This window comes from Peromyscus maniculatus, chromosome 23, assembly GCF_049852395.1.
Source record: "Peromyscus maniculatus bairdii isolate BWxNUB_F1_BW_parent chromosome 23, HU_Pman_BW_mat_3.1, whole genome shotgun sequence".
Taxonomy (NCBI): domain Eukaryota; kingdom Metazoa; phylum Chordata; class Mammalia; order Rodentia; family Cricetidae; genus Peromyscus; species Peromyscus maniculatus.
This window is the reverse complement of record NC_134874.1, coordinates 30,501,379-30,645,557: the sequence shown is the minus strand read 5'-3', so window position 1 is coordinate 30,645,557 and position 144,179 is coordinate 30,501,379. Positions and strand designations below refer to the sequence as shown.

The window sequence follows — 144,179 nt, the reverse complement described above, 5'->3', positions numbered from 1 at the left end:
TTAACTCAGAAAGACATTTGATTGTAAAGGCCGCTGAGTTAAACACACACACAAACACACACACACACACACACACACACACACACACACACACACACATATATATATATATATATATATAAAGGTATCTTGACTTCAAAATTTGGACCTCAGGAAAGGAGACTCTGCTTCTGTTTCCACAGGAAGCAAGAGGCTATGGATTTGTTCCAATTTAAAATGGATCATATTTGATCAAGCCAGACCTCCTGATAGATGGTACCTATTAACAAAGGTTATAGCCTGTAGTGGGTAGCTGTTTAAGCTTTGACCTGGAAGTACTACCCCCATTGAGGCTTCGGTAACTGTCATGCCTACAAGGCAGGCCAGAGACAGAAGCCCTTAAGACCTGAGATCCAGAAACGCTGGCACATCCAGATTTCAGGTCTTAAGAGCTCCTGTCTTGGCTCCGCCTTGGAGGCATGACAGTTACCAAAACCTCAATGGGGGTAGTACTTCCAGGTCAAAGCTTGAACAGCTACCCACTACAATAGCCAGTCTTCCCAGGACTTGACCATTTTCTCAAATTTTCTCAGGATCCCCATAAAACTACTAGCACCCCTTATCAGCAGGAAGTAGCCTAGAACACTATGCCCACATTTCCAAAAATGGATTATGGATGTTTGTCTTTTTTTAGGTTGTTGGTTACAAATTGTTATTGGTCATAGTCAACATCTTTGTAAAAGAAGAAAGGGGGATATGATATAAAAATATAAGATATAGATATGATAAAATAAAAGGATGGATTGTTGAACCTACTTTTAAAGAACAACAACTTGCTTAAAATATTTTACATTGCTATGGATTTTTATTTATTGATACAAATTTAAAGTTAATTTTGTTATACTGTATGTATATTTCTACCCTTGTTTAAGGTATTATGTTTATAAAGCTCATTTGAAATGGTAATGGATAATTAAAGAAATACAGAAATAGTCTTCTATGATAGTCAAACTTAAAGTCATGTTAAGTCTTCTACGTATGTATAGATATAATTCAATTAGGTAGGTAATCTTCAAACACTTTGAAGACCTACAGAATATAGCAGTTAAAATCTTTTAAAAACTTAGACTCTCTGGATAGTGAGACACATCTGCTCCTGACAGCACTGATTTACTTCAGAGAGAAAGATAGACATTTAAGACACTCCATATGAGGTTTATTTTCTTTTTGGCAAAAATAGCCATTTGAGCAAGAAATTGTTCTTGACTGGACTGCTTGACAAAATGTTATATTGACTGGACATGCAGGACCCACAGGACCACAAAACTTTGAAAGAGCAATGAAAGTCAATGTGATCCTTCAGGATCCTGCTTCACAGAAGAAACTACCAGACATTCTACAGGACACAGAGATAAATGACTGAAAGATTAAATGTATGGACTGAAGATGGATGACCCAACATTGCAGAAGAATTTTACGTGACTGTCCAGACAGCCATCTGTCTCTGTCACTCTAGATTTTTGGAAGTTGCTTATCATGTACTTCCTGTTTACTTAGGTGATATTATATCCTTCTGCAGGCTTTGATGTAGTTGAAGACTAGATAGTTATAATTTTCCTTGGTTATGATAAAAGATAAGTTAGATATGAAACTTTGGACTCACAAATATAGGATATATAGAATATTTTCTTTAATTTTGACCAATAGAAATAGACTAGATATTGTAACTGTAATTCTTGCTAGATAACTGTTCAATTATATATAATTTTACTATGTTAAAGTTAAAACTTTCCTTTTTGATGAGACAGAAAGGGGAGGTGCTGTGGATGTCTTTATTTATGCTATGAATTATGTGTTGCTCTGATTGGTTGATAAATAAAATGGTGATTGGCCAGTAGCCATGCAGGAAGTATAGGTGGGGCAAGCAGAGAGGAGAGGGAAGGCTGAATAAGAAAACATCAGCCCACCATTAAGGGAGCAGTGTGTAATGGCACACAGGTAAAGCCATGGAACATGTGATGATATATAGATTAACAAAAATGGGCTGAGTTTAGTGTAAGAGCTAGTCAGTAGGAGGCTTGAGCTAATGGCCAAGTAGTTTTAATTAATAAAAGCCTGGGTGTGTTTACTTGAGTGTGAGCAGCTGCAGACCAGGTATGACATAGGAAAACTTCTACAACAACTGGTGTATATGTTTGTAGCTGGAAGATTTTCTGTGTCCTGGCCTGCAGGTGGTCAGGACAAATCTCTCTCACTCATGTCCCCCAAGTAAACACACAGAGGCTTATATAATTAAAACTGCATGGCCATGGCTCAAGCTTCTAGCTAGCTAGCTCTGTATTTTAAATTAGCCCATAATTATTATTTCAATTTGATCCATGTCTGGTTTTGTCTCTTATTTTACCATATTCTATTGTATAGTACTCCCTTGAATTAGAATTTTGCATAGCTTAAATTTAATGCTTCAGATTTCCTGCAGTGTATGCACTTCACATGTTCAAGAACGTATCAAGTATTTAATGAATACAAAGCATCCATATCCTAGGTAATTCTTTCCTGGTCTGAACTGTATAACTCAATATATTAAAAAACAAATATTGAAATCATATTTTGACTGTTGTGGGTCAAGGTAATTGTACAAAACAAATGAATGATGAGCCACTTGAAATCATGGAAACGTTCAAAGAGATAATTGCTATCCAAAATATTCAAATGATTATATAAGTAATCTCATTAGTCACATAAATATTACTGATGAGGAATTATCTTTAGTTCTATCCTATTCAGCATTGTGTCTCTATGCACATTATCACACTCTCTGGTTTTAGTTACCTTGTAACTATTTATGCTCCTTTAATGTGTTTTGATATAGATTTCCACTAATGTGCACCTCTTGACCTGGAAATAACATTCCCTACACTTCAGTATTCAGATATGCTGTGAACACAAGTGTGAATAACTTTATACTCCTGTAATATTTCAAGAATGGAAACTGCAATATCTTCTACTTCTAAAAAGAAATTATCTCACAATAATTCCATTTTATACAAAACATACTATGTTTCATAAAATGCTTTTACTCAAAGCTTTATGAGGTGTTTATGAGGTGTGTATTAATAGTGTAATGATATTTAGCCAATTCTTTCTATCAAATGCAGCTCAAGTTCATCATAAAAATGTCAATGGTAAAACAGCTATAAATTCTACTTCATAAAATCATAGGCAAATATTGATTTTTCAATATTTTTCGGTCTATGCTTGTGTCTCTTTATACATGGGAAGTTCCTCCCATAATTCTCTTGTCTATGTTGTTTTTTTGGGTATTTGGATGCCTATGGTACATATTAACCCTTTTAAATTTGATTTTTCCATGCAGCATGGTATTTCTTGCACCAAGAAAGTCTGTAAGAAAACAGGGGAAAGAACCTACTGACAGAAGAATGCTGAGGTTTTGTTTTGCTGGACATCAGATGTATGTATAGGAAACAATGAAATCCAACCTTTCTGATAAACTTTGGTAAATCTCAGCTTCTTTGTCCATTGTATATAGGAGGGCTACTGATTTTTTTGAGTTGATCTTGTATCCTGCTATGTTGCTGAAGGTGTTTATAAGCTTTACAGTTCCTTGGTTGAATCTTTGGGGTCACTCAAGTATACTATCATGTCATCTGCAAATAGGGAAAGCTTGACTTCTTCCTTTCCCATTTGTATCCCCTTAATCTCCTTATGTTGTCTTATTGCTCTGGCTAGAACTTCAAGTACTATATTGAATAAGTACGGGGAGAGTGGACAGCCTTGCCTCATTCCTGATTTTAGTGGAATTGCTTTGAGTTTCTCTCCATTTAATTTGATGTTGGGTGTTGGCTTGTTGTAGATTGCCTTTATTATGTTTAGGTATGTTCCCTGTATTCCTGATTGCTCCAAGACTTTTATCATGAAGGGGTGTTGGATTTTGTCAAATGCCTTTTCTGCATCTAGTGAGATGATCATGTGGTTTTTTTTCTTTGAGTTTGTTTATATGGTGTATTACATTGATGGACTTTTGTATGTTGAACCACCCTTGCATCCCTGGGATGAAGCTTACTTGATCATGGTGGATAATTGTTCTGATGTGTTCTTGGAGTCTGTTTGCCAGTATTTTATTGAGTATTTTTGCATCAATATTTATGAGGGAGATCGGTCTGTAGTTCTTTCTTTGTTGTATCCTTGTTTGGTTTAGGAATCAGGGTAATTGTAGCCTCATAGAAGGAGTGTGGTAATGTTCCTTCTGTTTCTATTATGTGGAACAATTTAGAGAGTATTGGTATTAACTCTTCTTTGAAGATCTTTTTTTTTTTGGTTTTTCGAGACAGGGTTTATCTGGGTAGCTTTGTGCCTTTCCTGGAGCTCACTTGGTAGCCCAGGCTGGCTTTGAACTCACAGAGATCCTCCTGGCTCTGCCTCCCGAGTGCTGGTAAATCAAGAAACTTGCTGGGAACCATGAAAGTATGGTTGTAAAGAACCTATCCATAAATCTGTCCAAAATAATAAGGAAATATGGGTTCAAAAACATAAAGAGTGGTAACTTAAATTGTGTATGTTAAATGGTACAATAAAATGAAAATGTTGTGTAATGATACTTTAGAAAAAGCCTTGCTAGCCTAAATAAAGATGAAAGTGCCAGAAAACCCAAAAAGCCAGGCATGATTTACTCAAAATAAGTGGGACAACTTAAAGCATAGGGACAAATAGCCAAACAAATGGAAACACATGAACTATGAACCAATAGCTGAGGAGCCCCCAACTGGATCTGGCCCTCTGAATAAGTGAGACAGTTGATTAGCTTGATCTCTTTGGGAAGCATCCAGGCAGTGGGACCAGGTCCTGTACTCAATTCATGACTTGGCTGTTTGAAACTTGGGGCTTATACAGGGACACTTGACTCAGCCTGGCAAGAGGGGACTGGACCTGCCTGGACTGAATCTGCCAGGTTAAACTGAATCCTCAGGGGAGTCTTTGCCCTGGAGGAGATGGGAATGGGAGGTGGGATGGGGGAAAGGCAGGGAGGGCGAGAGAGGGGAGAACAAGAGAATCTGTGTCTGATATATAAAATTAAATTAAATTATAAAATAAGAAAATGAGTACTGTCTATGCAAATCTAACTTTCACGGGATCTGGAGGAGTTTAAAATATCTCTGTCTATGAATCATGTATGTCTGTATAACAATATTTCATCCTTGTCTAATTACTCAAAAAATGAGTCTGTCTTAATCCTGATGGTATCAGTAGTCATGCTGAATTCATAAACTGCAAATCAGCAGCTTAATGTCAAAGCTGAGATTAGGTTTCCTATTAACAGTCTGAACTTTGACCATCTGTGCAATTTTGTCATCTTTTCTCGGTGAATCCTTCATTCACATAGATTTCTGATTTCTCCCCGAACCAGAGTGCAGGCTTCATTACTTTTTAGGCTTTTCCTTGAATATGTGGTATTGTGAGAAACCTCTCACTTGCCTCCATAAAACATGAGTGTTCAGAAGTATGTCCATATATCATGTTATACAAAACACTCAAAAGAAGCATCCTGAATTTTCTATAGCAAGATGAATTTAAAGCATGGAAATAGTATATTCTATTCTGTAGCCCTAAACTAAAATTTATTGTGATTATATTCACATTAATTTAAATGTAAAACAAACATGTCAAACAAAAAAATGTCAGTCATTATATAAATGATGACCTTCACTGAAAATGGTGCATCAAGATTTCTTGATCAATTGTGCCATGTTCTCTGATAATGCAAGATGTCTATACAGGAGAAAATGAAAACATTATATGTGGTATGTTAACCAGGATGTTTTCTCCAAATCATTTTACCTTTATATTGCTCTTAAAAATACAATATCTTTATTTTAAATAACCAAAATAACTAAAATTTTTCAGCAGTCAGAAGTTAATTCTGGATATTTGAAATGAAGTTTATCTGAAGAGAAAATTATGGAGTATGAATTATCCAGAGTTTCAAGGATTGCACACAAACATGCATGCTTAACCCCCCAGCCACACTTCATGTAGATTCCATGGTATGATGCAAAGTATTACTTCTATTTATTTATACAACCTAAGTAAAACAGTTAAATATTCCAGGTAGCTCTTAATCTGAGCATGCTCACACATGTCCAATAAACATCTGCACTCTATAGAGGAGCAGAGGTTCTCCCTTCTGAAAACAACAAAAGCATTTGGTGACTGTCACACTGAATTGCACCTACCTTATCTTGAACAAAGTTATAGATGACTCTAGACTGGCATCTCCACAAAGAATCTATTAAACCTCTATGTCCCAATACCTTGTGACTTCTTGTGAGAAATGGTTTATCTGCTGCGATGATCAATGTAGATAAGGTAATTATTAGTAGATCTGATGTGGTTGGAACTCTATCATACAGAACCTCCCATGACATGGCCAAGATGGACACCTTTAATGCCAGAACTTCAGGGTCTTTACTTCTTGACATTCAGAGGGTAAAATGATGTTTCTTTGTAAAAAGCTCCCATCAGTTTGAGTTCCTGTGTTCCAGAGTTGTGCAACAAAAAATATCTCATGCTTTAAACACTCAGATTTGGTTCATTAATTTTATTTTACCAGATTGTCATTGTTACTTTACCAGTTTATAGACAGGTGGACTGGTGCAACTCATTTTAAGAAAAATGAACTCAGCATGAAACATGGAATTCCTGACATTACTTTTTATTATTTTATCTGAAACTAGTTAATGCATAATATCACAAGGAACTTCTCATATCCTCCCGATTTATATATATATATATATATATATATATATATATATATATATATATATATTTACATTACAATTCATTTATCAGCATGAGAATAGACATCAAAACCCATAACATTTTCATTATACTTTATTGAAAATTGTGGAAATAGGGACAAAATGCATATTGTGATAGAGAAATCTTAGAAACTGTGATTCAGAACCAGGTTCTTGAGTTACTCTTTCTCTGATTTAGCATTAATTTTATTTATTTTTACTTAGATTATTGATTGATGAGCTTGCTTAGAGTACTTTTACCTAAGCTCAGATTTTACTGTTTCTCTTCCCCATCTTCTACTCCTCCATACATGTGGAGAGCCATGTGACTTCTCCAGGGAACAAGGCCTCAGAACAGCACAAACTCATTATCCTTGTGAAAATCCCTTGAGCATCTGACTCATTTTGACAAGAACAATGGTTAGTTGGCTGCATGATTCTAGGCAAGACCCCAGGAGCATCTGTGGTACCTGCTCTCCCTGCTTTCTTTATACAAACCATATGGCTAGCTGCCTCGAGTTTCACTTTCACAGAGCTGCAGATAAAATAGCTATTACAAGAGAAAAACATCCTGCTGGTGAATTTCCTGTTTGTGAGTCAGTGGGGGCACTGTTAAAAATACACAGTGTGCCTGATTAATCCCCTAAACCCTTTGTTGTTTCACGTGTGATTATGAATTCAGGATTTTCAAGAATAGGATGTTTCCCTTCCAATACACCTTATGATTATCCTGAAAGAGTCACAGTAGTTAATGATATTAAAAATGTGCATAACTGTTCCAGACAGAATGATTCTAAGTGCAAGAGTCTAGGAGAAATACTAGTTCTGAGTTTATAATTTCATATTCCCCATGAAACAGCACACTCAACTGGGATTCCCTATAATCCTCAGGGACAGTCCATTGTGGAATGCTTTGATCAAATATTGAATCCCAAAACACAAGTTTTAACAAGGAGAGAATAAATATTCCTCCCCCTCCACATTTTACATCATTCTCTCTTTGTACTTAATGATCCTAATTTAGACTCTGAGGGCATTTCTGCTTCCCAGAGACAGTCTTACTACCAATTACCTAAAAAAAAAAAAACTATGGTTAGATGAAAATATACATTAACACAACAACAAAAAAAAGAAAAAATGAAATAGAAGGACCAAATGTCTTTTTTACTTCTGAAAGAGGGTATGCTTGTAACTATCTACAGGATGCTGATACACCACTTTTGATTCCAGACTATTCTCATGCACTTTTTCAGATGTCCTCTGTCAAAATAATAGCATCTCACTTTTTAAGTTGGATTACCTCTTTTGTACTATAAGTATTTTTGGACACTTATCATTAATTTTGCTGTTGCTCTTGGTTTATTTTTAATTAAAGTTATTCTGTTTCCAGTCATCTACAAAAAAAAATTAAGGCTTGCTCTTTGCATACTCCTTCCTGATTTTCACAAGCTCCAATTAAAAAAAAAGGAGGGCAGATTGTAGTGGTGTACACCTTTAATCCCAGCACTTGGGAGGCAGAGCCAGAAGGATCTCTGTAAGTTCAAGGCCAGCCTCGTCTTCAGAGCCAGATCCAGGACAGGCAACAAAGCTACACAGAGAAAGCATGTCTCAAAAAAAAAGGAAAAAAAGAAGGGATGTCTAGAACCATATGACTTCTTTGGGGGACATGGCCAGAGAATAACATGAACAAATTCTCCTTGTGGCAAGGCCCTTGAGAATAAGACCCATTTTGGCAATAAAAAAAAAAGACCCATTTTGGCAAAAAAAAAAAAAAAAAAAAGACCCATTTTGGCAAAGAAAATGTAGGTTCACTGAATACTTCTGTGCATGACCCCAGGAGCATATGTGCTACCTGCTTGCCCTGCTTTTTCTTTATACAAATCATATTGCTGGCTGCCTCTAGATTCACTATTTCAGAGCTATGGATAGCATATCTATTGCAAGACAGAAACATTACCCTGATGGAGCTCCTCTTGGAGGAGGCATTGTTAAAAACATACAGTATACCTGATTCAGCCCCTAACAATTTAATGTTTCAAGTGTGACCATGTATTCATGATCCACATAACAGGATGCTGCCTTTCCAACACATCTTGTGACTAGCCTGAAAGAGTCACAGTAATTCATGACATTACAAATTTGCATAACTTGTTTTGGAGAGAATGATTCTAACCACAAGTGTCTAGGAGAAATGCTAGCTTCTGCATTTATAATTTCATATTCCCCATGAAACAGAGCACACTCAATTGGGATTCTGTATAATCCTTAGGAACAGTCCATTGTGGAATGCTTTCATCAAATATTAAAATCACGACTTCACAAGCCTTAACAATGTGAGTATAAATATGTCTCCCCATTCACATTTTAAATCATGCTCTCTTTGTATTTAATTATCTTAATTTAGACTCAGAGGACATTTCTAATTCCCAGAGACACTCTAATTACTAATATAATTACCCACAAACCTGTGGTTAGATGAAAATGTATATTAACTTTAAAAAAAGGACCAGATGTCCTTTTGACTTCCAGAAAAGGTTATGCTTGTATCTTTCTGCAGTATGCTGATACATCACCCTGGGTTCCAGACTGTTTTATTAGGACATATGTCAGGCTCTCAAATTCCAAGTCTGCCCCTGTTGAACCGAAGACTTCACAGACCTCTCCTGCAGCCCCAACTATGCCCTCCTTAGCTACTGCCATTGATCATGACAGAGGACATGGAAGATTGAGATTGACCTGAAGCTGCTGATCCACTTCCCTCTCTGCTTTCACAACTTATTTTGCAGTCAAAGTAGTGTGCCAAGACAACCTGGAAAGTTTCTTTGTCAACATGAGGCCAAGTTAAGGTGGTAACATCATGTACTGAACATATGGTCAGAGATCAAGGAATAGCTGTAATCACTTCCTCGTTTTTTTTCTGGCTGTGACTGACTTGATTACTGTCCAGGTATTGTTTTCTCTTGTGCCTTCATGCAAGGCTCAGGAGCAATATCAGACCTATGTCCCTGAGCTCTCTCTTCTGTCCTGTAACTTGGAATATGAGTAAGTTAAGGTTGTGGTAAATGACTCAAAGTTAATGAGGGGGGGCAGTGATCAAGATGCCTTTATACATCATAGGGATTCTGATATTTTAAATTATATGGGCTATGCAGAAGGGCTGTTACTTGTTTCTCCTCTGCAGGTATTCCTTCTCCCTAAGAATGAGCTAGTCTTTTAGGACTTTGTTAGCCAATTCTTCTGTAGTAGTAGATCCAGGGACAATGATCAGTTTGGGACATTGAGCTTTGTCTATAGCAGACAGACCCCCTCTAACAGCTTTGGCTACAACCAAAGAAAAACCTCCTATGATAATGACTTCTACTACAAATAATGTTTGAGAAAATCATACTTGGGAAAATATTAGTATTATACAGTGCATCCACAAAGGTTGCCCTGAGTTTCCCCAGATACAGCAGTCATTTATACAATTAAGGACATAAATGATAAGATTTATAATTGGTTAGTTTCCAGTCCAGGTATTCATTATAAAACTTTTTTATTTCACAACTCTCATTTTCTTAGTCTAATTCTTTGCAGCTACTAATTATACTGTCATTAAAAGATCTTTGCAAACCTCCCCTATTTATTAGGGCTTACAAGCCTATGTTACTGCACCTTTTGCAACCCTTGTTAAAAGTTTTCTTGGTTCCCTTTCAATTCCAGAAATTATACTACTTATCATTTTTTTGCCCTAACTGCTTCATTTACTAATTGTATCGATCTAACTATGTCTCCATATTATTTTGTGGTTGTCATTCAACCTCACTCTATTCTTCTCCCTGTAAACTGTCTCAACCTTGGTGTGATGATCTAGGCATTTTTGCTATGGAAACTATTGTTAATATGCTTTCTCATTCTAAAAGCTTCATTGCTGCCATGTTTTTCTATCATTGGAACTATAACTATCTCTATTATGCCCTTTGTATAAGTACATATGGCTAATCATATTAATGCATTGTCCTGAAATGTTTCTGTTGCTATTTTTAAGAATCTATCAATGATGGCCTTGTTAATAGGGTTAATGCATTGGATGAAGCTGCTTCATATACAGGTACACAGATTCAAAATATTGATGTGAGTCCTACTTCAACTTGCCATACAAAATATACATGGATTTGTGCCACACCATTGTCTTACAATGGTTCTCACTATCCATGAGAACAAATTCAGGCTCATATTAGATGAATATGGAATAGTTATAATCTAGATATAAATATTAATTCTCTCCATGAGCAAGTTGCAATTATTTCTCATGCACATGTTCAGATTTGCTCTGCCAAAAAGATTTCATTTCATTTTTAAAATTAGTTTACCTCTTTTGTACTATAAATTTTTTGGACATTTATCATTAATTTGGCTGTTGATCTTGGTTTAATTTTAATTTTAATTCTTCTGTTTCCAGTCCTCTACAAAAAAAATAAGATTTGCCCTTTGTATAGTCCTTCTTGACTTTTGCAAGCTCCAATTAAAACAAAAAAGGAGGAGATGCCATGACCATGAGACTTCTTTTGTGGACAAGGCCGGATAATAGCATAAACAAGTTCTCCTTATTGCAAGGCACATGAGAAAAGTCAATGGAGAGTTCCCTGCATAATTCTTGGCTTGACCCCAGGAGCCTATGTGCTACCTGCTCACCTTGCTTTCTCTATACAAACCAATTGCTGGTTGCCTCTTGGTTCACTTTCTCAGAGCTACAGATAAAATAGCTATTACAAGAGAAAAAACATCCCCCTGATGACTGTCCTCTGTGTGAGCCAGAGGAGATGTTGTTAACAACATGCCTTGTGCCTGATTCAGCTCCTAAAGCCTTTGATATTTCAAGTGTGACCATGAATTCGGGATTCTCAAGGAGAAGATGCTGCCTTTTCAATGCTCCTTGTGATTAGGATAAAAGAGTCAGAGTAGTTCAATGACATTACAAACTTGCATAATTGTTCTGGAGATAATGATTCTAACTTCAAGAATCTAGAAAGAATGGTAGTGAAGGAATGATATCAAGAGTTAATGGTAAGAGTCTAGGAACAGGGAATGAAGCAGACTCATAGAAATCCACAATGCCTGCATTTCTAATAGCTTTGTCGATACTGTAGAGAGCTGAGAGGAAGCGTACATGATAAAAAGGATAAGCAGTGCCAACTATTAAGAGAAAGCTTTAAAGTTATGACAGTTATAGGATGATAAAAAAAAAACCTGGTATATGTCCCCTAGAGGACATAGAGGAGTACAGAATGAAGAAGGAATTGATTCAGCCTTGGCTGATGAGTTAATTGTGAGAAATTTAATTTGACTAGAGGCAAAACCCTCCTTCTTTTTGTATGATGCTGTAGCTGCAAAGGTTACCAACTGTTTTACATGTAGGTGTGCCCCAGTTTGAAAACTTTCTTGTCACTTGCAATGCTGCTTATGCTTCCAGCATTAGAGCTATGAATCAAGTAGGCCATGATTATGAGTGGGCAAGGTGGGGGACAGAAAGGGAATGAGGTAAAGGAACAAACTAGTAAGTATTGTAACCATTATTAGAAACATGAGAAAGTAAATCTGATGGTAAAACTGTTCATGCAAACTCTTGAAAATGCATAAATAAAAACAGCACAGGCGGCTCAGCCACTTGAGGGAAGAACTACCCAACTTGACCCCAGGTTCTGGCCATTGGGGAGGATACCCCCATACCCACCAGAAAGGTTCCCCTTATTCAAGACCGACTGCAGACCCTGCAACCTCCACACCTTGCCCCCAGGCGCATCTGCCTGAGAACCCAGCCACTTGCTGAGATTTAGAGACCAGCCCCCAGCTCCCATCATGCCCTGGACCTACCATCTGGACAAGAGGTGAGTGCCTGGGCTTAACCTATATCCCATTCCTGGGCACCAGGCACTCCAGGGAAGACCTGCCCAACATGGCCCCAGGTTCTGGCCATTGGTAGGATTCCGTCCACCCCCACTGGGAAGGCTTCCCTTCTCCAAGACCCCAGGCAGACCCTGCAATCCCCACGCCCTGTGCCCACGCCCATCTGCCCTAGACCCCAGCCACTTCCTGAGACTTAGAGACCAGCCCCCAGCTCCCATCCTGTCCTGGACCTCCCATCTGGACAAGAGATCACATTTTCCCTCAGAGCTCCCATCTGGACAAGAGATAGAGACTTCCTGAATCTGTCAGCTCTGTCTGGACCAATAGCACTGATATGACGAAGAATGAATCCAAAGGGAAATGGGAAGACATCAAGGCAGAAGTACATACAACAAAATGCAGAGCAATACACCATTACTAGAACCTAGCCCTCCTCCAACAGCTAGACGTGAACATCAAAAATTGGAAGAAGCAAAAGAAAACAGCCTTATGAATAACATAATGAAAAAGGTAGAGGCTTATATAGAAGGAATCACAAATGAAATTGAGGAATAACAAACAAAAAATGGGAAGAACACTATAAAAAATGAGAGAAAAGAACAAATAAAGCAGAAGAAAACAATAAAGCCCTGGAATAAAACAATAAAGCCCTGAAAGAAAATCATGAAAAAGCAATGAAACAGATGAAGGAAACAGTCCAAGACCTGAAAGGGGAAATAGAAAAAATGAAGAAGACACAAACAGAGGAATGCTGGAAATAGAAAATCTGAGTAAATGAATGGGAACTTTAGATGCAAGTATAACCAACAGAATGCAACAGATGGAAGAGAGGATCTCTAGCATTGAAGATACAGTAGAAGAAATAGATTCATCAGTCAAAGAAAACACTAAAGCCAACAAAGTCATGACACAAAATGTCCAAGAAATGTGGGACACCATGAAAAGACCAAACCTAAAAATTACAGGGATGGAAAGAAGAAAACCAACTCAAAGGCACAGAAAATATATAAAACAAGATCATAGAAGAAAATTTTCCCAACTTAAAGAAGGAAATGCCTATGAAGATACAAGAAGCCTATAGAACACCAAACAGACTAGACACCCCAAAAAAGTCCCCTCACCACATAATAATTAAACAACTAAACTTAAAGAATAAAGAAAGGATATTAAGAACAGGAAAGGAAAAAGGCCAAGTGACTTATAAAGGCAAACCCATTAGAATAACACCCAATTTCTCAATTGAGACTTTGAAAGCCAGAAGGACATGGACAGATGTAATGCAGACACTAAGAGACCATGAATGCCAGACTAGACTAATATACCCAGCAAAACTTTCAATCATCATAGATGGAATGAACAAGACATTCCAAGACAAAGCCAGATTTAAACAATATTTATCCACAAACCCAGCCCTACAAAAAACACTAGAAGGAAAATTCCAACCTAAGGAAGTCAGATACATCCTCAAAAACACCACAGAGTAAACCCCAAAGAGAGAAGTACACACGCACTACCACCGAAAAATAACAGGAGTGAACAATCACTGGTCATTAATATCCCGTAATATCAATGGACTTAATTCACCTATAAAAAGACACAGGCTAACAGAATGGATACGAAAGCAGGACCCATGTTTATGCTCCATACAAGAAACACACCTCAAATTCAAAGATAGACACTACCTAAGAATAAAAGGCTGGGAAAAGACTTTCCAATCAAACCATCTTAAGAAACAAGCGGGTATAGCCATCCTGATATCCAGCAAAACAGACTTAAACTAAATTCAATCAAAAGAGATCAAGAAGGGCATTACATACTCATCACAGGAAAGATCTACCAAGATGAAATTTCAATTCTGAACATTTATGCCCCAAACACAAGGGCACCCACATATGTAAAAGAAACATTACTAAAGCTTAAACCACATATAAAACCCCACACATTAATAGTGGGAGACTTCAACACCCCACTTTCACCACTGGACAGATCTCCCAAATTGAAACTTAACAGAGAAATAAAGGACTTAACTGATGATATGACTCAAATGGACCTAATCAATATCTACAGAACATTCCATCTTAACAAAAAAGAATATACCTTCCCCTCAGCACTCCATGGAACTTTCTCTAAAATCAACCACATACTTGGCCACAAAGCAAATCTCAACAGATACAAAACATTTGGAATAACCTCCTGCATTCTATCAGACCAAAATGGTTTAAAGTTAGATTTCAACAACAACAAAAACTGCAGTAAACCTACAATCTCATGGAAACTGAATCACCAATGGGTTTAGGAAGAAATAAAGAAAAGAAAAGCAAGAGAGCGAGAAAGAAAGAAAGAAAGAAAGAAAGAAAGAAAGAAAGAAAGAAAGAAAGAAAGAAAGAAAGAAAGAAAGAAAGAAAGAGGGAGGGAGGGAGGGAGGGAGGGAGGGAGGGAGGGAGAGAGAGAGAGAGAGAGAGAGAGAGAGAGAAAGGAAGGAAGGAAGGAAGGAAAGAAGGAAGGAAGGAAGGAAGGAAGGAAGGAAGGAAGGAAGAAAAAGGAAGGAAGGAAGGAAGGAAGGAAAGAAGGAAGGAAGGAAAGAAGGAAGGAAGGAAGACTTCCTATAGATCAAAGAAAATGAAGACACCACATACCCAAACTTATGGGACACTATGAAAGCAGTGCTAAGAGGGAAATTCATAGCACTAAATGCCCACATAAAGAAGTTGGAGACATCTCACACTAGTGACTTAACAGCACACCTGAAAGCTCTAGAACAACAAGAAGCAAAGTCTTCCAGGAAGAATAGATGCCAGGAAATTATCAAAGTGAGAGCTGAAATCAATAAAATAGAAACAAAGAGAACAATACAAAAAATTAATGAACCAAAGAGTTGGTTCTTTGAGAAAATCAACAAGATAGACAAGCCTTTATCCAAGCTAACCAAAAGACAGAGAGAGAGCATCCAAATTAACAAAATCAGAAATGAAAAGTGGGGCATAGCAACAGACATTGAGAAATCCAGAGAATCATCAGGTCATACTTCAAAAACCTCTACTCCACAAAACAGAAAAACCTAAAAGAAATGGATAATTTTCTGGACAGGTACCACATACCTAAGTTAAATCAATACCAGATAAACTATTTAAATAGTCCAATAACCCCTAAGGAAATAAAATCACTCAATAAAAGTCTCCCAATCCAAAAAAAAAAAAAAAAAACGAAAGAGGAACAAATGGTTTCAGTGCAGAATTCTACCAGATCTTCAAAGAAGAGTTAATACCAAGACTCTCTAAATTGTTCCACACAATAGAAACAGAAAGAACATTATCAAACTCCTTCTATGAGGCTACAATTACCCTGATTCCTAAACCAAACAAGGGTACAACAAAGAAAGAGAACTACAGACCGATCTCCCTCATAAATATTGATGCAAAAATACTCAATAAAATACTGGCAAACAGACTCCAAGAACACATCAGAACAATTATCCACCATGATCAAGTAAGCTTCATCCCAGGGATGCAAGGGTGGTTCAACATACAAAAGTCCATCAATGTAATACACCATATTAACAAACTCAAAGAAAAAAACTACATGATCATCTCACTAGATGCAGAAAAGGCATTTGACAAAATCCAATACCTCTTCATGATAAAAGTCTTGGAGTGATCAGGAATACAGGGAACATACCTAAACATAATAAAGGCAATTTACAGCAAGCCAACAGACAACATCAAATTAAATGGAGAGAAACTCAAAGCAATTCCACTAAAATCAGGAATGAGGCAAGGCTGTCCAATCTCCCCATACTTATTCAATATAGTACTTGAAGTTCTAGCCAGAGCAATAAGACAACATAAGGAGATTAAGGGGATACAAATGGGAAAGGAAGAAGTCAAGCTTTCCCTATTTGCAGATGACATAATAGTATACTTGAGTGACCCCAAAGATTCCACCCAGGAACTGATAAAGCTTATAAACACCTTCAGCAACATAGCAGGATACAAGATCAACTCAAAAAAATCAGTAGCCCTCCTATATACAGTGGACAAAGAAGCTGAGAAGGAAATCAGAGATACATCACCCTTTACAATAGCCACAAATGACAAAAATACCTTGGGGTGACACTAACCAAGCAAGCGAAGGATCGATATGACAAGAACTTTAAGTCCCTGAAAAAAGAAATTGAAGAAGATGTCAGAAAATGGAAAGATATCCCATGCTCATGGATAGGCAGGATTAACATAGTAAAAATGGCAATTTTACCAAAACTAATCTACAGATTCAATGCAATCCCCATCAAAATACCAACACAATACTTCACAGACCTGGAAAGAATAATACTCAACTTCATATGGAAAAACAAAAAACCCAGGATAGCCAAAAGAATCCTATACAATAAAAAAAAACCTCTGGAGGCATCACAATCCCTGACTTCAAGCTCTACTATAAAGCTACAGTAATAAAAACAGCTGGTAATTGGCATAAAAATCGACATGTGGACCAAGAGAATCGAATGAAGACCCTGACATTAATCCACATACCTATGAACATATAATTTTTGACAAAGAAACCAAAAGTGTACAATGGAAAAAATAAAGCATCTTCAACAAATGATGCTGGCATAACTGGATATCAATGTGTAGAAGGCGGCAAATAGATCCATATCTATCACCGTGCACAAAACTTAAGTGCAAGTGGATCAAAGACCTCAACATAAATCTAGCTACTCTGAACCTGCTAGAAGAGAAAGTAGGAAGTAGTCTTGAATTCATTGGCATAGGAGATCACTTCCTAAATATAACACCAGTAGCTCAGAAACTGAGAGAAACAATCAATCAATGGGACCTCTTGAAACTGAGAAGCTCTTGTAGAGCAAAGGATATGGTCAACAAGGCAAAGCGACAGCCTACAGAATGGGAAAAGGTCCTCACCAACCCCACCTCTGACAGAAGACTGATATCTAGAATATATAAAGAACTCAAGAAATTAGACATCAAAATGACCAACAGTCCAATTAAGAAATGGGTTATAAAACTAAACAGAGAATTCTCAACAGAGGAAACTCAAATAGCTAAAAGACATTTTAGGAATTGCTCAACATCACTAATCATCAGGGAAATGCAAATCAAAATGACTCTGAGATATCACCTTATGCCTGGCAGAATGGCTAGGATCAAAACACTGAGGGCACATTATTCTGGAGAGGATTTGGAGCTGGGGGAACTCTCCTCCACTGCTGGTGGGAATGCAAGCTTGTACAACCACTTTGGAAGTCAATATGGCGCTTTCTTAGAAAATTGGGAATCAATCTCCCCCAAGATCCAGCTATACCGCTCTTGGGCATATACCCAAGGAATGCTCAAACATACCACAAGGGTACTTGTTCGGCTATGTTCATATCAGCATTTTTTGTAACAGCCAGAACCTGGAAACAACCTAGATGCCCTTCAACAGAAGAATGGATAAATAAAATATGGTACATATGCATAATGGAATACTACTCAGCAGAGAAAACAATGACATCATGAGGTTTGCAGGCAAATGGATGGATCTAGAAAAAAACCATTCTGAATGAGGTAACCCAGACTCAGGAAGACAAACATGGTATGTACTCACTCATAGGAGGATACTAGATGTGTAGCAAGGATGACTAGACTGCTACTCACAACTCCAGGGAAGCTACCTAGAAAACAGGACCCCAAGAAAGATACAAGGATTGCCCAATGACAGAAAAGGATGAGATCTACATGAACAACATGGATGTAAGTGGGTGTAATGAAGGGCAAGGGTTGAGGGAAAGAGAGCTTGAGGAGCGGGAGCTCCCAGCTGGATCAAAAACAGAGTGGGAGAACAAGGAATAAAAGAACATGATAAATGAAGACCACATGAGAATAGGAAAAAGCAAAGTGCTAGAGAGGTCCACAAAATTCCACAAAGATACCCCCACAATAGACTACTGCCAATGGTTGAGAGACAGCCCCGAACTGACCTACTCTGGTGATAGGATGGCCAAATACCCTAATTGTCGTGTTAGAAACTCCATCCAATGACTGAGGGAACCAGATGCACAGATCCACAGCCAGGCCCCAGGTGGAGCTCCAGGAGTCCATTTGGCGAGAAAGAGGAGGGCTTGTATGAGCGAGAATTGTTGAGACCAAAGTTGGAAAAAACACAGGGACAAATAGCCAAACTAATGGAAACACATGAACTATGAACCAATAGCTGAGGTGAGCCGAACTGGATCTGGCCCTCTGGATAAGTGAGACAGTTGATTAGCTTGATCTGTTTGGGAGGCATCCAGGCAGTGGGACTGGGTCCTGTACTCAGTGCATGAGTGGGCTGTTTGAAACCTGGGGCTTATACAGGGACACTTGTCTCAGCCTGGGAGGAGGGGACTGGACCTGCCTAGACTGAATCTACCAGGTTGAACTCAATCCTCAGAGGAGTTTTGCCCTGGTGGAGATGGGAATGGGGGTGGGCTGGGGGAAACTTGGGGGTCATGACGGGGGAGAACAAGGGAATCCGTGGCTGATATGTAAAATTAAATCGTTAAATAAATAAATAAATAAATAAATAAATAAATAAATAAATAATAAAATAAAATAAAAACAGCACAGGCTATCCAGGGCCCCTTGTTTGAATCAGGTGGTTAAAAATTACTTCACTGCACTGATTTCACACATCCATCCCAGGTCATTGTACTCTTCTGGAACAAGGCTTCCTATATATACATCCTCAGGGTATCCTTATGCCTCATTATACCTACTTCATTTCCATGAGCTCTATCTCCAGTCCCTTCTTTAAAGAGATATGTTCTTCCTTAAGGAAGACTATTTTTCCTGCTCTCAGCATTCCTAGTTCCATTTCTTCCTTGGCACCTTGAATAGTAACATCTCTTACCCAGAAAGCTATACCTAAAAGAGAAGGTTTTCAAGGCAGTTCCAACTCAGGTGTCTCAGGGCTCTATTTTCACAATTGAATGGTGTTTTCAGTCATAGGGGACTGACATTCTGTCTCTTACAGGTGTCTTTTGTACAAGGCTATCCAACAACTCTACAAAGTGCTTCTCAATGCAGATTTTGGGGTTTTTGTAATTTGGCCTTTGCCTTTTCAGGGGACCATTGTCAGTATATAGGAAACATTTATTTAAAGTATTTGTGGTTTTATGTTAATGACTTACAGGTATTATAGGTGTTTTTATCTAGATATTTAATAGTATGATTATATGATTCTATATGGGCTTTTCAGACATAATTATGGTCATTTTATTCTAGCATATATACACACACACTTACAGAGAGAGAGAAGAGAGAGAGAGAGAGACAGAGAGAGAGAGAGACAGAGAGAGAGACAGAGACAGAGACAAACACACACATACACAATCAGAAATAGAAAATGTCAAACACTAACACACACAGACACACACACACACACTCATACACAGAGATGCACAGAGAGAAACACAAATATAAAAACACAATAAAAGAGATATTAAGAGAAAGAGAGAGAATCTTTGACATGAGTGATATTTGGGTGTACAGGTGGTGGAAAAGGCCAGTGTGTGTGTATATATATCTTATTGGTTGCTAGCTACTAATAACCAATACCTCAATCTTGTTACCTAGAAAAACATGTCTTAAAAACGAAACACTTTAATAGACTGAACACATTGAAACTATATGGATTAATGTTTCAGAAAAATTAATGCATTAGTTTTTACTAAAAATTAAAGGTTAACTTTGATTTTTCCACATTTTCTGTAATGAGTTTTAATGACATTTAACAAAGAATATGTTTTTTTCAAATAGTTATCCATTCCTTTGTTTTCCATTATCCATAATTTAGACTGTTATATGACCACTAGTTAAACTTCTCCAGTGAATGACTGCAGAACTCAGACATACTTAGATTTTTCTGTACTAGTCTCTGCTGTAGATTTTAGAAACTGTCTTCCATAGTGCATTTTGCACAACTCATATCAGCCTCCATGCCTCTGCTTCACTTTCTACCACTGGTCCAAGCATTCATATCCTATTTGTAGGTCTCAGTTGTTTAACAAGGTATTTCACCCCGGGTGGAGCTCCGGGAGTCCAATTAGCAAGAAAGAGGAGGGTTTATATGAGCAAGAATTGTTGAGACCAAGGTTGAATAAAGCACAGGGACAAATAGCCAAACAAATGGAAACACATGAACTATGAACCAATGGCTGAGGGGCCCCCAACTGGATCAGGCCCTCTGAATGGGGAAGCAACCATCTATTGATTGTTCCTGAAAGAGAAATACAAAGAAGAGAAACATTAAGAAATGGCTGATTCTCCAGTAAACATGTCGCAGGGTCTGTTGACATTCAGGGATGCAGTTGTGGACTTCCCCCAAGAGGAATGAGAATGCCTGGACTCTGCTCAGCAGTCTTTGTACATTGATGTGATGTTGGAGAATTACAACAACCTGGTGTTTGTGGAGAGCTATTGCAGATGTCATTCTGCCCATCAACATGTGAAGACTGAAACAGAGTCTTGTCAGTGTACTGAGCTTGGCAAATTGCTTCATGACCCCTCCACAAATGTAGTTTATAAAACAAGTGAAACTACAGAAAACTCTAATAACTCAAGATGCAACAATCACAGGCATGCCTCTATTGACTCATCTCATCCAGATAAACATGAAAGCATGCAAATCTAAAAACTGAGAAATCTTTAAATTTGACTTCCAATATTACTCAGGATCAGAGGGGAGGGGAGGAAGTGCGGGATGGGGGAGACAAAGGGAATCCATGGCTGATATGTAGAATTAAATTATATTGTAAAATGAAATAATAAAAAAAGAAAGTGTGGCACATATACACAATGGAGTACTACTCAGCAGTAAAGAACAATGATATCATGAAATATGCAGGCAAATGGATGGTACTAGGAAATATCATCCTGAGTGAAGTAACCCAGACTCAGAAGGGCAAACATAGTATGTACTCACTCATAAGTGGTTGCTAGATGTGAGGTAAGGGATGGCCAGACTGCAACCCACAGCTCCAGAGAGGCTAGCTGACAGAGAAGGACCCTGGAAGGGACACATGGTTGACCCAGTGAAGGAGAAATGAATGAGATCTACATGGGTGGCCTGGGTGTGGGGTGGTGATGGAGGGTGAGGAGTAGGGAATGAGAACATAGGGAGATGGGAGGGTCAAGCTGGAACAGGGACAGAGTGCGAGGGCAGGGAGGGAGATGCCATGATAGATGAGGACAGCATAGGAATGGGAAGAGGCATGGTGCTGGGGAGGCTCTCAGGAGTCTACAAAGTAACCCCACCTTGGTCTGCTGGCAGTGATCTAGAGGGTGCTTGGTCTGGTCTACTCTGATGACCTGTCTAACAAATACCCTGTCATCATAGAGCCTTGTCCAGTGACTGATGGAAGCAGATGCAGAGATCCACCGCCAGGCACCAGGCTGAGCTCCAGGAATCCAAATGATGAGAGAGGGGTGGGGGATTCTTCAGGTGGGGAACATCAAGATTATGATGGGAGGACATGCAGAGATGACCAGCCACACTAGAGGAAGCCCATGAACTGTGGACTAGTGGCTGTGGAGCTCCCATGTGACTGGATTTAGTCCTCTGGATATAGAGGACAGTTGTTTGGCTTGAATTGTTTTGGGAGGCACCCAGGCAGGGGATTGGGATCTATCCCTAGTGCATGGGCAGGCTTTTGGGAATCTGGTTCCTGTGGTGTGAAGCCTTGCTCAGCCTTGGTGCGGTGGGTGGGGGCTTGGACCTGCCTAGGCTCAGTGTGCCAGGCTTGGCTGACACCCCATGGGAGACCTCAATTTGGGAGATGTGGGCATGTGGGGTGGCTTGAGAGGGAGGGCTGCGGGTTGGGAGGAGGGAGGAGGTTGAATCTGTGGGCGGTATGTAATGTGAGTAGAAAATTTCTTAATTAAAAAATTTTTTAAAAAATACAGAAATACAGACATGCCTTTACACACACACACATAAAATTAAAGATAAAAGGAAATTTTCATGATAGCAGCAGTGGAGGGAATCAGGGTTGGAGGGAAAGAGTAGAAGGGAAATGATGTAAAATTTTAAATAAATATAAATTTAAAGAGTAATAATAAATGTAACAGACATATTACCAATAATTATGGAAAAACTACATTATTCAGAACAATTTGTGATGAAAACTTATAAAAAGAATAAGACAATAGTGTTGACGGAATACAGGAAAAACATTAGGCAAAATGAAAATAAAAGCAACAAGAAAAGAAAGTATGAAAGAGTAAGAAAGCCAGAGTTTCATGACAACATACAGAAAAAAATATAAATAAAATTACACAGGTAAAAAAGGAAGAAAATTTCACACATGAAATATTTCAATGTAGGAACGAGGTGAAACATGCCTAAAATTGTAGTAATAATGCATAGAAGAAGAGAGAAAATAAACAAGTACAGAAGCATTTGGTCAATAACCTCTAGTATTAGAATCTGGTACCAGGGTCTAGGAATTTTTGAATGGTATAGGTCATGTTTTGTTATGTCCTATGTTCACATCAAACTTTGTGTTACCTATGTGGTGTGTGCTAGATATAGGCTGGCCTCATCAAGATATTTTCTTAAACAGCAACATGGCATTCAACAATAAACAATAGTTGTTTACATAGAAAGAACTACTGCTGACTTCAATAACATTGTGATTTTATGATGAAGCCTCACACTACTGGCTATAGAAACTACAAATTATTTTTCAATTGATAGAAAGTGGAAATCTAAGATGAAAAGAGTCTTAGAAGCTTGATACTGGGGGAAATCAGAGGGAAATTAGCCTCAGGGTAAGCACCCTGCTGCTCTCACAGCCCACTGAGTAATAAGCATATCTATCTGTAGGGGGAATCTTGTAGCTCAGAGCTAAGTCTCTTGGAGCAGTAAACGAAGAACAGAAAATAAACAGTTTAGATAATAAGAAAATTGTTGTCTCTGGGCTCAGTATACCTACACTATCACAATTACCACAACAAATAGGCTCATTTTTCATCACAAAAGGAGACACAAAATCTGAACAGGCCATTGTTTATGACTGTCTGTCTATTGTGGCCACCTGACACACATAAACTCATTGAGTGCAACCCCTAGGCTCCTCAGTTTTTCACTGATTCATATATTATTCCTGTGTGTCCCAGATTTTAGAACTCTACAAATTGTGAATAAATAGAGTCCCTGTGTTCACAAATCTAGTCTACCATAAAAAGGGAAACACTGTCACAGATAATTGCTCCACTAGGTTAACATATACCAGCATCACATGTATCTCCTTTGAAAAGCAATGCCAGTTTTTCAGAAATAAGACTCGTTGCCCAGATGCCTTAGCCAGTATGAGTCCTCCATTCTACTATTGTGTGCTTTCCATGTTGGAAGTGTGGACGGTTTCCTTACTCCCACTGCATTGCCTTTCTGATTTCTTGTTTGTGTGGGTCCTGACACCTTTTTCTGGATTCCAGTGTCCTACCTTTCTTGCTCTTCAAGAAATGAATTCTCCTTTGTTATTCTGACTCTTTCTACTCATCTTGTACCCCGGAAAACTCTATGCTTCTATTTGGAGCAGGTGGTGAATATTACAGAGACAAACAATTGGCCAAGGTACATGGAATAAGAGTGAATAATGGTCAGCCCTTTGGGACATTTCCATAGTACCCCCTCCTCGTAAGGTTCATGCATCACTGTGAAGGAGTGGAGAGATTGTAAGGGACAGATGTGGTTGATCACTACAAGGAAACAGTTTTCCCAATACACAGCAAGTCATTTGAGCATATGAAAGCATGCACAAGTCTAGTGAAAGCACACAGGGAACAAATCCCTGCACTGAGATTAGAGGTAGCCATGAAGACCTACCTCTAGCTGAGGAGTCATTAGCATTTGAAACAAACATGAAAGAAATATTATGTAGATTCTTCTACAGTAATAACCTGAGTTACTCAACTGTGTTCCAATGTGATTCATTCTAAAAGTATATATGGATGGGACTAATTTTAATTAATGGGTAAAATATGACAGAAATTTCAAGAGATACAGATAAGTGTTATATCTAATGCAACTCTTGGGGAGGGGGAGAAAATCTTCAGTACCTACTGAGCACAATTCTCAAAGAACTAATATATTGGGTCAAACCTGGTGAGTCAAAGGTGCAGGCAGTTAGTGACAAAGATCCTGTAATTGGAACTAAAGAACCACTAAATGGAAAACTTATACTGTACACAGTGAAAATTTTTAGGTACGCCTTCATTAAAAACAGGTACCATAGAAGACTCAAAATAAAAATATGCCAATTTCTTTGAAATGTGTTTGGTTGAAAGTGCTGATAAAATAGATCTCCATTAGAGGCTGATCAAATACAGAAATACTCCCAAGGATTATCACAAAGAGACTTTGGTAATGATGATGCAAGGCTCCAGGCTTAAGTTTAATGATGACAGGACATAACAGCATTTTTAAATGGTTCTGTGTTGCAGGAAGTAAAAAGGGTTACAAACATGCGGAGCTCAAAGTAGCTGGCATCAAGGAGTCAGAATTAATTGACAAGTATTCTAAGGCAAGACCAGAGTCCTGTAGGAAGGAAGAGCATCAGACCATATTGCATCAGGGATGCAATTTTCTGAGGAAGCCATAGGCATGGTGTGGAGCTGAACCCACACTGTGGTAATATATGTTCTAGCAACAGACCTGATGTCATAGGATGTTGCAATGCAGGCCAGATCGTCTCAATACTACTCTAGATAGTGGGTGTGGGTCTGAAATTAAGGATGCTTTTATTAATGACTACCGTTCTTTCTCTAATTCTGATGGTTGTGATACTCAGGTTCTGATGATGTGTAAATGTAGGATTTTGAAGAGTTTGAGCCTATTGGTAGAAGTAGAGCATTAGTCTTAGACTTTCAAAAGTTCTACCTACCTCTGGCTCTGGAATTCATTTTCAGATTCACTCTTCTCTACTATGTGAAGAGTTAAGATACTCAAATCTCAACACCTGGAGCTCACCTGCATCCTACTGTATGTTTCCTTTAATAATGGTGATAGCATCTCTTAAACATTAGGATGCATAATAAGCCTGACTTTCATTGTTTTTTTCATTTCAGGATATCTTTTGCACAGGGAAGAGAGAAGCAACTAATAAAAAAGACAAACAATTATTTGCTCAAAAGCCAATGCAGTCTTTGCATATGTGAGCTGATATGTATGTTGGATTCTGCTAGATTATTGGAATACTGGAACTGTGATGGTGCATATAATGAAATTCCTTACCTTAAACTATGGGGTCTGAGATTGTAAATATCTTTATTATAGCTGATGTCTCTTACCACAGTAATTTTACTTTTTGCTATAAGAATAAATTTTATCATTGCTTATTTTCATAAATTTTTGTCTAGAGCCACAAGTTATCTTTAGGGTAAGAATCTGTCCAGGTTTGTTTGCCACCACCAGATATTTATAAAATTTGAAGAAAGAGCATGGGCTCATTTTAAAAATAATCTCCTGTCTACTATGGCCAATTTTTCATTTCTTCTGATGATTTTAAAAAGGAAGTTCCAATTTCTTCAATTAATCACTATAGAAACTTAGACCTCCTTAGGAAATGAAAGGAAAAATTAGGTTTATGCAATAATGTCTCTCTGTATACACAAACCACACTGACAGGCAGACCCTAAGCTTACCTGTAAATGGCAACACAAAATGAACTCAACAGGAATTATGACTTTTTTCTATTTGTTTGTTTGGTTGGTTCCTATACTGGATTATTTGTATGTATGTACTATGTATGTATGTATGTATGTATGTATGTATGTATGTATTTTACATGTCTCTGAGTTTTTAATGAGAGGGAGAGAAAAAGGGTGTGTTCTTGGGCATGTAGTTTAGTGGAGAAAGTCTGGAATGAATTGGGGGAAGGAAAGTTATGATAAAAATATAGTTTAGGAAAAATTTATTTCCATAAATAAGATAAAAAGCAAAATCAATGATATCTTGGAAAGGTTTTTTTTAATGTTCATAGCAGCTTCACTTACAATAGCCAGAACCTGAAAACAAGCCAGATGCTCCCCAACTGAAGAATGGACAAAGAAAATGTTGCATAGATACACAATGGATCACCATCCCGCCATTAAAAACAATGGAGGTAGAAAATCTGAAGGCAAATGTTTGGAACCAGAAAAGATCAGGCCAAGTGAGGCAACCCAGACCCAGAAAGATAAATATGGTACACATTCATCCACAAGTGGACCCCAGATGTGCATAATTTTCTGTATTTACACAATTTAGCTTACTCATCATTTGCTTAGATATAATACCTTCCAAATATGTTTCATGTCTTTTTTATCTTTTCTTTTTATTTATATAAAATATCTTTTTTTTCTTACATGATATATCCTGATTAAAATTTCCTCACTATCTTCTGCTCCATGATCCTCCTCATCACCCTTCCTCAGATCAACAGCTTTTTTGATTTTCATTAGAAAGCGATCTGGGCTCTAAAAAATACTTATAAATTATAATATAATGTAATAGTATATGAAATAAAAATTAACACATCAGAATAGTACAATCCTAACACACAAGAGGAAAGTTGCCCAAGAAAGCACATAAGAAACAGATATAGACACAGAGACCCACAGGTTCACACTCTCAGGAACCTCAAAAACCACTAGTCTAGATGCCATAATAAATACACAAAATACAAAATATAAAGTAAAAGAGAAAAAAGAAAAGGCCCTGACAGGACATTATGATACAAGGAACCACCATATACACCACTAAGTTGGTTTTCTGTTGGCAATCTAGTACCAGTTTTATAGTCTATACTTAAAAGTAGTTTTTTGTTTTCCCAGCAAGACTCTTGTAGAGAAAACTAGACTTCATTGGCAATTGGCTAGCAATTGGAAATAGCTACTGTGTTAGGAATAGAGGAATGTGTACCCTCCCCTTTCAGCTCTAGGACTTTATCTGGCACAGACAGTAGCAGGCCCTGTGAATGTTACTTCCGTCTCTGTGAGATCACATGTGTTTCAATCTTGTTGATGTTGAGAGCTTTGGTGTCCTGTATTCCTTCTGCCTCCTACATTTTTTCTGCCTCATCTGCCACAGTGTTCCCTGTGCCCTGAGCATGAAGATTAAAGGGAGGCATACAATTTAGGGCTGAGAATTCAAATGTCTATCACTCTTAGCATAATGTCTGTGTGGAACTCTGTATTTGCTCTTATCTCCTGCAGGAGGAACTTGCTCTGATAATAGTTGAGGAAGGCATAGTTATATACCAGAAAACCACAAAGAGTCATTTTATTGCTATATTCCTTTAGTAGAACTGTAGTATTTGGTATTATCCTAGGTTCTTTTGCTGTCTAACTTCAGGTGCATGGTCATGACAACAGTGACAGATACATTTTCCATTTCATGGAGTGGATCTTAAGCCAAATCTGATGTTAGTTGGTTGCTCCACAAAGATCTATGGCACTACAGCACTATTATATCTTGCCAGCTGGACAGCTGTGTGTTAATGTGTGTGTTTGTGTGTGTGCTTGTGTGTGTGTGTGTGTGTGTGTGTGTGTGTGTGTGTGCTAAATGTAAGATGTATTCTACATACTGTACATTGTTTTGCCAATGTTTGTTCCTTTATTTGTTTTGTTTTATTCGGGGTAAGTGTTTTTATTAGTTTGGTTTCTAAATGGAGCAAAAAAAGTGGTCATGAAGTGGGGTGGGAGGGCAGTTAAGGAGGATCTTGGGGGACAAACTATGATCACCACATATTGTACAAGAAAATGTATTTTTAAAAGTTACCCTGATGAGTCAAAACAATGGAATCTGGTTTGTTTCCAACCTAATTATATTGATGGACATAATTTATCATCCAACTTATACTTGAGAGTTTACATTATGTGAACTATAAAAAGACAATTACTGATACAAGGCACACAGCATGTAATGTCTTATGCATTTATGTAAATATACACTAGACTAGAATTAAGAAGAGTCATAAACGTTATTCCCAAAGAACTTTTTATCATTTATGAAAGTTGATAAACTATAGAGGAATGTGTACTCATAAATGTGCAGCACTAAGACAATACAGAGTTTCAGCTCAAGGAATATGGGGCAGTGTATCAAAATTGAAGAATTGTGAAGGGCTGAGTACAGGAAATCTTTAGGTATGTATGTCAAATTAGACAAAAGGTCAGGTTATACAGAACCGGATACAGCAGAGAGATGAACAATGTTTGTACATTTAACATAAACTTATGTAATTGACTGCATGGGTAAGTATCTGATTAACCAAAATCTGACATTAGGCTGTAATTAAGAAATATATTGGTCTTTGTTCCACTCTAGTATACAGCTCAATATGCAAATAATAAAGAGAGTAATTTCTTCATGCCAAAATATATTCATTTTTTAGAATGTGCTTTTCTTCATAGAAAAAGCATACATGAACCATAAGATTGATGCATCCAGGAATCCTATCAAAGGCATAAAAAACACATGAAAATGTATTAAATTATGTGGTGTTAAAACATTAAAGTATACAATCTTGAAGAGGTAAAGAATACATACACATCTCATTCATCTTTTATTTAAAAGTGAGAGCACAATAATTTTTTATGAACTCAACTTTCTAATTTAGAGAAATTTGTAAATAATATTAAAAGATGTGAGAATAAAGATGGATTTCATCAATAAGAGAAACCAATAAATATACAATCTTAAATCACTATTTTATCTGTGACAACTGAAAGATTGGTGTTAAACAGGATGGAAGACTTCTATAAAATTAAGAAAAACATGGACTATGCTGTAAATTTGACTTTTTCTTTAGAATGTCCTTTGTTCCTGACATGATGAAGCATGTTCCTATGTGGTCTGAACAAAATAATATGGCACTTGGGGACAAAGATGCAACCCAGGAGTCCTGCACTGGAAGCTAAGATAGAGAAGACTTCCATAGCCATCATGAGTTTCCCCTTGGTGCTGTGGTAGACAGGAAGGAAGGTGACCCACACACTGAAGAACACCAACATGCTGAAAGTGATGAACTTGGCTTCATTGAATGTGTCAGGCAGGTTCCTGGACAGGTAAGCCATAGTGTAGCTCCCAAGTGCCATGGAGCAGAGGTATGCCAGGACAGAATGGAAGGCAATAGTGGAGCCCTTGTTGCATAGAATAATTATGTGTCCATGTTCAGTGTAAGCATCTGAGTCAATAAATGGAGGAGAGGTGCTCAGCCAAATTCCACAGAGCACAAGTTGGATGAGGGTGCAGACGGGAATGATAAGATTAGTAGCCCTTGATATCATTATCCACCTTATCAGTCTCCCTGGAAATTTGATCTTAAAAGCCAGAACCACAGTAACCGTTTTGGCCAAGACTGTGGAGAGAGCCACAGTGAACAGGACTCCAAATGAGCTCTGCTGCAGGATACAGGTGGCTGTGTTGGGATGGCCAATGAACAGCAATGGACAGAGAAAACAGAAGATCAGAGTGATGAGCAGGATGTAAGTGAGAGCCTGATTGTTGGCCTTGACAATGGGGGTATGGTGATACTTCACAAAGACACCAAGAACACCAACTGTTACTGTAGAGAGTCCCAATGCCAAGTAGGTAAGTGCCATCCCCAAAGGGTCTTCATAGGACAGAAATGTCACTGCTTTCTGGAGACAGTAGTTCTGCTCTGTGTTTGCATAATGACTTTCTGGACACCTCACACAATGATCCATATCTATTCAGGAATTAAATTTATTATGAATCTCTGCTCAGTTTCCCCTTTTATCTCAAGCCACTTCCCAGCACCCTTTGTCTGGCATTTGCCCACATTTCCTTTGTTGTTCAAGACTCAAGTAAATCAGTCCTCTATAGTGAAAATTCCCAAATGCTCTCTAATCAAACACTCCAGGTTGATTCTACCTATCTTCTTTGTTGCATATAAAGTGAACAAGTCTATCCTTTATATTGTTATACTTAAATATATTTCAATTTAGTGATGAAATGTATTTTTATTTATTCATGTAGTCATGTTACTGAATTAAACTGCATAAACCTAACTTGATTATGAGATGACTGAAATTTCATTCTTATGATGTCGTTCTCAGCCATCAGACTAAATTTAGCAATTGCCTTTTGTTTATTGGATACTCCAGTGTGTTCATTCTTTGACAATGCTTGTGGAATGAGAATTATTAGATTCTTAAAAGCTGAAAAACTCCCTGTGTGAACCTGTTTAATAACTTCTAGGGAGAAAAGATGTATTTAAAAAATAGATATAAAACTCTAGTTTTAGTCTTGGTCGTGGAATAATTTTGTGATACTTTATCATTTATAATTGGTGAGTTTCATCTTTAATTCAAAACAAATAAATATCACTGTATTTATTACATGTTTACATTAAGAATATTTCTATTTCAAGAAACCGAGCAAAGGAAGAGAAATGGAAGGCAGAAGGCAGAGAAGCTGAGAAACGGCCCGTCAATGAAAACAACGGAGGCTCACTCCCGCAGGAGACCCTCTTAAAAATCTAGTCAATCCCATCGTTAGCGTCTTGACCATGAGGAAAGTTTAATACATTTCACCTGCACCATCCCTCAGTGGCACAACATTAACTCTGGGTATACCCTGTGCTGTGGGATGTTCTGTATGTTCTGTGGGAGTCCGTTCGCGGGCTCCTCGTGGCTTTACCCAGCAGGTCCAAATAGAGGATGATCAGGACCACGGATGATCAGGACCACGGACCTGAGTGCAGGTGTCTGAGATGGTCTGCACTTGGCTGTGCTAGGGGATGGTCTGTATGGCAAGTTGCTCTGATTGGTCAATGAATAAAACACTGATTGGCCGTGGCTAGGCAGGAAGTATAGGTGGGACTAACAGAGAGGGAAAAAGAAAGAACAGGAAGGCGGAAGGAGACTGCCTGCAGCAGCCGCCAGGACAAGGAAGATGTAAAGTACCGGTAAGCCACGAGCCATGTGGCAAGGTATAGATTTATAGAAATGGACTAATTTAAGATATAAGAAAAGTTAGCAAGAAGCCTGCCACAGCCATACAGTTTGTAACCAAAAAAAAAAAAAAGAATATTTCTATTTCATATTTCTATTAAAATATTCAATATTTTTGCAATGTGGATTTTGTAATTATTAAAGTCTTTTCAATTTATCATTTTCTATTGCCTGCTATAGATTTTATTATATTATCATTTAATTTGTTAGTTCTTCAGATGTGCCTTCCTTCTATCTTCTCACTCTCAAGGTACTCTGTTTTTTCTATATCCCATGTGCTTACATCTATGTGTGTAGAAGAGCATGAATGCAGTGTACGCACAATCATATATCTTCTTTAGTAAATGCACAGGGTATATAAGTCATAACAAATATTTTTTAAAAATCTAAAATAATTTTTTTATTTTTATTTTTTTAACTTAAAAGCTTATTTTTATTCTTATTTATGTACATGTGTGTTTGTAAATGTGTATGCCATGTATGTTTGAATGCTCTTGGAGGCATGAAGTCAGTATCATAACTCCTGAAGATGGAGTTAATGACAATTGTAACCTGTCTGAAATGAGTCCTAGACTCTGAACTTGGGTCATTGGAAAGAACATTAAATGTTCTTAAGTACTAACCCAAAGCCTTTAAAATTGCTTGGGTTTTTTGTTTGTTTGTTTGCTTGCTTGCTTGCTTTTCATTTTTTTCTGTTAATTTTGAAGCTAATGTTTTTCTTTTTAATATTACCCTAGCTGGCCTTGAACTTGCTAAGTAGACAAAGCTGTGTCAAATTCAAATATATTTGTATGTGTCTGCCTCATGAGTGTTGAGAATACACCAATCCATCCTTACATTTACTTTTATAATTACATTTGAATTCAGTTTCAAATATTGTTATAAAATGGATATGTGGAAATATGCAAACAATTAGAAATAAAAATTTAAATCCCATGGTTGGCTTTAGGTATAGATTTGTTAATACACATCATGATTATATAGTTTAATTTATTCTATATTTCTAGGACAAAATACACTAAGGTGAAATCTAAATCTTCAGACATACAAAACCGTATCAATAGATACATCACGATCATATAATTTAAAATGATTTTTTAATTTAGATACACCTCATATAGGTTGTAAAATACAGGATTCACTGTTTTGAAATATTTAGTACTAATGTTTTAGTACTTTTTCTTTCTTATTGAAAAGGGTCTCATTAAAATGCAGTCATACAGTACATCATATTGATGTTTCTAGTTTCCTCCAATGAATATAATTAACATGTGCATGAACAAACTGTGGCTCCAATGTACACAAAGCCTGTTTGCACATTTAATTTTTGAAGGGTCTGTACAGTCAGTCTCAATATACATATTTTAAAATTAGGCAAATTAAAGTCACCAAAAATTTGAATGTTTTAAACTTTATTAATTAATATTAAAACATCTGAGTGTTCGGGAAAACCATTATGTCATTCAAAAAATTCCAGCTATTATGAGAAGCAACTCATTTAATATAAATGATAAGGTTTAGGAATCTTCTTTAAGTTTCTCTCCATATTAAACATTGTGAGTATATGTGCTTTTTATATTCATTGCTATCAACTGTCTCATACTTGTTTAATGTACCCTGGATAAATTTTGACACAATGTTCCTCTACTATATCCTCCTTTGCCTGGAAAAGATGGTCCTTCAAATTCAATGTTCTCACATGTTCTAGGAACAAGAGTGTACATCTATGCCTGGATTATTCACAACACTATCCTTATCAAAAGTGTTGATTGTGCCATTTCAACTAGTTTCACAAGATATTAGGAGCATATCTGGGTTCGCTTGCAAGCACTTACAAGGTGGTTCATGTTACCTGTCACTCAACCTACAGTGATCTGATACTACATTTACATTGAGTTGCACCAAGCAAGTACATGGTACACATACATGAATGCAGGCAAAGCAGTCACAGATAAAACAAAATGAATAATTATAAAATAAAACATTTTCAGATATGTCCATGTGTAAATTAAATACAACCTTTCTAACACCTCTAATGAACCTGGAACCATGACTAAAATTATGTAACTAAAGGCCATAAGGATCCATACCTTTAATGTGTGCTAACTATGAGATAAATATGTTTTCAAATACAAGATAAGTCAGAAATTTATGAAGTTTGTGCATGCGTGTGTGCATGCGTGTGTGTGTGTGTGTGTGTGTGTGTGTGTGTGTGTGTGTGTGTGTGTTCAATGCCATGGTGAAATGAAGACTACTCTGTGATGGGTAAAATTGTTCTCTGAAAACAACAATGACTATAAAGGATGAACAACATACATCAAGTATGAGTTTCAATGGACAGAGCACCAATTAAATTGAGGATAAAATGAACCAAAACAATTTTATTCTAACTGAAAGAATTACGGGACTTATCTCAAATGTTCCTTCATAGAACTTTTCAATCTGCTTAGAATTTGCAGAAGATTGTTTATAAGTGAGAAATTCCCTAGTGAGTCTGACACTTACCTGTCTCATTGGAAATCTCATTGTCTGGACAAGGAGTGCAATCATAGCAGCAGACAGCCTTGCCCTCCTGGGGAGATTTTCTGAATCCTGGAACACAACTCTCACTGCACACAGAGCGAGGAAGCTGGTAAGTAAATATAAAAGAGAAAATATTGGGGAGTGTACTGTTTTAAAACAATAAAACTGTTGTTTTTCCATATTGAACAATCAGATAGAAAGCTTTTATATTATTTGTAGGTTGCAGATTCTTTTTTGATGCATTGCTAATCATTTCAACATAGTATACAATATGAAGTTCAATTTGTTTTAACAATGACACAAAGAAAACAGAAATCTGAATGGTTGTGGAAATATAAATGGTAGGAAAAAATAATATGTTGGTTCACTGATTACATATCATAGTGGGCAACTGTAATATCATACTGATCCTATTCTATACTTCCTCACAGCTGGAGTGAGCAACGTTGTTTCCCAATGGTGTTGCTTCATTTATATTTGTCAACTTGACAGGATTCAAAATTATCACATAAACTAATCTTTGTGACTAAATGAGATGATCTTGTTATGGCACTTGAAGTGAGAAGTTATATTCTATAATTATATAGCAACATTTCATTGGCTGTTGCTAAGGACTGAAAGAAAAACAAAAATGGAGGTGAAGAGCAGTGCTCACTTCTATCTACTTCTTGACTGAAGATACAATACGACTCACTTTCTCAGGCTCTTGCCAACATGATTGTCTGAATCATCGAGTGCTCACACCAAATGTGACTCAAGTAAAATCTATGTTGGGAGGTATAGACAAATTCCTTCCCTTTCAACAGCAAGACAAGTAATTAACCAATGCATATGTGCCCTCCATGCTACTGTGCATTACCAGGTGACTGAAATCAAAATAACCATGCACTGGTATTTCGTAATCTGGCAGATTAATCAGTACTTTTGTCAATTGGTTTCAGTGCAGGGATTAAATCTTAATAAAAAGACACCTTATTTATCACTGCAAATAAGTGATCATAAGTTTGGAAAAATAAACAATCCCATCACTCAGTATAAGTTAACAGAACCTTCCTCATGTGACATTAGTTTTGTACATTGAGATGGGCACTGAGTAAGGAAACAACAATAATTACATCCACATACAAATATTTATTGACATAGAGATCAAAGCAATGAGATAAGATCCAGCCCACCTCTATAAATCCTATAGCCCACTGTATCATATGGTCAGACAAAAACAGTTCTTGACCTTGTGGAGCTTTTGGAGAAAATGTTCCAACTTTCATCTTTTTTCTGAGGCTCTCTGGAAAATTCCAGATGTTGATAATATCATATTGTGCATCTAATTTCTTTTGTGAATCCAAAACAACAAGGTCTCCAGCACCATTTTTGAACTGGATATTCTTGAGAAAAGGGTGTAACTAAAAGATATGCAGAATCTGATGATTAAAAATTCCCAGAAAATTTCAATGCAACTTGATGAAGCAATGTGTGTCATTGTCCTAAATCCCTAACAAAAATGGCAAGCTATACTAAGCTATCAACATTTTAATGGATCATGACCAAAAAGTAATAGGAATATGTTGTGTTTCTATACTGCCAGTTAGTTTCAAAAGAAAGATTTTACGCACACACACACACACACACACACACAAACAGAAAGATTTAATCAATGAATATTGATTCAAGAAAATGTCCACAGATTTAAGTGCCAGTCACATCCAAATATTTAAGTAATATACTCAAAATTACAATTTGCAAATGGGGTTTTTATGTCAAAATATATTATAGTGGTCAGTTAGGTAAAATAACCTTAGCTTCAGAATGTCAAATATGAAGATCTACTAGCATTTGAATATTTAGAATCTAGTTCTATTTCTATTATGAAATATACTTAGAGATTTTTGGGGTTCAACTGCGTATATTATCATGATAAGATTCTGAGGGTAATTGTAACACAAAGTGGATAATGACATACACGCATTTTAACTATGTTATTGCCACCCATTCATCATGAACAATGATACATGTGTCTGCAATGATGTGCAGATGATACATTACATACTTTATCTCAGGTGCATTTGGGCAAAATATGCCACAGTGTACAAGCATTTCCTAAGTGCTTTTATAGAACACAATATGTCACAGTGCTTTGTTAAAAATATACAGGAAAAGAAATTACCTCCCAAGGGAAGTTATATATCTCCCCATTTTCATGGGGGTTAATTTGTACTTGTTTGAGTGTCATCTCATGGAGACTGTGAGCCACAGCATACACAGAATTATATAAATTGAAACTCTCTTCAGTCATATCCATTTCCCAAACATTTTTAGGCAACATTTCCAAAGAAGCATTGGGTAGACAGTTAGGCAAAATTTTACAATCAGGTCCAGAAAAAGAGCACTTGAAGTATGAGTTCCAGAACAGAGCAAGAAAATAGTCCTCTGGGTATTTGGAAGGGTTATATGTCTGGATAAATTTCCTAAAATCAGAAACCTCAGTGTGGTGATGTGCAAAAATGAGACTCCCATGGAATGTATCAATTATCAAAGATTTAATAAGAGAACTTTCATCCCATTGTGACTTCAGGACCCAGACTTTCCAGTTCAATAAATGTGCTGCTATAATCATAATTGCACCATATAAGGATTCATGGTCACCATAAATGATAACCACATTTGCAGGTGATTTCTCAATACGCAGGTGAGTTTTTATGGAAGGGTCATAGTAGGAGACAATCGGGATGTCTGGAATCATTTCTACAAAAGCTAAACACACTCTGTACCTGTCCATCTCTTCTCTCAAGTCTGATAGACTCTCAGCCCCTGTGTGGTCATCCATAATAACCAGTCCCACCCAGGTCCAGCTGAAATGAACCATCAAAATGACAATGCCATGTGAAAGAGATATGTCCTTGGGTGCTGTCTGATAGAGAGAAGAGAACTGGCGTCTGTCATTCAGCATAGTGTCAAATGGCCCAAAAGTAAGCTGAAGGAAATTTAAGATAGGAAACAAGAGTGAAGACATTGACATAGAACACAATCTTAAAGTGAAGGGGGCACTTTGGATTGGTATAGACTAACTTATGATCATGATGTTATAAACTCCCATCTTGTTTCCTAAGACACAGATCCTCACAAGACAGAATTTATCTGAAAACACACACTAGGCTACAACCTCTTCCTCTTCTTCATCTCAAGCAAAGAATATGAGGTTATATAACCAAATGCCTGTTTTATTTCTTTGATAGATGAATGACACAACATCATTTCCTTACATATGAACACATCTGAAATGTCTGCAGTTTAATGCAAGTTTCTTGTTCACTCACAGACACGTCCCTCACCTGTGGATATTTGTAGAGGTTTAGCAGTCTCCCAATATTTGCAGATGTTGCCCATGATGCTCCTGTAAGTAAAGCAGCAATCTTCACACTTCTACAACTATAATTAGGACATATATTTCGTAATCCTGTGAGGCTAGTAAAAGTTCCCAGAAGACTACTCCATTGATTGCAAGGGACATAACCGAGATAAAATCCTAGAGACGTGTTGGGTAAAATGTGAGGGTTTCTGTTGATCTCCTCAATGGCGAATCTGAAGGCCAAAGAAAACTGGTAGCTCCTCATCTTGTACCTACAGAGAGGGATTATCATTATTTATGAATGGGACTCATATCATACTCTCTACCAGTATGATGCAATGGCTCTCATACCTTCTATGTTATATATCTATAGACAATAATTTTTGTTGTCATGGTAATGGTTATAATGTAAATGTCAGGGTATATAGTAAGTGGTGATTTAATTACCTTAAAGCCTCAGATGGACCTAAAATTTCAGGACAGGAAAGTTGACGTGAACTGATATTACCAGTGCAATCTTCTGGTAAGTAGAGACACATACAAATGCCCCTAATTCTTTGATGCTTTAACAGCAGATGGCAACTTCCATCCTTTACCCCTAATGTGTACTGTAAAACCTCAGGGCCCCACAACACATTCACACTGTCTGTACATAGAGGGAGAGGCTGCAGCATTTCAGTTGTTTTAATTAATATCAATGATGCTTATGGGTATGCCTGAGTGTTTTGCATGCATCAACCCCAAAGCAACATTTGGATATGAACCTGGAGGGGGTTGAGGGTCTTCCATCCAAGCACATATCGGTGAACAACCTTTTATTTCTCCCAGTGCCATCTCCTTTTCTTTTCTGAGAACCATACAATGAAGAGCAGAATGAGTGAGTGAGCTTCTTATGGTTTAATAGCCTACATACATACCTCTGGGGGTTTTTTCTCAGAATTTTGTATTTTCCCTCATCTGCCACCCTCTTTTTCTATCCCTTCACTATGTTCTTACCTCCCAAGAAAAAGGGACTTCACAAGAACCTTGAATACCCTGCTAGGAGATATTTGGACATTCTGAAAATATCAGACCTCTAAGGGGTTTATTTTGTATTTCGGAAAGTTTTGTTCTCTTTTATTTTGTTTTAACATTAATAGATTTTAACCTATATATTTACTGGCTTCTAAAGAGACATAATTGCAATTCACAGATACCAATAGACACTCTAAAGATTGGTATTGGCAATGAGAGACAAGCTTCATCCATAAAAGCGCTATTATAGTAGGCTCAACAGCGTCTCACTGCTAATTCTGACTGGTAAGTTCAAGTCAATTTCCTCTAACTAAGATAAAATGTCCTTTGCCCTTCATGCTGCTTTGTTCTCTGAGTGTCTGCTTTTGTTTCTGCCCAGAATAACATGTTTAGTAAAGATTGCTATGTTAAGTTTCCCTTTTACAATGGAGTGATATAAATTTAAACTCACCATAAAATCATAAAATCTTAGTTTAGTAGAATTTTTCTTTTGTTTTATAGATGTAGAGACTACCCATATAGAATTAATGTTTGTTGTTCATATCATGTATTTAATAACAAAATGATTATAAGTAAATGCTTCTGTAAACTAAACCTGAGGACTTTGACCTCATTCATTTTGTTCATAGTAATATTAAAATCACAAATTAATATTAAAATCAAATGTGTATATAATCAATACGACCACAAGGGGAGAATAAATAAAAATGACTATGTCACAGAACAGTTCTTTCAAACAATTAGTCTGAGGTTTTACTTATAAATTTAATGTGTACTTTTAAGTCAAAGACAAAGAATCATACAATTCAGGTCAAAACGATATTTCCTGTATTTTATATAAACTTTATTTCTACAATATGGTTCATATCCCTTAGGGTTTTCAATTTCATTTAAGAAATATTGTTCCTACTTTTTCTTCTAGCAGGTTCAGAGTAGCTGGATTTATGTTGAGGTCTTTGATCCACTTGGACTTAAGTTTTGTGCACGGTGACAGATATGGATCTATTTGCAGCCTTCTACACGCTGATATCCAGTTATGCCAGCACCATTTGTTGAAGATGCTTTCTTTTTTCCATTGTACACTTTTGGCTTCTTTGTCAAAAATTATATGTCCATAGGTGTGTGGGTTAATGTCAGGGTCTTCAATTCGATTCCATTGGTCCACATGTCGGTTTTTATGCCAATACCAGGCTGTTTTTATTACTGTAGCTCTATAGTAGAGCTTGAAGTCGGGGATTGTGATGCCTCCAGAAGTTGTTTTATTGTACAGGTTTCTTTTAGCTATCCTGGGTTTTTTGTTTTTCCATATGAAGTTGAGTATTGTTCTTTCCAGATCTGTGAAGAATTGTGTTGGTATTTTGATGGGGATTGCATTGAATCTGTAAATTGCTTTTGGTAAGATTGCCATTTTTACTATGTTAACCCTGCCTATCCATGAGCATGGAAGATCTTTCCATTTTCTGAGATCTTCTTCAATTTCTTTTTTCAGGGACTTAAAGTTCTTGTCATATAGGTCCTTCACTTGCTTGGTTAGTGTTACCCCAAGGTATTTTATGTCATTTTTGGCTATTGTAAAGGGTGATGTATCTCTAATTGCCTTCTCAGCTTCTTTGTCCTTTGTATATAGGAGGGCTACTGATTTTTTTGAGTTGATTTTGTATCCTGCTATGTTGCTGAAGGTGTTTATAAGCTTTATCAATTCCTGGGTGGAATCTTTGGGGTCACTCAAGTATACTATCATGTCGTCTGCAAAAAGGGAAAGCTTGACTTCTTCCTTTCCAATTTGAATCCCCTTAATCTCCTTATGTTGTCTTATTGCTCTGGCTAGAACTTCAAGTACTATATTGAATAAGTATGGGGAGAGTGGACAGCCTTGTCTTGTTCCTGATTTTAGTGGAATTGCTTTGAGTTTCTCTCCATTTAATTTGATGTTGGCTGTTGGTTTGCTATATATTGCCTTTATTATGTTTAGGTATGTTCCCTGTATTCCTGATCGCTCCAAGACTTTTATCATGAAGGGGTGTTGGATTTTGTCAAATGCCTTTTCTGCATCTAGTGAGATGATCATGTGGTTTTTTTCTTTGAGTTTGTTTATATGGTGTATTACATTAATGGACTTTCGTATGTTGAACCACCCTTGCATCCCTGGGATGAAGCCTACTTGATCATGGTGGATAATTGTTCTGATGTGTTCTTGGAGTCTGTAGGAAATAGTCTTGAACGCCTTGGCATAGGAGATCACTTCCTAAATATAACACCAGTAGCGCAGACACTGAGACAAACAATCAATCAATGGGACCTCTTGAAACTGAGAAGCTTTTGTAGAGCAAAGGATACGGTCAACAAGGCAAAGCGACAGCCTACAGAATGGGAAAAGATCTTCACCAACCCCACATCTGACAGAGGACTGATATCCAGAATATATAAGGAACTCAAGAAATTAGACATCAAAAGGACCAACAGTCCAATTGAGAAATGGGCTTTAGAACTAAACAGAGAATTCTCAACAGAGGAATCCCAAATGGCTGAAAGACATTTAAGGAATTGCTCAACTTCCCTAATCATCAGGGAAATGCAAATCAAGACAACTCTGAGATACCACCTTACGCCTGTCAGAGTGGCTAAGATCAAAAACACTGAAGACACTTTATGCTGGAGAGGATGTGGAACTAGGGGAACTCTCCTCCACTGCTGGTGGGAATGCAAGCTTGTACAACCACTTTGGAAATCAATATGGCGCTTTCTTAGAAAATTGGGAATCAATCTCCCCCAAGATCCAGCTATACCACTCCTGGGCATATACCCAAGAAATGCTCAATCATACCACAAGAGCACTTGCTCAGCTATGTTCATATCAGCATTGTTTGTAATAGCCAAAACCTGGAAACAACCTAGATGCCCTTCAACTGAAGAATGGATAAATAAATTGTGGCACATATACACAATGGAATACTACTCAGCAGAGAAAAACAACGACATCACACGGTTTGCAGGCAAATGGATGGATCTAGAAAAAATCATCCTGAGTGAGGTAACCCAGACTCAGAAAGACAAATATGGTATGTACTCACTCATAGGAAGATGCTAGATGTGGAACAAGGATGACTAGACTGCTACTCACATCACCAGTGAGGCTACCTGGAAAACGGGACCCCAAAAAAAGACACGGAGAAATGGACAAGAGCTACATGAATAGCCTGGTCATGAGTGGGAACAATGAAGGGCGACAGTCGAGGGAAAGAGTGGGAGATCCTAGCTGGATCAAGAAAAGAGAGGGAGAACAAGGAATAGGAGACCATGGTAAATGAAGACCACATGAGAAGGTGAGAAGGGGAGGAAGCAGAGAGCTAGGGAGGCCCACGGAGATCCACAAAGATACCCCCTCAAAAGACTGCTGGCAATGGTCGCGAGACGGCAGGAACTGACCTACTCTGGTGATGGGATGGCCAGACACCCAAATAGTGGTGCCATAAACCCCATCCAAGGACTGAGGAATCTGAAGGCAGACATCCACGGCTGGGCCCCTGGTGGAGCACTGAGAGTCTAATTAGTGAGTAAGAAGAGGATTTATATGAGCGAGAATTGTTGAAGCCAAGGTTGGATAAAGCACCGGGACAAATAACCAAATGAATGGAAGCACAGGATCTATGAACCAAAGGCTGAGGGGCCCCCAACTGGATCAGGCCACCTGAACGGGTGAGACAGTCAGTTGGCTTGATCTGTTTGGGAGGCAGCTGTGCATTGGTGCCAGGTCCTGGACTCGTTGCATGAGTTGGCTGTTTGAATCCTGGGACTTATGCAGGGACACTTGGCTCGGTCTGGGAGGGGGGAATGGACCTGCCTGGACTGAGTCTACCAGGTCAACCCCGGTCCTCGGGGGAGACCTTGATCTGGAGGAGGTGGGAATGGGGGGTGGGCTGGGGGGAGGGGTGGGCGAGAGGGGGAGAACAGGGGATTCTGTGGCTATTATGTTGAACTGAATGGTGTTGTAAAATAATAATAATAATAATAATAAAAAAAAAATCAAAAAAAAAAAAAAAAGAAATATTGTTCCTATAATGAATATTTTACTCATATTGTGATATTATCATCTCTTTATATACAAACATGTTATATCTGTTTTTTTAAATGTGATATATATGTACAATTTATGAATGCCTATGCAGGAATAAAAATTTTAATTTTTGTGGGGATAATTTTCACCAGGAAACATGGTTAAAAATAAACGAACAAATATGTGTTTGAAGATCCAACACAGTGATTTTATCTTCTTAAGTAAAGCACAGGGAACTACTACTTTCAATTCTATTAGACCAAAATTAGACACCAGGACATCTTACATGTGAACATATCTTTAAAAATGAGATCACTTGATGATATTTTTAAAATATGGGACAAGGTTATCTATCTATGTAATGATAAATTATCTTCATACATAGTGAGTAAAGAATTTTCAGTGTGACTGTATCTGGTTCACCCACATTCTCATCAGAAAGACCATCCTCATTTTCTGTAAATAAGCCTTATGGTGAATTTTGATGGGAATGAAACTTGGTGTCGATGAGACTATAAAGAGAAGGATAGACATTACATGAGAAAGAATATTCTCACAATAGATAGTAAGTTTATTTGTTAAACCTCCTATGTCTCATCGGGAATTTATTTAGAAATAAATCACAGCAAGGGAAAGTATGATTGTATGTGAACTTGACATGGGCTCTACTTTTGATGGCTTTTCTTGGTTACCAAATTGACTACATATAATCTCAATTATAGAGGTCAAGAAGCATCCTTTTAATCCAGATAATGTAGATACTTCCTTAATCAAGATCTTGAGGCAAGAAGACATACCTTTAGTGCAGATCTAATTCTGATGGACACTTGTACAAGGAAAAGGGAAAGAAGGAAGCTTTTTCTCTTTGTCTACTTGCTATCCCCCCACTAACAAGTCCATTCTTTTACTTGAATTAGAACCTACTTCTGCTGCATTCCAGGATATATATCAAGATATGTGGCTTTGATATATTAACCAGGAGATTTATATTGATCCTCTACATCAGGTAGTCAAAGGAGTATATGTATACATGCAAACATGTGTAAAGTAAAAGGTAAAAAAAATAATAATTGAGCAATACTTTTCAAATAGTAGTTACACTGGCAATCCAGGTAAAATAAACTTTAATACATAGAATAAAAATGTTACAGATAATATATGTAAATAGAAAAATACAATAATATTCATAGAATTTGAAAGCTGTTTTCTGGAACTTAAAGTATTTATGCTACAACATAAAATACACAAATCTAACACACAAACACACAAAACAACAAACATGCATTTGAAGAGCTAGAAGAGAAAATAGAATGTTCTCATCATGACAAAATGGCTAATATTTTGTAGAAATGTGTATCTAGTCATGTAAACATGTTGAAATAAATGTAAATGTATACAGAAAAATAAATTGTAAAAGTGTTTTAAAATTACAAAACAATAGAGCTATAACAAAAAACAAAAATGATAAGAACCTCATTCATAGTGATAGAATATCTCTAAGACAGGATGAAGACTTTTCTGGGAATGAGGTCGAAAGTGGAATAAATGTGTTATATGTCATTTTATTTTTATTTTAAATGTTTGATGGGCCTCCAAAATGATTTTCAAAACATCTCTATACATTTTCATGCCCACCTGCAGAAAAAAATTGTTTATCTTTCCCAACAGATTTTCAAGTATTTATGGTTAGATTTCTTGATGATAACCATTATAGTGTTGTAAGCTGGTACTTACATCTAGATAGTTCTGATTTTCTTTAAACATCAAAGAAAAAGCTAACTATTTCTTTGAACAAAGGAGACAAAATAAGCAGTTGAGGACACACAGCCTATACAACAAGTACAGCTGACAGTCTGAGTGTCAACATGCAGGGCAGTGACATTAGACCACTATCTTCCACTTTTCATAGAAATCAATTCAAAATGGATCGCAGCCCTTAGCTTTAAAAATGAAACACTGGCCAGGCGGTGGTGGCGCACGCCTTTAATCCCAGTACTCGGGAGGCAGAGCCAGGCGTATCTCTGTGAGTTCGAGGCCAGCCTGGACTACCAAGTGAGTCCCAGGAAAAGGCGCAAAGCTACACAGAGAACCCTGTCTCGAAAAACAAAAACCAAAAAAAAATGAAACACTAAATAACTGTCAAAGTCTTGGTGTGGGCAAGAACTTACAGAAGATAATGCCAATGTCACACAAATTAGCTTCAGCTACCAAAAGAATAGAACTACACAAAATGAAGATGCAGCTACAAAAATATTGAAAACAATATTCTTTACAGCAAAGGAAACTATCGTCAGAGTACCACATATGCAATAAATAACTTTCTTATTGTTCTTTAGATGATAAACTAATGTCAAAAGGATTCAATAATCTGATGAAGTTGTAAACCAATGCAATAAATCCTCAATTCATCAAATGGGGTAATGGCATGTACAGATTTTGTATAAAAGTAAAGCACATAAAACCAGAAACTACTTTTAAAAAAGTTTTCAACATCACTGATCATCAGGTAAATACAAATATAAAAATAAATTAAGTGTTGATTGTTTTCATATTTTGAGTAGAGTAACAATGTTTCAAGATACAAAGATACATCCTTAGTAAGACATGAATAGCAGTATGGATTTCTTAATGTTTTCTGATTCACATCATTTCCATTGAAATCCAAAGGAGATAGAACATGTGAGAAATTGGTTTAAAACTTGAATAAACAATACTGGAAAAATTAATGGGTGTTTAAATCATTGATATTTCAGGGAAAATCAAATCACATGGAGTTCATATTATTAATGAAGGTAAATGGGTAGGGTAATTGAAGTGCTTATATCAGTAATTAGAGCATGGGTATACATGAGAAAAGTGAATAATCAAGAAATGGATGAAAAGATTTCGATCAATCTTGAAATGTATAACTTTTTTCACAAAAGGTAACATAAAAAATATTGAAATGTGTATAGCATTGTGAGAATATAGAATAATCACAAAACAAATGTTATAGCCTTTAACATGAAACATGTTTATTAGTAATAAAGCACCTAATTGGAAACATTATGAACTTCAAGTCATCAAGAAATATATTCTATATGAAACTGAAAACTTTCTGTTAGGCAAAGGACGCTGTCAAAAAGACAAAATGCCTGCCTCCAGAATGGGAAAAGATCTTCACAAACCCCATATCTGATAGAGGGCTGATATCCAAATTATATTTTTAAAAAAACAGAAAACTAAGTATCAAAAACAAATATTCAATTAAAATGTAGTAAATCTAAATAGAAAATTCTCAACAGGTGAATCTCAAATGGTCTGGAATAACTTAAAAAATGTGCAACATCCTTAGCCATCAGGAAAACACATATCAGAACAATACTAGTATTCTATCTTAAACTTTTCAGAATGGCTAAGATTAAAAACTCAACTGACAGCTCAATCTACTGAGGATGTGGAGCAAGGGGAATTGCTCCATTGCTTGTTGGAGTGCAAACTTGGACAACCATTTTGAAAAGCATTATGGTGGTTTCTCAAAATTTGGGAATAGATCTACCTCAAGACTCAGCTATAACACTCCTGGAAATACATCCAGAGATATTACACCATATGACAAGGAAACTTGGTCAACTATGTTCTCACAAGCTTGATTCATCATAGCTATGAACTGGAAACAACCTAGACACCCTTAAACTGAACATAAGATTAAGAAAATGAGGTACATTAACACAATGGAGTATTTTTTGGCTGTTAAAAACAAAAACATCATGAAATTTGCTGACAGATAGATGGAACTAGAAAAGATCATCCTGAGTGTGGTAACCTGGACCCAGTAAAACAAACATGCTTTGTATTCCCTTATAAGTGGATGCTAGCCATAAATGATAACCATGCTACAAGGCACAGACACAGAGAAGCTAAGTAACAAGGAGGTCTCAAGAAGGAGGGTGAGAAACATGAATTTGTTTCATGTTCTGAACACAACAGATACACTCATAGCTGTAATATTAAAATGGCATTTGACTTGTCATGTCAATTGCACATTTAAGTAAATGTGAAAAAATGATGTCACACATGAGTAGAGAGATCACCAGTTTGTAATCACTTAGAGGAGATATTTTCATCCATTCAGAAAATGACTTTAAAATGTACCTTACCAGGAAATATGGCAACCTTCTCATATGCATAACCAGAATTAATCTGAAAGGTTATGTATTTCCTTGAAGTACACATATAAATGTATATAAAACTGTAAAGATATACATATCTGTATGTCTGTTTATATTTATAAAACACTATGTATGTATGTATGTATGTATATAGGTATATATGTTGTTTACATATCATTTTTAAAATTAGAACCACATGAAAGTAAAATAATTTAGAGAATAATACACAAAAATTATTGTAGTGTGCTATATTCCTGGCCACACATGCTATGTTCATTTTCTTATGATTATCAGGAATAACATGCCCTTGTGCATCCAATCAAAATATGAGGAAAATCAAGTAAAAGGCTGAAACAAAATAATAATATTTTCTTCATGTAGTCACATAGATACACTCCTGTAAATGGATATCTGTCACCATATTTGCATCATCTGTTTCAGAATAAGTTGTCAAAACATACTAATATCTCCCAATTTCCCCCTCTGATTATTTCTCCTACTCTATATTCCCTGTGCTAAAGTCTTAGCACTTCATCTAGCTTTCAATAAAAATACAATCATATCACAAGGACCTAAATTTATCGTCACTCCTAATTGTCTATATTCTGATTCTGACTCTCTACCTGAACTTTGCTTCTGCATTTCCATTTTACAGCACTGTGTTAAAAATTAGTATAAGCCATCTTCCTCCATGTCAGATCCCATGAATCTTACAGCCACAGAAAAGTATGCACAGAGTAAAATGGATTGTACTTCCTTCACAAAGCATTATGTGTAAGCATTTCCCTTCAGCAGAGTTCAAGAACTTCTATTAACTTGGCTGACACTGTCCTCTAATCTTTACAAAATTAACTTAGATACTACCCACTGAGGTCACTATCAGCATCTATGTGACCTCAAAAATATATCTGTACTAGTTGTAAATAATTACAAACATAGGAATGAAATGGAGCAAATGGTACAAAATTTGATAGAATCTAAAAGAACACTAATCAAAATTATAGATAAAAATCATAAGTCATTTTGAAAGCATTTGAAAAGAAATAGATCTAACTCGAAATTCTCATATTCTGACTTGCTAATCAGCAGTAGCTATCACAGGCAGTCCCTGTCACTCTACTATTACACAAAGACTCTGTAGTCACTGCAAAGAATGCCATCATTTCTTCTCAAAGGAGAACAATCACACTTTGAAAATGGCCCAAAACAGTGAGTCAAGTTGTAGGATATTCCATCTGAACAGAAAGCCATGAAAATGTCAAACCACTGGACAGAAAAATGCACTGCAGAGGAACGTAGAAAGATGCAGAGTATCAAATGTGTAAAATAATATTAATTAAAGCAAACTCTTTTTCTTTGAGAGAAGAAAAAAGGGAACAGGAAGACACACCTGAAAAAGAGTTTTTTGAGTACAAAAGAGGGAATGCCAGAATGGGAAAAAAATTAAATTCTTGTGAATTCAAATTAATCTGAGGATGATAAAATCTGAATAATGAAAAGGCATACATTTTAAAAGTACTTACTGGACCATACTGCGTTTTCCACTTCTGAAACCACTTGTTGTAGTCTCAAGAACATAAAAAAGTGGAACAAGTGCAGCAATCACCACATTTCCACCATGATATAAATGATATTTTGCTCTTTGACTGCACTCAGAAGCATCAAAGGAGGACAAAGGAACAAGAGACTGCAGGAGCCAGAAAAGAAAAATCAAAGAGACCATTATAAAATAGAAGTGTCTACCACACTGTAAGCATGGGGGACAGGGATCCCAATGTGTTCAGCAGCTACATATAGAGCTCATATTTTTGGAAAAACAAAAGTTTGTAATATTGTTGGTGTCTGAAGTCATCACTCTAATCACATACACTTTTTTGACATGTTTCATCTACACTCCATGGAGAATTTGAAAACCTTTCTTCTCTGAGACTTTCCATCTGAGATCTGGCATTCAAGATAAAAACAAGCTTCAGAAGACATTTGGGATCTTCTTTAACCACAGGACGCATGACTTCATCTAAGAGGACAGACACCAAGACCCCAGGGATGACTCTTCTTGAATAGACTTGCCCAGAGCTCTCTACCACAAAAGTTACATGAGACAGTGACTCAGGATGATGCAAAGACCTTGCAAGGGAGGATGTCAAGGGAGATGAGAGGGAAAACATCTTGAAAATTTTGTCAAACAGACTGCCTCAGTGAAAAGTAGTTGTGCATCTGCTCTATAAAACTTTTAAAAATGCCCATCTAACTTGCCAATGTCCTGGAGGAATCTAAAATATTGTTTTTACAAATCTTGCATGACTACATACCAATATTTCTTCCATGTCTCCCTATACTCCAAAATGTTTTCTGTCTAAATCCTGGGAAACTAACAGGCTAAATTCATGAATTCCAAATCAATGGCTCAATCAATGATGAGCTTAGGTTTTCTATTTACTCTTTAAACACTGACCTACTGTGCTATTGTGTGTTATTTTCAATGTTGAATCACTCATTTAATATAAAATCCTAATATCCCCTACATCCAGAGAAAGAGATTCAGCAACATTTTTGCTTTTCATTGAACATGGAGTGCTGGAAATACCACCACCACTTTCAATCAATCAATCAATAAGAACTTATCTACTCCACCAAACATGTATAAAATATTCATTCAGAATACTTTAAATGAACTCTATCTGAAGAGTTGAAAGTTCAATAATTGTGAATATAAAGTCTGAAAACATTATCATGCACACATTTACCTAACATCTCACACATATCTTCACATGGGCTCCATTCTACCAGTTTACAGACCCTAAGTGGCAAAGTTGAATGTATCTTTTAGCTTCAAACCTGAGCACTGCCTCATACCTCCACTAAACATCTGCTATGTATTAAGGAACAAGTTCTGAATACAACAATGTCATTTATGACTGTCACAGAGGCCTGAAGTTTCTTTATATTGAAAAAGATAAGAAATGACTCTAGACTTGTGTCTCCCAGAAGGCTAGGTTAAGACTCTAAACGCTAATACCTTAGACTCCTGATTGAAAATTGGTTATTTTATGAGGAGATTGCTGTGGATAAGACCATTATTGTTGGACCTGGTGTGATTGGAAAGATCAATAGCCAAGATAGAGAACATGGAGTCAAGGAGCTGATATTTCATGACCTGCCTCACAGTAAAACCTAATTACTTTTATTCAGAGGTTCAGAGTATAAGCATGTCAGTTTGAATTTCTGTATTCCAGAGCTGTAGGAGAATAGATTTCTCACGTTTTACAGCACTCATGTTTTGTTTGGTATTGGGCTGGTGCAAATTATTTTCAGCAAACATTCTCCTGGGTAATTTAAAACAAGACATATGATTTTTCTGTATTACTGATATATTTTTATTCTTATTAATTAATTTATTATTTGATACTAGGGGTTTCATATTAGCGCTAGGACTTAAGATCTCTTTCTTTGATCTACCAACATATGTTTATATTACAGTTTATATGTCAGTATTGTAGAAATCAAAACAACACACATTTTCATTAAAGGGGGAAAGAAATTTGAAATTTGAAAAAATTTAAACAACATGGGCATTGAGATGAGGAACAACTTAGAAACCGTGATGAAGAACAAAGATCTTTAGTTAGACTGTATCTATATCATTATTATTAGGGTTTTTTATTAGCTTATAAAATAATGGGTTTGCCTAGACTATTTCCATAGGAGCTTATATTTTACTGATTCTTCTCCACATCTTATACCCCTATGCACATTGTTGGAACACCCTTCTGCCTCATTATACCTACCTTCTTCCATTTTAAACTTGTCCTGTTTCCACTACTTTCCCTAAAGATGTGTGATGTTTCATGGGGAAACTATTTCTCCTACTACAAGAATTACTTACCAGTTCTCCCTTTGAACTTTATGTAACAACCTCTTATACTAAAGCAAGACTTCAGGGAGGAGATTTTTCAAAATAGTTTCAGCTCATGAGTCTCTAGCACTATTTCCAAAGTGCATGCTCTTTCAAGCAGCAGGGGCCTAAATTCTGGTATTTTGGAAGTCTGTGGACAACACTGAACAACTCAGCTATGTGTTTCTCATGGCAGGTATTACAGTTTTTGTTAGGTGGTCTGTTACTCTTCAGAGGAGCCTTCCATCAAATGGAAAACTTCCCTATGAACTACTTATGTATAGTTATACATTGATTTACACGCATTATGCATATTTGATATAGTCAATAGTATGATTTCTTTTGAAGTTGGCACAGATCTTAAAAGTCATTTAACTCTTCTTCCTTTCTCTTCTCTATTTGCCTCCCTGGCCATCCTAACTGCAGGTCCCTCATCCCAGGTAAGGGTATCAATTCACATTAAGCATGACAGCATGCACAAGCCTAGTACAAACACAGGGGTGGACAAATACCTGTATTTGTAGGAGGTAGCAATGAAGTCCTACCATTAGCTCATGAACTACTGGCATTTGATACTTGCTCAGGGAGAAGTAGTGTGAATGTTCTTAAGTTTGATTTCCCCAGTACCTCAACTGTTTTCCATGGGATTGCCAAGAAATCCAGACATACAAGGACAAGACTCATTACTTGATGTTTGAAAAATAGGGCAGAAAGTTAGGTTGATGAAGATAGGGGTTAGGGCTAGAGTCCCATGCCTGAGGGGATAAAAATTATCAAAATCCATTGAACAAAATTCAGAAAGATAACTAATAAAAATAAATAAGGAATATCTTGATCTTAGGTCAAAACTGGGGAGTTAAAGCTGCAGTCACAGTTTGTAACAAAGCTCCTGTAATTGGTAAAGAGATTAACATCACTAAACAGAAAACTTATGCTCTGCACAATGAAAATATTTAGGGTCATGACAGAGTAAAACAGCACTTATAGAAGACTCAAAATGAGAAATTGACAATTCCTTTTAAACATATTTGACTGAAACTTTTGATCATATAGATAGATCCTTGACAAAGAGTCATTAAATACAGACATATTCTCAAGGATTATCACAAAGACATTACTGCTATTTTGACCTGTGCACCAGCACACATTTGAAGATGGTGGTAGGCTGAGGAAAACCATATGAATGGTTTAGTGCTGATCCAAGACTGGGATAATGTGTGTTACAGAAGCTGACCTGAAGGTATGACACACACTAGTGGGGACTATATCATCTCATTATTACTTTTAGATGTTAGATGTAGATCTCAAATTCAGAGTCTTTGCTCAGTGGTGGTTTTCCTGGCTTTAATTCAACTGTTTGTGGAACCCAGGTTCTGGAGATAGGATTTTCAAAATTTTGGACCTACGGGTCCTATGGGGACAAGCAAGTTATTATTCACAGACATTTAGAGATTCTATCAACCTCAGGCTCTGACTTTCAGTCTCAGCTTCTTTGTCCTCTACTCTGTGAAGTCTTAATGCCTCATGGTCTCACCACCTAGAGCTCACCTGCATCCTTCTGTGTCTACCCTGAAAAAAAAGATATCTCTGCTAAAAAAGGAAGCATGATAAGCTAGCTTCCATTACATAGTTCGATTAAGATTTTTCTTCATGAAAGTGAGAAGTAACTAATACAAATAAACAATTTTTTGCTCCTAAGTCTACACAATCCTTCCATATGTGAACTGGCATATATGTAGCATTCTGTAAACAGGAACATTTAAAAAAAATTGAATTCTAGAGGTGAATGTAAAATGAATTTCCTTAACCTTAACTTTGGCATCTAAGACTATAAATACTCTGTTATATCTGATGTCTCTCACCAAAGTAGTTACATTTGTTGTTACTAGATGAATAAATTTGTACATTACTTATTTCATCTACAACTACAAATTTCCTTCCAGGGAGATTATTTTTCTAGATGTATATGTGCTGCTATCAAGTGTTTATTAAACTCAAAGTTAAGAACATGAGCTTATTTTAAAAACAATTCCTACTTCTCTTGTTCAAGTTTTCATAAAATCGATGGGTTTTTTTATTTATTTATTTATTATTAATTAATTAAAAACGTCAGATGCTTTAAGAAGAAAGAGAGAACTTCTTCAGCTAATCCTGCAGAGTCTTAGACATGCTTAGTAATTGAAAGGAAAATTTATTTTCTCCAGTGGAGTCTCCCTGGGTATACAAATTGGGCCTCCTGGCTCCTTCACCTGGTTCCTCTCTGTCCTCTCTCCTCTTCTGCCTCTCCTCACATGGCTCAATCTGTTATGTCCACTCTGGACTCTCCAGATGTCTCTGACTCTGCCTATGCATATCTGCCAAAAAACCTTTCTCCTCTACAATATCTGGGACCAGTCATGTCCTTTCTCTTATTATTATACTGATTAGAGACAGATGACAAGACACAAGGCACCCAGCACTCATGGTCCTACACATTTCTGCAAAAGAAATGAGAGGAAGTACACAAGAAATGAGAAGAATCAAATAGTGTTGTTTCCAAAGATTTAGATACTTTTTATAAGATAGTGACATAAAATTGAGTAATAGGTACTCATAAATATGAAGAATGCACACAATACATTGTTTCAATTGAAAGAATGTAGAGCAATTTATCCATAGTGAAGAATTGTGAGCAAGTGAGTACACAAAACAGTGCTCCAAATCAGTAGTCAGAGGGATGAGCACAATCTGTACTGAACTGGTTACAGCAGAGCATTTCACATTTTTCACACATTAACAGAAGTTTCATGTAATTTTCTCTTATTGAAAGTGCCTGATTGACTGATATCAGAAGTGGAGTTATAAAGATTTAAATGTTTTCCATTGTACTATAGATTCCAGCCTATTATGCAAGCACTTGGCACAGTATTTCTTTTATGTCAAAATTGTTATCATTTTTTAAAAATGAGCTCTTTTTTAGAGTAAAAACATATATGAAATGAAAGCAACATGCATTCATAGAACATATCAAGGGCATTACAAACATATATGCATGCACACACATGGAAACACTAGGTGCATTGAATGCAGTCATGAAATGTTGGAGATGCAAATAATACATTCACATCTCATATCTTTGTTTAAATACTAATTGACAGGATATGGTGGTTTGAATAGAAATGGCCCCCAAAAGATCTGGTAGTCTAGGAGGTGTGGCCTTTTTGTGGTTGGTGTGGTCTTGTTAGAGGAAGTGTGTGTCATTCTAGGAGTGAGCTTTGAGGTCTCTTTTCTCAAGATTCACTCAGTGTCACAATCAGTTGGCTTCCTGATGCCTTCTGGTCAAGATATAGCCAGTATCACCTCTGCCTATATCTTGCCATGCTCCCCATCATGATGTTAATGGACTGATTCTCTGAAAATGTAAGGCACCCTCTCAATTAAATGTTTTCTTTATCACAGTTTCCATGGTCATGATGTCTCTTCACAGCAATAAAAACTTAACTAAGTCACAGGAAAATGAATTTTTATGAAAGTGAATTTTCTAACTTACAAAAATTTGAAAAAGACATTAAAAGTTCAGGATTTAAGATTGGACTTCATCAAAATGTGAAACCAATAAAGTCAAAAATTGCAGCATTATTTCTTACTGTTGGAATAGTGCTAAGCTTACTTAAATACCTCGATATAATTAAGAAACACATGAACTAAGATGTAAGATGGACATTCCCTATAGAATATCCTTCATCTTTGATTGTCAAAATGTGGATGCCCAAATCACTCAAGGTCAGAGAACCTGAGCTTGCTTTACCCAGCAGGTTTGCATGAAGGGATGATTTGACTATGGGCATGGTTACCAGGTGTTTGGAAGGGTCTGCACCTGGCTGTATCTAGCAAGGGGGAAGTCTTTTGCCTTGCACCTTGGCATTGTTATAAAAAGTTGTTTTGAATAAAGTTCTGAGCCACTGGGTATTGATCCAAGTCCTCCTGAAGCTATCCTGTGTTTCCAGGTCTCTCTTTGTTTCTAACCTATTCAGCATTGTGTCTCTATGCACATTATCATATTATCTGGTTTTCGTTACCTTCTGACTGTTTATGTTCCTTGCATGTATTTTGACATAGGCTTCCTATAATGTGCACCTCTTGACCTGGAAATAATGCTCCCTAAATTTCAGTATCCAGATTTGCAGTGAGCAAAATTATGGATAACTTTATACTCCCCTAATATTGCTAGAATGGTAACTGCCACATCCTCTAGTTTTTACAAGAAATTATGCCACAATCAATCCATTTTATGTACAAAAATGCTTTGATTCATAAAATTATTTGTTTCAGTTTTATGAGGTATTTATGATCTGGGTATTAATGATGTAATGATTTTTAACACATTTTTAATCTCCAGTGCAGCTCAAGTTCATCAGAAAAATGTCAATAGTGACACAACTGTGAAAATCAACTTCAGAACATCATAGGCAATTATTTGTTTTTCAATATTTTCTCACCAATGCTTGTTTCTCATGATATGTATGATATTCCCCACTAAAATTCCATTGCCCATAGTGTCCTTTAAGTCTTTTGAGGTCTATGGTAGAGACTAACCCTTAAATATGATTTCCTGTACAGCATGTGTTTCTTGCACTGAAAAGGTCTGGAGGAATACAGGAAAGAAAACCTCCTGAATGAAGAATGCTGAGTTTTACTTATGCTGGACATCAGATATACAAGCATAGGGTGGGGGCACTGAAATCACATCCAACCTTTCTGATCAACTTTGTTGAATCAAAAATTTTGCTGGAAAACATTAAAGTACTAATGTAAATATTCTAACCATAAGTATGTAAAATAGTAATAAAATATGAGCTCAAAAACATGAAAAGTGATAACTGAAATTGAGTGAACTAAATGGTACAATAAATGAAGATGCTATATTGGGAGGATAGATCAGAAAATGCCATGCTTGGCTAATGATGAAAGGGCTAGCAAAGACCAAAGCCAGGCATGGCCCACTCAAAAGAAATGAGACAACTTACACTCTATAAATGAGTGCTGCCTTGTAAATCTAACTTTCCCAGGACCTGGAGGAATTTTAAATCCCTCTTTCTATGAAGCTTGCATGTCTGCACAACCATATTTCATCACTGTCTCCTTACTCCACAATATAGTCTCTGTCTCAATCCTGGGCAAGTCAGTGGTCATATTGATTTTAAACATTTCAAATGCCAATGCTGGATTAGGTTTCCTATTCACAGTCTGAACTTTGACCTTCTGTGCAATTTTCTCCTCTTTCTCCATGGTGAATCTTAGTTTACATATAGTTCTGATTTCTTCACAAACCAGAGTTCATGCTTCATTATTTTTAGGCTTTTACTTGAATATACAATATTATGACAAACAAGTCTGTGCCTCCATAAACCATGACAACTGAGAAGCAACTCTCATATTATACAATCCACTCAACAAAAGAGTCCTGAATTTCCTAGATCAAGTTGTAGTTTGCCAAAAGCCATGACATAGGAACAGCAGATGCAATTAATACTCAAGGTGTCAGCCCACCATGAGGAAAACTCTCTGACAGGATTCCTCATTTAGGCAAAGCCACAAAACTACAGACTCTGGAATACCACTTGCTTCTGACTGTAATTTCACAAGTACTATTGCAATTTTTCTCTAGCTATTCTGAGGAATCCCTCATTGCCTTTATTGTGGTATGATTTTCTCATGAATGCGTCCTGATCTACTGGGGATCCCTATCTGTGGATTTTCTAGAAGATGACTCTTCCTTTAGCTGTATTGTCTATTTGATATCAATAATGTTGACATAGGAAAATAGTTGAATTTCCCCAAATGCCAAGATAGCTGTATACTATGAGCTGATATATATCTTCAAAGTAGCATTATATTAGACCAAGTTCCTTGCTAGTGGCTTTTAATATCAATTATTTCCAGGAAAAGCAGCCAAGTTCAAAAGGACATAATACCCAGCTGTCTGATTCATTGAACCAAGTTTAAAGGTACAAAACAACCTAATTGCTATACCACTCTTCCTTGCTAGGTCTGGCTGATAAACTAAGACAGTGGTTAACACAAACTTCTGACCTCAGTTTTATGGTATGGGTATGTAAACTAAAGAATAAAAATTCAGCCAATTAACTTTTTTTTTTTGCTTTTTTAGAAAGTGTTTCTCTATGTAGTTTTGGATTCTGTCCTGGAACTTGCTCTGTAGATCAGGCTGGCCTCGAACTCATTGAGATTTGGCGGCCTTTAACTCCCAAGTGCTAAGATTAAAGGAGTGAGCCATGACAGCATGGTCAGTTTTTTATTTTGGGTCTTAAAATTGTGTGGGTGAAAGGGAACAATTCGCTGAGGTTTAGAAACAAAAATGGCTTTCATTCAAATAAAGGATAGGAAACGATTTTCCAAATGGCCAGGGCTACAGAGAATAATTGGACATCATAGCCTCAAGAAAAAAATGAATATTTCCTTTTTGATGTTTTAAAGTTACACACAGGACAGAACAATATATTTTAAGATTTAAAATGTTTTTAGTGTCACTGAGCCTTGGAGAGTGCTGAGTGAGCTCATATTTAGAGATTTAAGATAATTCTGCTCTAAAACAAATCAGTTATGACACATCTCTCTTTGTAAACACCCCCTGTCCAAAAGAGCCTGGCTTTTTAGGACTGCTAATCACAAAATTTCTTTTAAAATGCATACTACAGTCAAAAGAAGGATGTAGTATATGGTTTCCTTATTTTCCTTTGACTCCTCAGTAGATTAGTTTTATAACTCCTTTAAAATCCTTTATAACTTTCTCTCTAGGTCAATAACGAATGGCTGGTTCTTTTGTTGCAGCTTCACGTTACTGCCCACCAATTAGGAAGTTGAGATTTATTGCATCTGAGTTGTTAGGATGATGGTTTTTATCATTTACTTATGAAATGGAAAATGACATTTAAATATAGCTCCTATATTTGCCTGAATATTTCTGTTGGGTATGTATAGCTGTGAAAAAACATAGAGATTCAGATTCAACATGAAAAAATAAAGAAAGAAAACATCAGAACAAGTGTGAGTATATTTCCTTCCCTAAAACCCCTCAGAGAGAAAAGTCTAAGTTTCATTTTGCTGTGGACTTCCCTTTGAGCCTTGTCTGCAGCCTGGAAGCAGCTTCTTCTCGGTTGCAATACAAGTTAAAGCAGTGAATCTAGTCTGTGCTATCCTGCAGCTATAAACTTGTTTAATGTTAATTTATTCATGACAAGAACCATGTAAAATGAAAAGTGTGAGTCATTATGGAAAAAAGAATCTTCTTTTAAATATGGTGCATCAAGATTTCTTAAACAATTGTCCATATTCCCTGATAATGCAAGATGTCTACACAGGAGAAAGTAGAGATGTTATATGCGGTATGATAACTAGAAACTTTCTCTACGAATTGTATTACCTTGATATTGCTCTTAAAAACACAATGTCTTTATTTCAAACAACCAAAATAATTAACAGTTTTCCAGCAGTCAGAAGTTAATTCTTGATATTGGAATGAAGTTTATCCAAAAAGAAATTTATGGAATGTAAATTATTCTGATCTTTCAAAGATTTCACAAAAAATTCATGCTTAACACCTTAGTCACTCTTCACATAAGTTCCATGGTATGATGCAAAGCCTTACTTCTATTTGTTTATACAATCCAAGTGAGAAAGCTGAATATACCAGGTAGCTCAAAATCAGAGCATGGGCACATATGTCCAATATATATCTGTAGCATATAGAGGAGCAGAATTTCTCCCTTCTAAAAACAACAAAAGCATTTACTATCACAATGAAGTGCACTTTCTTTATCTTAAACAAAGTTATAGATGACTCTAGACTGGTGTCTCCACAGAGGTTCTATTGAACCTGTATGTCCCAATATCTTGTGACTTCTGTTAGGAAATGGTTTGTGTCCTGAGATGATCAATGTGGATAAAATCATTATGCATAGACCTGATGTGGTTGGAACTCTATAACATACACAACCTGCCATTGCATGGCCAAGATGGAGATCATTGATGCCAAGACTGCAGGATATTTCCCTCTTGACTCTCGGGGGGGGGGGGAGTCACTTTTTTGTCAAAGGTTCAGAGTACACGCAGGCCTAGGAAAACCCAGAGTTTGAGTTTCTGTGTGCAACAAAAGATAGCTCAAGCTTTAAACATTCAGTTTTAGTTCTTTATTGTTATTTCATCAGAAATGTATTGTTACTTTGCCAGTTTATAGACAGGTGAGCTGGTCAAAGTCTTTTTAGGAACAATGACCTATGTGACTCACCATGAAACATGGAACTCCTGACAATAAATGACATATTATTTTTTTGTTCTAGTATCTGAAACATGGGGATTTCATATTATCACTGACTTCTCATATCATCCTGAGTTGTATGATGTGTGTGTGTGTATGTGTGTGTGTGTGTGTGTATCTTACAATTCATATGTCAGCATGAGAATAGACATCAAAACACCTTACTTACATCTTCACTATTCTTTGGTGAAAATTGTGGACATTGTGATAAAATGGACATTGAGATAGAAAAATCTTAGTAACTGTGGTGCAGAACCAAAATCTTGAGTGAGTTTGTGTCTGACTTAGCATTAGTTTTAATTAGCTTATTAAGTAATGGGTTTGTTTAGAGTATTTTTATATAAGCTTAGATTTTATTGTTTCTCCTCCCCATATATTCTCAGGGTACCCTTATGCCTCATTATACTTACTCATTCTCCTGTGCTCTGTTTCCAGACCTTCTTTAAAGACCTATGGTCTACCTTAAGGGAGACTATTTTTCCTGCTCTCAGCATTCCTTACTCCATTTCTTCCTTGGCACCCTGCAAAGCAACGTCTCTTACCCAGAAAACTACTCCTAAAGGAAGAAATGTTGAAGATATTTCCAACCCAGGGGTCTCAGGGTTGTATTTCTGGAACTGAATGGTGTTTTCAGGCATAAGAACTAACATTCTGTTTCCTATAAGAGTCTTTTATGAAATCCTGACCAACAACTCAACAAAGTGTTCTCATTGCAAGTATTGGGGTTTTTGTTACTTGGTTTGTGGCTTTTCAGAAGACTGTTGTCAGTTAGATAGGAAATATTTATTTAAGCTATTTGTGTCTATTTAGTACTGACTTACATAAATACAGGTGTTTGAATCTAGATATTTAATAGTATGATTCCATATTGGCTTTTCAGACATAATTCCTGTCATTTTATTCTGCTTCCTAGTCTATGAACACACACATGCAAAAAGAGACATACATGGAGACACAAACATGCACATGCACCGTCAGAAAGAGAAAATATCGAAGAGAGACACTATCATACATACACACTCACACCGAGATGAACACAGAGAATCACAAATATACAAACACCAAAAAAGAGACATTAAGACAAAGATAGAGAAATACTTGGTAAGAGTGACACAGGTGATGGAAATATCTCTTATCTGGAAAAACATGCCACAACCACAAAAACATTTAAGATACTAAACATGTCAAAACTATATGCAATAACTTCTTGCAAAAAGTAATGCATAATTTTTTACTAAAAATTAAAATTTAACATTGATTTTTTTTCATAAAAACATATTCACAGCCTAGAATTACCTACCAAGGAGATTTTGTATTCAAATAAAATTACAACATGAAGTGATAGCATATACAATCAAATTCCAAATTATTACCTTATGTCTAACTGTTGAAATGTTCCTGTACTGGCTTCAAGACTTATATTTAATTAAAAAAGAATTGACTTAAGTGTTAACAAGGACATTTCTCTTTAAATGTGCTTTTTTTTTATTCAATAACTGTGTTCTTCTCTGGGTTTTAGAGAATAATAAAGAACTTAGGTATAAAAATGCAGCAGAGGAGTACTACACTGGAAGCCTAGATGGAGATGGATTCCGTGGTCACCAAGACATTTCCATTGTTGCTCTGCTAGACAGAGAGAAAGGTTATCCACACACTGAAGAATACCAGCATGCTGAATGTCAGGAACTTGGCTTCATTGAATATGTCAGGCAGGTTCCTAGACAGGAAGACTATAGAGTAACTTCCAAGTGCCACGGGAAGAAGTATCCCAGGAAAAATGAAAACAAGTCTGGAGCCCTTGTTGCACACAAAGATGATGTATGCATGTTCAGCATGAGCATCTGAGTCAGTAAGATCCTGATCAAACTCCACAGAGAACCAGTTGGATGATGGTGCAGATGGGAATGATGAAGTTTGGGCCACTTAATATCATTAACCACAACACCATCCTCTTTGGAAGAGTAGCCTGGAAGGCTTTAACTACATTTACAAGTATGTACACATATTTAATATTTAAAAAACGTGATTATGTGACAAAATGTGTGTTTGATTTTGTTCTGAACCTGGTTGTTTAAATTAATATATTTTACAGTTCAATAATTTCATGTCATTTTTAGCAATAGTCAAAAATTTCAAAGCCTGGTTGAAAAATATTCTCCTTCTCAATTCATTTGATGGTGTTTATTTAGGCTGATGTATTTTGTTGCTATAGTGAAAAGAACAGCCATAAACCTGATTGTGTAAGAATCTTTGTGGGAGGGTATAGGGGCCTTCAGGTACATAGCCAGGAGTGGTAGAGAATGGTCACAATGTAATTTAGAACCTGTATCAATCTGTCCATCATGACAAAAATCAAGCACAATGTATGAGGGCTTCTCTCTTTCCTGGCATTCTCACCACCATTTGTTCGTGATTGTGTTTTCTTTCATTATTTTCAGATTCATTTATTTTTATTTTATGTGCATGATCCTTTTTTACCTAAATGTTTGCAAGTGCACTATTTGTTTAAAAGTGTCTTACAAGGCAGAAGAGGGAAACAGATCTCCTGCAACTGGAGTTATAGATGGCTCTAAGCCACAGTGTGTGTACTAAAACCCAAACTAAAGTCTTAATGAAAGCAAAAATTATTCTAAACTTCTGAGAATTCTTTCCTACCCCATTTTGACCAGATTGAGACTGAGTCTCAAAACAAGCCTTTTTAACTTTCTCTGAGTTGATGTGTGTGTGTGTGTGTGTGTGTGTGTGTGTTGATGTATATAAATGTGTGTGTAAAGTTTCCCACATTCATGCACATGTAGAAAGCAGAAAGACATCCTGTTCAAGCACTGTCTACCTTATTTCATTGAGATCACAACTGCCACTAAGGCTTGCAGCTGAAGTCTTCTCTACCCTCCTGAAGCCAACAGTTACTGCCCTAGGATTGTGGGTTTTTATAAGATCACAGCAAGGTTCTTAGGGATGCTTGAGATTTAAAATCAGATCTTTGTGTTTGCACAGAAAAGGCAACATTACACACATAGCCACCCACAGTCTCTTGAAGTTTTAAGTTTTAATATTATGTTAGGTAAAGATGGTAAGCATCTTAAAATATATTTTCTGAACATGTGAATTGTGTTGAAACTGTACTATCAGGTTATACCTACTTCTGCTTAATAGTCTAGGGGTGGTTCTAATTTATTTTTAATTTTGCTCTTCAACCAGCATAACAATCCAATTTAAATTAACTTATACCACTAACAAATGCTTTTCAATTAATCAGGTATAACTTGCCAAAAGGGAACCTCACCAAAGTTAAGATTGGGGAAGTGTTTTTTTGTTTTGTTATGTTTTCTGTTTGTTTATTTTGGGTTTTTTGGGTTTTAGTTGTTGTTTTGGTTTGTCTTGGGGGGAGTTGTTTGTTTGTTTGTTTGTTTGTTTGTTTGGAGAATGAAGGCTAAAGAATCTGAAGAACAAATGAGACAGCTGAAGAAAAATGACAAATCATCCAGAAAAATAATGTCCCAAGAAAAAGAGTAAATTGGCCTATTGGTATATCACATATAAACTTTCATACATCTTCCTAAATGTTTGATTCTGCTGTTTTCTACAGACACTTAATACAAATGGTCTTATGTAATCCCAGTTCAATTAAAAATTAAAGCTGTCTTTGGAGTTGGAGAATGGCTCTCTCATTCTCTAAACCCAAGCATGTTTGTTAAAAGGAAAATGCAAAATCTCTGTATCTTGTCAGAAGAGCCATTTGATATGAGACAGAAGAAAAACAAAATTAAGTAACTATTCTATTACTTCCAATCTCATAATTCTTACAGTTCTATTTTGATTCTTTAAAACTTTTCTTAAGGTATGAATTGTATATCAATGTTCACTTTCTGCCCATAATTAATAAAATCTCCTCTTTGTATCTTTTCAGGAGCAATTTGTAATGCCCAACAAGGTAAAATTTTCTTTACTTCTTCAAACATTATTTCTAAGTTATCTGAATTTGAATCAGCTAGTTAAATATCATCCATGTAATGATAAATTATAGATTTAGGAAATTGTTTACGTATTACTTCCAATGGCTGTAGTACAAAATATTGGCACAGTGTTGGGCTATTTAACATTCCCTGTGGGAGAACCCTCCATTGATATCTCTTAACTGAGAATTATTAAGTCGGCACCATGAAGGCAAATCTTTCTCTTTTTCTTGTAAGGCTATTGAGAAGAAACAGTCTTTTAAATGGATAACTATAAGAGGCTATCCTTTAGGTAACAGAGTAGGCAAAGGAATTCCAGATTATAGAGAGTCCATTGGCTGAATTACCTTCTTAATTGCTCTTAGGTCTATTACCATTCTTCCATTTGCCAGATTTCTTTTTAATAACAAATACAGGAAAATTCCAAACCTGGTTGATTATGTAATTTACTCAGCATTTAACTGCTCTTGTATCAGCTCTTCTAAAGCCTGCAGTTTCTCTGTTGTTAAAGGTCATTGCTGAACCCATACAGGCTTGTCTGTTAACAATTTTAAAGCTAGAGCTGTTGGTGTCTTTGAAATACCAAGTTGTTGTGCTCTGTTCTTGTACATCTGGATGGCCAGTGACTGCTCTTTTTAATACCTCCTAGTATTTCTCTCAAAAACATGTGTTAGTTTATGGTTTGTTTCTGAGTTTGGAGGAATGTTAATCAGGGTATTCCACTGTTGTAAGAAATCATAGCCCCATGAATTCATAGCTATATTAGCCACATATGGCTTTAATTTTCCTGTCTTTCATTCTGGCCCTATACATTTGACCAATCTTGCACTATGTTTCACTTGAGATACTGTTCTAGTGCCTGTAGCTTGATTTTTTCTGCCTTGCCCACTGTCAGGACAAATCTCTGTCACCCGCCAGTCCCACAGCCGCTCAGACCCAACCAAATAAACACAGACACTTATATTGCTTGCAAACTGTATGGCCGTGGCAGGCCTCTTGCCAACTGTCCTTATCTTGCTAACTGTGCTTTTATCTTAAATTGATCCATTTCCATACATCTATACCTTGCCATGTGGCTGGTGGCTTACTGGCGTCTTCACATGCTGCTGGTCATGGCAGCGGCTGCAGTGTCTCTGGTCATGGCGGTGGCTGCAGCCTCTCTGGTCATTGCGGCGGCTGCAGCCTCTCCTTCTGCCTTTCTGTCCTTTTATATCTCCTCTCTGTTAGTCCCACCTATCTTTCCTGCCTAGCCACGGCCGATCAGGTTTTATTTATTAACCAATCAGAGCATACAGACCATCCCCCAGCACAGCCAAGTGCAGACCATCTCAAACACCTGCACTCAGGCCCATGGTCCTAATCATCCTCTATACGGACCTGCTGGGTAACGCCACAAAGAACCTGAGAATGGGCTCCCACAGGACCTACAGAACATCCCACAGCAAGTCCCTAACAGCTGAACATTTACCTACTGAAGAGACCAATTTGGACCCCAAGATTCTGGGGCAATTATTGTTACATTCACACCCATATCTACAACACCTTCAATGAAAAAGACATTTATTCATAATTTTAATTTTGGTATTTGTTCATTTATAGAAGCTTGCCAAGAAATTTGCTTTATGGTTTCTCCTGAATTTTTTGTTCTCTCTGCTTTAGCTGTTCTATCACTTGAGCCGGACTTTTTTTTGCAATATGCATGTGATTATTTAATTGCTCTGGGAAGGGGTTTCTTCCACAATGGTAGGAAAGAACTGAGTTGAATTTGCCATGGAGACCTGAAAGAGGCCCCTTAGAAGGTTTCCCAACAATAAAGGCAAATAATTACCTTGTCTGTCCCTTGTTGATTTACATTCATTAGTCCAATGTCTGCCTTTACCACAGCTACTGCAAATTCCATAAGAGAGGGGTGTTCTGTTGCCATTGTTCTTAAAGAAACATTGTTTTTAGGAACGCCTTGCATACAGTCCCTTTTAGATGACTTTGTTTGCTGCAATTAAAGCATCTGATATGATTATTTTTCTTCAAATCCCTGGAAATCATCTCTCCTATCCAAGTATCATCATGGTCATGAGATTCAATATTAATTGTATCTTAGATCCATTCCTCCCAGGGTGCTGATCTTGCCTTTAATGGCCAAATTGTCATTTTATATGCTACATTAACACCCTCAAAAGCCAGAGACTCAATGATAATCAGTCTAGCTTCTGAATTTGGTATCATTCTATTTACTGCTGAAGACAGCCTTTGTACAAAATCCATGAAGGTTTCTTTTGAGCCCTGTATAACTTTTGTAAATGACTCTATTTTCTTTCCTTCTTCTTCAGTTCTGTCACAAGTATTCAAGGCTGACATTTGGCATAAAATTACAATGCAGTAATCATATAAAGATTGTCTTTCTATATCAACAAATTCACTTTCTCCAAGAAGTTGATCTTGGGAAATTTCCATATCTCTAGAACATCATTGTTCTATAGTCCTAGCCTCCTCTTTCCACCAGGGTTTCCATTGTAACTGTGGATTAGCTTCTAGGACAGCTGTAAAAAAAATCTTTCCAGTTCTGATGGATAATTTTATTACAAGTAGAACACGAGTTTAACATCTGCTTTACAAATGGAGAATGTATAACATATGAGACTATAGCTTCTTTAAATCTTCTCAGATCTAACATTTCCACAGGACTCCAGTTAGCTCACACACGGCCTTGAGCATTTTGTAATTCCTGTAAGGTTACCAGATCGATTAATGTTGGCTATTTGAAAGCCTTAGGCTGTTTCTCTGTAACCATATAATGGAATGCTGAGGTTGCTTCACCTTTAAATTCTTCTGTCTGGGTCTCAACATCTTTTTTAAGTTTTGTCTAAAACTTTTATCTTGAACCCATCTCAGCATTGACAAACATAAAAACTTTTGCCAACCCTAACTTTGAGAAGTTTTCATATCTAATTTTGATTTATAGTTTCTCCTGATTTTTTGTTCTCTCTTCTATAGCTGCTCTATCATCCAGAGAAGTATGGTTTTTGACAATGGACATTAGATTCCTTAATTGCTTTGGAAAGGGTTTTTTTTCATGTTGTCAGGAAAGAACTGAATCAAATTTGTCATGGAGGCCTGCAAGAGGAATTTCATGAAGGCAAAAATAAAGGATTCCCTTGTCTCTCCCATGTTGAGCTACATTCATTATTCCTATGTTTGCCTTTGTCACAACTTCTGCATAATCCAGGAGGAAGGGGCGTTATATTGCCATTGTTCCTTAAAGACACTTTGTTTTAAGGAATACCCTGTTTACAGTCCCTTTTTTGGTGACCTTGTTTACCACAACTGAAACATCTGACCTTACTATTTTTTATCAAACCTATGAAAATTACCTCTCCTATCCAAGTGTCATCAATGTCATGAGATTCAATATATAATTGTGTCTTGGATCCATTCCTCCAAGGATTCTGATCTAGCCTTTAATGGCCTAATTACCCTTTTGCACAGTGCCTTAGTGTTTTCAAAAGCCAGAGACACAATTATTATCTGTCTAGCTTCTGAATTTGGTATCACTCTATTTACTACTGGAGACAGCCTCTGTAGGAAATCAGTGAAGGTTTCTTTTGAGCTCTGTATAACTTTTGTAAATGATTCAATTTTCTTTCCTACTCCTTCAATTCTGTCCCAAGCATTCAAGGCTGCCATTTGGCATAAAGCCAGGGTAGGGTCACCATATAGAGACTGCCTTTCTACATTAGCATAATCTCCTTCTCCAAGAAGTTGAGCTTGGGAAAATTCCATACTTCCAGACCTGCTTCATTGTTCAATGGTCTTAGCCTCATCCTTTCACCAGGTCCTCCACTGTAATTAGGGACCAGCTTCTAAGAAACTTGTAACCAAATCTCTCCAGTCTAAGGGATAATTCTATTACAAATTTCCTGCTAGGTCCATGGCAAGCGGCATTTTTGTGACTTCGTGCCCCACAAGTTGGACATCAGATGTTGTTAGAATCTTTGATGGTCTGATAATAAAAAAAACCAGAGCCAGATATGAGGGTGAAAGCTGAAATATCAGAGAAGCAGAACAGCGAGCCACTAGTTATTACCTCTACAAAATTCTCAGCCTAAAGAGAGTGAGTTCCTATTGCCTCACACCTTATATACCTTTCTCTGCCTTGCCATATAACTTCCTGGGATTAAATGTGTGTGTGATTCACAAGAAAAGGCATGGGATCTCAAGTGCTGGGATTAAAGGTGTGTGCCACCACTGCCTGACCTCTATGCCTAGACTAGTTACTGGTTCTGTCCTGTGATCCTCAGGCAAATTTATTAGGGTACACAATGTATCACCTCAGGATAATACTGTTTGTTGTGTCGTGTGGTCACAGTAGACAGCCATGGAATCTAGCCTGTTCAGATCCAAATACTCTAATTAAATTCAAGGAGAAAAAGGCTTGAGGGAGTAGATTTCCATTTCTTCACTTCTGTGATGAGAAGTGACTTACTCCTTGTAGCCATTATGGTAGTATAGGTGTATGGAGCCCAGGGTCAATAATTGGCTTATTTATCCACATTTTTTTATTTCTATACTTGGTTTACTGACCATATGATAAATACCTTATCTACAGCTTTATTCCTACTGATATACTCACTGCTGAATGGGCTGTGAAAGCAGTGAGGTTCTCATGGTGAAGCTAATCCTCCACAGTTCCATACCTCAAAGATTTCATTTGTCATAGATTTCTGCCTTCCATCAGTGCAAAAATGTATTGTGGCTTCTGTATCACATAGTATCATGCATAACTCAGAAACTCTTCATGTTATTGAAGTCATCAGTAACCCTTCCTATGTAAATAGATGTGTTCTTTCTTAGTTGAATGCCATCATTTTGATGACTCCAGAATATATCAAGCACACGACACATATCTAGCCCATTGTGGTGATATAGTATGTCCTCCAATATACTATGTCCCCCAATACAATTTATCTGAGGATCAGAGGAAAAAGACAGCCACTATATTTAACATAGACACCAGGCAATGGTATCATTATGGGGCATTTTTTGTAGAGTAGGGTTTAATCAATCTTGTTGGTAACCAGCGGGCTCCATTTTCCTTGGAGTCATAGATGCATGAGGACCCTTTTCCCCAGATTAATACTGGGTCCGGGCCGCCCCATTTTCCAGTGATGGGATCTTTCCAAAGGACCTGGGCGTTTCCCTGGCTGGTCTCTGGGTGCCAGTGTCGTTCGGCTGCAGATTTTCCCAAGCCATCCAAAGTTAGGAAGTTTAACACAAAGAGGGGATGGGCAAGCAACATCTTTTGGTTTCCCTTGATAGGGAACAAGGTTTCCTGAGAGCTGAGTTTATTGATGGTATTTTTTAGGGTTTGGTGAGCCCGTTCTATAATGCCTTGTCCCTGCGGATTATAGGGTATCCCAGTGACATGCTTTATCCCTAATTGTAAGCAGAATTGTTTAAACCTATTGCTGGTATACCCCGGGCCATTATCAGTTTTTATGCATTTTGGTTGTCCTAGCACAGTAAAAACGTGTAGCATATGATTGATGACGTCCTTAGTGGCCTCTCCGCTATGAGCAGAGGCGCTGATAAGCCCACTGAAGGTATCGGTAGTGACATGTATGTATTTTAATTTTCCAAAGGAAGTGACATGGGTGACGTCCATCTGCCAAATCTGTCCTGGAACAAGTCCCCTAGGATTTACCCCATAATGGGGCTCAGGCAGAAATATCAGACAATTTTTACAGCTTTTGACAATTTCCCTAGCCTGTTCTCTAGTGATCGAGTACCTTTGTCTCAATGTCTGGGCATTAAGGTGGTGTAATCGGTGAGCTTCGTGGGCGGCTGTGATCTGGTCTTGCACTAAAAGCAAGATCAGGGGGGTCCGTGTAGCGGCATCCGCAAGTTCGTTCCCCAGTGCTAAGGGTCCAGGCAAGCCCGTATGGGCACGAATGTGGCCAATAAAAAAGGGGAGTGACCTCTGTCGGATCAGCTTTTGTATCTTTGAGAACATTTTGAAAGTTGGAGTGTGGGGCTGGATCACCGGCACCATTTCTAAAACTTGCAAAGCTCCCACCACATATCGGCTGTCCGAATATAGGTTAAGGGGACGTGTCTCAAATGCTTCAAACACTGCCAGGGCAGCGTAAAGCTCCACTAATTGAGCCGAATTAAAGGGTGTTTTTATGACTCTTTTTTGTTGGTTATAGACATAGGCAGCCTGGCCGTTTATTGACCCATCTATAAATACCGTGCAGGCATTAGAGATTGGTTTTAGCTTAGTATTTTTAAGAAAAAGAAAAGGGGTAAAGGAAAAATACTGTAACAACTTATCACTAGGCATCTGGGTATCAAATTTTCCTGTGTAGGAGCAAGCAAGCGTAGCCCATTCCGGGTGATGGGTGGACAGCCATTCCAGGTTCTCTTTATCATATGGGATAATGGTAACATCAGGCTCCCTCCCAAAATATCTAGTGGAGGTTCTTATCCCCAACATCACCAATTGACACACTAACAGGGGATATAAGGGAAGGACTTTCCTTTTAGCAACCGGGAAGTGTACCCAAAGCAAGGGTACAGACTCTTGACACAACAGGCCAGTAGGGGCAAACTCGGTGGAGAAGACCACTAAATGCAGGGGTAAGGTAGGAGAGAAAAACCCGATGTGTTGCCGGGTGATGGCTAATTCTACTTTCTCGAGTACCCTTTCCGCCTCCGCAGTGAGGTGCCGGGGAGAGAGAGGGTCGGGATCACCTTTAAGGATATCTTCAAGAGGGCGTACGTCTCCTTTTGTCATTTTTAGGTAAGGCCTTAACCATTGGATGTCGCCCAATAGCTTTTGAAAATCATTGAGGCAGAGCAGAGTATCTCTTCTGATTTGAATCTTTTGGGTATAGAGAAGCTCAGGATGAAGTTCAAACCCCAGAAACAGAAAGGGAAATTGTGTTTGAATTTTTTCCGGGACGATATGAAACCCTCTACCTTGTAAGGCCTGTACCAAATTTTGTGCTACTAAATGTGTCCTTTCCATTGTCTCAGTGGCGATCAGCAAATCATCCATATAGTGGATAATATAGGCCTCAGGAAACTGTATTCTTATGGGGTCAATGGATTGGGCCACATTTTCATTCATACCTGCAGAATAGACAGACATTTTTAAAACTATGACCCTTTGGAGTCTCCATGTAACAGCAGAATAGCAAGAGAAAGAAATCTGAAACATGTTTACTTAAACTTTAAAGTTAGACCTTAAAGTTTCATTATATTTTTTTTCAAACCCTCATGACATGCTTAAGCCTTTAAATTTTTACATCTTAAACTGCTTCCTCAAGTCAAAAAATCATTTATTTAAACTTTTATTTTAACCAATAATAATTTGAAACCAATTTTCTTAAATGATGGCAAGTATTTGTAACACATTGAACTCAAATGACCTAAACCCATGTAAATTTTTATTTTTCCTGTGAAAACAAAAGCATAATTTCCCCAGTATCTTGAACTGGTAATTTAACATTTCTTTATTAAGCAATATCAGTGTTATGCCCAGATCATGTCCCCAAAGAAGCCACTGGAGACCTCAGGTACAGAATGCAAAAGCAAGGTTTATACAAATGAAGTTTACAAGCCTCGTCAGGGGGGCTAGTTCCAAACCTCTCACACACAGCAGGGAGGTTGGAAGGAGCACATGTCTTTCTTTGTGAAGCTAATACAGACCACATAATTTATCTCCCACAGCCCGTGTCCCTCTTTAGGTTCATATCAGTAGTTTTTCATGTTATCTTTATTTCTCATTTGTTTAGCAACCGTGTTTAGGGGTTTTATGAGCTGTCCCCGGGGCTTGGGGAGTTTGGGATGTTTTATGACCACTTAGTCTCTGCCAGATGGTCATATATCCTAACTCTGTGTTTTCTTAAGTTTCTGTAGTTGATAAAGCCACCTGGAAAAAGGCGTCTAAGTTCTTATCTACATTTAAGAATCCTGGTTTTAACTTCTCTTTGTCTGTAGGAGATAAAGTGTGTGTGTGGGGGGGAGGGTTACTGAGGTTTCACAATCAGGACAGAGAAGGGTTAACAAGAGAAATTCCTAGCTGGCAGAAGAGACCTTGAAGTTATCACAGTAAAGGAAGGGAGGGGGAGCAGTGGTCATAAAGTATGTCCTTGGCTGCCAGTGTTCCTGAAAAAAAAGTTTTTGTTAACTCCTCTGACTAAAGTCAGATTTTCTGTTCAGTGTTCACACAGTTTTGTCAGTTGCAGGCAGCCATTGCCCTGTCCAGAGCAGGACATGAGAATCTTAGCCCGCCTGTACCCAGAGCACACACCCCCACCTTCGTGAGAGCAGCCAGCTGCCTGCAGTCCTGATAGCAAGAGAGCTAGGGAGGGAGGGAGGTGGCCCTCGCTGTGTCTCTCTCTCTCCTTTTCCCCAGGAAAATAAGGGAGGTGAGTAGCAGAAACAGATGACATTTGCACAGACAATCCAAGTACCGGCACATCAGCACTGAGATGATGATGGCCTCACTCACAGCAAGCAAGCCCTTCGATTGTGGCTCGCACATCCTTCTGGTGGGCTAGGCAAAGGTCTAGTGGAGAAGGGGACTGTCCCATAGCGTCTGTCACAGTCAAGTCAACAATGAGAACAGTTAACACACTACACACAAGACAAAGGGCACATGAAAAAAAAAAACTTTGCCCCAACGAGACAACCAACAAAGCTCCAAGAACAATGACAGCCTGATGTGCTCTGTGGAGAGTGACCCTCCAGGCTCAATCATACCAAAAACAATCCAGACTCGAGGATCTCTGTCCTTGATCAAACAGACATCAGGGGGCTTTCACATCCCTGTTAGTCAGACATGCACCTTATTTCTTGGAAGAGAAACAGAGTGTAAAGTAACAATGACCACAATAAAACATACAAAAAAAACCCCACAAAATGGCTCTAACAATTTCCCGGAACAAAATACAAAGTGGCACTTCCTCCCAACATGGGGAAAGGTACCCAAAGATGCTCCTCTCCTGAGCACTCCCTGGAGGAGACTCCTAAAATCAAATGGTCACCTCTGAGGTGGCCCCAAATGGCTCGGGACTAGGGGGTCCCTTGCCCAAATCAGGGAATGAGACGTCTCTCTTTCCCTCCCAGGATCACTGTCCGGACACGTCTGTCCCAGTGAGAGCCTGCAAAGTACAAATCAGTCGACTGGCACAAAACTTAACGAGACAAGACAGAGACAGAGACAAGACAGAGAGCGCTCTTACCGGTAGATGTCAATAAACCTCTGGACCCTTGAGGGTCCCGGTGGGTCTTTTGGTCTTTTGTTCAATGTGATTTGTGACAACCTCACTCTTACCATCTTCTGGGATGGACACATCGTTTAATAGGTCCTCAGCAAGTGCCAGAAGATGTGGCACCCTACTATCCTTTTTGAATCCTTTAAAACATCTCTGATTACTCCATAGAAACTAAAGAATGCATCGGGGACGTACTCTCCGTCCTTAAGCAAGTTATTGATATCCTTTCCAACTTTATTCCACATCAAAGGGTGGATGCCCGGGCCATTAATAACCAGCCAGGGACATTTTTCTTCCACGAAACAGAAAAACTTAATTAAATCTTTTTTTCTTTCTTTGTTTTTGACTCTTATTCCCCTCTCCCTGAAATCTTCATTTCCTTAATGAAGAGAGCCTCTTTAGAGAGTACTTTACCCATTGATTGATGAACGGCACTTACCTCAAGGTTGCCCACGGCGCACGAGTGATGCTGTTGGGGCACCTCTACCCTAGTGAGTCTGGCCAGACCCCGTTTTCTCTTTGCCATCCAATAGTGAGCCGCCATGCCTCGAGCCCCACGTTCGGGCGCCACTTGACCCGTCCAGCAGGCCAGGTTATTCGAGGGTCTCGAGGAGGGACCACCTGTGAATCAATGGGGGGCAAGAGGGAAAGGAGACCAAGCACGTGAAGAAAGACAGAGTCAGTCTGAGTTGCGTCAAGGTCTCGTTTATTGACTGGGTGTTAGAGCTTATAACCAGGGCTTCAGGTAGGGAGGGGGAGCAGGAGGAGTGAGGAGAGGACAAAGAAAATTCCTAAGGGAGGGTCAGCAGGAGGTCACTTTGGTCCCAGGCCCCTGCAGCTAGCTGATTTAGTACAGGCTCCAAGAAGTTTATTAATCGTACATTCCTAGGTTAGACTAAAAGCCTCCTATTTACATGAGGCTTGATAAATCGTGGAAGGTTACACAGGTTCAAGACACAGCTGTCCGGAGTCCATCCCCAACAGATTAGTAGCCCTTGATATCACTATCCACCTTATCAGTCTCCCTGGAACTGTGATATTGAAAGCTAGAACCACAATAATAGATTTAGCCAAGACTGTGGAGAGAGCCAGTGTGAAAAAAACTGCAAATGTGCTCTGCTTCAGTATACAGGTGGCTGTGTTGGGATGGCCAATGAAGAGCAATGGACAGAGAAAACAGAAGATCAGAGTGATAAGCAGGATGTAAGTGAGAGCCTGGTTACTGGCCTTGACAATGGGAGTGTGGTGGTACTTCACAAAGACACCAAAAACACCAGCTCAGCTGTTAGTGCAGAGAAGCCCAGGGCCAAGTAGGTGAGTGCCGTCCCCAAAGGGTCTTCATAGGACAGAAAGGTCACTGCTTTCTGGAGGCAGTGGTTCTGCTCTATGTTTGAATAATGAATTTCTGTACACTTCACACAATGATCCATATCTACTCGGGAATTAAAGTTATTGTGAGTCTCTGCTCAGGTCCCCTTTTATCTCAAGCAAATTCACAGCATCAGCTCTCTGGCATTTGCCCACATTTTCTTTGTTGTTCAAGACTCAAGTGAATCAGTGCTCAATAGTGAAAATTTCCAAATGCTCTCTAATCAATTATTCCACATTGATAATGTCTATCTTCTTTGTTGGACACAAAGTGAACAAATCTATCCTTTTCATGGTTATAATTCTATGTATTTTTAATTAAGTGATCATTTGTATTTGTTCTTTATAGTTTCCATAAATTATTGAATTAAATTACAGAAACCTAACTGATCATAGAATCACCTCCTTCTGAATTCTCTTATGTGACTTTTTCATGCGAGTTATGTATAAGATTATGTGCTTTGAAATTTCTTTCTTCTAATGTTTTTCTCAATCCTAATATCAAAATGTACCTAATTCCAAAGAATACTCCAATGTGTTTATTCTCTGATGGTACTTGTGTGAATGAGAATTATTAGATTCTTGAAAGATGGAAAAACTTCCCTTGTGAAACTCTTTGATCATTCTCAGTGAGAAAAGATCTATTTAAGAGATAGATATAAAACTCTTGTTTTAGATTTAGTTGACCATGGAATAATTTTGTGATACTTTTTCCTTTTTAATTTTTGTGTTATATTTTAAATTCAAAAGAAGTATCAAGTATTTATTATATATTTTCTTTAAAATACTTCCATTTCATACCTCATTTAAATTTTTCATATTTTTGCAAAGTGGAATTTGCTATTTAATTGGTGTTTAAAATTCTAATTAAAAATCTATTGAATTCATTCTCTTGCTAGTGTTTACAGAATGTTTTATTCCATTATCAGCATTTTATTTGTTTCTTCCAGATATGATTTCCTGTTGTCCTCAGACTCTCAAGGAACTCTGTCTCTATCATATCCCATGTGTTTACTTCTATTGGTTTCTTATAAATCATAAATGATTCATCACCACAACCCCATGTATTCTTTAGTGAAAACACAGGGTACATAGTCATGACAAATATTTTATAGAGACTTAAATATGATTTTTTTAAATATAGATACTTCTAATTTTATAGGATTTAAAGTATAGGATTCACTATTTTAAAATATTCAGCATTTATATTTGATTTTCTTCTTTCTTACTAATAATATTTTAAAGTTTCCCCTTAAACTGCAACCATGCAGGATTTGATATTGATGTTTCAGTTTCCATTAATGAATATAATTATCATATGCATGAATTTATCATGTTCCCAATGTACACAAAGCACCTATATGAATATTAAGTCTTTGATTGTCTGTAGAATCAGTCTTAATATGCACATTTTTTTTTTCGAGACAGGGTTTCTCTGTGTAGCTTTGCGCCTTTTTCTGGAACTCACTTGGTAGCCCAGGCTGGCCTCGAACTCACAGAGATCTGCCTGGCTCTGCCTCCCGAGTGCTGGGATTAAAGGCGTACGCCACCACTGCCCGGCTTAATATGCACATTTTAAATTAGGCATTAAATTAAATGCATTTAAATTAAAAGAAACCAAAAAAATTGAAAATTTCTATCTTTATGAACTAAAGTCAAAACATTTGAGTGTTCAGGTAACACAATATGTTACTCAAAATACTCCAATTAATATGTGAAGAATCCTATTAAACAAAAATATTAAGGTTGAGGAATCCTCTTAGATTCTCTCTCCATATTCAACATAGTGTCTGTGTGTTCTCCTCACATTCAATGTTGTCAATTGTCTCATGCATATTTTCTCTTCCTTGAATATATTCTAACATAAGGTTCCTCTACTTTGGCCACCTATTCCTGGAAAAGAGTGTCCTTCAAATTCAATGACCTGCCTTGTTCTGAGAACAAGGGTGTACATCTATCCATGGCTTATTCACAACACTATCATTAATGGAAGTGGGGATGGGCCATTTCAACTAGTTGTCACAGGCATTGTCCCATAATTTATCTCTTCTACGTTTAATAATGCTTTCATTAACTTTTTATAAAAATAGAGTCAATTGTATACAATGAGATAATGACTACTTATCACATTCATTAGCTTATGTTATTCAAATTAATAAAGAAGGGATATAAATCTACATTCAAATTCATGATACATAGCAAGTATTGATTTAAAATCAATTGTGTTCAATGTAAGATTCTCATAATAGGTTATTGACATACTTCCCTAGTGGATATATTATGGTCCACAACAAGATTTAGATCTTTCATATCTATGTTACTGAAGGATATCCCTCCCCATAGAAGTTAAGTAGGCTTGAAGTTTCTAGGACTCACATGGTGATGGAGGAAAAAGGGGAAGAAAAGATACTCATGATACTCATTAAGGGAATGTTGAATGTTATTTATATTGGAAATCAAAAAGATGAGAGTAGACAAATGGTTCTGTGGTTCATGATACTGTTACTCTGAGGAGGACCTGATTTCTGTTGCAAGAATGCACGTGAGGGTCAATGCTATCAATTCCTCCACCTCTAAGAGATCTGAAGTCCTCTTCTGTCTTTGATGTGCACTAAGCAATACATGTGCACATACATGCATACAAGCAAAACATTCACAAATAAAACAAAATGAAAAAGAATGTAAATTAAAACATTTTTAAATATGTCCACAGGTAAATCAAATATGACCTTTCTGAACACATCTGATGAACATAGAATCATGACTGAAATTATGCAAATGAAGGTCATAAGGATCCACTCCTTAAATAAATGTGTGCTAACTATGAACTGAATATTATTTAAAATACAAGGAAAGTCAGTAATTTATAGGATATGTGTGTGTTCATGCATGTGTGTGTGTGTGTGTGTGTGTGTGTGTGTGTTAAATGCCTTGGTGAAATAAAGCAGATTACTCTGTGATTGGTAAAGTTGTTCTCTGAAAGGAACAATGGCTATACTGGATCAAATACATGAATCAAGTATGAGTTTCACTGGCCAGAGCAACATTTAAAATGATGATAAAATAAACCAAAATATTTTTAATTCTAACTGAAAGAATCACAGGACTTGTCTCTAAATTACAGAACTTGTACATCTGCCTAAACATTTCAGAACACTGTGAAGAGGTGGGAAATACGCAAATAACACTGACACTTACCTGTCTCATTGCAAATCTCATTATCTAGACAACGAATGTAATCTTCGCAGCAGGCAGTCTTTCCCTCCTAGGGTGATTTTCTGAATCCAGGAACACATCTCTCACTGCACACAGAGGGAGGGAAGCTGAGAATTAAATAGTGAAAAGAAAATACTCAGAAGAATATAATTTTAAAGCAACAAAAACATTATTTCTCAATATTGAACAAGGAGATGGCAAGTTTTTATAATTATTCTTTTTCAGAATCTTGATTTGCTGCATTGCTTCTAATTTTAATATAGTATACCAATGAAGATCAATGTGTTTAGACAATGATCTTAAGACAATAGAAATCTGAATAATTGTGAAAACGTAAGTGGTTGGGCAAAATAAGAAGTTTGCTAACTGAGTACATGTTTAAATGGGCAACTGTAATGCCATCCTGATCTTGTTGTACACTTCATGACAGCTGGAGTGAGAGCATCTTTGTTTCCCAGTGGTCATGCTTAATTTGCATTTGTTAATTTGACAGGATTTAGAATAACCATATGAACTAGTCCTTACAGTTTTCTATGAGAGATTATTTATATTAGGGTACTTGGATAGGAAGATGTATTCTATAATTAGGTAGCACAATCTTATTGGCTGTTGTGAAGAACTGAAAAAAGAAACAAAAGTGTCTGAAGAGAGTGTTCACATCTGTCTACCTCCTGACTGAAGATACAACATGATTCACTTTCTCAGGTTCTTCCCAACATGATTGACTGAATTATTATGAACTGCTCACACCAAATGTGAACAATGAAGTCTACATTTGTAAGATATGCAATCCTAGTTTTTTTTTGTTTTTGTTTTTGTTTTTGTTTTTTTTAGTGTTTGACAAGTTGCTTCCTTTTTTATCAGGAAGACATGTAATTAACGCATGCATATGTGCCCTCCATGCTACAGTACATTGCCAGGTGTCTGAAAGCAAAATGATCATGCACTGATATTTCCTGATCAGGGAGTCAAAGTACTGCTCATGTCAGGTGGTTTCAGTACCTGAATGAAAACTTAATAAGTTGACACTGTATTTATTACTGGAAAAAGGTGTCCATAGAAAACAGTATGGAAAAATAAACAAGCCCATTATTCAGTATAAAGCAACAAAAACTTTCTCAAATGACAGTAGTTTTGTGCGTGGACATGGGCACTGGGTAAGGAGCCAACAATCATTACATCCACAAACAAATGTCTATTGACATAAGGATCAAAACAATGAGATAAAATCCAGCCCACCTCTGTAAATCCTGTCACCCACTGTATCCAATGGTCACACAAAAGCAGTTCTTGGCCCTCTGGGAATTTTTTAGAAAATGTTCCAACTTTCATCTTTTGTCTGAGACCATCTGAAAAATTCCAGAGGTTGAGAATATCATATTCTGCATCTAATTTCCTTTGTGAATCCAAAACCATAATTTTTCCAGCACCATCTTTTTAATGTATATTCTTGAGATAAAGGTGAAGCTAAAAGAAATGCAGAATTTTATGATGAATTTATTCCCAGAAAGGTTCATCAGAACCCAATGAAGCAATAGGTCTCATTGTCCCAAACCCCTGACATTAATTGCAATCTATACCAAGCTATCAACATTTTAATGGATGAAGAATAAAAATGAATATAACATATTTCTAGACTGTTATTTCAAAAGAAAGAATTCACACACACTTACACAATAAAAAGTAGACAAACAAAAAGATTTACTCTATGAATGTTGATTCAAGCAAAGTCCACAGTCTTGAAGTGCTACCCACATCCAAATATTTAAGTAATCTACTCAAAGTTTCAGTACAAAAATTGGGGTGTTTATGTACAAAATGTAATAAAATTGTCTGTTAGGAAGCATAACCATAGATTTAGAATTTGAACTATATGGATTTAGTAGCATTTGACCATTTAGGATCTAATTCTCCTATCTCTGTTCTGAAATATACTTAGAGATAATATGGTTTCAGTTGAGCATAGTATCATGAGCAGATTCTAAAGTTAATTGTAACACAAAGTAATTAAGACATACACACATTTAAATCTTTTTATTTCCACCCATTCATCATGAACATGCCATATGTGTCTGCAAAGACTTCTTGATGATAAATTACATACAGTCTCTTAGATGATTTCTGATAAAAACCTGCCACAGTATCATGTATTGTGGGCTTTTCAAAAACCACAGTATGACAAAGGGCTATTGATAAAATATACAGGAAGAGAAATTGCCTACCAAGGGTAGGTATTTACCTCCCCATTTCCATCATGGTGGACTTCTATTTGTTTGAAAGTCATCTCATAGAGACTGTGAGCCACAGTATATACAGAATTATATATGTTGTAACTGTCTTCAGTCATGTGAATTTCCAAAGCATTTCCAGGCAACATTTCCAAGGAAGCATTGGGTAGACAGTTAACCAAAATTTCACAGTTAGGTCCAGAAAAAGAGCAATTGAAATATCTGTTCCACAGAAGAGCAAGGATATGGGCTTCTGAGTATTTGGAAGGCTTGTATGTCTGGATAAACTTCCTAAAATCAGAAATTTCAGAATGGTGTGGTGCAAAAATGAGACTCCCATGGAATGGATCAAATACAAAATAAGGAACATCAGTAGATACAGCCCACTGTGACTTAATGATCCAGACTTTCCAAGTAATTGAATGTATACTTATGTATAGTATTATACCATATAAAGATATAGTGACATCATAAATGAAAACCACATTTGCAGATGATTTCAGATCTGCCGATGACTTGTTCTGGATTTGTAGCCAGAGTCAATCCAGTTGTTAGAAATCATTTCTACAAAAGCTATACACACTCTGTTCCTATCCATCTCTCCTCTCACGTGTGATAGAATCTCAGCCCCATTGTGGTCATCTATGAGAACCAGTCCCACCCATGTCCACCTGAAATGAACCATCAAAATGACAGTGCCATGTGACAGAAATGTGTCCCTGGGTGGGTCTGGTAGAGAGAAGAAAACTGTCCTCTGTCACTAAGAATAGTGTCAAATCACCCAAAAGTAAGCTGAAGGAAATTTCAAATAGGAAACAGGAAGGAAAATATTGACACACAACATAGTCTTAAACTTAAAGTGACACTTTGGATTGATAAAGACTAACTTCTACTCATGGTGTTTTAAACTCCCATCCTGTTTCTGCAGACCTTTATAAGAATTCCTCACAAGACACAAAGTTTTCTGAACACCTATTATAGGCTCCAACCTCTTCCTCTTCTCTATCTCAAGCAAAGTATATGAGGACATATATCCAAATGCCTGATATAGTCTCTTTGATAGATAAATGTCACAGCCTCACTTCTATACACTTGAAAACACCTGAAATGTCTGCACTTTAATATGGGTTTCTTGTTTCCTCACAGCCATGTCTCTCACCTGTGGATATTTGTAGAGATTCAGCAGTCTCCCAACACGTGCAGATGTTTCCCATGCTGTTCCTGTAAGTAAAGCAGCAGCTTTGTTCTCCCTTCTACATGTGTAATTGGCAATGTTTATTCCCATTCCTGTAAGGAAAAGAAAAGTTTCCTGCAAAATATCCAGTTTATTGCTTTTGACATTATAGAGCTCAAATCCTAGACATGTGTTCGGTAAAATGTGAGTGTTCCTGTTGATCTCCTCAATGGCAAATATGAAGGCCAAAGAAAGCTGGTAGCTCCTCAATTTGAACCTGGAGAGAAGGATTGTCAATATTTATTGTGGGGACTCACGTCTTATCTATCAGTATAATTCTGGATCACAATCTGATGATATAGTACCATGGCTTTTACACTGTCAATGTCATATACCTACAAATAATAATTTTGTCATTAAGGTAATGGTTATAATTTGAATGTCACAATATATAGTAAAAGATGTTTAATTATCTAAAAGCCTTGGGTATATATAAATTTTTTGGACATTAAAGTTGACCTGAACTGATATCAACCTTGGAATTCCTAGTATGGGAAAACACAAACAAATACCCCATAATTCTTTGATACTTTAGTGAAATAACCAGGAGAGGGACACTTCCATCCTTAAAGGCTCTCCCGTTCTGTACTATAAAATCCCAAATGCTCCCTCACCACATTCACTCTGTGTGTACATAGATGGAGACTGCAGCCTTTCTGTTCTTTTGAATAAGGGCCACTGATGCTTCTGAATGAAGACCATGTTTGCCTGTGTCATATGCATCAATCCCAAAGCAATCTTAGATATGAACCTGGGAGGGGTTAGGTTTTCCAACACCCATGCATATCCTTTTGAACAACCTTTCCTTTCTCCCATTGCCATCTCTCTCTCCTTTTAGAGCCATACAATGAATCAAAATGACTGAGCTTCCTATAGTTTAACAGCCTACAGTCATGACTTGAATCCTCTGGGGTACTGTGTTCTAGGATTCTGTATTTTCCACCATCTGCCTGCCTCATTCTTTATCCCCTCGGTGTGTTCTTACCTCCCACACAAAGTGGATTACACAACAACCTGGAATGCCCTGATGATAGATGTAATTCATTACTCTGCAGCTGAGTTCAACTTGAACAAAAAATATGACCTTGATTATTGGACACATGACTTGAAGATCCTCATCAAGATGGAAGCAACCATGTGACTTGGCAGCTAACCTACTAATGACATCATAAAAAAAAGCATATGCCATGTGACTTCTTGGGATAATCTGAAATGGTGGCCAAAATTATATGCCTTGGTCCCAATGAGTCCCATTGAGTCCAGTAGAATCCCCAAACTCATTTTATGGGAAAAGTATCAGAATTCTTTTGTGTTCATTTTGTTCTTTTTAATGTTTTTACCTGTGTTTTGTTTTTAATATTAATAGGTTATTAAATGATAAAATTACTAGCTTCTACAGAGATCATAATATGAATTTACAGATCTCAGCAAAGACTCTAAGGATGAATTACTACTTGAGAGACAAGCTGTAGCCAGGAAAGCACAACCATGTAGGCTCTACTGGGTCTCACTGCTAATTCTGACTGGCAAGTTCAAGCCCATTTTCCTCTAACTGAGATAAAATGTCCTTTGCCTCTCATGCTCCTTTGTTCTCTAAATGTCTGCTTTTGTTTCTGCCAAAACTAACAACATGTTTACTAAAGATCTCTGTTAAGTTTCCCTTTTGCAATGAAAAAGATAAAAATCTAATCCCAGCAAGCAATCATTATAAAATCTTGGTTTATTAGAATTTGTCTTTTGTATTAATTATGTGTAACTGTCCATGTGAAATCATGGTTTGTGGTTCACATCATGTATTTAATTTAAAAATGATTACAAGTAAATGCTCCTGAAAAGCAAAATTGTTGACTTGGCCCTTGTTCATTTTGTTCATAGTAATACTAAACTTAATACAATCTTAAATAAAATATGTACTTAATCAACTTGACCCCATAGTTACAATAAATAGAAATGAGTATGTTCCTGAATACTACTTTGGAATAACTAACCTGAGGTTCTAAATATAAATTTAATGTATACTTTTAAGTCAAAAACATATGGAATCATACAGTTCTGGTCAAAATGATATCTCCTTGATGCTTACCCCAACTCTAATTCTACAATATGGTTCATATCCCTTAAATTTATCAATTATTTTTAAGATATTATTGTTCCTAAATCAGTATATGTTATTCATATTGGAAAATTGCCATCCTTTATGTGCAAATAAGTTATATCTGTGCTTTAAAATGTGATTGTGTGTGTATATATATGCATACATATATTAATGCACATACAGACATGAATATTTTAATGATTATAAGCCCAGGAATATAGAAATATAAATTGTATACCTAAACGAATAAGAGCTGGCGGTCATCAGCTCGAAAGGTTAACTTCTAACAGGATCTCTCTTCTTTCAGCCAGCTCCTTTGTCAATAGCTAGGGATTAACTTTTAACCTCCTTGCTGCTTAGAGCCAACAACTTCATGGACCAAAGTTAACTTTTAATAGTTGTTTCTATGTGGCTTCTACCATGCATCCCATGCTGATGTTTCTAAGTGACTCCTAGCATGCAACCCATGCATGATGCTTACTTTTGCTATAAAAAGGGGATTAAAACCCACCCCCTTTGAGACAACTCCAGAATTGTGAACTCCAGTTGTGGTCTCAACTAGCTGATAAGCTTTTGTTCCCCTTGGTGATTTTCATTTCTTTCTTAGATTTTCTTCTGGAATAAAGTTTGCTTCTGGTTTAACAGATGTTGGTGGTCTCTCACTCATTATATTGCAACCACAGACCCAACATTAATGATATTTTCCAACAATGAAGCCGCATTAAAACAAATAAATGAAGAAATATGTGTTTGAACATCCAACACAGGGACTTTTTTCCTATCTGTTAAGTTAAACAATAGTACCTTAATACCTTCAAATGACAAAAATAACCAGAGAGGGACATCTTAATAATTAATATAACTTTAAAGAAAAAGATGATGACTTGATAATATTTATAAGGCCTATGAAATGATAAATTATCTTCATGTATACTGAGTAAAGAATTTTCAGTGTCACCATCTCTGGGTCACTGCACATTTATCAGAAAGACCTTACTTATTTTCTATAAGTAAGGCTCATGAATCAATGTGTCCTGATAGTGAAAATTTATAATTATGAAAGTTGGTGTCATTGAGAACTTAAAAGAGAAGGGATAAACATTACTTGAAGCTTCTCAATTTAAATAATATTCTCACAATTCATAGTAAATTTATTTGTTAAACCTCCTATGTCTCATGGTCTGTTCATTTGCATATTAATCACATCAAAAGGATATATGATTGCGAGTCCATTTGTCAAGGGGTGGACTTGCAATGGTTATTCTTTGTTATCAACCTCATTACATATAGTCTTGATCTTAGAGGTAGGGAAACATTCTTTTAATCTTGATATTTTACTCACTTCCTTAATCTAGATCTTTAGGCAGGAAGACACATCTTTAATGAAGATCATATATGATGGATGCCTATATAAGGACACAGGAGAAAGAAACTTTGGCCTTTTGCCTCCTTGCTATCACCCCACTACCAATTCCATTCCTTCACTGGCATGAGAACCTATGTATTCTGGATTCCAAATGTGTATCAAGATATGTGGCTTTGAAATTTCTAACCCTGGGATGTACCTTGATACTCTTTATAATGTATTCAAAGGACTATATGTATACATGCAAACATGTGCAAAGTTTAAAAAAAGTATCCACTGAGTTGTAATACACACAATAATAACTACACTGGAGCAGAGATAAAATAAACATTAATGTATAGAATAAAAATAAAAATAGAAAAAATAATATATTCATAGAATTTGGAAGCTGGTTACAATAACCTATACCATCTTGTCCACAAATTCAACACACACACACACACACACACACACACACACACACACACACACACACACTTATGCACATGAAGACCTAGAATAGAAAAGAATGTTTTCATCATGACGAAATGGTTAATATTTTGTTGAAATGTGTATGTAGTTACGTAAACATGCCCTGGCCAGCAGGGCTTCAACAGGAACTCAACCACCCTAAGGACAGAATGATAGGGGCAGGAGACACAAAGGAATACACCAAGACAAGATTCTGATCAAGGTGCAACTTGATTTTTCTCCAGGAAGGTTTATGTAGTTCCTGAAGGGTGGGAGGAGCAGGAAGCTGTTATACGCATAGAGTGGGGCAAGCTAACTCAGCTGCAGGATGTTTGTGTAGGGTATTTATGCAGGATGTTTACAAGGTGAAAAGGCCAAGGGCTCTGACTCAATGTCCTGTTGCTAGGCAACCTGACCGCAAGATGTTCTATTTCCCTACTTTATTGGGGGTCTGTATTTTTCCATTAACTAGAGATGCTATCCTTGTCCCTGACATAAACATATTGAAATAAATGTAAATTTATACTGAAAAACAGAAAATGAAATTGAAAAACGTATTTAAATTACAAAATAGAACAAAATTATTAAAGCAAAAAATGATAGGAACATTACTCACAACTCCATGACTGAATGCTGAGTTATCTGGAGATGAAACCAGAAGTGGAATTACTGTTTCTTATGTCATTTTATTTCTAATTTTAAAGTTGAGCAATGCTCAAAATGATTTCCAGAGTATCTCTATATTTTAATGCCCAACTACATCAAATAAGGATTTCTCTTTGCCGACAGACTTTTAAATACTTATCATTAAATTTCTTGATGATAACCATTATACTGAGTTATCTGGTATTTCTAGATAGTTGTAATTATCTTTACACCCCAGTGTACAGCCAAATATTTTTTAAATAAGGAGGAAAATGAGGAGTTAAGGACAAACAGTCTATACAACAAAGGCAGCTGACAGGCTGGGTATCAACACACAGTAGAGTGAAAAGGGACCAATATTCTTCACCTTGTATAAGAATTAATTCAAAATTATCACAGTCCTTAGCTTAAAACATGAAGCACTGAATGTGATAGGAGAATGCACAACTAATAATTATTACAACATTAGTGTAGAGAAGAACCTACTGAAGAGAATGCCAATATTACAGAAATCAGCCTCAGATATTATAAGATAGAAGCATACTAAATGAAAATGCAACTATAAAAAAGAAAAAATATTCCATACATCAAAGAAAACTATCGTCAGAATTCCATATAATGGGAGAAAACACATTGTTCTTTAGATATTGGACTAGTGTCAAAATGTTTCAATTAACTAAAGAAGTTGTAAATTATGGGGGAAATGCCTCCAACCAACAAATGGGTAATGACATGAACAGATCCTATACCAAAGAAAAACACATATGGCTAGAACCTACTTTACAAAATTTTAAACATCACTGATCATCAAGTAAATGCAAAACTAAAAAAAAATAAGCATTGATTGTTTCCAATATTTTTAGTAGGGTGATAGTGTTTCAAGATACAAAGATCATGATCAAGAAGAGACAAAGGACAAAAATGTCCATTATGGATTTCTGAATGTTTCCAATTCACTTCATTTCCATTAAAAAAAATCAAAAGAGATAGAATATATTAGAAATTCAGTAAAAAGAGTAATATGAATGACTAGAAAAATTAATGGGTGTTTAAACCATTGACATTTCAAGGAACATTGAATGACATACAGTTCATATTACTAATAAAGGTAAATGGAATAGAAAATTTGACATACTCATGTTTGTATACTGTGGGTATAAATTAGAAAAATAAATAATAAGATAAGAATGGAAAGCTTTTGATCAATCTTGTAATTCATATTTTTATTTTCACAAAAAGAAATATAAAAACTATTTGAAATGAACATAATATTATGAGAATTTTTATAATAACCACACAGCAAATGTTATGTCCTTTAACATGAAACATTTTTATTAGAAAGAAGGCATCTAATTAGAAACATTATGAAGTCCAAATTATCAAGGAATATATTCTCTATGAAACTGAAAACCTTTTATAAGGTAAAAGACACTGTCAAAAGGACAAAACAACAGTCTACAGAATGGGAAAAGATCTTCACCAACTTCACTTCTGACAGAGGGCTGATATCCAAAATATATTAAAACTCAGGAAACTAGACATTGAGAAACAAAATAATCCAATTCAAACATGGGGTACCACCTAAGCAGAGATTCTCAACAGAGGAAACTCAAATGGCCAAGGATCACTTAAAGAAATGTTCAAGATTCTTAGCCATCAAACAAAAGCAAATGAAAAGAACACTGGTCTTTCATCTTACACAGGTCAGAATGGCTAAGATAAAAAACTCAAATGACAGCTCATGTTGGTGAGAATGCGATGCTAGGAGAACACTAAAAAATGATGGTGGGAGTGCAAAATTGTACAGCAACTTTGGAAATCAACATTTTGGTTTCTCTGAGAATTATGAATAGATGTAGATAAAGACCAGCTATACCACTCCTGGAAATAAACCCAAAGGATGCTCCACCGTACCATAACAGCACTTGTTCAAATATGTTCATAGCAGCTTTATTTGTAATGAACATTAACTGAAAACAACTTAGGTGCCTTTCAACCAATCAATGACTGAAGAAATTATGGTACATTATCACAATGGAGTATTACTCAGCTGATAAAAACAATAACATCATGAAATTTGCTGACAAGTGGATGGAACTAGAAAAGATCATCCTGAGTGAGATAACCTGGACCCAGAAAAACAAACATGGCACATACTCACTTATAAGTGGATACTAGCTATAAATGAGAACTATGCTACAATCCATAGATCCATAGAAGATAAGTAACAAGGATGGCTCCAGAGAATAAGAGGGAGCATGCATTTGGTTCAGTTTCTGAAAACAACATATAAACTTGTAATTGTGTTTTTCAAATGCCACTTTGACTTGTAGTGTCAACTTTACTTTTAAGTATATTTGAAAAAATGATGTTCACAGATGAGCAGAGAGAATCTATGTTTGTAGTCTCTTAGAGGGAATACATAAAATAACTTAAATATATACCTGACAAGGAAACTAGTCATTGTGCTCATATGAGTTAATAAGTATTATTTTTAAGAAAATATTTTTCATGTAATGTCTATATATACCTAGTAATAAATATGTATCTGCTTATTAAGTTGTAATATGTATATGTATATATATATATGTGTGTGTGTGTGTGTGTGTGTGTGTGTGTGTGTGTGTGTGTATAACATGATATGTGTGTGTGTGTGTGTGTGTGTGTGTGTGTGTGTGTGTGTGTGTGTGTAGTGTTTACTCATAATCTTTTAAATTAGGACTTCACAAATGAAAAATAAAATTGAGATTAAGACAATGAAATATTATTGTAATGGAATATATTCCTGGCCACACATTTTATCTTCTTTTTCTTATGATTATTAGAAATAAAAGGCCTATGTGCATGGAATCATAATGTGAGGAAAATCAAGTATGAGTGAAAAAAACTAAAGAAACCCACTTTCCACACATAGTCACATAGACACACTACTGTAAATGGATATCTGTCACCATTTTTGCTGTATATATTTCAGAGTAACCTGTCAATATGTACGTCTATCTATTATTGACTTTTCCTCCCTGATCATTTTTCCTGCTCTATATTCCCAGGGCTGTTGACTGAGCACTACATCCAGGTTTCATCAAAAACACAATTGTATCACAAGAACCTAAATTTATCTTCACCATTAATTGTCTATCTGATGACTTTCTATCTGTACCTTGCTTCTGCATTTCCATTTTACAGAGTTTTGTTCTAAATTGAATGCAAGCCATCTTCCTCCATTTCAGACCTTAATAAGTTGATTTTAAAGCTACAGAATGTCTGCATGAAAAATAAATAAATCTTACATCTATCACAAAAATCCTACATAGACATTTCTATCCATCACAGTCCACTCAGTTCTACCAATTTGTCTGTCATGCCCTCTAATCCTACAGGCATCAAACTAAGAAACAACCCTCAGAGATCAACAATAACATCTATGTGTCTTACAGAACACATCCATACCAGCTGTAAATAATTAGAAACAATGGAATGAAATGGAGAGAAGAGTGCAAAATTGACAGAAACTAAATTACTAATCAAAATTATAGACAAATTTTAAGTCATTTTTACATCATTTTAACAGATGAGGTCCCAAAACCAAATTCTCATATTCTGACTTCCCAAGCAGCATCAGCTAGCACAGGCAGTCCCATGTCAATCTACCATCACTATGACTCTGTAGTCACAGCAATCAATGGCATTATTTTTTCTCAATGAGAACAACTATACTTTGAAAATTGTCCAAAACAACCTGTCAGCTTTTTAAAAAATACTTTGTCTTCAGAGAAAGCCCAAAAATGTCTCACCACTGAACAACTAAATGCAAGGCAGAGGAATGTAGAGAGATTCAGAGTACCAAATGTGTAAAATAACATGAATTCATACATACCCTTCTTTCTTTGAGAGAGAAAAAAAAGAACATGAAGACACACCTGAAAAAAGTTTTGTGAATTCAAGAGAGGGAATGCTAGAATGAGAAATTAAAGTTAAATTCATGTGAATGCAAATTTATTCAGGACAATGAAAGCTGAATTTTGAAAAGAAATAAATTTTAAAAGCACTTACTCTATTGTCTTTTTATCTTCACATCTGAAATCATATATTTTCATGCAATATTTATTAAAAAGTGTAAAAAGTGCAGCAATTATCACATTTCCATCACTATGTAAGTGCTTAGTGCTTCAGAATTGCACTGAAAAGCATCAAAAGAGGAAAAAGGAACAAGAGTCTGCAGGAGCAAGAAAAGAACAACCGAGAGAATATCGTAAAATACAAGTGTCTACCACAGTAAGCATGGGGGACACATCCCAACATGTTCAGCAGCCACATATAGAGAACATGTATTTGTGAGTACAAGAGTTTGTACTATTTTTGGTGACTGAAGTCATCACTCTAATCACAGATATTTTTGACAAGCCTCTTCTACACTCCATGGAGAATTTTGGACAATTTTCTTCCCTGAGACTTCTCATCTGCGACCCTTCATTCAAGATAAAAACAAGCTTCAAAACACACTTGGGATCTTCTTTAACCACAGGCCCCATGATTTCAAAAGGACAGAACATCAAGACCCCCGTAATGACTCCTCTTCAATAGAATTGGAAAGAGCTCTCTATCACAAGAGTTACATAAAACAGTGACTCAGGATAATACAAAAACCTTGCAAGGGAGGATGTCAAGAGAGTTGAGACAGAAAGCATCCTGGAAAATGTCCCAACCAGACTTGACTCAGTGAAAAGCAGTAAGACTCCCTGCTCTTTAATTATAACTAATTATTGACTGTGCCAATCTAACTTGTCAATGGCCTGGAGGAGCCTAAAAACACTTTTTCTACAAATCTTGCATGTCTGCATACCAATACTTTTTCCATGTCTCCCTATACACCAAACGTTTTCTTTGCCAACCCTAGAAAACTGATAGGCTGAATTCATGAATTTCATATCAATGTCTCAATAAATGATGAGACTACATTTTCTGTTTACATCTTGAACTCAGTTCTATTTTGCTATTGTGTGTTTTTTCAATGTTGAATCATTCATTTAATATAAAATCCTGATCCCTCCCTATATCCAGAGAAAAGATTCAGCCACTAGTTATATTTTCTTTGAATGTGAAGTATTGAATGCACCCCTTCATTTGCCCTAAATACATAAATAATAGCTTATATACTCCATGCATCATGTATAAACTGTTCATTTGTAATACTTTAAATGAAGTTTATCTTAGGAGCAGAAAGTGTCATGACTGTAAATTTAATTTCACGTGTGCAAATATACCTAACATGTTAGCCATAACTTCACTTAGGTTCCATTCTACTATTTTATAGAACCTAAGTGGCAAAGTTGAATATACCAACTACCTTCCAACCTGAGCACTTCCACATACATCAATACTCATCTGCTGAAGAAAGGAGCAAGTTCTGAAAACAATGATAATTACTGACTGTCACAGGTGCCTGCACTTTCTTCATCTTGACAATGGTTATAAAAAACTTTAGACTTGTGTCTCCCAGATGACTCTGTTAAGTGTCTAAGCCCTGATACCTGTGACTCCTGATTGAAAATGTATATTTTTATGAGTTGATCAGTGTGGATAAGATCATTATTGTTAGACTTGATGTGACTAGAAAGACCAATAGCCAAGATGGAGAACATGGAAGCCAGAACTGCTGAGACTTCATGGTCTGACTGTTAGGGAAACCTAGTCAATTTTATTGAGAGGTTCAGAGTATAAGCAGGACCAAGGAAACTTTCAGCTTGAATTTCTATGTTTTGGGCTTGTGGGAGAATATATTTCTCATGTGTTAAAACACTCATAATTGGTTCCTTTTTGTAGCATTAACAGAGCAAAGCACTGTGTATATAGATGTGTGGGCTGGTGTAAATATTTTTCAGTAAACAGTCTCCTGGATAACTCAGAACAAGACACACAATTTTTCTATATGACTGACATATTTTTGTTCTCATTTCTTATTTTATTGTCTTACACTTGGAAGTTCATATTACCACTAGGATGTAAGTCCCTTCCTATGATCTGCCTCATTTAACTTAAAATTCATGTCAATATGATAGAAATTGAAACAGCTTACATTTTAATTAGAGTGAGGAGAAAAATGTGGAAATTTGAACAAAGTGGTCATTGATATGAGAGAGATCTTAGAAATTGTGATGCAGAACAATGACCTTGAGTCAGGCTGTATCTGAGTTAATGTTACTTTTTATTTTAAGTAGCTTATAATGGTAATGAGTTTACTTAGAATATTTCCAAAAGAGGTTATATTTTATTGGTTCTTCTTCCCATTTTGTAACCATCTAGACATCCTTGGGGTACCCTTCTGACTCATTATGCCTACATCCTTCCATGTTAAATTGTCCTGTTTCCAGTTATTTCATTAAAGCTGTTCACTCTTCCATAGGGGATACTATTTCTTCTACAATCAGAATTCCTTACACTGTTTCTTGTAGTTCAAAGTTTTCTCCAGTCCTGCCCATATCTGTGGTCCTGCAGCCACCTATAAAATAATCCATAAGAGACTTAATATTATTTACAAACTGTTTGGTCTATGGCAGGCCTCTTGTTAGCCAGCTCTTATATCTTAAATTAACCCAATTCTATTAATCTGTGTTTTGCCAGGCGTTCCATGTCTTTAATGGTCTGCTGGCATCTTGCTCCTTGAGCAGCAGGATGGCATCTCTCCAGACTCTGCCTTTCTCTTTCCTATCTCTCTCCTTCGATTTCCCACCTGCCTCTAAGATGCCTTGCCATAGGCCAAAGCAGATTATTTATTAACCAATGGGAAAAACATACATTTACAATGTACAGAAAGCTATCCCCCAGTATTTCCCCTTTTCTATCTAATCAAAAAGGGAAGTTTTAGCCTTAATATGGTAAAATTATAAATAACAAACAGTTATCAATCAAGAATTACCATTACAATATCTAGTCTATTTGTATTTGGAAAAATTAAAGAATATATTCTATCATCTACCCCCACAATAGACTGTTGGCAATGGTCGAGAGACAGCCCGAACTGACCTGCTCTGGTGATGGGATGGCCAAACACCCTAATTGTCATGCTAGAAACCCCATCCAACGACTGAGGGATCTGGAGCTAGGCCCCGGGTGGAGCTCCAGAAGTCTAATTAGCAAGAAAGAGGAGGGTTTACATGAGTGAGAATTGTTGAAACCAAAGTTGGATAAAGCACAGGAACAAATAGCCAAACGAATGGAAACACATGAACTATGAACCAATGACTGTAGCACCCCCAACTGGATCAGGCCCTTTGAATGGGTGAGACAGTTGATTGGCTTGATCTGTTTGGGAGGCATCCAGGCAGTGGTACTGGGTCCTGTGCTCATTGCATGAGTTGGTTGTTTGAAACCTGGGGCTTATGCAGGGTTGCTAGGCTCAGCCTGGGAGGAGGGGACTGGACCCACCTGGACTGAGTCTACCAGGTTGATCTCAGTCCTCGGGGGAGGCTTAGCCCTGGAGGAGATGGGAATGGGGGATGGGCTGGGGGGAAGGGGAGGAGTCAGGACGGGGGAGAACAAGGGAATCTGTGGCTGATATGTAGAACTGAATTGTATTATAAAATTTAAAATTTAAAAAACAATTAATGGAAAACAAAAAGTATATATTTGTGAGTCTAAAGTTTCATATCATTTATCTTTTAACATGACTAAGGATAATTATAACTATCTAGTCTTCAACACTATCAAACACCCCAGAAGGATATAATATTGCCTAACTAAACAGGAAGAGCATTGTAAGGAACTTCCAAAAATCTAGAATGACAGAGACAGCTGACTGCCTGAACAGTCACCCAAAGTTCCTCTGCAATATTGAGGCACCCATCTTCAGCCTATAGGCCTAGAGACTCTCGGGTGCTTCTCACTCTGTCCTGTAGAATGTCTGGCAGTCTCCTCTGTGAAACAGGAAACTGAAGGACCATATCACCTTGCATTGGCAAAATTTAGTGGTCATTTTTCCATAGATCCTACATGTCCAGTCAATACAACATTTTGTCAATCAGTCCAGGCAAGAACAGTTCCTTGCCCAAATGGTTAACTTTTGTCATAAGAAAAGCAAACTCCATATTGCTTTGGGATGTTCTGTATTCTGTAAATGTGTTGCTCTGATTGATTGATAAATAAAAAGCTGACTGGCCAGTAGCCAGGCAGGAAGTATAGGTGGGATAAACAGACAAGGAGGATTCTGGGAAGTGGAAGGCTGAGTCAGGAGATTCTAGCCCACCGACCAAGGAGCAACATGTAATGTGACACAGGTAAAGCCATGGAACATGTGGCGATATATAGATTAATAGTTATGGGCTAATTTAAGATATAGAGCTAGCTAGCTAAAAGCTTGAGCCATGGTCATGCAGTTATAATTAATATGAGCCTCTGTGTGTCTGAGACTGCAGTGCCAATGGGAGCTGGGCGGGACACAGAAAAACTTCAGCTACACCATATGGAGTTTCTTCGATGCCCATCATCTTCTTTGGAGTAAATCAGTGCTGCCAGGAGCAGACATGTCTCATTGTACAGAAACTCTAAATTTCTAAAATATTAAATGCCATATTCTGTAGGTCTTTGAAGTGTTTGAAGATTACCTACCTAATTGTACTATATCTATGTATGCTTAGAAAATTAACTAACATGACTATAAGTGTGATTATCATAGATGACTAATTATTAATCTATATTTCTTAATTATTATGTTACAATTTTAAATGAGTTGCAAAAATATAATGCCTTAAACAAGAGTAGAAATAGATATAGTATAACAAAATTAACTTTAAATTTATATCAATAAACTAAAATCCATAGCAATGTAAAACATTTTAAACAAATTGCTCTTTAAAAGTAGATTCAATAATCTAACCTTTCAGCCTATCATATCTATATCCTAATTTTCTATACCATACTCCCTTTCTTCTTTTAGAAAGAGATTGACTATGACCAATAATAATTTATAACCAACCCCCTAAACAAAGAAAAATATCCATAAACCATTTTGTGGATTGCGGGCATAGTGTTCTAGGCTACTTCCTACTAATTAGGACACTGTTAGTCTTATGGGGACACAAAAAAAATTTTAGGATTATGGTCAAATCCTACTTTGAGTAGTCTGTGAGGCTGTATTCTCTGAGCCAGTTGCTTTGAAGCTGTTCTGGATGTTGGATCATCTGGAGATCTCTCAGGTGATCTTCCTTGATGGAACCATATTAACCTGGAAGGAATTCACAGCTTCTCATCTTCTGTGGAAAGAAAAGCAGAATCTCTTTTCCAAATCAGAATACCCTTAGATATAAATTTTGAAGTCATCTTTAAAATACATATATTGGTTTGACTCAGCCACCTTTACAACCAAATGTCCTTCTGCTGTTAAAAATCTCAAAAATAATATAATCTAGACTCTCTGTGATTTCCATCTTTACATGACTTATTTTTTATATTATTTTTACTGTCTCTTTAAAGATTTTATTATTTAAAATTGTCTATTTCTTTATATAACTGTCTATGCTCTTTTTCCTCTCTCTTCCAAGCCTGTGTACATTTTTACATAAAATGTTAACCATTTAGAGGTTTATTCCATCTGAATCTGACTTTTTATGTATCTATAATACTTTTTTGATCATTGCAAACTACATCGTGGCTAAAATTAAATCGGCAGCCCTGGCTATTGACTATGCTCATTTCAGCTTTTCAACACGATGGAGGTACCCGGGAGAGACATGCTTATGCCCCCTGCTTTGGGGTCCATGCTGTGATCAGGTAGCAAGCAGCAATCCCCTAAACCCTTTTTGTCTGTAAGAGTAAAAGCTAAATATACCATGCAGTGTTCTGCACATCATGGAGACAGCTCTGTGCACTGAGGTAAGAATCCATTGTGCTGCTCACAAGCCTGAATGCTGTTGCATCTCTGTACTATGGACCACATAATGCATGAAGTAGGAAGCTGGTTTTGGCTCCATTTTAGAATCTCTTATTAAGTTCTCTTAAGTTTTAGGTGGAAACTCAAGCCAACATGTTGGGCATCCAAATGTATTCAAAAGTTTTCTCCAGTCCCCCCAGCCCTGCAGTCCAACAACCGCCTATAAATAATCATTCAGAGGCTAAATATTATTTATAAATTGTATGTCCTATGGCAGGCCTCTTGCTAGCTAGCTCTTTTATCTTAAATTAACCCATTTTATTAGTCTATGTTTTGCCACGTGTCCCATGGCTTTACCGGTCTGCTGTCATGTTGCTCCTTGGGCAGCAGGCTGATGACTCTCCAGACTCTGCCTTTCTATTTCATGTCTCTCTCCTTGGATTTCCCACCTGCCTCTAAGCTGCCTTGCCATAGGCCAAAAAAGCTCATTTATTCACCAATGGGAACAACATAATATTCACAGCATACAGAAAGACATCTCCCAGCAGTTTCTCCCTTTGATTTTTATATAACAATTTGCTTTTCACTGAAGCAAGACTTTAAAGAGATCTTCAGAATAGTTTTAACACAGGGTCTCTGGGTGCTGTTTCTTAAGTGGATTATTTTGGGGCAGCAGGAACTTAAAATCTGGTATTTTAGAAGTGTGTTGGACAATACTGGACAACCACTCAGAAATTTGTTTCCCATGAGAGGTGTTAACATTTCTTTAGGTATTCTGTTGATCTTTAGAGGAGCATTAGTCAGATGGAAAATTCCCATAGAAACTATTTATATATATTTATGTGTTGACTTACATGCATGTTAGGTATTGTTGTATAGAGAGTTAATAGTGTGATTCTTTTTTAAATTGTCACATTTCCTGTTATTTAGCCCTCTTTCATTCCCCTTTTGTACCTACCTACCTCCCTATTCCAACTAAAGCCCCCCCCATCCTATTTTGTCATTCCCACCTTCAAATCACTGAGGTACTGTTCTTCCTCTTTATTCCCTTACACATACCTTTCCATGGTTGCTTTCTCTTTTCTTGCTTTCTCAATTGCTTCAGGCCATTGATTCATATGTGAAGATGTATTGGTAAGACCCAAAGAAAAGGAGATTGAAGAAAGTAGTACAGGATGTGATTTGAATACAGAAGACACTCAATTTGAACCCCATCACAGTTGTGACAAAAGGCCCAAGGTCCAGACATTTTCAAAATTAATTTCAATAGGTCAGAGATATAGCATCAAAATATCATAGGCTTGAAAAACAAACATTAGGCAAAAACCATAGAAATAGAATAATATTATTGTAATAAGTGTATACTAATCCCAAAATTAAATATCAAAAAAATACTAACAATGTAATTTTATGTAGTTCATGATCAACAGGGCAGAAAAAAATTCACAGCAATAGGGAAATATTAGGCCAATATTATATCATTTATTTTTGTGAAGGATTATTTTCAGTTTTTTAAATTATGATGTGCAAAATGTTGGGCTAAACTCTGAAGATAAATCCAAAGGGGTTTACTGAGCAAAAATAAACCCCTATGTAACAGCATATTCTAGTTGGACCACCAGCCCTCAAATAATAACTCGGAGACTCATTAATTATGAAAGATCAGGTTATAACTTCAGCTTGTTCCTAACTAGTTCTTATATCTTAAATTAACTGATTTCTATTCATCTATATGCTTCCATGTGGCTTGTAGCTCTTACCTCTCCTCTGGCATGTGTTGCTTGTTCTTCTTCTTCTTGGTGTTTCTTCCCTTATTACAGAACCAAGAGTAAACTCAAACTCTATTCTTCACCCTTTCCTTCCTGTTCATCTTCTCTATTCAAATTGCTGGCTTCTCAATATCCAATTCCACTCAGGTAGTTGCTGGTTCCACACTTTGATCAAGGAATATCTTCTTTAAGGTAGTCTCAGGAGTGTCAGAGTGTGGTCAATATATTTTGCAACACCTAACCATGACTTCTCATACACTGTGTTTTCATTACTTAAGACTACAAAAATGAAGCCAACACTATTACCTATCATCTTCAGGCTGCTGGTTTACAAATTTCTTTTTACATTATGAGCTCAATTATACTTAAGTATTTATTTTCCAAACAAATAGGTATTATATTCCAAACTGCAAAAATAGTGATCTCAGACTTAACTAGCATTAAAAGAAGCTTCTCTTTGGAGTGGATAGTGACTAATACAGAGACAAAAAAAGTGAGCAATGTGTATTGTGTAAGTGTGGAGAATGGTCAGTCTTACGTGCAACATTTAATTCACATTGTCTCCTCACAAGGTTCCTGGATCCTTGTGAAAGAGTGGAAAGATTTTCAGAGTCAGTTGTGTTTGATTTATGATAAGGAAACAGTTTCTTGGTCCACAAGTAAGCAGTTGAACATTTGAACTCACATTCAGTGTGACAGCACATACAAGCCTATTGCAAGCATTGGCATGACCAAATCCCTGTATTAAGATGAGAGGTAGCAATGAAGACATACCACTAACTGAGGAACTGCTATCATTTGGCATTTGATGTATGCTTAGCAAGAAGTAATGCAAATTTGCTTAAGAAAAATGTCCCTGATATCTCTACTGTATTCCAGGAGATTAACAAAGAATCCAGACATATATGGACGATACTAATTTACTTCATGTTTGAAACATAGGGCAGAAAGTTAAGCTGATGAAGATAGGGGATAGATCAAAAGTCTCTAGATTGGGGGGGGGTCATCAAAACCCACTAAACAAAATTCACAAAGAACTAATAAAAATAAATAAGGAATTCCTTGACCTTGGGTCCAAACTTGTTGAGTTAAAGCTGCAAGCAAAGTTGTTGCAAAGCTCCTGTAAATGGTAAAGAGAATACAATCATTAAACAGAAAACACATCCTCTGCACAGTGGAAATATTTACATGGAGTAAAATAACACCTGTAGAAGACTCAAATGATAAAATGACAATTCCTTTAAAATATATTTGACTGAAAATGGTGATCAAATAGATCTGTGCTTGAGACTAATCAAATAGAGATATATTCCCATGGATTTTTACAAAGAGATTACTGTAACTTTGACCCATGCATCAGGGTACAAGTTTAGACATTGGCAGGACTTGTTAGAAGTTTAGAAATGGTTCTGTGTTGCAGAAATTAAAAATTTTTGCAAACATGGGTGCTCCAATGAAGCTTGCATCAAGGATTCATAATTCACGGACAAGTGGTGTGAGGCATGCCTATAGTCCTGTAAAGAGGTCCTAAAATGATATTGCATGTGTAATGTCTTTTGCTACGAAAACCCATGTGAATGGTGTAGTGCTTATCCAAGCTTTGGATAATGTGTGTACAAAAGCTGATCTGAAGGTATGAGACTTCCTAGTGGGGACTAGATTTCCCCAATAGTATTCTTAGATGTTGGATGTAGGTCTTAAATTCAGAGTCTTTGCTCAATTTCTGTATTTTGGCTTTAATTCAGTCTTTTGTGGTACCCAGGTGTGGTGATATGTGAAAGCTGTAAGGCTGTTAAAAGTTTGAGCCTTTATAATGAAAGTAGATTATTAGTCACAGATGGTTGAAAGTTCTACTGACCTCAGACTTCATCTTTTAGTACCAGTCTCCCTGTCTTCTACTATGTTTAGAGATGACAACTCATGCTTTCACTACTTAGAGCTCATATGCATCTTGCAGTGCCTGCCCTGCAATAATAATGATGTCTCTCCTAAAAAGGAACAAAATATTCCTATCTTCTATTACATGATTTTAAATCCAGGTATCTTTTTAATCAGAGAAGACAGAAGTAACTAATACAAATGAAGAACAATTTTTTTGGTCATAAGTCAACATAATCCTTTCACACATGAACTGATGTATATGTTTGGTTCATTAAGAAAAGAGAAATACTAGAATTGGAGAGGTGCATTGAAAAAGAAGTTCCTTAACTTTAAGTTTGGCATCTTAGAGTATAATACTTTGTTGTAGCTGATGTCTCTAACCAAAGTAATGGCATATGCTGTTATTAAATATTGAATAAATTTGAACATTGCTTACAATGTCTAGAGACATGTATTTCCTTCCAGGGCTCCTTTAAGACTAGGCTTCCTGGTTCATGATATTGAAATAGATGGCTCTTTTTGGAGGTCCTGCTACCAAACACTTAGATGGGGTACTATTCAGTGGAATCACGGACTGAGAAATTTCCCAGAGTTGGGGTGGTGAATGGGACTCTCACTTCTAGAGCCATCAAAAAACTGAGCTCTTAGGGAACCAGGCAGGGTGCAGCCAACTGCCAGGGCAGAGTTGGAGACCCTAGCCATAGCCAGCCATGCCACTTAGCAGTTTAGACTCCTCAAGTCAGAAGAGGGTTAAGGTTATGCAGTAAAGAAGTATTCAGATGGAAGAAAACTTTAAACAGTTTACAGTGTGTTTTAAAATGTCAGTAGGCTTGAAAGAGAAAAGAGAAAGGGTATATAAAAATAGTTTAGAAAAAATAAAATCCTTAAAACAGAGTAAATTAATATAAAAAATAAGCCAAGGAAAATACACAGAGTCTGGATATTGTATGTTATTATGTTCTCTTTGAATTTTTTGTTTGCTAAAGATGGAACAACTGCTAAGAGACATTGATTATAAATCTGCTTGATGAAAACAACCTATATATTTTAAAAATATCTTGACTTCAAAGTGGAAATCAAAAAATACGTTATTTTGGGTAAGTGGTTCTGCTTTTTGTTTTTTTTGTTTTTTTGTTTTTTTGTTTTTCGAGACAGGGTTTCTCTGTGCGCCTTTCCTGGAACTCACTTGGTAGCCCAGGCTGGCCTCGAACTCACAGAGATCCGCCTGGCTCTGCCTCCCGAGTGCTGGGATTAAAGGCGTGCGCCACCACCGCCCGGCCTAGTGGTTCTGCTTTTATTTTGACATAAATTGAAGACTATGGATTCATTCATAATTAAAGAAATCAGAATTGATCTAGGAAGAAGCCCTGAAAATCTTCATTGCAGTAATATAGAAATAAACATAAAAGAACCATCCCTGGGACACAACCAGTCCCTGGGAACCCCCACCCAACTCTGTCCCAGTTGCTGGCCAGGAGGTAAAACTCTTGCAGGAAGGCCCCCCTCACCAAACCCCCCACCAGACCCTGCAATCTACATGCCCTGCCCCAATACCCATCTACCTGAGACCCCAGGAACTTCCTGAGTCAAGGAAACCAAACTGTCAGCTCTCATTGGACCAAGAGTAAATTCCGGAGGCATGGAAAACAAACCACCAGTTCTCATTGGACAAAGAGCTCTCATTGAACCAAGAGTAACCTCTTGGTCATCATTAGACCAAGAGTGGCTCTCTGAGACATAGAATCTGCCACCTCTCATTGGACCAAGAGAGCCTTCCTGAAACACAGAATCTGTCAGCTCTGACTGGACCAAGAGCCCTGATAAGACCAAGAGTGGCTCCATGAGTCACAGAATCAACAAGCTTGGGTTGACCCAAGAGCAGCTCCCTAAGACACAGAATCTGCCTTCTCCAATAGACCAAGAAATAATATTGGACCCAGAGGGATCCTCTGAGACACAGACACAATAAGCACAGAGTGGACCAATAGGAACTTGCTCAGACACAGGCACCTATTATACCCATTAGAGGAGGAGATGGGCAGACATCAAGGCAAAAATACATACAACAACAAAAAGAGAAATATGGCATCACCAGAACCTAGCCCTCCTCCAACAGCAAGACCTTAACATCACAATGTAGAAGAAACAGAAGAACTCAACCTTAAGAATAGCATCATGAAGATGCTAGAGGCCTTTCAAGAAATGAAAAATGAAATTGAGGAAAAGACAAACAAATATTGGAAGAAATCAATAAAGAAATAGTGGAAAAGACAAATAAAAAATTGGAAGAAATCAATAAAACCCTTCAAGAAAGCCAAGAAAACCATGAAAAAGCAATTAAACATGTGAGGAAAACAGTTCAAGACCTGAAAAGGGAAATAGAAACAAATAAGAAGACACACACAGAGGGAATGCTGGAAATAGAAAACCTGAGTAAACAAACAGGAAACAGATTTGCAAGCATAACCAACAGAATAAAAGAGATGGAAGAGAGTATCATTGGTGTAGAGGATACAATAGAGGAAGCAGATTCATCAGTCAAAGAAAATACCAAAGCCAAAAGAGTCATAGCACAAAATGTCCAGGAAATCTGGGACACCATGAAAAGGTCAAATCTAAGAATAATAGGGATAGAAAAAGGAAAAGAATACCAACTCAAAGGCACAGAAAATATATTCAACAAGATCATAAAGAAAACTTTCCCAACTTAAAGAAGGAAATACCTATGAAGATACAAGAAGCCTGTAGAACATCAAACAGACTAGACCCAAAAAAAAGTCCCCTCGCCACATAATAATTAAACAACTAAACATACAGAATAAAGAAAGAACATTAAGAGGAGCAAAGGAAAAAGGCCAAGTGACCTATAAAGACAAACCCATCAGAATAACACCCAATTCCTCAATAGAGACTTTTAAAGCCAGAAGGACCTGGACAGATGTAATGCAAACTCTAAGAGACCATGGATGCCAGGCTAGACTAATATACCCAACAAAACTTTCAATTACCATAGACAGAGTGAACAAAACATTCCAAGACAAAACCAGATTTAAACAATACATATCCATAAATCCAGCTCTATAGAAAGCACTAGAAAAAAATTCCAACCTAAAGAAGTCAGATACACCCAAGAAAACACAGGTAATAGATAACCCCACAGCAGTAAATCCCAAAGAAGAGAAATACACACATACTATCATCAAAAGATAACAGGAATTAGCAGTCACTGGTCATTAATATCCCTTAATATCAATGGACTTAATTCACCTATAAAATGACACAGGCTAACCCATCTTTCTGCTACGTACAAGAAACACACCGCAAATTCAAAGGTAGACACTATCTGAGAATAAATGGCTGGGAAAAGTCTTTCCAATCAAATGGTCTTAAGAAGCAAGCTGGCATAGCTATATTAATAGCCAATAAAACTGACTTTGAACTAAAATAAATCAAAAGAGATCAAGAAGGGCATTACATACTCATCACAGGAAAAATTCACCAAGATGAAGTTTCAATTCAGAACATTTATGCCCCAAACACAAGGGCACCCACATATGTAAAAGAAACATTACTAAAGCTCAAATCACACATAAAAACCCTAGACATTAATAGCGGGAGACTTCGACACTCCACTCTCACCACTGGACAGATCTGCCAAATCAAAACTTAACAGAGAAAGAAGGGGCTTAACTGATATTATGAATCAAATGGACTTAATTGATATCTATAGAACATTCCACCCTAACAAAACAGAATATACCTTCTTCTCAGCACCCCATGGAACCTTCTGTAAAATTGACCACATACTCAGCCACAAAGCAAATCTGAACAGATAAAAAAAATAGAATAACCTCCTATATTCTATCAGACCACCATTGTTTAAAGTTAGATTTCAAAAACAACAGAAATTACAGAAAGCCTACAATCTCATGGAAACTAAATAATGCTCAACTGAATCACCAATAGGTCAAGCAAGAAATAAAGAAAGAAATTAAAGACTTCCTAGAGATTAATGAAAAACGAATATACTACAAACCCAACCTTATGGGATGCCATGAAAGCAGTGCAAGGAGGAAAATTCATAGCACTAAATGCCCACATAAAGAAGTTGGAGAAATCTCACACTAGTAACTTAACAGCACAACTGAAAGCTCTAGAACAAGAAGAAGCAAAATCACCCAGGAGGAATAGACACCAGGAAATAATCAAATTGAGAGCTGAAAACAATAAGATACAAAGAGAACAATACAAAGAATCAATGAAACAAGGAGTTGGTCCTTTGAAAAAATCAACAAGATAGACAAGCCCTTATCCAGACTAACAAAAAGCCAGACAGAGAGCATCCAAATTAACAAAATCAGAAATGAAAAGGGAGACATAACAATTGACAATGAGGAAATCCAGAGAATCATCAGGTCATACTTCAAAAACCTATACTCTACAAAGTTGGAAAATCAAAAAGAAATGGACAATTTTCTGGATAGGTACCACATACCAAAGTAAAATCAAGGCCAGATGAACTATTTAAATGGACCAATAACCCCTAAGGAAATAGAAACAGTCATTAAAAGTCTCCCAACCAAAAAAAAGACCAGGACCAGATGGTTTCAACACAGAATTCTACCAGATTTTCAAACAAGAGTTAATACCAATACTCTTTAAATTGTTCCACACAATAGAAACAGAAGGAATGTTACCAAACTCCTTCTATGAGGCTACAGTTATTCTGATTCCCAAGCCAAACAAAGATGCAACAAAGAAAAATGAATTACAGACAAATCTCCCTCATGAACATTGATACAAAAATACTCATTAAAATATTGGCAAACAGACTCCAAAAACATATCAAAACAATTATCCACCATGATCAACTAGGCTTCATGCCAGAGATGCAAGGTTGGTTCAATATACAAAAGTCTGTCAATGTAATATATCATATAAACAAACTGAAAGAAAAAAACCACATGATCATCTCACTTGTTGCTGAAAAGGCATTTGACAAAATCCAACACCCCTTCATGATAAAAGTCTTAAAGAGATTAGAAATACAGTGAACACACCTAAACATAATAAAGGCAATTTACAGCAAGTCAACAGCCAACATCAAATTAAATGGAGAGAAACTCAAAGCAATTTCACTAAAATCAGGAAAAAGACAAGGCTGTCAGCTCTCCCCATTCTTATTCAATATAGTACTTGAAGTTCTAGCCAGAGCAATAAGACAACATAAGGAGATAAAGGGAATACAAATTGGAAAGAAAGAAGTAAAACTTTCACTATTTGTAGATGACATGATAGTATACATAAGTGACCCCAAAAATTCAACCAAGTAACTCTTACAGCTGAAAAACACTTTCAATAATGTGACAGGATACAAGATTAACTCAAAAAAACAGTCCTCCAATATACAAATGACAAACAGAATGAGAAAGAAATCAGAGAAACATCACCTTTTACAATAGCCACAAATAATATAAAATACCTTGGGGTAACTCTAACTAAGTAAGCAAAGGATCTGTATGTCAAGACTTTTAAGTCCCTGAAGAAAGAAATTGAAGAAAATATCAGAAAATGGAAAGATCCCACCAAGCTCATGGATAGGTAGGATTGACATAGTAAAAATGACAATCTTACCAAAAACAATCTACAGATTCAATGTAAATCCCCATCAAAATCCCAACACTATTCTTCACAGACCTGGAAAGAACAATACTCAACTTAATATGGAAAAACAAAAAACCCAGGATAGCCAAAAGAATCCTGTACAATAAAACAACCTCTGGAGGCATCACAATCCCTGACTTCAAGCTCTACTATAGAGCTACCGTAATAAAAAACAAACCAAAAAAAAAAGCATCTTCAACAAATGGTGCTGATATAACTAGATGTCAATATGTAAAAGATGTTGCAAATAGATCCATATCTGTCACCATGCACAAAACTTAAGTCCAAGTAGATCAAAGACCTCAACATAAATCCAGTTATTCTGAACCTGATAGAAGAGTAGAAAGTGTCTTGAATGCATTGGCACTGGAGATCACCTCCTAAATACAAAAACAGTAGCACAGACACTGAGAGCAACAATTAATAAATGGGACCTATTAAAGCTGAGAAGCTATTGTAGGACAAAGGGCATGGTCAATAAGACAAAATGACAGCCTACAGAGTGGGAAAAGATCTTCACCAACCCCACATCTGACAGAGGGCTGATATCCAGAATATATAAAGAATTAAAGAAACTAGACATCAAAACCCTTAACAGTCCAGTTTAAAAATGGGCTACAGAGCTAAACAGATAATTCTCCATGGAAGAATCCCAAATGGCTGAAAGACATTTAAGGAGTTGCTCAACATCCTTAGTCATCAGGGAAATGCAAATCAAAACAACTCTGAGATACCATCTTACACCTGTCAGAATGGCTAAGATCAAAAACACTGAAGACAGCTTATGTTGGAGAGGATGTGGAACAAGGGGAATACTCCTCCACTGTTGGTGGGAATGCAAACTTGTACAGCCACTTTGGAAATCAGTATGGCAGTTTCTCAGAAAATTGGGAATCAATCTCCCTCAAGACCCAGCTTTACCACTCTTGGGCATATGACCAAGGAATGCTCAATCATACCACAAAGACAAACACTCAACTATGTTCATAGCAGCATTATTTGTAATAGCCAGAACCTGGAAACAGCCTAGATGCCCCTCAACTGAAGAATAGATAAAAAAAAAATGTGACACAATGGAGTACTACTCAGCAGATAAAAACAATGACATCATGAAATTTACAGACAAATGGATGGAACTAGAAAATATCATCCAGAGTGAGATAACCCAGACTCAGAAGGACAAACATGGTATGTACTCACTCACAAGTGGATACTAGATGTAAAGCAAAGGATAACCAGACTGCAACTCACAGCTCCAGGGAGGCTAGCTAGTAAAGAGGACCCTAGGAAAGACACAGGGATCACCCAGTGACAGAGAAACAGATAAGATCTACATGAGCAAACTGAGAGTGGAGGGGGGAATGGAGGGCAAGTGTCAGGGGAAAGACAGCTTAGGGGTGCGGGAGGTCCTAGCTGGATCAGGAACAGAATGGGAGAACAAGGAAAGAGATATTATGATAAATGAAGACACCATGGGAATAGGAAGAATCAGAGTGCTAGAGAGGTCCCCAGGAATCCACAAAGATGACGCTACTATAAACTACTGGCAATGGTCGAGAGGGAGCCTGAGCTGACCTACTCTGGTGATCAGATGGTTGGACACCCTAACTTTCATGATAGAACTCTCATCCAGTGACTGATGGAAACAGATGCAGAGATCCATGGCCAAGCTTTAGGCAGAGCTCAAAAAGTCCAATCGATGAGAGAGACGAGGGATTATATGAGCAAGAGATATGGAGACCATGGTTAGAAAAAGTACAGAGACAACTACCAAACTATTGGAAACTCATGAACTGTTAACCTAACAGCTGAGGAGCCCCCATGGAACTGGACCAGGCCCCTGGATAAGTGAGGCAGTTGTTTAGCTTGAACTGTTTAGGAGGCCCCCAGGCAGTGAGACCGGAACCTGTCCTTAGTGCATGAGCCGCCTTTTTGGAACCTAGTGCCTATGCTGAGACACTTTGCTCAGCCTTGGTGCAGGGAGGAGGGAATTGGACCTGCCTCAACTGAATGTACCAGGCTCTGCTAACTCCCCAGGGGAGACCTTGCCTTGGAGGAGGTGGTAATGGGGAGTAGGTTGGGGGATGGAAGGAGGGAGGACAGGGGAATCTGTGGTTGATATGTAAAACAAATAGAAAATCTCTTAATAAAAAGAAAAAAAGAAGTAGATGTCCAACTTTTAGGGATTGGAATCCTGTCTCAGATAAAACAGAATTTGAGATGGATTGAATGCATAGGACCAGAAGGACAGAGAGGAAGGTTGAAACCATATGTGGAAAATGTAGCAGTGAATCTTTGGGGCCAAGATCTGTTGCAGCAATGGAATATCCAGATTAAAATTCCTACAATCTCAGAAAGTAAATACAGATCAATGCATGTTTCTAGGAATAATATTATAACATATTATAAAAAAATAGCCACCAACCATTCAGGCTGTACATAAACAGAGCACAACTGCTGTTGAACTCTCAGAAGTACCAACAGCCTTACCTTTAAAATGGCTAAATGATAAACCTGTCTGGGTTGATCAATGACCTTTGACAAAAGAGATGTTAAAAGCTTTAGAACAGCTGGTCCAAGAGCAGTTAAATGCTCAACACATTGAAGACTCTACCAGCCCTTGGAATTCTCCTGTTTTTGTTTTTAAAAAGAAATCTGGTAAATGGAGAATGGTAACAGATGTAAGAGCAATTAAGAAGGTAACTCAGCCAATAGGCTTTCTACAATCTGGAATTCCTTTGCCTGCTTTGCTACTTAAAAGATGGCCTCTTATAGTTATTGATTTAAAAGACTGTTTCTTCTCAATACTCTTACAAGAAAAAGATGAGAAAGATTTGCCTTCACAGTGCCTACTTATAATAATTCTCAGCCAGTTAAGAGATATCAATGGAGAGCCTTCTGGACCAGAGGTGAGTATCCAGGCCCACCACGGACCCTATCCCTGGGCACCAGCCACTCCAGGGAAGATCTGCCCAACTTAACTCCAGGTTCTGGCCACCAGACAGGTTCCCTTCTAGCCCCACCGGGAAGGATCCCCTTCTTCAAGACCCCCAGCAGACCCTGCAATCTCCATGCCCTGCCCCCACGCCCATCTGCCCCAGACCCCAGACACTTCCTGAGACTTAGAGACCAGCCCCCAGCTCCCATTCTGCCCTGGACTTCCCTTCTGGACCAGAGGTGAGTGTCCTGGCTCATCCCGGACCCCATCCCTGGGCACCAGCCACTCCGGGGAAGACCTGCCCAACTTGGCCCCAGGTTCTGGCCACCAGGCAGGTTCCCTTCTAGCCCCACCAGGAAGGATCCCCTTCTCCAAGACCCCCAGCAGACCCTGCAATCTCCATGCCCTGCCCCCACGCCCATCCACCGGAGACCCCAGCCACTTCCTGAGACTTAGAGACCGGCCCCTAGCTCCCATCTTGCCCCGGACTTCCCTTCTGGACGAGAGCGAGAGCTCCCATTCTGCTCTGGAATACCCTTCTGGACCAGAGAGGGCTCCCATCCTGCCCCAAACTTCCCTTCTGGACAACAATGCCCATCCTGCCCCAGACTTCCCTTCTGGACAAGAGCGCCCATCCTGCCCTGGATGTCTGTCTGGACAAGAGGTCCCATCCTGCCCTGGACTTCCTGTCTATATAAGAGCTTCCATCCTGCCCCAGAGTTCCCATTTGGACAAGAGAGCTCCCATTTGGATAAGAGAGAGAGACTTCCTGAATCTGTCAGCTCTGTCTGAACCAAGTGTGCTAATGAGACCAAGAACGAACTACAAGGAGATGGGCAGATGTCAAGGCAGAAGTATATACAACAAAATGAAGAGCAATACAGCATCACCAGAACCTAGCCCGCCTTCAACATCTAGACTTGAACATCAAAAATTGGAAGAAGCAGAAGAAAACAGCCTTATGAATAACATCATGAAGAAGGTAGAGGCTTGTGTAAAGGAAAAGACAAAAAATGGGAAGAACGCTATAAAAAAAACTACAGGAAAGGGCAAACAAATTAGAGGAAAACAATAAAGTACTGAAAGAAAATCATGAAAAAGCAATGAAACAAATAAAGGAAACAGTCCAAGACCTGAAAAGGGAAATAGAAACAATGAAGAAAACACAAACAGAGGGAATGCTGGAAATAGAATATCTGAGTAAATGATCAGGAACTTCAGATGCAAGTATAACCAACAGAATGCAACAGATGGAAGAGAGGATCTCAGGAGTTGAAGATATAGTAAAAGAAATATATTCATCAGTCAAAGAAAACACTAAAGCCAACAAAGTCATGGACCAAATTGTCCAAGAAATTTGGGACACCATGAAAAGACCAAACCTATTAATAATAGGGACAGAAGAAGGAGAAGAATACCAACTCAAAGGCACAGAAAATATATTCAACAAGATCATAAAAGAAAACTTTCCCAACTTAAAGAAGGAAATGCCTATGAAGATACAAGAAGCCTATAGAACACCAAACAGACTAGAACCCAGAAAAAAGTCCCCTCGCCACATAATAATTAAACAACTAAATGTACAGAATAAAGAAAGAATATTAAGAGCAGCAAAGGAAAAAGGCCAAGTGACCTATAAAGGCAAACCCATTAGAATAACATCCGATTTCTCAATGGAGATTTTGAAAGCCAGAAGGACCTGGACAAATGTAATACAGATATTAAGAGACCATGGATGTCAGCCCAGACTAATATACCCAGCAAAACTTTCAATCAACATAGATGGAATGAACAAGACATTCCAAGACAAAGCCACATTTAAACAATACTTATCCACAAACCCAGCCCTACAGAAAGCACTAGAAGGAAAATTTCAACCTAAGGAAGTCAGATACACCCTTGAAAACACAGGCATTAGATAAAGCCACAGCAGTAAACCCCAAAGAAGAGAAGTACACATACACTACCATCAAAAAATAACAAAATTGAACAATCACTGGTCATTAATATCCCTTAATATCAATGGACTTAATTCACCTATAAAAAGACATAGGCTTAAAAAATGGATAAGAAAGCAGGACACCTCTTTCTGCTGCATACAAGAAACACATCTCAAATTCAAAGACAGACACTACCTAAGAATAAAAGACTGGGAAAAGACTTTCCAATCAAATGGTCTTAAGAAACAATCGGGTGTAGCCATCCTGATATCCAGCAAAATAGATTTCAAACTAAAATAAATCAAAAGAGATCAAGAAGGGAATTACATACTCATCACAGTAAAGATCCACCAAGATGAAGTTTCAATTCTGAACATTTATGCCCCAAACACACGGGCACCCACATATGTAAAAGAAACATTACTAAAGCTTGAACCACATATAAAATCCCACACATTAATAGTGAAAGATCTCAAGACACCACTTTCACCACTGGACAGATGTTCCAAATCGAATCATAACAGAGAAATAAAGGACTTAGCTGATGTCATGACCCAAATGGACCTAATAGATATCTACAGAAGATTCCATTGTAACAAAAAAGAATATACCTTCTCAACACCCCATGGAACTTTCTCTAAAATCGACCACATAATTGGTCACAAAGCAAAACTCAACAGATACAAAACAATTAGAATAACCTCCTGTGTTCTATTAGACCACCATGGTTTAAAGTTAGATTTCAACAACAACAAAAACTACAGAAAACCTACAATCTCATGGAAACTGAATAATGCTCAACTGAATCACCAATGGGTTAAGGAAGAAATAAAGAAAGAAATTAAAGACTTCCTAGAGATCAACGAAAATGAAGAAACCACATACCCAAACTTATGGGACACTATGAAAGCAGTGCTAAGAGGGAAATTCATAGCACTAAATGCCCACATAAAGAAGTTGGAGAAATTTCACACTAGTGACTTTAGCACACCTGAAAGCTCCAGAGCAAGAAGAAGCAAAGTCTGCCAGGAAGAATAGATGCCAGGAAATTATCAAAGTGAGAGGTGAAATCAATAAAATAGAAACTAAGAGAACAATACAAAAAATTAATGAAATGAAGAGTTGGTTCTTTGAGAAAATCAACAAGACAGACAAGCCCTTATCCAAACTAACCAAAAGACAGAAAGAGAGAATCCAAATCAACAAAATCAGAAATGAAAAGGAGGACATAACAACAGACATTGAGGAAATCCAGAGAATTATCAGGTCATATTTCAAAAACCTCTACACAAAACTGGAAAACCTAAAAGAAATGGACAATTTTCAGGATAGGTACCACATACCTAAGTTAAATCAAGACCAGATAAACTATTTAAATAGTCCAATAACCCCTAAGGAAATAGAAACAGTCATTAAAAGTCTCCCAACCAAAAAAAGACCAGGACCAGATGGTTTCAGCGCAGAATTCTACCAGATCTTAAAAGAAGAGTTAATACCAATACTCTCTAAATTTTTCCACACAATAGAAACAGAAGGAACGTTACCAAACTTCTATGAGGCTACAATTACCCTGATACCTAAACCAAACAAGGATACAACAAAGTCAAGCTTTCCCTATTTGCAGATGACATGATAGTATACTTGAGTGACACTGAAGATTCTGCCAAAGAACTAATACAGCTTATAAACACCTTCAGCAACATAGCAGGATACAAGATCAACTCAAAAAAAACCAGTAGCTCTCCTATATACAATGGACAAAGAAGCTGAGAAGGAAATCAGAGATACATCACCCTTTACAATAGCCACAAATGACATAATATACCTTGGAGTAACACTAACCAAACAAGTGAAGGACCTATATGACAAGAACTTTAAGTCCCTGAAAAAAGAAATTGAAGAAGATGTCAGAAAATGGAAAGATCTCCCATGTTCATGGATAGGCAGGACCAACATAGTAAAAATGGCAATTTTACCAAAAGCAATCTACAGATTCAGTGCAATCTCCATCAAAACACCAACACAATTCTTCACAGACCTGGAAAGAATAATACTCAACTTCATATGGAAAAACAAAAACCCAGGATAGCAAAGAGAATCCTGTACAATAAAACAACCTCTGGAGGCATCATGATCCCTGGCTTCAAGCTCTACTATAGAGCTACAGTAATAAAAAAGAAACAGCTTGGTATTGGCATAAAAACCAACATGTGGACCAATGGAATCAAATTTAAGACCCTGACATTAACCTGTATACCTATGAACATATAATTTTCATTCAACAAATGGTGCTGGCATAACTGGATATCAACATGTAGAAGGCTGCAAATAGATCCATATCTATCACGGTGCACAAAACTTAAGTCCAAGTGGATCAAAGACCTCAACATAAATCCAGCTACTCTGAACCTGCTAGAAGAGAAAGTAGGAAGTAGTCTTGAATTCATTGGCATAGGAGATCACTTCCTAAATATAACACCAGTAGCACAGACACTGAGAGAAACAATCAATCAATGGAACCTCTTGAAACTGAGAAGCTCTTGTAGGGCAAAGACTATGGTCAACAAGGCAAAGCAACAGCCTACAGAATGGGAAAAGATCTTCACCAACCCCACATCTGACAGAGGACTGATATCCAGAATATATAAGGAACTCAAGAAATTAGACATCAAAATGCCCAACAGTCCAATTAAGAAATGGGTTATAGAACTAAACAGAGAATTCTCAACAGGGGAAACTCAAATGGCTGAAAGACATTTAAGGAATTGCTCAACATCCCTAATTATCAGGGAAATGCAAATCAAAACAACTCTGAGATACTACCTTATGCCTGTAGAATGGCTAAGATCAAAAACACTGAAGACACTTTATGCTGGAGAGGATGTGGAGCTAGGGGAACTCTCCTCCACTGCTGGTGGGAATGCAAGCTTGTACAACCACTTTGGAAGTCAATATGGTGCTTTCTTAGAAAATTGGGAATCAGTCTCCCCCAAGATCCAGCTATACCGCTCTTGGGCATATACCCAAGGAATGTTCAATCATACCACAAGATCACTTGCTCAGCTATGTTTATATCAGCATTGTTTGTAATAGCCAAAACATGGAAACAACCTAGATGCCCTTCAACTGAAGAATGGATAAATAAATTGTGGCACATATACACAATGGAATACTACTCAGCAGAGAAAACAATGACATCAAGAGGTTTGCAGGCAAATGGATGGATCTAGAAAAAAAATCATCCTGAGTCAGGTAACCCAGACTCAGAAAGACAAATATGGTATGTACTCACTCATAAGAGGATACTAGAGGTGGAACAAGGATGACTGGACTGCTACTCACATCACTAGGGAGGATACGTAGAAAACAGGACCCCAAGAAAGATGGAGAAATGGCTGAGATCTACATGAACAACCTGTAAATAAGTGGTAGTAATGAAGGGCGAGGGTCGAGGGAAAGAGAGCCTGTTGGAGCGGGAGATCCCTGCTGTATCAAGAACAGAGAGGGAGAACAAGAAATAGGAGACCATGGCAATTGAAGACCACATGAGAAAAGATAGATACCAAGTGCTAGAGAAGCCCACAGAAATCCACAAAGATACCCCCACAATAGACAGCTGGCAATGGTCGAGAGACAGCCGGAACTGACCTACTCTGGTGATGGGATAGCCAAACACCCTAATAGTCATGCCAGAAATCCCATCCAAGGACTGAGGAATCTGGATGCAGAGATCCACAGCTAGGCCCCGGGTGGAGCTCCGGAAGTCTAATTAGTGAGAAGGCAGAGAGTTTATATGAGTGAGAATTGTTGAAACCAAGGTTGGATAAAGCACAGGAACAAATAGCCAAACGAATGGAAACACATGAACTAATGAACCAAAGGCTGAGGGGCCCCCAACTGGATCAGGGCCTCTGATTAGGTAAGACAGTTGATTGGCTTGATCTGTTTGGGAGGCATCTAGGCAGTGGTACCGGGTCCTGTGCTCATTGCATGAGTTGGCTGTTTGAAACCTGGGGCTTATGCAGGGATGCTTGGCTCAATCTGGGAGGAGGGGACTGGACCTGCCTGGACTGAGTCTACCAGTTCGATCTCAGTCCTTGGGAGAGGCTTTGCCCTGAAGGAGGTGGGAATGGGGGGTGGCCTGGGGGAAAGGGGAGGGGGCAGGAGGGCGAGAACAAGGGAATCCGTGGCTGATAATGTAGAACTGAATGGTATTGTAAAATAAAATAAAAGGAAAAAAATTTAATTTTTTTTTAAAAGAAGAGAGATCAATGGAGAGTCCTCCCATAGGGAATTGTAAATAGCCCCACCCTGTGCCAATATTTTGTAGAACAGACATTGGAAGTAATATGTAAACAATTTCCTGAATCTATAATTTATCATTACATGGACGATATTTTACTAGCTGATTCAAATGCAGATACTTTAGAAAGATTGTTTGAAGAAGTAAAGAATATGTGGCCTTGTTGGGGATTACAATTGCTCCTGAAAAGATACAAAGAGGAGATTCTATTAATTATTTAAGATATAAAATAGGTCTACAAAAAAGTTAGACCCCATAAGGTGCAAATTAGGAGAGGCTGATTATAGACTCTTAATGACTTCCAGAGATTATTCGGAGACATTTCCCACCTATGAACTGCTGTTGGGGTAAAAAACGATGAACTGAGTAATTTGTTCAAAACCTTAGAAGGTAGCAATGACTTAAATAGTCCTAGAGAATTATCACCTGAAGCTAAGGGAGAATTGGCCTTGGTGGAAAAGAAAGTACATGAAGGACATGTGGATGGTGTGGATCCAAAGCCTAATTGCATTTGGCTATTTTATTCTCTAAGCATTCTCCTACAGGAATTTTAATGCAGAGGGAAGATATTATATTGGAGTGGATATATCTACCAAATAAACAGAGTAAAAAATTAAAAACTTTTGTGGAAAAGATCTCTGGCTTGATTTTAAAAGAAAAATTGAGACTTCATCAATTAGCAGAAATAGACTGAGCAGAAATTGTAGTACCTTTAACTAAGGATGAAATTGACAATTTATGGGCAGAAAGTGAACCTTGGCAAAGAGTTTGCAGTAATTTTGGGGGGGAAATTAAAAGCAAATATCCCAATAGTGGCAGAATTCAACTTATAAAGAGAGCTGATTGGTTTCTGCCTCAGATTGTTTGGGAAACACCTATATCTGGAGCACATACATTTTATACAAATGCCAACACACAAGGAAAGGCAGGTTACAAGTCAGAAATTTTAAGTAAAGTGGTTCAAATTCCTTATTATACAGTTCAAAAATCAGAATTGTATGCTATTCTGTTGGTATTAATGGATTTTTCTAGACCTCTCAACATAGTTACTGACTCTCAGTATGCTGAAAGGGTAATCTTACATATTGAGACTGCAGAATTTATCCCTGCTGAGTAAGAATTAACTTGGTTATTTATTCAGTTACAAGAAATTATCAGGAAGAGGAAGCATCCCTTATATATAACTCACATCCAATCCCATACAGGTCTGCCAGGCCCTCTAGCACAAGGTAATGATGAGATTGATCAGTTACTAATAGGTAAAGTGCTAGAAGCCTCAGAATTTCATAAGAAACACCATGTAAATAGCAAAGGTTTGAAGAAGGATTTCTCCATCACTTGGCAACAAGCCAAGGAAATTGTAAGAAAATGTCCTACTTGTTCCTTCTATAACCAAACTCCATTAGCCACAGGGAGTAATTCAAAAGGTATACAACAAATGAAATTTGACATATGGATGTGTTTCACTTCACAGAGTTTGGTAGATTAAAGTATGTATACCATACTATTGACACACATTCAGGATTTCAGTGGGCAACTCCTCTGAGTTCTGAAAAGGCTGATTCTGTGATTACAAACATATTAGAAGTTATGGCCATCATGGGAATACCTGAACAAATTAAAACCAACAATGCCTCAGTGTATGTCTCCAGTAAAATGAGACAGTTTTTTGCCTATTCCAATATAAAGCATGTTACAGGTATACCACACAATCTCACAGCCAAGCAGTCATAGAAAGATCCAATCAAACTTTAAAGGAGATGCTAAATAAACAGCAACAGGTAACAATGACTCCTATAAATAGATTGCACAATGCTTTATTAACCTTGAATTTTCTCAATGCTGATAAGAAAGGAACAACAGTTGCGGAGAGACATTGGATGACAGACAAAACTCCTGAGCTAAACCAACCAGTTTATTTCAAAGATGTGTTGACCTCAGAATGGAAACCAGGATACGTCATACACTAGGGAAGGGGTTTTGCTTTTGTTTCCACAGGAGAAGAAAACCTATGGAGACCAACAAAATTAATAAAAATTTGATAGGAACAAGAGAAACTCCTTGGTGAGAAGTAAAAATGTGACATCTCTAAAAGTTGTAAGAAAAATTTGACAAACAAGGGTTGGGGCAGGGTTCTGTCTTTTGTCTTTATAGGATAATAGAAATACCCATCTTCCAGAAATAATAAGGCCTTGGATAGCCAAACATCTACAACGGAAGATAACAATCTATTGGTACCAATCTACACAGGGTAAAATCTCACTGCCTAACATCTATATCTCTTTAACTCTAGGAAAGTTATGGTTCCAATTCAATTATATATCAATCTGGCTTCGGAGTTGGAAGTTGGCTCCCTCCTTCTCAAAACCCAAGCATTATTACTAAAAGAAAAAATTTAAGAGATTCTGTCTCATGTCAGAGGAGTCATCTGGTGTGGGACAGAAGAAAACCAAAAGAAGGGACCATTGTCACCAAGATTCTATTTCTCTCCATGGTTATTCTTGATTTCTCAGAATTCCTTTTTACATGTCATGTTATCTTTAAATCCAAACTTTCCATTTTGATATTAATAATGCTCAAGTTTTCCACAGTAAAGAATAAGTTTTCTCCAATAGCAACTTCAGAAGTCTCCAGAAGGAAGATGGGGCCCACAACAACAACTCTACCCAGTCCAGAAAGATGCCATGGTACCTAAGAACATTACTCATGCTTAGTTTTGGACTGAAAACTCTTCAGGACCATTCCAAGATGAGATGGTCCATCACACTACACTTTTAGCCAGAATATCAGACAATTTTATCCATTTCTGAGACTAGCTGCATACCCTATGGATAGCCCTATGAAGACCTAACAATCTAAGCTTTCTTACAGCACCCTACATGGATATCATTGCCCCTCAAACAACAGGAAGTAATGATAAAAGAATGATGCCCCTCTGCCAAATATTTCATTTTTCTCAAGGTTATGAATGGATGATTGTAGGGTTGGAGGTGGAACAATAAAATTTGGACTCAGTATTCTTTTTCAGAAAAGAAAAAGAGGAATGGATAGGTATAGGATATTAAGGTAGACTATTGTATTTACTAGTAAATTAATTGAGTAAAATATCAGCGTTAGATAATTTGCACTGATGTGGATTCTTGTATATTGATAAAAATGCAAACTATTTTTATATTCCTATTTAAGATAAATTGTATTTGATACAAATACAGAGCTGTATCTGTTGTAGTATACATATATTTCTACTCCTATTCGAAATATTTTGCATATAGATACAAATGTAAAATTGTGCTTGTCATACTGTATGTACATTCTACCTTTGTTTAGAATATTTTATACATTGATATATATTTAGGATTATTTTCATATTGCATATTACACTATATATATATTCCTATCTCTGTTTAAGCTATTTTGTATATTGTCACAATCTTGAGGTCATTGTCCTTATATGGTACATCTGCTTAAGTTATCCCAGAAATAAACCTCTCTTGATTACCAGATAAATTACATGGAATTGCCTCGTTAATTACAGTAATATAGAACCAAGATGATTCCTCATCAGTTATATTTATGTGATTAATGAAATAACTTAAATTATCATTTTAATATCTTGGATAGAAATTATCTGTTTGAACACATACATGGTTTTAAATAGCTCATCATTATTTTGTGATGTAAAATTTGCTTCAGACCACAACATGCAAAAGGTGACTTTAGTACTTGTTTTTTAATTTATTGAGTTGGACAATATAGATCAGGAAAGAAGTACGTAAGATATGGATGCTTTGTATGCAGTAGGCACATGATAAGTTTGTGCACATGTTACATGTAATCACTGGAGGAAATCTGAACCATCAATATCAATATCTGCAAGATTTTAGTTTAAGAAGATGACTGTACAACAGCATAATGGTAAAACAGACTAAAACACATTAATCAAATTGAACTGTTACTCATAAACTCTTGTAGAATGAACTAGTCAATCATTAAAAATAAATATTTAATTCTACATAGAATAATTTTATATATTCTACATAATTTGAATTTAATTATTTGCAGATGTTTACAATGGACATTCAGTTCAGTGAGAGGTCAACATGAATACATGTTGGAAAGAACAGTTACCATCTCTGTAGTAGTATTGAGTTCACACTCTCTATACTAAATTGAGGTATTTCAGGAGGTGGTGACATAATGACCAAATTAGGCTTATTAATGTAATTCAAATTATGACTAAATAAATACATAATGACAGGAAAAGAATAAACTTGTTCACTTACTTCCCAAGAAACATGATGTGCTACATTCATAAGCAATAATTAATGAGAGAGCATTTGAAATTGTTGATGTGGAATGTTGACTTATTAGAATCTGAAACAACAAAGGAACTTTTAGGAGATAAAACTCTAAAGAGCTTGGAGTTGGCTTAGGATAAAAGGTAAACCTTAGCATTGATTTGTGATAAGTCACTTCTCATCAGATATGGTGCAATACATAAAATGTTCAGAAAGTCAGTATGCACACATACAGCAGAACCACTGCCTCCAGAAAAATGTGACCTTTCTGGCCTATGAAGATCAATTGAGAATAGCACACACCTGTGTGGCTCTGGGCTTCTCTGTATTCTACTGTTTGTGTTCTTGGTGTCTTTGGGAAGCACCACAATGCTCGCATATTCAAGGCTAATAATCAGGCTCTCACTTATCTCCTGCTCATCACTCTGACGTTGTTTTCTCTGTCCCTTTCTCTTCATTGGCCAGCCTAATGCTACCTTTATCCTACAGCAAAACACATTTGGAGCTCTGTTCAAGGTGCCTTTCTCCACTGCCTTGGCCAAAACCATTACTGTAGCTCTAACCCTCAAGTCATTGTTCCAGGGAGAATGTTGAGGTGGTTAATGATATCAAGGGCCTTTAACTTCATTATTCCTGTCTGCACCCTTACCCAACTTGTGTTCTGTAGAATTTGGCTGACTGCCTATTCTCCATTTATCAACTCAGATGCTAATTCTGAACATGGGCACGTCATCATTGTGTGCAACCAAGGCTCTAATGTTGCCTTTCACTGTGTTGTGGGATACCTCTGCTGGTTGGCACATTGGAGCTACACTCTGGCCTTTCGTCTAGAAACTTGCCAGTTATATTAAATAAGGCTCAGTTCCTATCATTCAGCATGCTGGCATTCTTCAGTGTGTGTGTTACCTTCTTCCGTGTCCTCCTCAGCACCAAGGGGAAGATTATGGCAGCTATGGAAGTCTTCTCCATCTTGGCTACTAGTGCTGGGTTCCTAGGCTGAATTTCTGTTGCCAATCACTACATTATTTTGTTAAGACCACATAGGAACTTGCTTTTTCAAGTCATGGATGCAGAACATTCTATAGGAAATGTCCATCTTAAATTTTAGTTCATGTGTTTCTTAATTACTTAAAGCTCTTTAAGCCATTTTAGCACTATTCCAAGAGTTAGAAATAATGTCGCAATTTAGGATTTTATGTTTAGTGGTTTCATGTGTTGATGAAATCCATCTTTATGTCCTCAACCTCTAATGTCATTTTCAGATTTCTCTAAATTAGAAAATTCACTTCTATAAAATTTCATTCACTATCAATCAATATTGAAACAGATATGCAATGTGTATGTATTATTTTCCGCTTCAACATTTCTTGACTTTGCATTTAATGCACCAAATGTTTCCATTTGTATGCATGTGTTTTGATAGCTTTTATACACTTTATGAATGCATCCTGGTTTCATTTCATGTATGCTTTCACTCTGAAGAAAAGCTTATTTTAAAAAATGAAATCAAGTTTGACATGAAGGAATCACTGTACCAAGGGTTTGTATAATGAGCTGCACACTAGCCTAGAATGAAGACCATTTCAATCTTTATTTTATAACTCCATTTCTATAGCAGTCATTTGGGCATTTGTAATATGAAACAATTTCATGAAGCTTCTGTTAATCTGTGAAGAATGTGAAATGCCCTGTTGTAACCAATTGAGTAGAACCTGTGCTCATGCCTCTTTTGTTATTGATTTTTTTTAAACAGTGGTTTGTGTACTCACTTACAATTCTTCATTCTTGATAAATGACTCTAAATTTTTTCAATTGAAATGGTGTATTGTGTGCATCCTGAACATTTATGAGTACACATTTCTCAATCATATATCACCATTTTATAAAAGGTTTCTCGTTCTTTGGGAACAACACTTTCAGTTCCTCTCATTTCTTATGTACTGAACATTTGCCTAAATGTGTAGGACTTTAATTCTGTGTGCCCTGTATCCTGTATTCTGTTTCTAATGAGTTTTTTTTAATAATTGACAATCTGTAATCTTGCACAAATAAGTGAGTTGTAAAGTATGTTGAAGTCTATGGTTCAGTTGAAAATAAGCCAGATTCTACCTTTGAGAATTGGTTCATCATGGTGACTTTTTTAAATACATATTTTTTTCATACAATATGTTCTGATCATATTTGTTCTCCCTCGGCCTCTCCCATAGTCTCCATACTTTACCATCCATCCAAATCTGTGACTTCTTTATGTTTCTTTAGAAAACAAACAAGAAAATAAAACAACAGAATAAAACATAACAAATAAAAAATAAAGACAAAGTATGAGAAAAACATACAGAGACAGATATAAACAGAGAGACAGACAGACACACGGACACATAAACACACAAAAAAAAGATATCCACAAAGATGTGCTTGTGCAAGAGTAGCACAAATCTTGGAGGAGTAACCAACCAATATCTGGTTTGACATAAGCCCTCTCCAGGAAATGGAAAACATACGTGACACTCTTTTCATGTTCAAGCACCTGAGACTAGGCAGCCCAAGGATCTAGGGTAAAATTAAATAGTATTGTTATACTTAAGGAAATTAGCAATAAAATGATTCTTAAGTGCATTATGGTATATATCAGTGCTTGCACAGACATTGTCATAGGATCTTCCTTATAAAGCAGCTGAGAACAAATACAGAGGCACACAGGCAGACATTATGCAAAGGCTTGGATTACTCAGCCCTAAATGGGATGTCTCCATCAAATCTCTCTTCTCAGGACACAGGGAAACAGTGGAAGATGTGGCAGAAAGAGTGTCATAACAAGAGAGGACAGAGGACACGAAATAAATAAAGCCATCTAAATCAACAGGATAGATGCCCACATAAACTCACAGAGACTGAGGAAGGATGCACATGGCCTACATGGATTTGCATCAGATGGAGTTCTTGGAGTTGACAGTAGAAATGGAAACATATCCTGATCCCTAACCAAGTAGCTATCTCCAATTGGTACAACTAGCAAATGACAATCTTATTTGTTCTAATGGAGTATCACTGGGTAAATAAACTACTTTTAAAACTATGCTACAAAAACAACACTGAATGGCCAGCACAAAACAAATTCAATTGCATCTTTAGAGGTTCCATGTATCATAATTTCCTGTCTGGGCTTTTTTTTAATCCTATTCTTATCTTATATTTTGTTTTATATATTTATATGTATAATATATATGTGTGAAATAATAAAGGAAAGGAGATGACTAGTTCCAGATATGGTTGAGGAGAAAGTTTATTGTAGATATGTGAGAGAGCATAGCCAGAGACAAAGACATCAGGGAGAGGCAAGAGTGGACATGACCAGACTGAGCCATGTGAGAAGAGGTGAGAGAAGAGAGGGAAGAGGTGGAGAACCTAGCACAGTAGCCAGGAGTCCACATATGTATACTCTGTTAGACTCTATTGCAGAAAATTTATTTTTCCTTCCTTTCCTATACTGGTCTAAGTCTCTGCAGTGATCATTGAAGAAGTTGGAAGTTTCTTCCTAAAGTATCTGATGTATTTAATAAATTAATAAAAATAGGTAAATCATCTGATGTTTTGAAAAAATAATCCTACAAGAAATGGAAAATGTTTTTAAAATAAGCTTCTGTTCTTACTTTCAAATTAAATAAATACTTGGTTGTGCCGAACACAACTGAAAAGATAAACTCCCCAGAAGGAAATCTGTGGCTCTAGATGAACTTAGCAATGTGAAAATTTATTCTTCTAGTAACAGCAAATGCAACTACTATGGTAAGAAACTACAACTAAAACAAAGTATTTATACTCATAGATACAAAACTTAAAGAATTTCTATTTACATGCTACTCTCCAAATTAAGTACTTCAATATTCTTACAGAATCCAACATGTACATCCATTCATATATTAAAGGATTTTGAGGAAGTACTAGCAAAAAAAATTGATCTTCATTTATACTAGTCACTTCTCCCTTCCATTATAAAAAAAAATTACCTGAATTGGAAAAGGTAATGTAATATAGATTATTTTGTTTTCTTTTTAAGAGATACATTATGATTGTTGCAAGGCAGACACAGCAGGATGTGCAGGTGAGCTCTGGGTGGTGAGAGCACAAGGTATGAACCCTTGCATAGTAGAGGACAAGGAAGCTGGGACTGAAGGACAGAGCCTGAGGTCAGGAGAACCTTCAGACATCTCTGATAAATAAACGACTCCCATTATATAGGCTCAAAGTCCTAAAAGTCCAACAACTTCCACATATCACCAGAACCTGGGTACCACAAGTCTGAATTAAAGCCAAAAAAAGATAGCCATCAAGCAAAGGCTATGAATTTCAGATCCACATCCAACATCTAAGAGTAATGTTGGGATGATCTAGTCCCCCACTAGATTGTCTCATACCTTCATATCAGCTTCTGTAACATACATAGCCCTGGTCTTGGATCAGCTCCACACCATTCATATGGTTTTCCTCAGAAAAAGATATCCCAGATGAAATGATCATCTCAGGGCCTCCTTATGGGGCCATGGGTATACCTTACACCACTTGTCAATACATTATGAGACAGTGATGCAAGCTATTTTGGACCCCTCATGTTCATAACTCTTTTTACTTTATGTAAGACAGAACCATTTATAAAATTCCAAAATGTTCTGCCATCATCTTAAACTGTATCCTGGTGCATGGGTCAAAGTTACACTAATATCTTTGTCATAATCCATGGGAATATGTCTATAATTGATCACTCTCTAGCAGGGATCGATTTCATCAGAATTTGCAGTCAAATATATTTCAAAGGAATTGTCCTTTTCTCATTTTGAGTCTTCTATAGGTGCTGTTGTACCCTAAATATTTTCATTGTATAGAGCATAAGCTTTCTGTTTAATCATGTTAATGTCTTTACCATAGTTTGTCACAAACTATGCATACAGCTTTAGCTCACCAGGTTTGGCCTAAGATAAAGAAATTCCTTATTTCATTTTATTAGTTCTTTGTTGTAGCTAGAGTTTTCCTGCCTTGCCCACAGTCAGGACAAATCTTTGTCACCCGCCAGTCCAACAGCCGCTCAGACCCAACCAAGTAAACACAGAGACTTATATTGCTTACAAACTGTATGGCCGTGGCAGGCTTCTTGCTAACTGTTCTTATAGCTTAAATTAATCCGTTTCCATAAATCTATACCTTGCCACGTGGCTTGTGGCTTACCGGCATCTTCACATGCTGCTTGTCCTGGAGGCGGCTGGCAGTGACTCCTTCTGCCTTCCTGTTCTTTCTTTTCTCCTCTCTGTTAGTCCCGCCTATACTTCCTGCCTAGCCACTGGCCAATCAGTGTTTTATTTATTGACCAATCAGAGCAACACATTTGCCATACAGAACATCCCACAGCACTTTGTTAATTTTATTCAGTGGGGTTTGATGATTTTCATCCCCTCAATTTTGAGACTCTAAATTTAACATCTTTCTTCATCAACCTAACTTTATGCTCTATTTTTCAAACATCAAGTAAATAAGTCTTGACCATATATGTCTGCATGGTTTTGTAATCCCATGAAATACAGTTGAGATACCAGTAATATTTCTTACTAAGCATGTATCAAATGCCAATTGTTCCTCAGCTAGAGGTAGGTCTTTATTGCTACCACCAATCTCAATACAGGGATTTGGTCTCCCCTGTGCTTACACAAGGCTTGGGCATGCTATCACACTTAATCTGAGTTCATATGCTCAGATGCATTTTGTTCTGAGAAGAGTTTCCTTGTAGTTATCGAATATCACTGACTTTTACAATCTTCCCACTTTTTCACGATGATCCAGGAGCCTTTTGAGGAGGGTATATGTCTCTGAGTTAATCATCATCTGCTCCAAAGAGAACCTTCTTTTCATGTTAGTTAACTCTGAAATCACTAATTTCACAATTTGGAATATAATACCTATTCGTTTCAAAATAAAATATTTGATTGTGATTGATACCACAGTGTACAATGAAATATGGAAATCAGCAACCTAAAGAGAATAGGTAATATTATTGGACTCACTTTTGTAGTCTTAAGAAAACAAAAAGAAAAAGCTTAAGAAGTTGTGAGGTGGTGTTGTGGAATATTTTGATCACATTCTAACACTCCTGAGACTGCTCAATAAAGTTATAACTTGAATCAGAGGGTGGAGCCAATGACTAGATGATTGGAGGTGGCCATAGAGAAGCCAGCAATTTGAATAGAGAAGATGCATAGGAATAAAGTGCATGGACTAGAGTGTGGGATTCCCCTTGGTTCTGGGATGATGGAAGGCATACCAGGATACACAGAACAAGCAAGACATGTGGGAGAAAAGGTAGCATCCACAAGCCATGTGACAGCACATAGATGAATAGGAATGGTTTAATTTAAGTTATAATATATTGTTAGGACAAGCCGAAACTATAGTCTGAGATTTCATAATTAATGAGTCTGCATGTCATTATTTGCAGACTGGCAGATCAATTAGAAAGTAATGCTACAGGGTGGCTTATTCTTAGTAAGAATAATCACTTTGGAGATATCTTGAGAGATTCACCCAGCATTTTGCACATCATGATTTGGGAAATTGAAAATAATCCTTCACAAAAACAGATGATAAACTGTTGGCTTCATATTTAACTACATTGTGACATCTTTTCTGCCCAGTTGATGATGAGCTACATGAAATGGCATTGTTAGTAGTTTATGATATTTAAAAAAGGGATTGGTATACCTGATTACAATAATATTATTCTGTTTTTATACTTTTTGTTAATGCTTGTTTTTCCAGTCTGTGATACTCTGATGAAAAGTCTCTGACCTACTGAAATTAATATCAAAAGTGTCTGGACATGGGCCATTTATCATGACTGTGAGAGGGTTTAATTGAGTGTCTTCTGTATTAAAATCTCATCCTGTACTACTTCCTTCAATAATGATTTCTTTGGGCTAGCTCCACATCTTCAGATATGAATACATGACCTGAAGTAATTAAGAAACCAGGAAATAGAAAGGAACCATTTTAGGGTGTGGGAGGAAAAGAGAGGAGAAGAATAGGAAGCAGGTTTTCACAAGGGGGAGATGACAAAATAGGATCGGTTGGGTGTATGTGGGATTAGGAGAGAGGTAAATACAGAAAGGCTCAATGACTGGATGTATGACAATTCAAATGGAATCATACAATTGTCTATATAAAAATAATTATAATGCATGTAAGTCAGTGTACAAACCCACATAGATAGTTCCTATGGAAATTTCCCATCTGATTGAACGCTCCTCTAAAGATCAAAACACCACCTAACAAACACCATAACATGTGCCATGAGAAATGCAGTGCTGTGTTGTTGCTCAGTGCTGGTCAAGAGATTTCCAAAGTACCAGAATTTAAGCCCCTGCTGCCTGAAAAACATGCACTTTAGAAATAGTTCCCAGAGACCTCTGAGTTAAAACCATTCTTAAAATCTCCCTGAAGTCTTGCTTTAATGTGAGAGAAGTTGTTCTGTAAAGTTCAAAGGGAGAAATGATGGGTAACAAGTTCTGACTGGAAGATAAATTGTCTCCCCTAGGAAAGTCACACAGATTTAAAGAAATAACTGGAAACAGGACACATTTAAAATGGAAGGAGGTAGATATAATTGGGCAGAAGAGTACTGCAAGGATTTGTAGAGGGGTAAAAAATGAAAAGGAGAACCAATAAAATCTAAGATCCTAATATTTCAAGTGAACCCTTTACCTTATAAGGTAATTTTAAAAAGTAATGTTAAGTCAGGTACAAATTAACTCAAAATCTTTGTTCTGCATCATAATTTCTAAGATCTCTCTCATCTTTCTACATTTCTCTTCACACTGCAATGAAAATGTAATTTGTTTCATACTGACATATGAACTGTAAGTTAAGCATAAATATGGAAGATCAGAGGAAGGGACTTTAAGTCCTAGTGCTAATATAAACCTCGAAATATCAGACAATAAAATAAGAAATGAGATTAAAAATATGTCAGTCATATAGAAGAATTGTATGGCTCATTTTTTAATTACCCAGTAGACTATTTGCTGAAAAAGATTTGTACCAGCCTACCCATCTATATACATAGTGTCTTTTTCTGGTATTGCTATATTATCAAACCAAAAATAAGTGTTTTAAAACATGAGAAACTGTGGGAGCCCACAAAGGTTTCCTAGTGAGATTTGAGCTTGCTTTACAAGCAGGGCTGCATAAGAGGATGATTGAACCATGGGCCTGGGTACCAGATGTTTGGGAGGCTCTACACTTGTCTATATCTAGCAAAGGGAAGGTCTTTTGCCTTCTCTGGTGACATTGTTATAAAAAAAAACCCTTTTGAATAAAGTTCTGGGCCAGTGGATTTTGATCCAAGTCTTCCCAAAGCTATCCTGGGTTTCTCTTTCCTCTTCTTGACTAGCTCTCTTTCTACCTGATATCTTATACCTCTCTCCTCAAGAGTACCCTGGGAAAAGTGGGGAAGGTCCCCCATAGATGGCACCTGAACTAGAGACTTAGTGAAGGGAGAATAAGGGGTACCAAGGAGCAGGGGGCATGCCAATTAATGAACAAAGTTGAGGTGTGGTATTTTAATCTTTTTTAAACATATTTCACTTCATTTTTATTTTTTATTATTATTAAGAGATTTTCTGCTCATTTTACATACCAACCACAGATTCTCCTCTCCTCCCTCCTCCTATCCACCAACATTTCCCCCCAACTCACTCCCCATTCCCACCTCCTCCAAGGCAAGATCTCCTATGGGGAGACAGCAGAGCCTGGTCCAGATAAGGCAGGTCCAAGCCCCTCCTCCCTGCACCAAGGCTGAGCAAAGTGTCCCACCATAGACATTAGGCTCCAAAAGCTGGCTCATGCACCAAGGATGAATCCCGATCCCACTGCATGGGGACCCCTAAACAGTTCAAGCTAAACAACTGTCTCGCCTACCCAGAGGGCCTAGTCCTGTACCATGGGGGCTCCTAAGCTATTGGTCCACAGTTCATGTGTTCCCACTAGTTTAGCTGGCCACTTCTGTACTTTTTCCCATCATGATCTCAATGTTCCTTGCTCACAGAATCTCTCCTCTCTCTCATCGATTGGATTCCTGGAGTTCAGCCTGGCACCAGGCTGTGGATCTCTGCATCTGCTTCCATTAGTCACTGGATGAGGGCTCTATGATGACAGTTAGGGTATTCAGCCATCTGATCACCAGAGTAGGCCAGTTCAGGCACCCTCTCATCTATTGCCAGTAATCAAAGGTGGGGTCATCCTTGTGGATTACTGGGAACTTCCCTAGCACTCCGTTTCTCCCTATTCCCATGATGGCTTCATTTATCATGGTATCTCTTGCCTTGCTCTCCCACTCTGTCCCTGTTCCAAATCAAACCTATTCCCCTGTGTTCTTATCCCCCATCCCTTGCCCTCCATTATGGCCCCTATCCTCAAGTTTGCTCATGGATATCCCATCTATTTCTTCTTCACTGGGTGATACATGAATCCTTCCTAGTGTCCTCCCTGCTAGCTAGCCTCCATGGAACTGTGGATTGCAGTCTGATTATCCTTTGCTTTACATCTAGTATCCACTTATGAGTGAGTACATACCATGTTTGTCCTTCTGAGTCTGTGTTACCTCACTTAGGATGGTATTTTCTAGTTCCATCCATTTGCCTGCAAATTTCATGTCGTTGTTTTTCTCTGCTGAGTAGTACTCCATTGTGTAGATATACCACATTTTCTTTATCCATTCTTCAGTTGAAGGACATCTAGATTGTTTCCAGGTTCTGGCTGTTACAAATAATGCTGCTATGAACATAGGTGAGCATGAGTCCTTGTGATATGATTAAGCATTTCTTTAATATATGCCCAAGAGTAGTATAACTGAGTCTTGAGGGAGATTTGTTCCCAATTTTCTGAGAAACTGCCATACTGATTTCCAGAGTGGCTGTACAAGTTTGCACTCCCATCAACAGTGAAGGAGTGTTCCCCTTGCTGCACATCCTATCCAACATAAGCTGTCATCAGTGTTTTTGATCATAGCCATTTTGACCATAGCCATTTTGACAGGTGTAAAATGGTATATCAGAGTCATTTTGATTTGTATTTCCCTGATGACTAAGGATGTTGAGCATTTCTTTAAATGTCTTTCAGCCATTTGAGCTTCTTCTGTTGAGATTCTCTGTTTAGCTCTGTAGCCCATTTCTTAATTGGGTTGTTCACTATTTTGATGTCTAGTTTCTTGAGTTCTTTATATATTTTGAAGATAAGCCCTCTGTCAGATGTGGGATTGATGAAGATCTTTTCCCATTCTGTAGGCTGTCATTTTGTCTTATTGACCATGTCCTTTGCCCTACAAAAGCTTCTCAGTTTCAGAAGCTCCCATTTATTAATTGTTGCTCTCAGTGTCTGTGCTACTGGTGTTATATTTAGGAAGTGGTCTCCTGTGCCAATGCATTCAAGACTACTTCCTACTTTCTCTTCTATCAAGTTCAGTGTAACTGGATTTATGTTGAGATCTTCCTGCTCTGACCATTCTTGGCTAACAAAAGCCAGAAGCTTAACTAAGAATTCTATGTATTTAATTTATTTATTTGTTTTACATCCAATCCACAGTTTTTCCACCCTCCTATCATCCTATTTCTTTATCCTACCTCCCTTCTGTCCTCCCCCAATCCACTCCTCCTCTGTTCTTTGTCCAGAAACTGGCAGACCTCCCATGGGTATCAACAAAGCATGGCATATCAAGTTGCCATAATACTAAGCACCTCCTCTTGTGTTTAGACTGGGCAAGGTGATTTAGCAGAAGAATAGGTTCCCAAGAGCCAGCTAAAGCTTTAGGGACAGACTCTGCTACCCTTGTTAGGAGTCACACAAGTAGATCAATCTACACAACTGTCACATAATATGTAGAGATCAGTCACATGCTGGTTCCCTGGTTGTTGGTTCAGACTCTTTGAGTTCCTATGAGCCAGGCTAGCCATTTTTGTGGGTTTTCTTGTGATGTCTTTGACACACACACACACACACACACACACACACACACACACACACACACCAGCTTATGCAATCCTTTCTTCCTCTATTCAGCAGGATTCCCCAAGTTCCACTTAATGTTTGACTGTGGGGCTCTGTATCTGTTCCCAGCTGTTAGGGGATGAAGGCTCTCTGAAGATAATATGGGATAGTTGCCAATATGATCACAATAGATGATCACTTCAGGCTATGTATCCACTATTGCTAGTAGTCTTAGCTGGGGCCATTCTTGTAGATCCATGAGAGTTTCCCTTGCATCAGGTTTCCACATAACCCAGAAAAGCCCCCCTTTCAAGTCATCTCTTTTGGTATTCTCTCCACAGTGCTGACCCCCAACCAGATCCCTCACATTCCCATCCCTACCTGCCCCCAATCCACCACAGAGATCTCTTCTATTTCCCCTTTCCAGGGAGATTTATGCATTTCCCCCCTTAGGCCCTCCTTTTTATCTATTCTCTCTGGGGCTGTGGATTGTAACATGGTTATCCTTTACTTAACAGCTAGTATCCACTTATGAATGAGTACATACTGTTTGTCTTCCTAGGTCTGTGTTACCTCATGCACGATGTTTTTTCTAGTTCCATCCATTTACCTTCAAATTTGCTGAGGTCATTTTTTTAACATCCTTTGTGTAGATGTACCATATTTTCTTAATCTATTCTTTGGTTGAGGGGAATTGAGGTTATTTTCAGATTCTGGTCATTACAAATAAAGCTGCTATGAACATTAAAAAAATAATTGGAAACCATAATATCTAAGCAAATGATGTAAGCTAAATTATGCAAAAACAGAGAATTATGAGACCCAAAACTTCTAAGATATAATGACTTTAATTTTTAAATTTTTTATTTATTGATAATAGATTTTTTATAGAAATGTTCTTATCAAATTGTTCATCCTCCAACTCCTCCCAGATCTTCCCCACCTTCCTACCCACCTCAAAACACATCTTTTCTCTTTGCCTCTCAGTAAAAACACACAGACATGTAAAACAAATAATAAGTATATAAAAACAATCCAGAATAGAAAATAAACAAACAAACAAAAAGAAAAAGTCATGAATCCTCATGAAGTTCATTTTGTGTTGCCATCTACTGCTGGGAGTAGGGTCTACCCTCCAGTGGGTTTGTGTTCCCTGTGAGATTCATTGGAGTAAACTTGTTCCTTTCATTCTCTAAGCAGATCTAAGCATCTTCAATGATTAACTGAATGAGTTGGAATGTTCTTTTAAAGGATCTGAAGCATTGCAAAATTGGTCCTGAGACAAATGTAAATTGTCTTTAAAATGAGCTCATGTTCTTTCTTTAAAATGTAATGAATACCATGTGGTGAAAAATAAACCTAGACAGATAATCTCCCTAAAGATAAATTGGCTCTAGTTAAAAATTTATAATTATCAGTAATGGTCAAATTTATTCTTATAGTAAAAAGAACAATTATTGCGGTGAGAGACATTAGGATAGAAACAGTCATTAAAAGTCACCCCACCAAAAAAAAAAAAAAAAAAAAAGCCCAGGACCAGATGGATTCAGTGCAGAATTCTACCATATTTGCAAAGTAGAGCTAATACTGATACTCTTCAAATTGTTCCACACAATAGAAACAGAAAAAGAAAAGAAAGTATCTTCAACAAATGGTGCTGGCATAATTGGATATCAACGTGTAGAAGGCTGCAAATAGATCCATATCCTTCACCATGCACAAAACTTAAGTCCAAGTGGATCAAGGACCTCAACATAAATCCAGCTACTCTGAACCTGCTAGAAGAGAAAGTAGGAAGTAATCTTGAACACATTGGCATAGGAGATCACTTACTAAATATAACACCAGTAGCACAGACACTGAGAGAAACAATCAATCAATGGAACTTCTTGAAACTGAGAAGCTTTTGTAGAGCAAAGGATATGGTCAACAAGGCAAAGCCACAGCCTACAGAATGGGAAAAGGTCTTCACCAACCATACTTCTGACAGATGGCTGATATCCAGAATATATAAGGAACTCAAGAAATTACACATCAAAATGCCCAACAGTCCAATTAAGAAATGGACTATAGAACTAAACAGAGAATTCTCAACAAAGAAAACATAAATGGCTGAAAGACATTTAAGGAATTGCTCAATATCCCTAATTATCAGGGAAATGCAAATCAAAACAACTCTGAGACACCACCTTATGCCTGTCAGAATGGCTAAGATCAAAAACACTGAAGACACCTTATGCTGGAGAAGATGTGGAGCTAGGGGAACTCTCCTCCACTGCTGGTGGGAATACAAGCTTGTACAACCACTTTGGAAATCAATATGGCACTTTCTTAGAAAATTGGGAATCAATCTCCCCCAAGATCCAGCTATACCGCTCTTGGGCATATACACAAGGGATGCTCAATCATACCACAAGGGCCTTTGCTCAGCTATGTTCACATCAGCATTGTTTGTAATAGCCAGAACCTGGAAAGAACCTAGATGCCCTTCAACTGAAGAATAGACAAATAAAATGTCATACATATACACAATGGAATACTACTCAGCAGAGAAAAACAATGACATCATGAGGTTTGCAGGCAAATGGATGGATCTAGAAAAAATCATCCTGAGTGAGGTAACCCAGACTCAGAAAGACAAACATGGTATGTACTCACTCATAGCAGGATACTAGAGGTAAAACAAAGATGACTAGACTGCTACTCACAACTCCAGGAAGGCTACCTAGAAAACAGGACCCCAAGAAAGACCCAGGGATCACCCAATGACAAAGAAATGGATGAGATCTACATGAACAACATGGACGTGAGTGGGGGTAATGAAGGGCAAGGGTTCAGGGAAAGAGAGCTTAGGGGAGCAGGAGATCCCAGCTAGATCAAGAACAGAGAGGGAGAACAAGGAATAAAAGACCATGATAATTGAAGACCAAATGAGAATAGGAAGAAGCAAAGTGCTAGAGAGGCCCACAGAAATCCACAAAGATACCCCACAATAGACTATTGGCAATGGTCAAGAGACAGCCCGAACTGACCTACTCTGGTGATAGGATGGCCAAACACCCTAATTGTCATGCTAGAAACCCTATCCAATGACTGAGGGAACCAGATGCAGAGATTCCCGGCCAGGCCCCAGGTGGAGCTACAGGAGTCCAATTGGCAAGAAAGATGAGAGTTTGTATGAGTGAGAATTGTTGAGACCAAGGTTGGATAAAGCACAGGGACAAATAGCCAAACGAATGGAAACACATGAACTATGAACCAATCAATAGCTGAGGAGCCCCCAACTGGATCAGGCCCTCTGGATAAGTGAGACAGTTGATTAGCTTGATCTGTTTGGGAGGCATCCAGGCAGTGGGACTGGGTCCTGTACTCAGTGCATGAGTGGGCTGTTTGAAACCTGGGGCTTATACAGGGATACTTGGCTCAGCTTGGGAGGAGGGAACTGGACCTGCCTGGACTGAATCTACCAGGTTGAACTCAATCCTCAGGGGAGTCTTTGCCCTGGAGTAGATGGGAATGGGGGGGGTGAGCTGGGGAAAAGGCGGTGGGGGGGGTGCGGGAGGGGGGAGAACAAGGGAATCCGTGGCTGATATGTAAAATTAAATTATAAAATTTAAAAAAATAGAAACAGAAGGAACATTACCAAACTCTTATGAGGCAATACTTACCCTGATACCCAAACCACACTAAGATGCAACAAAGAAAGAATTCAGACCAATCTCCCTCATGAACATTGATGCAAAAATACTCAATAAAATACTGGCAAACCATATCCAAGAACATATCAAAAAATTATGCACCATGATCAAGTAGGCTTCATCCAGGGATGCAAGGATGGTTCAACATATGAAAATCTGTCAATGTGATGCACCAAATAAACACACTGAAAGGGAAAAAAACACATGATCATCTCATTAGATGCTGAAAAAGTTTTTGACAAAATCCAACATCCTTTCATGATAAAGATCCTAGAGAGATCAGGAATACAAGCAACATACCTAAAAATAATAAAAGCAGTTTACAACAAGCTGACAACCAACATCAAATTAAATGGAGAGAAACTCAAAATGATTCCACTAAAATCAGACAAGACAAGGCTGTCTACTCTCTCCATATTTATTCAATATAGTACTTGAAGTTCTAGCTAGAAAACAAGACAACAAAAGGAGTTCAAGGGGATACAAATTGGAAAAGAAGAAGTCAAACATTTGCTATTATCATATACATAAGTGACCCCAAAAATACTACCAGGGAACTCCTACAGCTGATAAACATCTCCAGTAATGTGGCAAGATACAAGATCAACTCAAAAAAATCAGTAGCCCTCCTATATACAAGTGACAAACAGGCTGAGAAGGAAATCAGAGAAACATCACCATTTACAATAGCCACAAATAATATAAAATACCTTGGGGAAACTCTAACTAAGCAAGTGAAAGACCTGTATGACAAGAACTTTAAGTCTCTGAAAAAAGAAAACGAAGAACAAGATATCAGAAAATGGAAAGAAAGACCTCCCATGCTCATGGATAGGTAGGACTAACATAGTAAAAATAGCAATCTTACCAAAAGCAATTTACAGATTCAATGCAATCCCCCATTAAAACCCAAACACAATTCTTCATAGGTCTCAAAAGAAAAATACTCAACTTCATATGAAAAAAAAAACAGGATAGTTAAAAGAATCCTGTACAATAAAGCCACCTCTGGAGGCATCACCATCCCTGACCTCAAGCTCTACTAGAGCTATCATAATAAAAACAGCTTGGTATTGGCATAAAAACCGACATGTGGACTGATGGAATTGAATTGAAGACCTTAAAATAACCCATACAACTATGAACGCCTGGTTTTTGACAAAGAAGTCAAAACTCTACAATGAAAAAAAGAAAGCATCTTCAACAAATGATGCTGACATGACTGGATGGCAACATGTAGAAGATGTTGCAAATAGATCCATATCTGTCTCCGTGCACAAAACTCAAGTCCAAGTGAATCAAAGACTTCAATATAAATCTAGTCACACTGAACTTGGTAGAAAAAAAAGTAGGAAGTAGTCTTGAATGCGTTGGCACAGGAGACCACTTCCTAAATATAACACCAGTAGCACAGACACTGAGAGCAACAATTAATAAATGGGAGCTTCTGAAACTGAGAAGCCTTTGTAGGGCAAAGGACATGGTCAATAAGACAAAATGACAGCCTACAGAATGGGAAAAGATCTTCACCAACCCCACATCTAATGAAGGGCTGATCTCCAAAATATATAAAGAATTCAAGAAACTAAACATCAATCAATCCAATTAAAAAATGGGCTACAGAACTAAACAAAGAATCTCAACAGAAGAATCCCAAATGGTTGAAAGACATTTAAGGAATTGCTCCACATCCTTAGTCATCAGGGAAATACAAATCAAAACAACTCTGAGATACCACCTTACACCTGTCAAAATGGCTATGATCAAAAACACTGATAACAGCTATTTTGGATAGGATGTGGAGCAAGGGGAACAAACACTCTGCCACTGTTGGTGGGAATGCAAACTTGTACAGCCACTTTGGAAATCAGTATGGCAGTTTCTCAGAAAATTGGGAATAAATCTATACATGTTCAACTTTGTTCATAGTAGCATTATTTGTAATAGCCAGAACCTGGAAACAACCTAGATGCCCTTCAACCAAAGAATGGATAAGGAAAATGTGGTACATGGACACAATGGAATACTACTCAGCAGAGAAAAACAATGACATCATGAAATTTGCAGGCAAAAAGATGGAACTAGAAAATATCATCCTGAGTGAGATAGCCCAGACTCAGAAGGACAGACATGGTATGTACTCACTCATAAGTAGATACTAGATGTAAAGCAAAGGATAACCAGAATACAACTCACAGCTCCAGAGAAGTTAACTTACAAGGAGGACCCTAAGAGGGACATACGGATTGCCCTGTGAAGGAGAAATAGATGAGATCTCCATGAGCAAACTGGATGTGGGGGAGGGCAATGGAGGGTAGGGAATTGGGCATAAGAACATAAGGGAATGGGATATTCGAGCTGGAACAGGGACGGAATGGGAGAGCAAGGAAAGAGATACCATGATAGATGGAGCCATCTTGGGAATAGGAAGAAACAGGGTACTAGGTAAGTTCCCAGGAATCCACAAGGATGACCCTACCTTAGACTATTAGCAATAGTGGAGAGTCCTTGAACTGAGTTACTCCAGTAATCAGATTAGTGAATACCCTAACTGTCCTTATAGAGCCTTCAGTCAGTAACTGATGGAAGCAGATGCAGAGATCCATGGCCAGGTGCCAGGCCAAGCTCCAGGGGTCCAGTCGATAAGAGAGAGGAAGGATTCTATAAGCAAGGGACATCGAGATTGTGATGGGAAAACTTTCGGAGACATCCAGACCAAACTAGTGGGAACTCATGAACTGTGGACCAATAGCTGTGGAGGCCCTGTAAGACTAGACTAGGCCCTCTGCATAGGCGAGATAGTTGTTTAGCTTGAACTGTTTAGTGAGCTTCCTGGCACTGGTATCGGGATCCAAGCCTGGTGTATGAGCAGGTTTTTTGGAGCCCAGTGCCTATGGTGGGACACCTTGTGCAGCCTTGGTGCAGGAATAGGGACTTGGAACTGCCTCAACTAAATGTACCAGGTTCTGCTGACTCCCCATGTGAGGCCTTGCCTTGGAGGAGGTGGGAATAGGGGGTGAGTTGGGCAGAAAGGCTGGGGGTTGGAGGAGGGAGGAGATGGGTATCTGTGGTTGGAATGTAAAATGAATGGAAATTTTCTTAGTAATAAAAAAAAGAAAAAAGAAAATACTTTCAGGATTTACATGGACCTGATAATGAGCATGTTGTCAACCACCAGGTTTACGTCATTCTTGCGCTAACCCTGAATGAACCAGCTCCACCTTGCTGTTTGAATTTGTTCTTTTCCGAGTGATGTTCTCCTCCATTCATCTTGGACTCCAAGAACACCAGGTGTGATGAATAACCATCTTTTGACTAGAGATGAAGCTGCCCCCAGGCAACAACTACTTTTCTTTTGCTGTCAATCATCTGTGGCCAATCCAGAGAATACTTCTAAACACCAAGACTGCTTGACTGTGCACACTTTTTGCCTCCTACCCTTTATTCCCCACCTCGGTTCCTTCTATATGTTAGCTCCTGGGAGGCAGTAAAGAGGATGGCTGACATCCCTCTACTCCTTCCTGGTATTACTATACTGAATAAATTACTTTCCTATTTCACTACTGCTTTTGCAGTTTGTTTTTTCCTCATGGCCAGACCTGGACTTTTAGGAATCAATGCCAATCTTCCCCAGTAGGGGGACCCAGTAGCATAACTATGAATCATCTTTTTTTTAAATAATTTTTTTATTAAGAAATTTTTTCCATTCATTTTACACACCAAAGAGCCCCCTTTTCCCTTCTCCCACCTCCCCCAGCCTCCCCCTCCCAACCAACACCCCACTCACCCCCACAAGAAGGCAAGGCCTCCCATGAGGAGGCACATCCAGTAGAGACAAGTCTAAGTCCCTGCCTCAAGGATGTGAGAGGTGTCCCATCATAGGTAGTGGGTTCCACAAAGCCCGCTTATGCACCAGAGATGGGTTCTTATCACACCGCCAGGAGGATCCCCAAGCAGATCAAGCTGCACAACTGTCTCGCCAAGCAGAGGACCCAGCCCAGGTGCAGGCAGGCTCCACAGCCATTGAGACAACTTACCTTAGTTCCTACTAGTTTGGTTTGGTCATCTCTGCAGGTTTCCCCATTATGATCTTGATACATTTGCTCATAGAATTCCTCTTCTCTCTCTTTGACTGGACTCCTGGAGCTCTGCCTGGTGTCTGGCTATGGATCTCTGCATCTGCTTCCATCAGTCACTGTAGAAAAGCTCTATGGTGACAGTTAGGGTATTCATCAATCTGATCTCTAGAGCAAGCCAGTTCAGTTCAGGCACCCTCTCCACTATTTCTAGTAGTCCAAGTTGGAGTTGTCCCTGGGGATTCCTGGGAACTTCCTTAGTACCCAAATTCTCCCTATCTTCATGATGTCTCCCTCTATCATGGTATCTATTTCACTGCTTACCCACTACATCCCTGTTCCAGCTTGATCATCCCATTCCCTTATGTTCTCATCCTCCATCCCCTACCCTCCAATGCCCACCACTCATCCCCAGTTTACTCATGGAGATCTCATCTATTTCCCCTTCCCAGGGCAATCCATGCATCCCACTCTGGGTCTTCCTTGTTAGCTAGCTTCTCTGGAACTGTAGGTTGTAGTCTGGCTATCCTTTGCTTTACATCTAGTATCCACTTATGAGTGAGTACATACCATGTTTGTCCTTCTGAATCTGAGTTACCTCACTCAGGATGATATTTTCTAGTTCCGTCCATTTGCCTGCAAATTTCATGATGTCACTGTTTTTCTTTTCTGAGTAGTACTCCATTGTGTATACCTACCACACATTTTCTTAGCCCATTCTTCAGTTGAGGGGCATCTAGGTTGTTTCCAGGTTCTGGCTATTATAAATAATGCTTAATGAGTTTTGATGAGTGCAGATTCCCTCCTGATCAATTACATTTCAAAGCCCTTATCTCTGAACACCATGGCACTTTGAATCAAGCCCTTGGGACTTGAGTTTTGAAGGATACTAAAGATCCAAACCACATCAGTCTGAAAGGAGAAGATGATCAGAGACTGAGAAGGTTGTGATGGGAGCAAGGAGAGAAGAGGTAGAAAGAAGGATGGAGGGATGTTATTAATTACGCATATATAGCAATATTAGAGCATATCTTATTCATCTGTACAATTAAAAAAATTACCAAGCATGGGAAGCTACTCAGCAGTTAAAGCATGCATGATATAAACATGAGTTTTGGAGTTTTGTTATCCAGAACCCACATAACAGCTAAGTGGGGTGGCAGCCTGACTATAATTCCAGCCTAAGAATGTAGAGACAAGGAGTCCCCAGAGGAAGCTGACTAGTGAAACAAGCTAGTGTATTGACTAGCTCTGGGTTCTATTGAGAGACTTCATTCAATGCATAATGAAGAAAGCAATAGAGGAAGGTTCTGTAACGTCACCCTCAGCCACAATAGGCATGCACAAACGAGAAGGCCTACGTGCCCACACAAATGTACACCTAAAAACATGCAAGCACAGATACACATTTCACACACATATGCATACCACACACAGAGACACATAAAAACATACATATGTGGTAACCAACACAACAGCAAGCCCAAGTCCTCATCATCTCTCTTTTCAATTTGTTTCAATCATTTTATGAGCAATGGAGGTCAGAGGGGACCACCTCTGCCTCACTCCAGCCTACATCTGTTGACCTTTTCTTGCAGTGCCATGAATCACTCTTCCACTGAGCTCCATCCCCATCCCCATCAATGGACTGTCTAGATGTCCTCACATTGTCTCTGTATAGGAAGCAGAGGTCTGCCCACTACCCATTCAGAAGTCCTGGGCTGAGATGCCAGTCCCCTATTGTCCTTTGTAGTTTGCACTGAATTTTACCTATGTGAAAGAGAAACACTTGAGGCTCTAGAGCTTGGTGATTTTTAACCTGTAATGGTGGTTAAGCTAGTGAAGTCAATTCAAAGCTCTGAACCTATTTTCTTTTTCTCAACTGTGAAATTCGGTTAATAACTAGGCCTATCGCATAAGATTGTTTTCTGATTTGATTATAAAAAGTCCCACGAAGGCTCATGGGTTTGAAAGCTTTGTGCCCAGGTGTGGCACACTAGTGGATAAGGTTATGGAACCTTTGGGAGATGGAGCCTTGCTAGAGGAAATATGTCTCTGGGGTCTGGCTTTGGGGTTTTCTAGTCTGACCCCATTGTCTTCTGGAGTGCAGAGGAAATGTGACCGACCAACTTCATGCTCATGTGATCATGCTGTCACTGCCTGTTGCCATGGCTTCCCCGTCATACTGAACTGTGTTCCTCTGCAACTATAACCTGAGTCACGCCTTTTCTCATAAGATCATTTTTGTCAAAGGTGTCTTATCACAAGAGAAATAAAGCTAAAGCAAGTTGCCAGATAGTGTGTATCAGTTAATGAAAGAAAAAATTTAGAGTGATAAATCTTACCAAATATTACTCGAGGGGTGTGTGGGTGGGGTGTTATTTTCATTTCTTTGCAGTTCCTGTTGAAAAGTCACCCTATAATCGAGAATTCAACAGCCTCTTCTATGGTGAGTGTCTTCTCCTATGTCCCACCTTCCCCATATTTAGATCCACCCTGCCCTCAGAGCTCTTGGCTCTTGCTGGGCTGGAAGACCTCTGGTACTCTTATTGACACATGAGATAAGGAAGATAATAAGGAGTGGGTGGGTATCTTTGAAAGTCCAAGAGGGCCACAGATGTTGAACAAGGCAGACAGTCTATAGCAGATCTAATGAGTTAAGAAAGAAGACTTTTGATCTCTTAGATCATTTTGGTCAAGTCTCTCACTAATGGATGAAGAAAGAGCACCAGGTATGTTTAAGTTCTCACATTTCCTACTACTCAAGACTTACTGATTCTGCTTTAGAATGCTTCAAAGAAAGAGGTAACGGAAAGTTAGCAAAAACTGCTTGGAACTATTGTTAAGAAACAAAATGGGAGTGGATCTTTGGGAGAGGAGGGGTGGAGGGGATGCTGGGAGGCATGGAGGGAGGGGAAAGTGTGGTCTATATGCATGTTATGTGAGAAAATCTACTTTCAATTTTTAAAAAAGAAAAAAAATCTTTTCCCATTCTGTAGGCTGTCATTTTATCTTATTGACCATGTCCTTTGCTCTACAAAAGCTTCTCAGCTTCAGCAGGTCCCCTTTATTAATTATGGCTCTCAGTGTCTGTGCTACTGGTGTTATATTTAGGAAGTGATCTCCTGTGCCAACGTGTTCAAGACTACTTCCTACTTTCTCTTCTATCAAGTTCAGTATAACTGGATTTATGTTGAGGTCTTTGATCCACTTGGACTTGAGTTTTGTGCATGGAGACAGATATGGATCTATTTGCAATCTTCTACATGTTGATATTCAGTTATGTCAGCACCATTTGTTGAAGATGCTTTCTTTTTAGACCAGGTTGGCCTTGAACTCACAGAGATCTACCTGGCTCTGCCCCTCTGAGTGCTAGGATTAAAGGCGTGTGCCACCACCCCTACCCAGTGCTTTTTTTTTTTTATTAAAATATTTTTCATACAATATATTTTGATCTTTTTCTTTCTCCTGCCCATTCCTCCCAGATCTTTCCCACGTTCCTACCCACAAAACTTCATATTCTTTCTCAAAAAAAAATCAAAACAGACAAATAAACTTAAAAAAAACCAAAATCAATAAAACAAAATACCAAAACAAAACAAAAATGCACAAAAAGGAAATAAATATAGTCCTTTGGTGTTGGCCAACTACTCCTGAGCATGGGGCCTACACTAGAGTGTGAATGATCTTGATTTATCCAGTGACAGCCCATTGGAGAAAATTGATTTTTCTATTCCTAGCAGGTATTCATTGCAAAAACCTCTTTGATTAGTGATGGGACCTTGCGTCCACTTCATGGGACCCTGTGTGTCCACTTCCTGTTCTCAGAGTTAGAACCCCATCTGGCTTGGACCTATGTAGGTCCTATGCATGCTGCCGTATTTTTTGTGAGTTCAGTCCTGTTGTGTCTGGAAAACACTGTTTCCTTGGAGTCATTCACCAACCCTTGCTCTTACAATCTTTCCAGCTCCTTTTCTCCATAGATCCCTGAACCTTTAAAAAAAAAAAGGGAGGGGGGGTTGATAGAGCTGGAGAGCACTGGTGTTTTTCCAGAGGACCCAGGTTCAATTCCCAGCACCCACATGGCAGTTCACAACTGTCTGTAACTCCAGTTCCAGGAGAACTAACACCTTCAAACCAATGTACATTAAATAAAGTCAAATAAATTATTTTTTTAAATGCCGGGAGGTGGTGGTGCATGCCTTTAATTCCAGCACTCAGGAGGCAGAGCTGTAGCGATAATGCCCATGCTGCCACCACCCATTCACCATGTCCTGACCTAGGGGCTGTGGATCCAAAAACAGAGACAAAAAACAGTGGGTCATTCACCTCAGCAGAATGCCGAATGCTGAATGCTGTTTATTGAAAGAGGAAGGAAACCTTAAATACAGGCTTACAGCACAATGGGAGAACCCTAGAGGGCAGAAGTTCGCTACAGATGTTTTACAATCTTGCATCTAAGCTGTTAATGCCCAATATGCAGGATACACAAACAAGGAACCTCCCTTAAGCATTCAGGAGGGTGGAAACCGGCAGGGAATCAGCATAGGGAGGACATCAAGGTCAAGGTCAGCAAGCAAGGCGGCAACTACCAAAAATGGGGGGCCAAGGCCCTAAACAGAGCCAGGTGGATCTCTGTGAATTCAAGGTCAGTCTGGTCTACAGCGCAAGATCCAGGACAGGCTCTAAAACTATACAGAGAAACCCTGTCTCTAAAAAAGAAAGAAAGAAAAGAAAAGGGTTTAATGAAGACATGCATTTAGCAGTGAGTGCTCCAAAGTTTCTCACTTTATCAACATTATCCAGTTGTGAATCTCTTTGTTAATTACCATCTACTGCAAGACAAAGTTGAATGATGAGAATTATGAATGCTCAAACAAATGGGTATAGCAATATGTCATTAGGAGTCATTTTATTGCTATATTTCTTTAGCAGAATAATAATATTTGCTTTTCCCTTAGGCTCATGACCTATCTGGTCTCGGGTTCTTGGCCATATTAGCAGTGGCAAGTGTGGGTTACATCTCGTAGAATGGGATTTAATTCCAATCAAAAATATGTGTGTGTGTGTGTGTGTGTGTGTGTGTGTGTGTGTGTGTGTAAAACTAGACATCATTTGCCATAAAATGAAATCTTCAGTACCAGGAATGTGTTACATCTAATCTATTTTTGGATAAATGGGTCTCATGGAAACCCCCCAAACAATCTAGGCTATTGCCAAGGCTATGGGTTGCTCTCCACAAACTAATGGTAAAGTCCTGTTGCTGAAGACAACACTTACATAACTCACTGAACATGGAGAAAGAGAGCCTTGACCCCTTACTGACTAGTGTTCATGGTACTGGAAGACACTCTGTACACTACCAGAGGAGAAAGGTAAACACCAACCCAGCTACGAACCCTGTGATCTACAATACTGACCTGCCTGCAAGACACACTACTGTAGTAGCGGCACAAAAGTTGTGGAGTAATCAGCCATTATCTGATTAGCTATAAGACCCACTCCATGAGATGGAACCTTTGGCCAACACTGTCCATGTGGCTAAGAACCTGAGACTAGATAGGCCATGGACCTAGGGGAAAATAAAACACTACTGTTCTGCTAAAGGAACATACCAATAAAATGACTCCTAACAACATTCTGCTATACTCATAGACCAATATCTCACTCAGCTATCATCAGAGAAGCTTCCTCTTGCAGTAGATAGGAACAAATATAGAGACCCACAACTAGACAATGTTCAGAGAGTGAGTGACCTTGGAACATTCAGTTCTGAATGGGATGTCTCCATCAAACCCCATCAGAGTTCAGGGCACTCTGCAGAAGAGGAGGCAGAAAGATTGCCGGAGCCAGTGGGAATGAAAGACACCAAGTAAACAAGGCCGTCTGGACACAACATGACTGATGCACATATGAACTCATAGAATCTGGCAGCGTGTACAGGGCCTGCACAGGTCTAAGTCAGATGAAGTCTGAGCTATGAGAGGGGAAATGGACTTGAGCCACCATTCCTAATCTAGAGCCATCTCCAATTGGTAACTGCTTCCAAGTGAAAAATTAGTTTTCTCCAAGAGACTCACTGCGTATACAAGCCACACTTAAGGGTGGCCTTCATGCCAAGTAGTACATGGCCAACCAAATTTTTGTTTGCCTGTTGTGTCTTTGGGGTTTTTTTACCTCACAATGCTTATCTGGGCCTTTTTTTGTCCTTACAAGTCTTTTTCTTATATATTGTGTTCTCTGATTTTGTTTAATGGGTTTTCTGTGTGTTTGAATATGTGTGTCTCAGAGTCTTTTGTGGGTTTGTTTATACTTTTTCTTTGACTCTTTTCATTCTGTTGTTTTTATTTTATCTTATTATTTGTGTTTTCAGATTCCTACTTGTAATGAGAAAGAGAAAGAAAGGGTATAGATTTGGGTAGGTGGAGAAATGGAGAAGATCTGGGATAAGTTGGGGGATGAGAACTATAACCACAATATATTGTATTAAAAACTCTATTTTCAATAAAATAATTACCAAAAATGTCAATCACAGGACAAGGCTGAAACACTTCCAAATTAAAGAAAGTAAATGAGACATTAAAACTAAATTCATTGCTTGATACTGGATTGCATTGTGGACCCACTAAGGATATTATTTTGATAGACAGTAAGAGTGTAATGCTGTTTGTGAATTAGATGATACTGTGATAAAAAGCATTTGCAATGTAATTTCATGGAAGGATGCTCTTCTTTTTTTAGGGTCTACATATTAAAGGATTAGGAGATAATAGGACATTATGTTTTTAAACTCCCGCCAAAACCTTCAGAAAAACAATGTACATAAATACACACAGGAAACAAAGAATAAATGTAGTAGTAAAGTGTTACGGTTGAGGGATCTGTGTCAAGTCTATACAGGTGGCCTTTGTAGTATTCTTGCAATGTTTGAAACTATTTCTGAGTAGAGAATTTCAAAAGGATGCTGTATTATTCTCCCAGGGACCCTAGTCACTTAAGGCATGTGCAGGAAATGCCTACAGAAAAGTGAAATTGGTTCGTGTGTGATTTATAAAGAACTATCAATGACAACAGTCAAAATGTCATTGCTGTGGATGAGCAGTGACTGCTAATGGATACTGAATATCATTTTCTATTTCAGAACAAACACTTTTTAGAATTTGACTGGAGGCTGTTAAATGACCCCAAAACAACAGTGGAAAACATTAAGCTATACGTTAAGGAACTTTTATGGCAATAAAAGCATGAAAAAACAACATCCATAAGAGTTATTTTATTTCATAACATTTATCCAAATCTGCATTGATTTGAGTGTGTTTAGTTCATTCCTGTTTTCCTTATGAAAAGTAGAGCTTCGTGAAAACAAGGTTTCAGAATCTCTCTTCTCATTAGCGCTTGCCACATGCCCCAAACATTTAGGACATAAAATGCCATTATCTTATTTTCATCCTATAAAAAAAAAAATACAGTGCCTTGCCTGTATTAACCCTGAAAATTCCATGTGTGCTGCCCAGGTGAGGTGCCACACCAGTGATGAGGGGTGGGGCCTTCTTTCCTGATTGAAGGGGGCCAGCTCTCCTGAGACAGTATCCAGAGAGGGACAGGGCCAATGAGGGGCAGGGCCAGCTCAGGATAGCCCTCAGATTTCAACACACTTGTTTACCTTGACCCCTGTGGTAACATGAGCCATGGACATCAACACAGACCCCAGCAGCAGCAGGACCACAGACCCAGACATGGCCCTCAGCAGCAGCTGGGCCTGGGCATTACCATGGCCCTGGTGGCAGCACTGGGCACCCAGATCAGTATGACCCTGATAGCAGCATGACCCTGAGACATCAACATGGTCTCTGGTGGCTGACCAGACTTCTGGCATCCCCACAGTCCTCAGTAATAATGGGGACCATGGACATC

At 37.6% G+C, this 144,179-nt stretch overlaps 1 protein-coding gene and 1 pseudogene across 1 annotated transcript; both read right to left on the bottom strand.

The window, feature by feature from the left end:
- Positions 1-29,482: 29,482 nt before the first annotated feature.
- Positions 29,483-48,297, bottom strand: LOC143270404 (vomeronasal type-2 receptor 116-like). Its single transcript, XM_076560332.1, has 6 exons — positions 48,290-48,297; positions 37,531-37,819; positions 36,366-37,172; positions 35,377-35,604; positions 34,184-34,307; positions 29,483-30,411 (listed from the first exon to the last, which is right to left on the bottom strand). Exons 1-6 carry the CDS (start codon positions 48,295-48,297, stop codon positions 29,483-29,485), a joined length of 2,385 nt encoding a protein of 794 aa, XP_076416447.1.
- Positions 48,298-60,601: 12,304 nt separating this feature from the next.
- On the bottom strand, positions 60,602-135,378 carry LOC143270403 (vomeronasal type-2 receptor 116-like; annotated as a pseudogene).
- Between the last annotated feature and the right edge of the window lie 8,801 nt (positions 135,379-144,179).

What these genes read in the sequence shown, in the direction of transcription:
- LOC143270404 (XM_076560332.1), bottom strand. An exon ending in ACCTCTACAAATATCCACAG is followed by an intron (nt 37,173 to 37,530) that starts GTGAGGGACGTG and finishes AATTTCCTTCAG; the next exon opens with CTTACTTTTGGGCCATTTGA. An exon ending in TATATAACTTCCCTTGGGAG is followed by an intron (nt 35,605 to 36,365) that starts GTAATTTCTTTT and finishes CATATCTTTTAG; the next exon opens with TTACACCCTTTTCTCAAGAA.